At 38.2% G+C, this 114,355-nt stretch overlaps 7 protein-coding genes across 10 annotated transcripts; 3 read left to right on the top strand and 4 right to left on the bottom strand.

Moving 5' to 3' along the window:
- Positions 1-1,710: 1,710 nt before the first annotated feature.
- gabra6a (gamma-aminobutyric acid type A receptor subunit alpha6a) lies at positions 1,711-22,324 on the bottom strand. 3 transcript variants are annotated; one of them, XM_067457959.1, is made up of 10 exons: positions 22,195-22,324; positions 18,912-19,018; positions 18,721-18,788; positions 18,206-18,426; positions 17,789-17,871; positions 15,737-15,880; positions 15,041-15,193; positions 10,280-10,527; positions 6,722-6,951; positions 1,711-3,142 (listed from the first exon to the last, which is right to left on the bottom strand). In XM_067457959.1, exons 3-10 carry the CDS (start codon positions 18,721-18,723, stop codon positions 3,130-3,132), a joined length of 1,095 nt encoding a protein of 364 aa, XP_067314060.1. In that variant the 5' UTR covers positions 18,724-18,788; positions 18,912-19,018; positions 22,195-22,324; the 3' UTR covers positions 1,711-3,129. The 3 variants fall into 3 exon arrangements, with proteins under 3 accessions (XP_067314060.1, XP_067314059.1, XP_067314058.1); XM_067457958.1 differs by lacking the exon at positions 22,195-22,324 and adding an exon at positions 19,137-19,171; XM_067457957.1 differs by lacking the exon at positions 22,195-22,324 and having other exon boundaries at positions 18,912-19,531.
- On the top strand, positions 22,248-30,042 carry nudcd2 (NudC domain containing 2). Its single transcript, XM_067457961.1, has 4 exons — positions 22,248-22,587; positions 25,300-25,348; positions 25,460-25,611; positions 29,648-30,042. Exons 1-4 carry the CDS (start codon positions 22,399-22,401, stop codon positions 29,729-29,731), a joined length of 474 nt encoding a protein of 157 aa, XP_067314062.1. The 5' UTR covers positions 22,248-22,398; the 3' UTR covers positions 29,732-30,042.
- A 44-nt stretch (positions 30,043-30,086) lies between these two features.
- On the bottom strand, positions 30,087-42,003 carry ccng1 (cyclin G1). The gene is made up of 6 exons (XM_067457960.1): positions 41,825-42,003; positions 40,419-40,682; positions 40,048-40,301; positions 35,515-35,593; positions 35,329-35,439; positions 30,087-31,128 (listed from the first exon to the last, which is right to left on the bottom strand). The coding sequence occupies exons 2-6, from the start codon at positions 40,680-40,682 to the stop codon at positions 30,937-30,939; spliced, it is 900 nt and encodes a 299-aa protein (XP_067314061.1). The 5' UTR covers positions 41,825-42,003; the 3' UTR covers positions 30,087-30,936.
- Positions 42,004-50,971: 8,968 nt separating this feature from the next.
- Positions 50,972-57,745, bottom strand: tmx2a (thioredoxin-related transmembrane protein 2a). Its single transcript, XM_067456370.1, has 8 exons — positions 57,340-57,745; positions 55,468-55,528; positions 55,264-55,377; positions 55,094-55,170; positions 54,601-54,707; positions 54,375-54,440; positions 51,293-51,422; positions 50,972-51,214 (listed from the first exon to the last, which is right to left on the bottom strand). Exons 1-8 carry the CDS (start codon positions 57,526-57,528, stop codon positions 50,972-50,974), a joined length of 987 nt encoding a protein of 328 aa, XP_067312471.1. The 5' UTR covers positions 57,529-57,745.
- si:dkey-6i22.5 (polyamine-modulated factor 1) lies at positions 57,637-63,197 on the top strand. Its single transcript, XM_067457953.1, has 5 exons — positions 57,637-57,926; positions 58,048-58,153; positions 59,102-59,202; positions 62,580-62,775; positions 62,870-63,197. Exons 1-5 carry the CDS (start codon positions 57,745-57,747, stop codon positions 62,936-62,938), a joined length of 654 nt encoding a protein of 217 aa, XP_067314054.1. The 5' UTR covers positions 57,637-57,744; the 3' UTR covers positions 62,939-63,197.
- A 471-nt stretch (positions 63,198-63,668) lies between these two features.
- med19a (mediator complex subunit 19a) lies at positions 63,669-67,074 on the top strand. Its single transcript, XM_067457952.1, has 6 exons — positions 63,669-64,022; positions 64,131-64,253; positions 64,426-64,559; positions 64,648-64,744; positions 64,829-64,923; positions 66,767-67,074. Exons 1-6 carry the CDS (start codon positions 63,803-63,805, stop codon positions 66,830-66,832), a joined length of 735 nt encoding a protein of 244 aa, XP_067314053.1. The 5' UTR covers positions 63,669-63,802; the 3' UTR covers positions 66,833-67,074.
- Positions 67,075-71,045: 3,971 nt separating this feature from the next.
- Positions 71,046-89,478, bottom strand: slc43a1a (solute carrier family 43 member 1a). Of its 2 annotated transcripts, none has more exons than XM_067457951.1 (15): positions 89,201-89,478; positions 82,789-82,946; positions 82,426-82,603; positions 82,135-82,190; positions 81,716-81,792; positions 78,535-78,627; positions 76,057-76,184; positions 75,823-75,914; positions 75,556-75,702; positions 75,433-75,462; positions 75,193-75,325; positions 74,474-74,603; positions 74,161-74,234; positions 73,436-73,559; positions 71,046-72,355 (listed from the first exon to the last, which is right to left on the bottom strand). In XM_067457951.1, exons 2-15 carry the CDS (start codon positions 82,940-82,942, stop codon positions 72,164-72,166), a joined length of 1,608 nt encoding a protein of 535 aa, XP_067314052.1. In that variant the 5' UTR covers positions 82,943-82,946; positions 89,201-89,478; the 3' UTR covers positions 71,046-72,163. The 2 variants fall into 2 exon arrangements, with proteins under 2 accessions (XP_067314052.1, XP_067314051.1); XM_067457950.1 differs by having other exon boundaries at positions 89,205-89,478.
- Between the last annotated feature and the right edge of the window lie 24,877 nt (positions 89,479-114,355).

Genomic DNA, 114,355 nt, shown 5'->3' with positions numbered 1-114,355 from the left:
AATTGTAGCCTCTTTTTCCTATTTGTAGTGGAGAAGAGTGGTACCCAGTGGGGTCTTCTGCTGTTGTAGCCCATCCGCCTCAAGGTTGTGCGTGTTGTGGCTTCACAAATGCGTTGCTGTATACCTCGGTTGTAACGAGTGGTTATTTCACTTGAAACAGTCGGCCCATTCTCCTCTGACCTCTAGCATCAACAAGGCATTTTCGCCCACAGGACTGCCGCATACTGGATGTTTTTTCCCTTTTCACACCATTCTTTGTAATCCCTAGAAATGGTTGTGCGTGAAAATCCCAGTAACTGAGCAGATTGTGAAATACTTAGACCGGCCCGTCTGGCACCAACAACCATGCCATGCTCAAAGTTGCTTAAATCACCTTTCTTTCCCATTCTGACATTCAGTTTGGAGTTCAGGAGATTGTCTTGACCAGGACCTCACCCCTAAATGCATTAAAGCAACTGCCATGTGATTGGTTGATTAGATAATTGCATTAATGAGAAATTGAAAAGGTGTTCCTAATAATCCTTTAGGTGAGTGTATATAGATGACCTCAAAGCTACACAAAAAAATGGGGTTGGATTTAGGCCTGCACGATTAATCGAAATCAAACCGCAATCGTGATTTGGCTTGTGTGCGATTATGAAAGCTCAAAGGCTGCGATTTAAATAAAAGAAATAAATGCCCAGTGTGTTAGCGAAGAGCGGCTCTGTGATCAGGAGTAATACTGCTCCGTCTGAAAGACTGAGAGTTTGAGTCGCTTAACGTGCGTTTGAAAAAGCAACACGAGTCAAACATCTTCACAAACTAGTGAAGCGTTCATAAACCTGTTCAACAAAAGACAACGTTTAATAACATGTTTTACCTCACTTCATATCATCAGTCGAGTGTTTGTGAGCTGATGTGGCTTCTCATCACAGTGAGGCAGACGATGCGTTATTTTATAGTATTCTATGTCAATCAGCACTGCATTATAATACACTTTATTATTATGAGAATACCCTTGACGGCTTGAAGAACTCAAATACACCATATTTTGCAGCAGTCGTGTTTATTGTCGTCATGTTTCAATCAAAGCGTCTCTATCTTCTGTTTACAGCGTTAGCTTCACATAAGGGGTTTCCTGAAAACTAACGTCAATCACTTCTCTGAGGCAAATGTGGCGTTTGCCGCTCGAGGGCGCCCTCTGGCTTTCAGTATGAATTAAAAACTTTTGAGTAATCAATAATAATAAAACTTATTAAACTTAAAAAATTATAAATTTATTGGACAATCCATGTTTTTCTTCAATGTACAGGAGTTTTTTTCCCCACAGTGGATGAACAAGAGATTCATAATTCATATTAAAGACAGACTTTAAGAAATTGATATCACAGATAAACAACACACACACACACTCACACAATCTTTTTTTTTTTTTTTTTTTTTTACAATAACTCCTTAGGCTTAGACCTTTCTAATGTTTTTTAGTCATAGGCTGTCTGCATATTAATAGGTAACCCAGCTGTTTTTTGTGTGTTTTTTTTGTAAAATAAGTTTTCTGTAAAATATTACCAAAATAATAATAATAACTAGCATTAGTATTGTATTGTTATATTTATTCTGACATACTCTTTTTTTATTTGTAATTATGAAAATGTTATTGTAATGGTAATATTTCTTTTTTTTAAATATATTTTTAGCAGTAATAATAATCATAATAATTATTATTAGTCACGTTAATATAAAAACACAGTTATATACACACACTTTTCATTTGTAAAAAATAATAATAACAATAATCGCATTTTAAATCGCAATCGCAATTTTAATCAGAATAATCGCAATTATATATTTTCCCCAAATCGTGCAGCCCTAGTTGGATTTTTTTTTTTTACTTTGAAATTGCTGGTAATTTTTTTTTAATGAATTTCAAACAAAAAATGTCAAGTAATATTGAATAAAACACTATATTTCTAAATAGAAAGTGTGAAATAATATTTCTTTAAAACATACTGTTTTATTTACAACTTTGAAAAATCATATTTTAAAGTGTTATACTAAAAACCAGAAGTCTTCAAAGATGATGTGTGATTTCTGTGCCATTAGAGGCACCGCATGGAATTGCAGAAATCATCATAACTTGTTTTACTTTTGGTGTTTAGTAGATTGCATGAGTTGACCATCAGACAAATAAACATGTATGAAGAAAGCATCCTAATTACGTTAGGCAAAACGCTAATGCATATACACATAATGCAAGTATAATTCAGTAAATGAATGTACTTAAGATTTACATTAGCACCTGCATGTTTATTCTTCAGTGCCACATTGTCTTCTCCAAATGGGGTTTAAAAGCCATTTATGATGTTAAGCATAATTATATTATGAGTTCATGAGTACATCAGCAGCAGCCATCATCATGCATTCCTGGGCATGTGCATGTTCTCCCAACAGAGAGAGCCCGAGAACTAGATGCACAGAGAAACATCAGAGAACATCAAATAAACCGCGAGCCGAGAATACATATTAAACATCCACCCCCACACTGAGATATACTTTATCCCTCTATTACAGCGCCACCGCGTCGAGAGAAGCACCATCCGCTTCTGGAGATGTATGCGTGTGGACGGTGTTGGTAAAAGTTCAGTTCTATGGATTCTCCTTTATTTTCAAGGCGAAATCTTTGAAGCTGTCAGTATAAACCCTTGCTTTTGATCTAGTGCAGTGCGAGCCGCGTCTCTGTAGAGGGCAGGCCACTGAAAGCATTGGTTCAATGTTGCATCACCAGTTAGTGCTGCAGATTATGTCATCAACTCCATAGTGTGCTACACACACATGCAGAAGAGCAGAACTAGAGAAGAACTAGAGCAGAACCAGAGGAGGGCTTGCAACGTACCAGGGTTAATATAACGCCGTGGCCCTCGGCTGTGAATATAAAGAGTGGAGTGGAAAGTATATATAGGTGGTATAATTCGAAGGGAACAGGATCAAATGCTTGTCAAATAGTGTCAGACAGGCTCGTGCTCTATCAGGGATGAAGTTGCTAGATGACGAAAGTGAGAGACAGAGAAAGAGAGGTCCAAAGGAAAGCACACCCTATAGCCGAGTGCACAATCTTACTGCTGAATATGTCTTGTGCTCCTCAGGAGAAACTCACTCGATATCCCTGTGGAGATAAAACACAACAAAAGACAAATACAAGATCAGCAGAGATGAAACCGTGGCGTACAAGTGTTCACAGCCTGGCATGCGCTTTCATCGCCTGTATTCTGACGTCAATGATTAATGTTTGATGAAAATCATTTTTTCCTGTGTGAAATCGGTGTGGTAATGCGCAGAGCGATGACTCGATGCCATTTTAAGTCATACATTATTGCATCTTATATTTGAAGCAGTACACTGCAAAGGCCTCAAATGACTGCCTTTAGCTCCCCTCAGGAAACAAATAATGAAACTTTAGCTTTTGAGTTTGATAAGTGACTATTTTGAGAGCATGTGTTGATTTTCTTGATTCGGTAAATCTCATGCCTTCGGCATTGAGGGAAATTTGGGATTAAATGTGACGTTTGCTTCATGATCCCTTTGAACAAATCAGATGATTCAAGCATTCGGAGGAGATTTTTTTAAAGAGTTGGCCCTAAGTAATAAATCTTGGATGGGGCTCTAACCGCAACGACCGCAGGAACAGAGTCACCCAGAAGGAACATCCTCTCCCCTGTTTTCACCTGATCAAGTCCTGCGGCTGTTTAAGGTTCACACATTATTTATGTATTTACAGCCTCGATAAAGGATCCAGTGGAAAACTGTGAGCAATCATAGTTTCATGAACAACACATCTACAGCATTCTGTCTAGCTGAGATGAGAAGATAAGCTACAAAACAAAAATAAATACGAAAACCACACAATTTCAAATACAGGAAAAATAAATGCAAAAGAATCTGCAATAAAACTCCTTGTCCCTATAAGAGGCCTATACATTTTGCATTATGGCCTATAACCCAAATGTTATTGCTCTTTTTTTTTTTTAAAGAAAATTAGACTTTATATTCTAAATGTTTTCTCGTGTGTTTGTCCTACAATTTTCAGAGAAAAAAAAGAGATGTCATTTTCTCCTGAAAAACATCTGCTATTAATTTATGCTGCGTTTGTGTCCTGCTGTAATTACCGTAATTACTAGATGACAACCCGGATATTCTGTTTGAAACTGTTCATGACGTTAGGCTTTGAATTACAAAATGTTGTTTGAGTTATCAATAGACAAAACTACAATACAACAAATAACGGTTGTTATGCAAATTAATTTTTAGTCAGTTCACCCAAAAATGAATATTCTGTCATCAATTTCTCACCCTTATGTCGTTCCAAACCCATAAGACTTTCGTTTATCTTCAGAACACAAATTACGATTTTTTTTTATAAAATCTGAGAGCTTTCTGCTGTCATTTAAACTAAAGACTCTCATTTACAGCTTTTGCAACTACCACTTTCAAGCCCCAGAAAGGTAGTAAATCATTAAAGACCACGGCACGTTCACAAGAGCACTACAACCAATATTTTGTTAAAAAAAAATTAGTAAATGATGTTTGTTTTTTTGGTTTCTTCATAAAATTGAGGTTAAACCACTAAAGTCACATGGATTACTTTAATGATGTCTTTACTACCTTTCTTGGGCTTGAAAGTGACAGAAAATGACAATGATGCAAAGCTCTCAGGTTTCCTCAAAAAGATCTTAATTTGTTTTCGAAAATGAACGAAAGTCTTGCGGGTTTGTAACGAGGGTGAGTAATTAGCTCTTTCTCCGCCAAACACAATGTTCCGCTGTTTGTGAGAAAACGCTTCCCTGCCAAATATGAAATTTTCTGTGTTTTCACTGTTAGTCGCTATTACGCATTTTCTGAATGAGTACAGAATCTCCTGATCAAAACACAGGTAAAGAAGACGGGGGGAAAACAAGGCATCGTGTGTAAGCAGATGCATTTGTAACATAAAAATGTGAATAAAAAAATTATAAATTAATGTGATCATCAACATAAAACATATAAATAAAAACTATCTAATGTTAGTGAATGAAATGCGGACCCAGGATGAGCTACAGGACTGTGAAGTCTTTCACAAAAACATGATTTTCTCAGCTTTGTGAACAGTTTCTTACAGTTTGTTCAAAATGTAGCTCTTTTGTGAAACTTACTCATATTCAGGTGTTGATAAAAAAGCAATGCATGAAGCTAGAATAAAACTTTTTTTTAAAGTAGAGGGTCAATTCTTTCTTTTGATGTATTGCATGCTCAGATATTCATACAACAAAATATTCTATGGGCTATTTATACATTTTTGTGAAAGATTAAAAACCCTGGTGGTGGCTGATAACTTTTTTTTTTTAAGCTGGCAGATTAATGATAGAACTATAATTGTTTGGGTGAACTAGCCCTTTAATACACGATTATTTTGATTCTTAAAGTCGGCATTAAGCAGAAATTACATGAATGTAAATAGCGTGCCCTGTTGGCACCTAATCATGCCTGGTTGGGCCAAACACCATAAAAAACAATTGTGACTCAATGTCTAAGGTGGCGCAGTCAGTAAAGCATGAAGTTAAAATGGATCACTGTTTTGACGCGATCAACGCGGGTTCGAATCCGCCTTTTGCGGAGCTTGCTCTTCTCTCTTTTCTCATAACAAAACATATCAGAAAAGGCATTTACTTTCAATAAAAATTAAGGAAATGTTCCAAATGTGGAAATAAAGTGCCAGTATGTTTAATAATAATAAAAGCATTTATTGGGTAGGGTTAGAGGTAGGTGTAGGGAGGATTTTTAGTGTCCATTCACGGCAGCATCCATTTAATGATTTATATAAAAAAAATGATTTATACTCTGTTATTATGACATCCAATTAATGTACAACAATATTGATGTGCAAATAGTATGTAACTGTCAAAATAAAATAAAAATTACATGTAATTACTATTTACACATATTGCAAAGAACTGCAACTTTTATATGGTGTAAATAGAATTTATAACTATTTTCACATCTACATCTGCATCTACAGTTATTTGCACTTAGTCTAAATATCTATTTCTTAGAAAATGTTATTTTCACTGAGTGTAAATAGAATCTAGTTGCTATTAACTCTTTCCCCGCCAAACACAGAATTTTCTGTTATTTGTGAGAAAACGCTTCCCAGCCAAAAACTGCATTTTCGGTTGTGAAAAAATGCCAGTCTGCTGAAATCACGTGACAATGGCGATCCGAATCATGAATCAATACGCTGATTCATAACCATTCAAATCTTTATTTAAGGATTGAAAACAAACCCGGAAGAGAAGACAATGCTGAATAAAGTTGTAGTTTTTGTTATTTTGGGACCAAAATGTATTTTCAATGCTTCAAGGGATTCTAATAAACTAACTGATGTCACATATGGACTACTTTAATCGTGTTTTTATTCCCTTTCTGGACATGGACAGTATAGTGTGCATACACTTTCATGAAGGAACAGAAAAGATGTCGGACTAAATATAAATATCTTAAACTGTGTTCCAACGGAGGTCTTACGCGTGTAGAAGGACATTAGGGTGAGTCATTAATAACATAAATTTCATTTTTTGGTGAACTAACCCTTTAAGACATTCCCATTTCTATCTAAGAGAACCAACTGATTAGTGATTTTGTCCTTTATGTGAGAGATAGAACACATAAAAGAACAGAAAATACTAAAAACTATAGTGGTCTGAACACAGACCTGGGCTTTTCCATGGTGTCCTTGCTGAGGTAGATGTACCAGTAGACGAGGTTGAAGATCCCAAAGGCCAGAGGAAAAAGGATGCGGGCATATCTGTCTATGGTACTGGTGCCTGCCAGCATTATGTTGGGTGGGACAGCTGAGCCCTGAAGGAAGATGGGAATGCGAGTCCTGGGCACTTCATACTCAGAGTCTGCCCGTCTTCTACGACTATAGCCGTCAGACTGAGGCTACGATGAAAGAAACAAGAAAAGGTCAAGAAACTGTGAATGACACAAATCAAGCGTACCTGATATAAGATAAATATAACCACCGTCTAAACCAGCTTAGGGTAAAGTGTGATGGGCGGATGTAAAAAACAGTCATCAATTAGTTTGTATATGTTATTATCAGGGGCATTTCCTCTGAGGAGGAAAGGGAGGCCAAGGGAGTGCCTCCTCAAAAATTGGATGAGAAAATAACCTTTATTACAAAAAATTGATAAGAGGTGAGAACTCTGGGCTCAGGCCAAAATACAGAGATCGGGGCCCTCTCCTCGGACATCACGCCAAACACACATACTTCTTTACTCTATCTGATTATGTGTGATTGTGAACTTACTTGGCTTAACATTGGAGCTTCCTACCCAAGTTTTCCTGATGTGCCAAATCATCTTAATAGCTAAATTAATTGGCTTATTATTTGCCAAGCCAAAATATCAGTCGACTGCTAATTTATTTTATTGTTCTCTTATTTTATTAAAATAAAATGTTAAACTACACCCTTCATGCAATTTCGGAGCCAGAGCAGAGTCTGCAAAAACGTCATACACTCTCAGAATAAAATGTGTAAAAATTGTATCTTTAGCTTTAGGGGTACAACAACTTATCACTGCGGCATTACCTTCAAAAGGACATCTTTGTACCTTTTTTACTGTTAAAAGGTGCATATTAGTAGAGTAGCAATACATACCTTAAAGGACAACTCCGGTGAGAAATGAACCTAGGGGTAATTAACAGATGGTTACCGAGTAGATCGTTCTCTGGGATACGTTTTCAAGGAAATCGAATGTAAAGAGTTTTATCTCTGAAAACATTTTAGCTTATAACGCTTGTCTATGGGGCACAGGGTAGTAAAATTAAATCACTGGTTAATACCACTAGCAAGGCTCAAAATAGCCTCACACTAACACAGTAGCATAATGAGAGTCCCTACATGCCTACCGAAGCATTGAGAACTTTGTAAGTGTACAAACAGTTTAATAAGAAGATACTTTATAAACACAGTGCAATACGCGTTCACGGACAGGCGCCATCTTGGAAAACAGACGAATCGAATCGATCCACGAGCGCTGTTCTAAGTGAGCTGGTCGATAGGAATTAAGTTTGTGAAATGTAATAACATGGACATTTTTATTTTTATTTATTAGTTTTTTCTGTTGCGTTCAGTGTTTTCTTCCGGAAACAACAGACCATATGAGATTCCAAGTCACAGTTCATCACTTAGAACAGCGTTCGTGGTTCGACGAGTCGAGACTTTTTTTTCCAAGATGGCGCCTGTCTGTGAACGCGTAATGTACTGTGTGTATATAAAGTATCTTCTTACTAAACTGTTTGTACACTTACAAAGTTCTCAATGCTTCGGTTTGCATGTAAGGACTCTCATTATGCTACCAAAAACAATCTACTCTGTAACCATCTGTTAATTACACCTAGGTTCATTTCTCACCAGAGTTGTCCTTTAAGGCAGGGCCGTGCACAGACATTCTGAGGGGCAGTGGCCCAAACCAAAAAAGGGGGCACTATAAGGGGGTTGAGTCATCTTAATATAGAGAATATCAATCCTTTTACGATTGTAAATACAATTGTTATAGCCTAGAAATCTAGACGCAGCCTAGCGGCAGCTAATCTAATCTGCCCGCGAGCAAACATCTTGATGTGGGTCTGGCTTGTCAGGCTACAATTGTTAGGCTTTAGTGCTAATTTAATTTATGTTGTTGTAATTATGCTTTCAAAAAGTTGATTCTGCACTAATTTGAGCTCTCTTTTTTTCTATTGGGTATTTAAGTGGCAAATGAGAGTCACTAAAATTATTGAATATATTTTGAGACAAAGGTCTTGTTTATGATTTTTGTTCAAAGTAAATAAAGCAACAGTTTTTTAATAACAGAATATGTTAAAGTATTTAACATGATAATGAACAGCGGCTGACTTTAACGTTTGTTGACATGACATGGTTAAGATTCAGATGTTAAATATCATATATTAAGTTGGGTGTCCATCTTAGAGATAATCATGATATTTATAATAAAACTATGATCATAATTATATCATATAATACAAATATATTTAGTTGATACTACTGTAAAACTTTATTAAATTATTATGGGATCTTATTCATTCCGTTTTTTTCAGATTTTAAATATTTTTATGTTTACATTTTAATATTTGCTGAACAATAATAAATTATTTTATTCATCAAAATAAACAGAAAATACTGCAAACTTCGCCAAAGAGATTTTTTTGCACAAGTATAAACTTAGACATGATTAAAAGCACATTTGTCTTTTCATTGTACCCTGATACATCTCGTGTATATTTTTAATTTAATTAATATGGCCTTAATAAAATATCATTAATATGACACTAGTATTAACTAGCGATTAAAATTTATTATAATCGGAAATATATTTTACAGGAGTTAAAGAGGGACAAACTGTCAGCTAAATATTCAGTAGGCCTATACAGTATATGACGATATACGGCATGCTGGAGTTTTTGTTCTGGTTGTGCTACTAGTCCGGATACAATCGGATTATAAGGGTCTATGCAAACGTAGATTTTTTTTTGGTCCTGAGACTCACACAGACGATATAAATGTTTTAATATTTAGACAACATCAATTACTGACTATCGGGATGTGAGAAGAGAGTTTCGACCAGAATAATAAAAAGTTTTTATGAAGAAAATCGCCTACCCTACCTTTACTGTGGTCATATTTCTTTCCTCATCCAGTCTAAGCCAGAGAGAAAACTGGAGCAAACGGATCCACAGCACAGGTGAGAGATTATAAGAGTCATGGCTCGCAGTTTTAATACGGGGGGCTATTTTTAAAACACCAACCATGAGCTCCCCGTGCGAGATCAGTCCCGTGAGATGCTACACGCCTGTTGAATTACCATATCTAACTCAGCACAACAGATAAGAACTTCAACTCGCACATGGCTGCGAGAGCTGTACAGAGCAGGTAAATGACTCCTCATGGAGGACTGAACACCTGAACAAGCCGTTTCTTAACACAGCAGTGGACACATTAAAGGTTTAGCCATGAGCTATGATTAGTTATGCGTGCTAAATATGTCTTTAGAGGTATTTAACCATCCCAGTGGGAGGCACATGTATGCAGCCGCAGCGATACTCATTTAGCATCACAATAACAGTGACACGGTTCACTGGTTTGTGAAGAGCAGTGCTTGTGTTGTGCAGATCTCATAACCAGGAGCTCCATCAGCTGTTCTTTTCGACCAGAGTACAGTGTTAATTACACTCTGCCTAAGTGAGGCTCACAGGAGATAGTTACCGTCTCTGGCTCATCATCGCTGCCCTGGGCTATGGACTCCAGAATGGAGCCTTTGGAGAGCCTGCGGTTTTCCCTGTTGGCCTCGAGCGTGGCAAAGTAGTTGACCGCGGCAAACTCAACGAGGGCCGAAGCCACGAAGGCAAAGCAGACAGCGATGAACCAGTCCATGGCGGTGGCGTAGGAGACTTTGGGCAGTGAGGAGCGGGCACTGATGCTTAGAGTAGTCATGGTGAGCACAGTGGTGATTCCTGAAGGTCAGAGGGACTGTGTGAGTACAGATTTACAAGCAAATATGAGAAATAAAGCATGACACATTTAAAACATGAAAAAAAGCATCGGTACAGATATTTATGCCCTCTGCTATGTATACTTATGACACATTCAACCAAGTAGTGCGCGCTGCAGGGCCTCTGGAGCTCAAGGGTGGAGCTTAAAGGGATACACTGCCTTTTCATATTAAACTATGTTATTCCCTTAACTTAAACTAGTTGATACATACCTCTCTCGTCTCAGTGCGTGCACTTAATCTCTCTGACATGCGGTGATGATCTGATAGCATTTAGCTTAGCCCACTAAGCCCAGTTCATTCACTTTGGTACCAAACAGAGATCAAGTTAGAAGTACCAAACACCTCCACGTTTCCCCTATTTAAATACAGTTACACGAATAGTTGAACGATCAAGTATGGTGACAAAATAAAACGTGGTACTTCTCTAATCGGATTAAAAAGGAGAACTATAATGTATGGCAGATTAATACTTCTGAGAGTACTTTGGCTCGGCGTAGTAAAAAGTCCTGGCCGAAACATCTTTCCTCACACCTCCCCCTCACTCTCTCATTTCTGTCAATAGGGAGATGTGAGGGAAGATGTTTCGGCCGGGACTTTTTACTGCGCCGAGCCGAAGTACTCTCAGTGCTATTCCGCCATACATTATAGTTCTATAGGGGGGGTGCTGGAGGTAATGGCTCTGCAGTGAGTAGCCTGTCCATTGAACCACTCCAGACACATCAGCAAGCCTGCCATCTTGGAAAGATCAGCGTATGTCGCTCAGTAAGAATCAATGATGCCGCAAGATTGCGTAAATGTTGATTGTGAAATGGCCAAGATTTAAATTCCCACTGAAATGGGATAACCTTTCACAGGTGAGAATGTGTTGGTTTGTGTTTTCATATGTATTAACTTAAAGGGTTAGTTCACCCAAAAATGAAATTTATGTCATTAATGACTCCCCCTAATGTCGTTCCACACCCGTAAGACCTCCGTTCATCATCGGAACACAGTTTAAGATATTTTTTATTTAGTCTGAGAGCGTATTTTGTATGCACACTATACTGTCCATATCCAGAAAGGGAATAAAAACATCATCTGAGTAGTCCATATGTGACATCAGTTGGTTGATTAGAATCTCTTGAAGCATCAAAAATACATTTTGGTCCAAAAATATCAAAAACTATGATTTTATTCAGCATTGCCTTCTCCTCCGTGTTCCTCCAAAAAGAATCAAACGGTTAATGAATCAGTGAATCGATCAATGATTCGGGTTGCCAATGTCACGTAATTTCAGCAGTTCGGTTCGCGTCAAACTACCAAAGTGCTGAAATCACGTGACATTGGCTACCCGAATCATTGATCGATTCACTGATTCAATAACCGTTTGATTCTTTTTGGAGGAACACGGAAGGGAAGACAATGCTGAATAAAGTCGTAGTTTTTGTTATTTTTTGAACAAAATGTATTTTCGATGCTTAGTTAGTTTCTTAACCAACTGATGTCACATATGGACTACTTTGATGATGTTTTTATTCCCTTTCTGGACATGGACAGTAAAGTGTGCATACAAAATACGCTCTCAGACTAAATATAAAATATCTTAAACTGTATTCCGAAGATGAGTCATTAATGACATTAATTTCATTTTTGGGTGAACTAACCCAATTACTATGGTAACTTTTTAATTTTGTGTTAGCGGACGCCTTTGTCGTGTTGTATTCTCTTATTTTAAGTGTTGTCAAGTACCGACTTCATTAGCAAGTAGGTAATGAAATAAAAAAAATTAAAAAAAATCATCCTGCAACGTTTTTTGTATTAATTTTTTTATTGTATGTACATTTATAAAACTAATAGTTTGTATTATATTACTTTTGCATCAAATTACAAAAGACAAATTACTGCGGCTGTGAGGGTGTTTCTAATACAGCGTCTATGGGAGTGATGGTAAAAGTTACATATTTCTCTGTTTTCACTGCTAGACTGTTATCAATCTCACTGTATTTTTTTCTCTTTTTGAAAGTTGTGAAATCACTATTGTTGCAGTTTCTTTTGCTATTTGAGAAAATGGGGACACAAAATATATTTAATGTATTCTCTCATTCACCGCTATAAAAGTTAACCCAACTACGATGACTTCTGCTCTAAGAAACCCAGAAATGTGAAAAAGGGTCTATGATCAAAACTTCAAAAACTTGCTGTAAATATACATCAATGACACTCTTCACCGAGTGCTTACACGAATACACACGGGAGCGTTTGAAAGCAGGACCGGTCTGCTGCTAGACGCTTTCAAACGCTCCCGCTTACAAAACACTTTCAAACACTTCAGTGTTTTGATCATGTCCAATGAGCACGTGAACACTATGGCCAATCATGATTCGGCTCAACAGAGCTCAAAGCATGACATTTTTAACATTTCTGTACCGAAGTCAGTACTTTGGACAACGCTAGTTAGTTTAGCAAACTAGTTTAGTGTGTGTGTGTGTGTGTGTGTGTGTGTGTGTGTGTGTGTGTGTGTGTGTGTGTGTGTGTGTGTGTGTGTGTGTGTGTGTGTGTGTGTGTGTGTGTGTGTGTGTGTGTGTGTGTGTGTGTGTGTGTGTGTGTGTGTAGCTCTAAACATGTCAATGTGTCTGCCATTGTGGAATGGTCAACGTTTCATATGCTGTTGCTGTCGTCACTCACAATAAAAAAAAAGTTTTTTATTTGAAAAAACAAATAAAAAATCGAGAGTTTTTCCTCGATGCCCCAACATTGCAAAGCCTCTGTCTGTAAAAAAACTGGCAAGATTTATTTTCCCGGTGAAATGGGATATCCTTTCTCAGGTGAGAATGTGCTGGTTTGCTTTTTGGAATTTATTAACTCAATATTGCATTATGGTAATTTTTTATGTCATTCGAACGAACGCTTTTTTTAACATCTTGTCTTTCTTCTGTGTATTTGCTCCCAATGACTTTCTGATTTGTGGAATTTTCTGTAGGCCTACAGCATCATGGGTAATGTAGTTTAGTTAGTTCAATACTAGTGTACTAAGTAAATACTGCACAGTATCATTGTTGTTATTGATAACTAAAACTAAGATTTTTTGTTCATTGAAATGAAGCTTAATTTTTTTTTTTATAAATTCAAGACTTTACAATAAAACTTTACAATAAAAAAAAACGGAAATTTGAAATATTGCTGTGGCAACTAACTGAAATAAGTTGAAGTTAAAGTACTAAAATGACTAAAACAAAAAAATTAAATAAATATAAATTAAAATATTTCAATTAAAATTGAAATATTTAAAAAGTAATGAAAATTATAAACGCACATAACATTCTTACAGTTAAACTTTATTAATTAAATATAAAAAATAAAAACATTCCACAGTAAATGTTTTATTTTCACCATATCTGTGGTGATATATTGATCTCATTACATAAATCAGGGAGTAATACATCATTCTAGAATTAAAAATAGTTTTGACAAAATTTGCTTTTTTTTGTAAAAATGCAACGTTTTGAGGTATACAATTATTACATAATGAATCAAGAAACAGATATAAAAAAAGTGAGGCTGAAATTACTTCCAGTACATTCATCATTCTAAAAATGAAAGGTCAAGTCAAGCACATTGCACTGTTTTGCAGTGTACTCTGTTATACGGCGCATTTTGTAATTCATCATTCCGTTATTGCATGGATGCAGAAAAACTGCATACTTAGCAAAGTATTCATCCTATCATATGAATTGCAGCTACTGTAAGAGTAGTGTTATTTAATAGAATAAGGATGGCATGTGGTAACTGGTGCTCTTTATGAAGGGGTAGCAGCTGATAGAAAAATATTACTATTAACCAAATATGTGTGTTGTAAAATTGTCTATTTTACAACAGGTGCAGTCACAATGTTAAAACTGCTCCTTGCATTCCATATTGAAACACTAAACATGACATGCACTCTATGTTAAAAAGTTTGGGTTATTAATTTGTTTTTACAAGAATTAAATACAGCAAGGATGTGTTAAATTGGACAAAGAGTGACAGTAAAACACTATAATGTTACAAAATATATATATATATATATATATATATATATATATATATATATATATATATATATATATATCAAATAAATGCTGTTATCTTTAACTTTCCATTCATCAAAGGATTATTTACAAAAAATCACAAAAATATTAACTCTTTTCAGCACTGCTAATAATAATAAATGTTTCTTGAGCATCAAATCATCATATTAGAATGATTTCTGATGGATCGTGACACTGAAGACTGGAGTAATGATGCTGAAAATACAGCTTTGATCACAGGAATGCTTTTAAAATATGTTACAATAGAAAACAGTATTTTTTGTTGCAATGCCTTTTCACAATATTTTTGTTTTACTGTATTTTTGATCAAATAAATGTTGCCTTGCTGAGCATAAGTGTAATATTTAGTGTAGATTTCATTTTAATACTCAAAGAAATATGACCATTGAAAAAAGACACTCGTACCAGCCACTGTTCGAGCCGGAACAGACTCCTTGTTGATCCAGAATGCCACTTGTGACAGGACAACCACCATAATCAAAGGGATGTACGTTTGGATAAGATGGTAGCCAAGCTTTCTCTGAAGATAGAAATGGACAACCTGGACAGAATACAGACCTAGATGGTGCCAAGAGATTAGAGGAGGACATTGAAGAAGACAAATTATGCACATTCAGCAGCCTGTACACATCCATATGATGCTCTGATCAGGGCCATTTGGCTTTCAAAACATTTAGAGGGTATTTTGACTCTAGACTCTTAATTTCTGTTATTAATTACAAACAGCAAAGTAAGCTTTGCGGGCACAATCCTTTTTTTTAGGTGCCTGAACCATTTCCACAGATATGATGGGTACTCGGCAGGTGGTCCCTGCCTTTTACCTCCCTATAAATTTCTCATTACTGAGCCCCTGGTCATTCCCGGTATACGATCAGAGTCTGGAACAAGCGGCTATTTTTAAAGACTGACATCATGAATTAGGCCTGATCAGTTAAGCATCTTAGATTGCCTCTCAGAGGGAAAGCTGCCCGGGGATCAGCCTGACTTGTAGCTCTTAACACACACAATTAGATAAGTCATTCACCGTAGTAATAGTACAAGACATTTGATGTGCTACATCAGTAATATTCTGAGAAAACCGAGCAGTAACTAAAAACATACCTGTACTGAATTTATATGTTTCAGTGAACAAGGTCTGGCCCACAAGATCATACTGAAGTAGGCTTGATGATTCTGGAGGAAAATCTACAGATGCTTGAAGACCCTTCCTCCATGTGTAGACAATCTCTCGATTAGTGTAAGCATCTGAAGAGAAAGCAGTTGAGAAAAGGTGGATGGATGGATGGATGGATGGATGGATGGATGGATGGATGGAATAATCAATGGATGTATGGATGGATAGATGTATGGATGAATATATGGATGGATGGATTTATAAATATATGGATGGATGGATGGCTGTGGAGGAATGAATATATAGACTGATGGATAAATATATAGATGGATGGCTGTGGATGATGGATGAATATATAGATGGATGGATGCATATATGGATGGATGGCTGTGGATGAATGAATATATAGATGGATGGATGAATATATTGATGGATGGTTGTGGATGGATGGATGAATATATAGACTGATGCATGAATAAATTGATGGATGGCTGTGGATGATTGATGAATATATAGATGGATGGATGAATATATTGATGGATGGCTGTGGATGATTGATGAATATATAGATGGATGGATGAATATATGTATGGATAGATGGCTGTGGATGGATGAATATATAGACTGATGCATGAATATATTGATGGATGGCTGTGGATGATTGATGAATATATAGATGGATGGATGAATATATGTATGGATAGATGGCTGTGGATGATGGATGAATATATAGATGGATGGATGAATATATGTATGGATAGATGGCTGTGAATGATGGATGAATATATAGATGGATGGATGAATATATGTATGGATAGATGGCTGTGGATGATGGATGAATATATAGATGGATGGATGAATATATGTATGGATAGATGGCTGTGGATGGATGAATACGTAAATGGGTGGATAAATATATGGAGGGATGGCTGTGGATGGATGAATATATAGATTGATGCATGAATATATAGATGGATGGCTGTGGATGATGGATGAATATATAGATAGATGGATGAATATATGTATGGATAGATGGCTGTGGATGATGGATGAATATAGATGGATGGATTAATATATGGATGGATAGATGGCTGTGGATGATAGATGAATATATAGATGGATTGATGAATATATGTATGGATAGATGGCTGTGGATGATGGATGAATATATAGATGGATTGATGAATATATGGATGGATAGATGGCTGTGGATGATGGATGAATATATAGATGGATTGATGAATATATGTATGGATAGATGGCTGTGGATGGATGAATATATAGATGGATGGATAGCTGTGGATGGATGAATATATAGATTGATGGATGAATATATGGAGGGATTGCTGTAGATGGATGAATATATAGATTGATGGATGAATATATGGAGGGATGGCTGTAGATGGATGAATATATAAATGGATAGGATGAATATATGGATGGATGGCTGTGGATGATGGATGAATATATAGATGAATGGAGGGATGTTTGGATGGATGGCTGTGGGTGGATGGATGCAGATGGATGAATATATGGATGGATGGCTGTGGATGGATGGATGCAGATGGATGAATATATGGATGGATGGCTGTGGATGGATGGATGCAGATGGATGAATATATGGATGGATGGCTGTGGATGGATGGATGCAGATGGATGAATATATGGATGGATGGCTGTGGATGGATAGATGCAGATGGATGAATATATGGATGGATGGCTGTGTGGCATGAAAATATAGATGGATGGATAAATATATGGATGGATGGCTGTGGATGGATGAATATATAGATGGATAGATGGATGTTTTGGATGGATGGCTGTGGATGAATGGATGCAGATGGCTAAATGGATGTTTGGATGTATGGATGCAGATGGATGGATGGGTGCAGATGGATAGATTGATGGATGGATGGATGGATGTGTATAGATGAAAGGATGGATGGTTGAAGTGATGGGATAGGATGGATGGATGGATGGATGGATGGATGGATGGATGGATGGATGAAGTACAGACAAGATAGAAAGATAGATCTTACAGCTTCCAAACAGAAGAGGACACGTGTGCCCATCCATGGGAAAGTCCATCAACACCATTGGGCATTCTGCACTCACAGTTAGCCTAAAATATCAAGAAAACAGGTATTTATCAGGTGAACCAAATTATATAAGAAAAAAAATCGAATTCTTCTTCCTCTATTTTTCTCTATTCCCTCCCTAGCTTATGTTACTCTGAGTAATACCCAAATCTTTGTATTTAGGGCACTTTTTGTGTTTCTTCGCCTCTTCATGACAGATCGCTCCTCAGTTGTAAGTCGCTTTGATTAAAAGCATCAGCTAAATGCACAACAAAGGAACATCATTAACGTTTATATTGTTCAAATGGAAACTTTAGCCAATTTTTCAAGGGTTTCCCATCAAGTGCTATCAGAGCCCGGCTCATCTGGTTGTTTTACCTCATGGTGTAAAAGACCGTTCCATTTTGCATGATCCGGAACAGCTTGTTAGGAGTCGTCGTGTTGTGCGCGAGCGATTTCCTTGCATTGCGAAAAAACGTGTCGGGTGTCCAGATCTTGTCCACCATGCGGTTGTTCAAAGGCAATATTTCAATGGGTCCCTGAAAGGCTAACCTCTCATCAACCCACATTTGGCGGAAAAACATATCCATGGTGTACTCCTGAGAGAGAGAACAGTTTATTTCTATGAATCATGTTTTGTTTTTATGTTCTATATTTATTACCAATAATTATTAATTCATAATTTGACTCCTCTAAGCATATAAGAGGCTTGACATACTGATATGACTATGAACAGACATATATATATATATATATATATATATATATATATATATATATATATATATATATATATATATATATATATATATATATATATATATATATATATATATATATATATTTGTACATAAATAAAACAATAAAATAAAGTTTAGGCTGTATTTTCTTACCATCTTAACATCAGATACTGGTCCAAAACTTGTTACAAATATGTCTGTTTTGACCTCAGTTATAGAGACTGCAAAGATATGTCACACATGCAAAAATGTGATTCGGTCATAATGTTATAGCAAAGTTAATTGAAATACATAATGTAGCAAATGGAATAGTATAGAAAATCTTAATATGGCACCATGCTCACCTCCAGATCCTGGCCGAAGTCGATTGTCATAGCCCTCAAGAAGTCGGTCTAGAATCCGCGTTATATTTTCTGAATTTATCTTTTGCTTTCCTATTACATTTGCAACACTAAGCGGAAATAAATCACCATCTTGATTAGTCCTTTCACTGAATTTAAATTTAAGCATTAAAGCATTCAAGTAAACTCATTTGAAGTAAGTATACCTTGCTTAGTCCATTAACTTACCTTGTGAGACATAACAAGACCAAAAGTAAAGCCATTTCAGTGGCAAAAATAAATAAATAATTCACCTGTCAACGTTTAAAAGTCATAATGTACTGTATAATGCACTACAGATGAACTGAAGCACTGTCTTGTATGTATGACTGGCAGTAAATGGAGGGCTGGATGTGAAGTAAAAAGCTTTGAGGATAATCAAATTAAAGGATCAGGAAAATCCACTTGCTTTTTTAGCAACAGGTTAAAGAGTAGTAAAACTAGCAAACTTCTTGCTAGTCTTTTAGCTTCACCAAACCTTCACTAAGCACTGTTTAAATAAATGTATTGCCAGAGCAATATAGTGTTTTAAATGCATGTAAAACAATATATTTCAATTTAAATACATAGCCCACTAAAGTGCCTTGAAATGTGCAGGATTATTCAATGAGCTGACGTAATAGAGTGGTGAAGGTATGGCGTCACTTTAGCCCCTTTCACACTGCGATTCCGGCAAATACACGGATAATGTGACCCGGCATTTGTTCCCGGGCCGCTAGATTTGGTCCATTCTCACTGCCAGCGAAATACCGTAATATGTGCTCTTTCTCACACAACCCGTAACGGTCCCGGAACGAGTTGACACGTGACATCCTGATGTGACGTATAATGGCAAGCGATCTCAGCTTCAGCGCGGATAGTAAGGAGCTCCGTGGTCTCGACTTGTGTCCAGTTTGCGCATATTTCTGTTTGTTTCATTTTAGTGTCTTTTGTATACGAACACTCTCTGCGTTTAAAACGCCGACTAGCTCTTCTGGCACTGCAGGGTTGTATTATTGAAAAAACAAGCTCTAGGAGTCGCACGATAACTACGTACACGTTGCGGCATTAGTTTCGGCTTTTGTTCACACAGCGCTCGTCTCGGGTCGAATACCGCAATGTTACTAGGTCCCCGACCCGGGTTCAATTCGGTAATCAATGCCTGGACGTGGTTGCTTTCACACAGAAGTTGCGGGAATATTGCGGGTCCGACATGAAGTGTGAAAGGGGCTTTTGTAGGCCGACCGGCAGTTAGCATCGCACAGGTTCCTTCAATTAATCAAGGGGTTATCTAGCGCTCGGAAAGCGTTCCACCCATAGGGGCTGCCATTGCTAACCAAGCCATCACCTGCTGTTAGCATCCCATTGACTCCCATTCATTTTTGAGTCACTTTGACAGTGAATAACTTTACATCTGAGGTGTTTAAAGACTCCATTTGTCCATTGTTTATTTCTAAAGAAACACGACAATGCATAAAAGGCTCCGTTACCTTGTATCTTACACTATCGCCCCGCAGAAGCTGTTTTTGTAAAAATAGGCTAACGATTGATTCATAACCAACGCGACTGTCGCATAGTAGAGAAATTACCGTATAGACCTGAGGAGACGCTCGCAGGCAATCTTTTACTGTCTTTTACTTTAGCCATCTGCATCGGGGGGACGTGGAGACATAAAGTCTGATAAAGTCAAGAGGGAAGAATGGGGAGAAGCCGATAGTGAGCCAAAAGCATACGGGAGAAAATATTTAAACAACGTGATTCAGCTTTCACTTTCTACAACTACTAGAAGACCTACAGCTGTCAGACAGGAGGCTCACGTCACATCTACGTCGTCAAGCTCAGTCTGAGCCTTCGCAGTTCGCTCAGCCATCAGGAAGTATACTGACATCACATTCCACCGTTGACATCAATGGGATAGCTCAGTCCATTTCTTTTACTGTCTATGGCAGGACCCCTCTCAGAAACTGAAGCCTCCGGGCCTCGATCCCCCCCCCCCCCCCCCGGTGGCCTGTACCAGTATAGCCACCCCTCTGTGTTTTGTAATGGACGCGAGGCAAACTAAACAATCAAATTACACTTCAAATACTTTTCCCCAAAAGTTAGTTTATGTCATTGTAGGCAGTTATCATCACAATGATTTCATTTCAAGTGTTCGGTTTTTTAAATAAGTTTAGTTTTAGTTAGTTATTTGATGCTATAAAAACGGGGGGAGTGACGTCATGATTGACAGCTGAGATCGACGGCTTCTCTGAGTGAAGTTGTCACTGAGGCACTAACAGACTTTTTTCTGGATTTTTGGGAGCAGATTGAAGCTTTAGTTTTATTTTCTACATTTCCATAACTGTTTATTTCACACCAACATAATTAATTGTTCTCCATCTGTTAGAGTGTGGGTGGGCTTTGATATCGCGACTGTACTTCCGTCCCAAAATGTCAGCGCCGTGCGGGGCAAGTCTGAAAGCTTCAACTCTGTTCAGCGGAAACGGATGAAGTCGCGGCGTCCATTTTTTTTTTTGCAGTCTATGGTCAGATTGCACATGCTACACACAGCCTACGGCGTAGGTTTAACGCAGAAGTATAAATAAGCCATAACGTAAAACCAGACTTTATTCACCTTAATGGAAAGCATATTTACACTGTCTGAATCATCACTATCCCCTAGATAGTGCACTATGTCATATTCACCATAAATAGTAAATGTGAACAAGTGACCAATTTGCAGCTTCAGCATCTATTTATAGTGTAGGGGGCGGGACACTTTAGATTCTAGAGAACTTGATTGGACAGAAAACCTGATGAGAAACTGAAGTGGTGTTGTCATCACAATCATTTATCCATATTGGTGGAAGTGAGACTGTAAAGGTGATGATGAGGGGTAACTTTTTGAGCATTTTTTCCAACACAGGGCCCACGATCGATCTAAAGTATCTAGATAGAAATGTTTTGCCCACTCTTAATTGGAATGTGCCCAAGCAGCATCAAAATCAAAAAATCGCCCTGTGCTGTGTATCATCACCTTATGTTTTTAATTTTCTAAATGCAAATTTGTCATTGTTTTTCGGAGCACACTAGCTTATAGATAACAGTAAGGCTAACATATTACTAAAAGCCATAAAAAACACGATTTCATGGGTAAACGCGCGCGCGCGCGCGCACACACACACACACACACACACACACACACAACACAAGCATTATTCTGCGACAATGACCGAGTGCCTGTACGTTATTATTACATTTAGACAAAGCATTCCAAACTAATGTTTACCTGCTCTCCGATACACTAGATGTCCCACTTCATCAGTCATGCCACGGCATTCCGCTGCAGAAGAAGTCACATCTGTGGATATTACCAGAATGTATGAGAAATATATCCAGTTTCTGCACTGTTGCTATATTTGTTATTGCGACTGATGTGCGTTTGTATGATCTCGAACAGCCACATTCATGAGAGGCCTCTGAGACGAGCAGTATGTCAGTGCATTTTGAGGAGAGGAGTGGCGTGATCCCGTGTAAAACAGCATGGGGCTCATGGTATCAGACTATGGAAGAGGTTTTCATCGAAGTCAATGTTCCTCCTGGTACTTCAGCCAAAGAGATCAAGTGTAACATCGGGAGCAAACAGATAGAGCTTCGTGTAAAAGACCAACAAATCATCAAGGTATGGATGAGCATCGAGGAGACAGTAAATTAAAAATTGTATTTAGATTAGGACAGGATTATTTTCAGTATAGAGACCAGATAACTTGTGGAGAGAGGTGTTGTGCTACATGTCCATATTGATTTTTGGCACATAACTATGTTTATGTAACATTTTCATATTCAATTTCAGATTTTGTTCTTTAAATAATAATAATACTTAAAATGTCAAAAACGCAACGTTTAATCGTTTTTTAAATGTTGTGTTTTTGTGTGCACATTAGCAGTTTCTCAGCTATGATATTAACCCCTTAAATACTATATCTAAACTTAACTGTTGTTAATTCAAGAATGCTTTGAAATATAGACCTAAAGGGATAGTTCACCCAAAAAAATATAATTCTGTCATCATATTCACCCTCAAGTTTATTTCTTCTGCTGAACACAAAAGACAATATTTCAAAGAATACCAGTAACTAAACAGCTAATGGGCACCATTGACCTCCATTGTATTTTCCCCCATATTATGGAAGTCATTGGGGTCCATAAACTGTTTGTTATAACACAATATATAACACAAATTAAGATATTTTGAAAAATGTGGGTATACCCACATTCTTCAAAATATCTTAATTTGTATTTTCAGGAGAATAAATAAATGAATACAGGTTTGGTACAATTTGAGGGTGAATAAATGATGAAAGAATTATAATTTTTAGGTGAACTATCCCTTAAGTTTGATCTTGTTTTAAAGAAGATACCCAGCAGCACTTAAAAAAATGGAAACGTTATGGAAGTTTAAATATAGGCCAATTGTAAATCAAATGCACTGTACTAAACATTTTTATTTTATATAAAATATATAATTATATAAGTAATTTTGACTCAAAAAATACTATAAAATCAAAGCCATATATCTAACCAAGTTTGTTGCAAGTGTTCCAAATTGGAAAGTTCCAAAAGTTGAAGTTCCTATGAGATTTTATTTAGGCACTGTACCAAAAATATTCACTAAATGTCACCCACATTCCATTGATTTTTATGCATTCTCCTGTAACAAATGTAAATATTTCTATTCATATTTCACTTTTATCACAAAACAGACACCAAATAAGCATTAAGAGTTTAAAGATTTACATTTTATGTAAGCATGAGCCAAAACAGTGTCTTGGTTTTTATAAAAGAAATATTTTATATATGTGATTTCACTTCAATAAATATCATTACATATAAATACTGTAATAATGAACTTCACAAAATTTCATAAAAATATGTTTTTATAGGAACATTGTAAATGAAAATCACACTTATTAAAGTCAGATATTTTAATAATAGGGGTTCAAACAGCCAAATGGTTTCTCTGAGAAATTTGCAAAAAAGCAAATGTGCTCTGTTAAATTAATATGAACAATAAAATCTTAACAATAAAATTATTTTTTATCTATATTCAATAATCACCAAGCGGCAACCTCCCGCAGTTTCTCTTGAAGCCAATATGGAAGTGACTTAAACCGCAATTCCTTGACTGGCCACTAGGGACAGGCTCCAGAAGGGAGCAGAATCTCATTGAGCCCCATGTTAAAATTCTCAACTTTACAGCAGAAAAAAACATGTTTACAGCCTGGTACAAATTGTGGTTTTGGTCTATATGGCTAATTTGCCCTTTATGACAACTGTGAGGGGGGTGAATTTTTTTTTAACTCGTTAATTTAGATTATAAAAAGCCTTAAATCTCTGCATAATTAAGGGGGGGGGGCACTTTGATTGACTGGTGGATAGCCATTTAACCGCCGTCTGTTAGTTATTGCGTCACCTCACCTCACCTCAGCTCCGTCCACTTCCCGCCTCTTTGCCCATTTTCTGTTATCTGGATTTGACACGCGATAACGCGTTGCCAAGATGGCAATGGCCAGCTCGTCTCTACTTTACGCTTCAAAACTGCACTTCAGAATCCTATGGGTCACATCATGGACACCACGTCCATATTTTTTTACAGTCTATGGTAATCACAAGCAACTGGTAAGCCATTGAAATCATCATGGAAATCCATTGATCAGATTATGTGGGAGCCCAGAATCCTGCCTAAAGCTTGGTCCATTCTCCGCAAGAACAAAGAAATGTATTTGTTTTCTCAAGGTGGTAAGAACAAGAACAAAGTTTGTTCTGGCCAGTTCATTCTATACTTCACAAGAAAAGCAGGTGCCAACAACTCCGTTTCACCGTATTAACCCCACCCACACTATACATTTCTGGCCAATCACACAATAGTTCTCAGACACCTACTAGAAAAAAGTTCTGCTCAGACGGTGTGTCAAGAACAAGCTGCGAGAACTCCCAAACCAGGGCTGCGGGAGAAAAAAAAGAAGCCATTTTGTTCTCGCAGCCCTGGGAGCGAGAACTTTTTTTCTCTGTTCTTGCTGAGTATGTAACGGCTTTTAGGCAACTTGATTAGGAGTGCCTCAAGTACCCCCAATCGGTCCATTATAGTTGTTTGTAAACTGTGAGAAGGAATATTTAGTTGTAAGACAATTTCCTGTCACGTAAACACAATTCATTATCACATTTCAGCCTGGATAAGTGGCGTGTGTGTAATTACTGTCATGCTCCTCTATTGTGTGCTGTAATGTGGCGTAGGCATGTGAAACGTCCCACTGAGGTACATGTTACTAGTGATGCTAATGCAAACTGTCAGCTACTTCTAAATTTTACATTTGTTCTTTCTGTCCTCTCATAGGGGAAGCTGTTTGGATCTACAGTTGCCGATGAAGCAACATGGACGTTGGGTAAGACTAAAAGCCATTTACATATTCATGTTAGAGTAAATAGTGCATGTGTCTTTCTTCAACTTCAAAAATATATCTCTGGAGAAACTTTGTCTTCGTTGTGCCACTCAGAGGACAAGAAGTTAATCCAGATAGTTCTTATGAAGACAAACCGAGAAGCTGGGAACTGCTGGCAGTCTCTTTTGGAGGGAGAGTACACGGCTGACCCGTGGGTGCAGGATCAGATGCAGAGGAAGCTCACACTGGAGAGGTTCCAGAGAGAGGTGCGGCAGTATTCCACTGCACCCTGCTAGGTCACACTTCATCCATATGTTCTTGAAGGTCTTATGGACAACCTCCTGAATTAAAAATATATACAGTATATTTGGCAAATTAAGTCAAACTACATTTCAAATGTTTGGGGTCAGTAAGATTTTTGAATGAAGTTTTTTAGAGGCCATTTATATGACACCGTTTTTAACTAAAAACAGGAAAACTTTTCATGTACACAACAACAGCGTTTTGGAGGCCTAAAATTGCCAACGGGGTTCAAAGTGCAGATTTCTGAAAATGATAGCGTTATTATCTCAATGTAAACAATATCTGACTCCATTTTATTATGACCTCGAATTGAGGTTAGAATACCAATTGGTTCTTTGGTCATTTATATTTAATAGTTTGACTACACATTTGTTTAACCCTTTGTTAACCCTTTGTTAGAATTATACCCGTTCATAATTTACTAGAGTTAATAATTCCAAAACAAGTAAATTAGTGTAACATTTTATTATTAGTCAGGTAAATGTGTCATGCCAATTGCATAATCAATTCAGAGATAATCCATGCATAACTTCAAATGCTCTGACGTAAAGAATAAAATGTGGATACCTGACTTCTGAGAATTAAAACATCTAGTAGAAGCGAGCCCCGATCTCTTTGCAACATCTCCCTAAATACCAGACCAAGATGCAAAACTCTTTCGAATGGAAACATGAGTTCACAATGGGCATTTCCATGAATCATGGTCCCATAGACCTGTACTGACGAAAGACCAAATGGCCAAAGACACACCCACCGTAATAGGAAAAATATCTCTAAACTCTTTAAACCTGTATTATTTTTTGGGTTTACTTCTGTGGGGATGAGACCTTTTTACCAGTCGCACTGAGAGGTTTAAAATTATACCAAACATGTATAATACTTGTTGTTCACATTAACTCATTTAGATTTTGGGTCCATTTCAACATATAGAAAGAGAGATGAGGGAAGAGGTAGTGAAGGGAAAGACGTGTAAATGAAGGTGATCTTTAGAGGATTAGAACTCTGTGTGAGGTTTTCTCAGGTGGAGACACCTCAATGCACAATAGTGAGTTCAGATGTTGGGTGCTTCTCAATATCCCTCCTCGTTTCCTCGCTCCTCCGTCCTCCATCCTATGACCCGGAAACCGATGGAGCTCAGCCATCTTGTAGGAGATCTCAGTTCTCTAATTGCACCATGAGGAGGCGAGAGATGGAGGAGTGAGGAGGCTTCCTGAGGAGTCATGAGCGAGGATACACTGGAGTTTCCTTGGCGGAAGTGTTTTACTGATTAAACGTGACACGCGCATTAATTCTCCTCCCCCTTCACATCGTGCCACAGTTTATTCATCATTATTATTATGGTTATATGTACAAAACACAAAAGTTTGTCGAATAACAACACCTGACAGTTGCAGAATTATATCAAAGCACAAGAAAATGAAAGAAACAAATAGAGAAGCAAATAGAAACTAATACTATACAATGAATAAAAAGCAGTTAATAACTGGAACTCGTTCAGTTATTATAATATCTCTGGTAATATTAAATAAAATATGGAAAAATGTGGTATTTTGTGGAGGTTGAAGCTTACAATATAATATAAGTTATTTCTAAATGTTCAAGAGGCCCGACTAAATCCAGCAGTGTCATCATTAACTGACGCCGAGGATATATCATTTCACTTTATTCAATTCCTCCGCCCTCGCGTCTTTTTCTAGTGTCCTTCCCTCGCATCCTGAAGGGGTGGAGCTAAGGAAGCTTGGAAAGGAAACAAGGATGCACAAATAAGAATTGGGAAGCACCCATTATGTCCTCATTCCTCTATCAGACATTTTGGCATTTGCTGTTTTTTTTCCAGCCTTACAGTGACATCGCCAATTACTGGCCGGGCATGACCGATACAGTGATTTTAATAGTTTTTGCAAATCTGTGAACAGTCTGTATGCAAAAAAAAAAAAAAAAATTCAGTTTTTTAGTATTGTCGTGTTAATGTACTCTTAAAACCTATTCACAAAACTGCTAAGATAAACGTTTACTAAGGAACAGAGAAGTCTTAAGCTAAGAGTAAGGGCGGGGTTGACCTCATTGCTATGGATGATGTCATCACGCTTACTAACTATGCCCACAGTGATTGGCTGATAGGAGAGGAGTCTCTGTCAGTTATTTAATCATAGAAGTAATGTAGAGTGAGGTATCATGTTAACATTCAAATAAAGATTTTAAAATGAAGGTTAAGTGTCACTAATTAAACAAGTATATGTTCATCTATATTGTCAGCATCCTACATGTCTGCATCACCAGAAAATTCAAGCAACAAATTATGTTTTGTTCCAAATCAAATGGTTGACTAATCAGCTCAAGATGAGGCATATACACAGGCATAGGACTCACCTGGTTACCTCGACAGCTTTCTGCATCCGTCAATCACCCTGACTCCTCTCTCTCAGCTCGGGGGAGAACTCCTGGTTTGGGCAAAATCCCGAGCTCAGAGCCCTCGATCTCCTCAGACAGCATGTCAAATGAGCTTGTTTTCTCATTTGTAAGTGTGAACTAGTGAAAACAACTGCCACAGATAATCAGACATTATTTTCTTATTTGAGTTCAAAGATTTATTTTTGCCATCCTTGCCTCATTATTATGATAGGATAGTGAATGGACAGAAAGCAAAGTATGAGAGAAAGGGGGACAAGATTGGGACAAGTCCACGAGCCGGAGATCAGCTCACCTGAGCTATTTGCCACAAGGCTATTTGCACAGACAATGAGACATTATTTTCAACTTGACAGCAATATTTTATTATTCAGTGCAATTTGCCTGTACATAAATTAACCTTAATGTTATCGCAGAGCAGATTAAAATTTATAAATCAAAAGTAAACACTTGCTCTGTTTGCTTCAATGGTGTCTTTTGGTGGAATGCCTATAACAGCCATTTTCGGATTGTTTAGTGATTTGTTCTTAGTGACTTAAGAGTCCTCTTGACTACTCCTAACTTTTCAGATTCAGGAGCTAGTTTTAGTGCGAAAATGCTTTGTGAAATACTCTTAGACCAAAAAATTGAAGACTTCTAAAATTAGAACTGACACACCCATCATTTTTAAGAGTTTCTCCTAAATCAGCAAGTTAGGAACCACTTTAACTTCCCATGAACCGTTTCTGATCAATGTTGAAAACAGCGGTGCTGCTGAATATTTTTGTGGAAACAGTGATGCTTGTTTTCTCAGGGTTATTTGATGAATAGTTCAATCTTTACCATATAAATATCTTCACTCAACTTAATTTAAAGGGTTAGTTCACCCAAAAATGAAATTAGTCATTGACTCACCCTAATGTTGGTCCACACCCGTAAGACAGCATATCAAAGTGTATGCACACTATACTGTCCATGTCCAGAAAGGGCATAAAAAACAGTCCATTATGTGACATCAGTTAGTTAGAATCTCGAAGCATCGAAATACATTTTGGTCAAAAAATTACAAAAACTATGACTTTATTTAATTTTAGCATTGTCTTCTCGGTTTTCAATCCTCAAATAAAGATACAAATGGTTGTGAATCAGTTATTGATTTGAACCGCCAATGTCACGTGATTTCAGCAGTCTGACACCCAATCCGAAACAATACGCTGATTCACAACCATTCGAATCTATTTGAGGTTTGAAAACAAATGCGGAAGAGAAGACAATGCTGAATAAAGTCGGGAGTATTTGTTATTTTTGGACCAAAATGTATTTGATGCTTCAAGAGATTCTAATGAACTGATTTATTCAATTTCTGGACATGGACAGTATAGGGTGTATACACTTAGAGACGCTGTAGGACTAAATATAAAATATCTTGTTCTGTGTTCTGAAGATGAACGGAGGTCTTACGTGTGTGGAACGACATTAGGGCGAGTCATTAATGACAATTCATTTTTGGGGGAACCCTTTAAATGCATCTTTGCAGAATAGCATAAAATAAAAATGTGTACTTTATATAAAAATAATGTATTTCTTTTTCCCCTGTCCCATTTCAAACAGAATCCAGGATTTGACTTCAGCGGGGCAGAGATCTCTGGGAACTTTCAGGGTGGTGGACCAGATTTCTCCAGCTTGCAAAAATAAACAAGGACTACTTTCATTATTGTACTGGATGTAGTTTTACCAAATTGCATTTTTTTTTCCTCCGTTGAGAACATTTATCTCCATTTCTTAATCTGGAAACATGGGTTTCAAATATAGGAGCATAAAAAAAAAAAAAAAATTTCTAGCTATTGCTATAAAGCCATAATCGATCACAAGCAGCCTTTGAGTCAAGTCTTTATGGTGGTTATAATTAACAAAATGCTAAATTTTTGTTTTGTAATTGCCACCAGTGGTTTTAGAAGATTGTTGGCTCAGCCATCTTTTGAATTTCAATAAATTGTGTTACTCAAGCACTTATTAAATGTCTCTTCTCAAACACCACAGACAAGCAAGATTGTCACATTTCAATAAGGTTTTATTGAAAGGTTCAACTACATAATTTTGCAAAATGCTCAACTTCCAGATTCGAGCCACAACAAAATGAGCCACTTACATTAAATTCAGTCCATTTCAACAGTTTTATTTGTACCACTCATTTTTGTTTAATTTATACCAGGTATAAAACAAATGGTCATGTTTACAGTAATAACCAAATGCAAAATAAGCTTCAGCCTGGTCAGTTAGTAATTAATTAGCTCTTGTCTTCTTAGAGGCATTAAATCAAGTTAAAACTTGCATTTCCATAGCCATCCAGATAAGCAGAATGCCAAAATAAAGAAAGAAAAAAAAAAAAAACATCTCATTTTCATCACCTTGGGTAGGAGTGTGCATTACGTCAGCGGACAACCTAGGGTGGGAGTTAAGGGTTTTGGGCCTGATCTCTTGGTTCTGTTGTTGTCTTGAATCTCAAAACCCTTCTCCCTCCTCTTCCACACAGTGGACTGAGGACCTAGGCGGTTCTATACTTCATTGCTTTAAACAACCAGCGCTTTTTGCGCCGATTCAAATGAACATACTGTACATGTCAAGTCTTACCAGTTGAAACCCATCTGATAAACTTGCTCAAACCCACCCTTGACTAGTAATCAAGATTGAGCCAGTGCGGATGTTAAAAATAAAAAATACAATCACGGCAGGTGTCATAGTGAACATAAAGACTGAGGAAGGAATTAAAGTTAGCAGAAATTAAGCACTTTAAAGAAATTAGTGTTGGGTGCCCATAGCATAGACTAAAATTATTGCGCCATTCGCAGTTTTCCATAGGACTGCGTTAAGTTGTTCAGTTATGGACACTCAACACTAACTTAACAAGCATATTCAGGAATCGTGGGTAGATGGGCAATCTTGTAATAACTAGGCTTCAGTTGTCTGGCAGTTCTACCCGAAATCATCCAACGCAGTCTCTGGCCATTTGGCTTCAGGCACTTTGTGGTGGCGTATTCAGCCAGGCATTTAGCAACAAGCTCCCTCACACAAGCCAGGTCTCCGGCTTTAACCTGAAACACAAGAGCAAACCACATATGACCCTTTACCTCAATGTTTAAACTTAAGTTTTTATGCAATATATTAGAAAAGATCGGTCGCTACTTCAGTTTCAGTGCAACTTTAACTACACATTTTTGATACACTTATGATCTCATCAGATTCAGAAGTTCTGCAATTGCATTCTCAGATTAAAGCTGGGTTAAGACTACACGATATCAGCCTGATTTTGCCACCATTTGATGTTTACGCATCACGACATGCTACAATAGGCAGCAGGACACAATCTATAGTTTTGTCTTGTATGGGTGTCGTCCACCATGACACCATGTCTACGACATTTCAAAGACTAGCAAGTTTCGTTTTTTCCTTTCTGTCCATCTGTGTCTGCAGATAGGAGCACAGAAGCTCTTCTGTACACCGCTTCCAAACATGGCGAAACAAAAGAAAGATTACGGTGCTGCCAGGTGGAATTGACTTGCCGGTTTTGCACAATTTCCGACAAATGCCCTAAATCATAGGCAAATCGGTGCTCGTGCAGGTGAGTGACAATCACGCAGTGTGAAGGATCAAAGATGCGATCAGAGAGAATCGCAGACTAGTCACCGACGCCCGCGAGATATTTGGCATGCTAAATATCTGGACCTGTTGGAGATTCAAACTCCTGCTGTGTTCTGACTGAAAAAAAAAAGGAAAAAAAATTGACATCAGCGATGACCGACGGCTCATGAGTGTGAGATACAGGGCCGCAGGAGGTTCAGGGAGGAGTTATAGACCAGAATATGCACAAACATTTGCACGTCATGCAGCAACATTGCAAAATTATTTATTTACCTCAAACTCTGTAGTAACACCAACAATTTCCTCCGCCTTTTTCTCCTCAAATCAGCGCACAGACAATTTGGACCGCAAACTTTCTGCAGTTTTTCATTTTAATCATCCTCGCGTGAGAACTCTGGTCTGACTCGTGTGATCTTGCATTGTTTACTTGTCACGTTGCACGCGTGTTTGGTTGGGAAACGTAGTTTGCACACCAGAGAGTTGACAGTGATTATTCCTCCGGTACAGTCATGCAGTGTGAACCCTCCTGTCGCTGATCCGTCGGTCAGTGTGAACACAGCAGTGACTGAATGATACCCCAGATTAGGGATGGCTCGATACCACAATTTTGGCTTCAGTACGGTACCACAATCTAATACCGAAGTACCGATATTAAATCGATACCACAAGGTCTGATATTAGCGCGGGTATATTGCACGCGAATGAGAACAATTATGCAAGTTTTGAGTTTATAAAGTGGGAAATTACCACAAATGTTTATTAGTAAATTATTCAGCAAAGCTTATCACATCAAATCAGTCATTTGAAAACTTTCTTGTGAGAAATAATTTCAGCAAAAATCTCTCAAAATTAGCAAATTGCTTCTGGTTTCAAAAGACATTGCACTACACTAAAGCAATCTGCATAATCCGATTCAACATTTCACGCTCGTCTCGGGATGGAGAACGGAAATCATTTGAACACGCAAGAGATTTTATAGCATTTCGTAATAACAGTTACAGGAGATAAGAGCTCATACGACCGACACACACACACACGCCTGTCACTTAGTCACGCTCGCACATTACACATTAAGTTTCCTTAAACAGTCAAATACACAGAATTATGTACAAATGTCCGTCTTTAGTGAGTATTCACATAAACACAGGCGGTTGTGTCTAACGCGAATGTAAACAGTGCAATAGTACGGGTGCAAATATAATGAGATCTAAATGTCATTGGTTGAAACGAAAGCTGGAGATTTTGATATTCGATCTTATGTTAGGCTATGTGTGTGCGTTGATCAGTGTTAAAGGAAAATAAATGTCTAAATGAGATGGTTTGAATGATCCACTGACCTGTCGATCTCTTAAGAAGTCTCAAAGTCAAAAAAAAGTGACAGATGCTTCTTGGCTGGGTTTGATGGTTCTTCATCAGTTTAATGAGCAAAGTCATTACAAATGTCACTTCTACTCCTCTCTTTATTAATTCGTTTTGGTCATCTTGAGTGAGATTCAACTGCTTTATCCATTTTGTCCGTCTATGTTGTTGTCACATTTGCCGGTTGTTTCGGGTCAGTTTGGGTAGCGCGCTGCCATCTAGCGGTGAACTTCGGAAAAGCAGCATATACCGAAATGTGCCAAATCATGATATCGTACCGTTTTAAATAAAATATATACCGGTATTTTTCCAGTACCGGTATATCGCGCATCCCTACCCCAGATAGTCATGCAGTGTGAAAAGAGCAGTGAACAGACCAGTTTAAAAATAGTGCAGTCTGAACTCGGCCTAAGGGTGAACTTACACTAGCAGGGTTCTTGCAGGTTTCAGTAAGTTAAATTTAAGACCTTTTAAGACCATTATGAGTGAAATTTAAGACCAACACGACGCATTACTAAAAGCATTATAAATGATCTCAGAAACTCTCAAACATTCTATTTTTATTGATTCAGTTATAGAAACATTAAATAAACTCAGAAACTGATATCAAAATACTTATGAATGATAGATGACAGAACTTTGCATCCATATTCCCAACACAAAACTAGTACAGACAACCTAACCCTACATATGTCTGAGTTCGTCCCCTTTAGCACTGATCTCAGTTTCAAGGGCTTGCATACTGTGCAGCCAGCTTCATATTTATTGCTGGGGACAGCTTGTAACAAGCTGCAAAAATCGTCGTTTTAGAGCCAAGTCTCGTGGAACACACACTTAAGGTCTTTGCACACTGAGTCCGATATTGTCGCATGCGTTTTTTCGTATTCATAATCCGAAAAATGTGTCACGCACAGAGACCTTGCACACTGAGTCCGATGCGTATTAATGAATGCGTTACGGGGGGAAAAAAAACGCAAAACAAGACAAAGTGACGTCTAGTGAGGATGATTTGTTTGTCCTGAGGAGATATTGTTCATCCACTCCTGCGATCGCGTAGAGAGGAGTTTCCCCTCCTTATCAAGCGGGATCAAGACCGACCGATTCAAAGTGTCAGTTTGATGCTTTGCTAGCGATACTGGAGCCCCATATTAAAGCAGCACTAGGTAACTTTTGAACCTTCATAATATATTTTCAAGACTCTTGTGATGATACATCGACTTACAATAGGTTGAATGACACGTCTGCCATAGCTTGACATGGTCTGTATCGTTTTTAATCGTACTTTTAAACTTCAGGTTTCGGGTAGTAACCCGAGAAAAAAAAAGAACTACAAAATTCGACTGCTTTACGGCATATACGTCACTTCCACCAACACCCACACTTCCTTAAATTCGGACGTGCGAGCCCAACTTTGTTCGTCGGATAATATAGTCATGTCCGAAGCAGCAGAGACAAATAAAAAAGAAAAGGTTTTGTTAGAGGAAAGCAATAAGAGGAAACGAAAAAGTGATCGGATTAAAGGCAGGACGAGGATCAACATTGGACCAGTGTTTGCTCGTCGGCGTGAGCTGAAGGAGGCGTGCCCGACCGATGCTGTCATACTTGTTACGGTGATTACCTACCACTCAAACATTGAACTGAAGTATCATATAGATTATGTAAAACAGTAGGCTAACCAATAGACTACTATAATGACGCTGGCTTGTAAACATGAGCATCGCGATTATTTGGCGTTTGAAAAAAATAAAACCCATGAAATTATATTCATATGACATGCTGAAACATCTGCCACTGACTGTACCTGGGATGAAGACATTTCACATGCGCCGCCAGAAGAACACCTGCATGTGCTCCTGCAGTGTTCAGGGGAACTGTTAGTGCTGCACCAACCCGCAGGGACGCTTTTATGAAGTTATTTGGCCCGCCCCGCACCACTGTATATATTTTTACAACCCGCCCCGGTCCCGCGACCATTAAATAAACATACGGGGTCCGCGGGTTATGAGACGACCCACGCATCACTAGTTCAGGGCTATCAGGGTTGTCATGTCAACAAATGTATGCGCGATGGCATCCCCTGTTGTAGGATGACAGCTTATGACAATAGTTGAGGACATTATTTTTTCCAAACTGTAGGGGGACCCCGAGAGCAAAAGTTACCAAGTGCTGCTTTAATAGCACCCCTACCGTTTAATAGTGAAAACACTGAAAGCCAGAAAATTCCAATGGTGGTTACGAACCAGCCATTTGTGGAAATTAGTAAATCAGCTGAAACCAAATTAAAGTAAACTCACAGACAAACTCTCCTGTAGCGCATCTAGAGCCTCTTTCAGAGCTGGAACTGGCTCACACGCATGCTGATCCTCGATCTCCAGGGCCAGAAGGGACAAAGCAACCAGGGAAGGCTGTAGGAACAGAATTAGTCAAATTCCAAATACACCGTTTCAAAATGGAACTGCAAAATGGTCCAAACAGCTTACCTTCATTTTAGTGAAAGTAAACGCGCAATGGCAAGCCTTCAACTGAGCCTCAAGCCTCTCAATGTTCAGAATCCACTTACTGAAAAGAAACGTTGAAACGTTATTGCAGTAGGCCAACTACACAATTTAAAACAGGTTATTGTTATTTTTAAGAAACATACACTATCATTCAAACATGGGGGTCAGGAAGAATTTTTACTTTCAGAAATTAATATTTTATTCAGCAAGGGTTTATTAAACTGATCAAAAGTGACTGTAAAAGACAGTCTCACTGCTATAAAAGATTCACTTCAAATAAATGGACACTTTAACTTTATTTAATGAATCCTTAAAAAAAAAAGTCCGTTTTCACAGAAATAAGCAGCCCAAAGGTTTAACAAGAAATATTTCTAGAGCAGTGATCACAGCGCTAAATCTGTTTTAAGTTCATAGAGTCAGCAAAGTTAATTGAGAAAACCAGAGTTAAAGGGAACATATGCCCCTTTTTACAAAATGTACGATAAGTCTCTGATGTCCCCAGTATCCGTTTAGTTTTAGCTCAACATGCCCCACAGATCAAGTTTTATATCATGTATAGCCACCTTTATGGGGTGAGAAAGCAGTTTGTGCATGTCCATAGAAAAATGGTGGAGAAAATGCACAGAGAAAAAAAAAAAAGGCGAGGTCGGAAACTATGCTAACACGGAACATTGTCAGGGCCATGGGTGGAAACGTGCAAATTCAGGGCTGTAATATAGATAATATTACTACCCTTCCTACATCATAAGAGGAGAGAAATCGGAGCGGCTTGAAGAGAAAGGCTTGCCAAAACAAAGTTACTGGTTTGTCCTTTTCACAGTTTCTGGGTTGCTAGATGCACCTAGCCTGGATGCCAGCCGAACTTAGCCCAGCCCAGAAATGTTTTAGGTCGGGCGGGTTGGTCTGGCCTCGCTCCATAGAGGAGTAATTATCTCCGAACAGAAACTGTTCGGACCAATGAAATCATCAGGGCGGGCTTTAGACGATGACGGAGAGATGATCAACGTGATCATGCACGTCAAAGGGGCTTGGATTATATTTGTTTGAATCCTAAACGGAGAGCTTGTTGTGTCTACATTCACCTTCACAATTTCTTTCAAAAACGATCATGTTGGGTTAGTACTCTGTGTATCATTATATTTTTTATTTATTTTTTACAACACCGGCAAAGATTGTGTATTCCAGCATGCGTGCAGACAGGGTTGCCAAGCTTTTACAACAAAACCTGCCAACTAGCCCTTAACAATAGCTTCTCGGGGGGGTTCTCCAGGAAAAAGAAAAATGACGTTTGGGGGGTAAAATGTGTGATACGGGGGTAAAATGTGTGTTATTTTGGCAAGGTTTCCTGCTAAAATTCACACTCATGAGTCCATATCACATAAGAGTCTCTTCAACCTGCGGACATAGAAAACATTCCACGGGGAAAAAAACGGGGACTTGGCAACACAGTGCAGTTGAGCTCTGTTGACTTTTGACAGTGCGTCGCTTCGTTGCTCTATCCAATTGAGGTCTTTCCTGGTTCGGTTGAAACGCGCGCCATAATTACAGCCCAATGGAGCCGTCTCAGACTCTTATTTACTAGAATTGAGTATGACCACGTCAGGCTTAGATGCACCAGAGACCCGGTTATAGCATTTAAAAGGTTAGTTCTTAAAAAAAACAAAAAAAAAAACAATTAAAAGGCACTGAAGTCGTCGTTACAAAGTCCATTTCACTCCAGTGGTTCTACAATAATTTTATGAAGCTACAAAGATAGTTTGTTTGCAAAAAAATATAAAAAATATGACTTTTATAGTAATGGCTGATTTCAAAACACCACTCCGTAAAGCTTCGGACCATTATGTATCAGTGTAGTGAATCATCAATCGATTCATTAATGCCGATTCATTAATCTGAGGCTTCAGGAAGACACGTTTTGAAATTGGCCATCACTATACAAGTCGTTATTTAGTTGGTTTTGCGCACAATAAATGATTGTAGAACCACTGTAGCAAGATGGACTTTGTAACGACGTCTTTAGTGCCTTTTATGGGTCTTGAGAGGAAAGGACATTGTGTCAGTGTAGGCCTTTCTGAGCCATCGGATTTCAACAAAAATATCTTCATTTGTGTTCCGAAGATGAACTGATATCTTACGGGTCTGGAATGGCATGAGTGCAAGTAATTAATGACATTTTGGGGTAAACTAACACTTTTAACAATGGAAAGTGTCTGACTTTAATGATGCGCCCCCTTTAAAGATTTCTGAAGGTTCCCCAAAAAACAAAACTCGTTCCCCGGTAGTAAAACAACATTTGACACACTTCAAGTCAACACCAAATATCTATAGGACAAATATATATAAATTTCCATGATACCACAATTGTTTAGTTAAAAGGTAGGGTAGGCAAGTATTGGTTAAAAAAAAAACTTTTCAAAATTTGTTTAAACTTTCTTTATATATCAATACACAATTAAAATGCAAGTACTCTGAAAAAGAAAATTGAGAACTGAGAAAAATTGAGAAAATTGAGATCTGTAGACCCCTCACGACAGTTTTAAAGACAGCTCATTTCCATTCACTCCACCTTCTTCCTTCTGGGCTCTTTCCAAAGTCACGCCCCCAAAACAAGTGCTACACCGGCCGCTCAGCTGGAAGACGCATTATTTCGTTCAGACAAGCAGTGTGCATGTAGGGACATCATGTCAGAATCACATGTAATAAAAATCTAACTTTATTAGTATGAATATAAACAAATAAGATGTCTTTTAGTACTCACTATCAAACTAGAATACCGATACTAGTAAAGTTTAAAATATATTTTTGTTTGATTTGGTAACGAGCTAGTTATATTTATATGGCAAAGAAAACGGGTAGCAAAAAAAATGTTATTTTCCCAATAACATCAGTTATACTGTGATGAAGATGAATTTCGTGTAAGATTCATAACATATACTGGGTTTTGCATGTAAGAGTTTCCATGATGAAAGCGTTGTTGATCAGTAGTAGCTAAAGCTAACTTAGTTCAAAAAAAAAAAAAAAAAAAAGTTCCTGGATGCAGTGTACTAGCTTTTACACATGCATTTTGTTATCTAAAGTTACATTTTGCGAAATTCAACACGACAGCGATCAACTTGAGCTAAGCATATTGAGTATTTTTATAATCTCTACTAATGGCTAAGTGTATAACATTGTAACTTTATGCCAAGTAATGTTATGTTAGCTATATTAGGCAGCTACGTGTGCTAACATGCTTCATGAAAAACCAAAAAAAAAAGATGTATAATCAAAATGAAAGATTACCTGACAGCAAAACCTGGTGTCATGACAAATAGTGTTCGCCTGTGAAACGAATGCTTTTGCTCTTCCTAGGTTTCGTGCCGCGTGCATGTGGGCGGATCCTGTAGCGAAAGCGATGGTATCCATAGCAGCGAGAGAGAGACAGTTGCCCCAGCCAATCCCTTGTTTCGTCCCAAACTAAAATAATGAGCGGTGTTTATTCCAGATTAAAAAGTCTAGAGTCACTCGAGTTTTATACTCTCTTTTTCAGAGTACTTACATTTTAATTATGCATTGCCATAGAAAGAAAGTTTAAACAAATTTGGACAAGTGTTTTTAGATCATTCTTACCTACCCTACCTTTAACATTAAAACAAGATCTGTCAGTTAGCACTCATGAGATTGTCCATAAAAACATAGGAAAGGTACACTTCCCAGAAAACATACAAATAGATACTTTTAGATGTTTAATAGCCAGTTGGAGCATTGGGATCACTAGACGAGGGCTTAAATGAACAAGTTGTGAAAATCTCAAAACTACTCAGAACCGGCATTGACTCGTTTTGCCTGTAGCTTAAATGATCTAATATAATTTATGAGAATCACATATATACAAGTAAGCTTGTGCCAGTGAAGAAACTTTCCCAATGGTAAATCGATACGTGACAATTGCCAATAACAGCGTGAACAGCATCACCGGCAGGGGCTTTTAAAACGCCAATTCTAAACAAAAGTTAAATGCACACAGCCACTTGGGACAGTCATAGCAGTGCAAGTGTTTTCAATGAATTTGCATGAAAGACAAGCTTTCATAGGAATTAACTGTAAAACGCACCAGTGGCCACGCACCATGAATGACAGTAGTAGCTAAATGCCATGCACATTTTACTTTCGGTTTAGAATTAGCACCAATTTTGGGAAAGTTGCTTGAATGGTGGGTTCATTAGCCTATTATTCTTAAATGACAAACTCAAATAAAAAGGCACTTTTGAGTTTAAATTTGAAACCAAATCTTCCGCAATCATCGTATAAATCACCACCTCACTCTTAAATGAAAGTGTGCTGCGACTCATTCGGCTTGCTGTATTAAGCAGACACGTTCAGTTTTTAGATTGTCTGTTTGTAACTGAATTAAATTACCATTTTTGGGGCAGTGCCACAGTGGGAAAGTGATGTAACCGGTGTTGTGCCTGAACACTGGTAACACCAGCAACACCGACTACCACAGCAAGCCTAACACAAAGTCGAGCCACTCACCTTTCTGCGTCCACCTTCTCTTGAATGTGCGAGTGAAAGAATCTGAGGAAGTGAAGGGCAGTTGGAGCCTTGACCTTCCAGTAGAGCTTCTCCAGAACGATCTTCTCCATCCTCATCATGTCATGGACCGTAAAGCGATTCTGACTGATCCTGATGAGGTCACTGGCCAAAGGAACACTCTTCTCTTCTTCTGAAGTCTTCACGGCGATGTAGAAGCAGCAGAGACCCACGCAGGACAGATGCTTGGGCTGAATCTGCAGAAAAATCATTCAACATAAAACATCTGCGATTCATACTCAGGAGGTCAAATACTGAGATGATTAGGCCCCATTACAAACATGTCAATTTATCCAGAAAGCACACGCACATACCTTCACCACAGCCAGGAATCGATCTAGAAGGTTCACGGCGAGGGAGAAGGTCTCCGCACTGAAGCCAAAAAATCGTGTCAAGGAAAGAAGCTCTCTCACTTGAAAGTCTCTCAACTTGACAGTCATTCTCAGACCATTATCCTGGGCGGACTCGATGACTCTGAGTCCACTGAGTTTGGGCTGATATCTGGCCTCTTGGTCCAGAAGAGATTTGAGCTGGACTGCAAAAGGCAAAACTCCTGCTCCGGTAACCTGGTCAATCATCTGAAATTATAATAACAACAGCATATGAAAGGGATGAATACAAAATCAAAGCACTGTTAAAAGTTAACGGCACAGAAATTGTACATTGTGGATAACATGATTCATGCAGAATGCTTTTTAAATGGTTTTCCATAGAGACAATTTAACGTGGGCTGCAAATACAAGCTGAACACATCTGACCTCTGCACTACTAGTATAAATATAAATCATGTAAAATCACAATACACCTATTGCATAATGTAACGAGTGTTCACAAAAGATTTCAGCATATTAAAAAAATATTATTACACATTTTATTAAAGGGATAGTTTGCCCAAAACTTAGGCTTGTCAATAGTTTACTCACCCTAAATGTGAGCCATTACTCTGCTACATACATACAGACAGAAGTCAATGAAGTCTATCATCTGTTTGGTTACCCACATTGTTCAAAATATATTTGTCAAGCAGAAGAAAGAAATGCATACAGGTTTGGAACAATTTGAGGGTAAATTACATTTTTTTCGGTAGACCTATCCCTTTACGGACGTCACACGATACTATTGTAACAATGCAAGTTAAGCTAATACAAGTGTTCAACTTGAGCGCTTTGAGAACGAGCGTCTACATGTCTAGGCATGTTCAGGCTTATGAAACTGTATATAAAAGTACTTTAATACACGTAAACCCAAGTATACAAAGCTAATTTGCTCATGTTTACAATGTGCTCTTTATTTTCTTGCGTAGCGTAATGGCGTAAGAGCTCGCCACCCCAGACTCGTGCGTAACCGTGCGCGAGATCCGCTGGTCATGCCCGGGCATGTCCACACACCAGTGGGTTCACGATGTTTGCGCTAAGTTAAAGCCGATTAACTACATTTTGTTGTGTTTCAGTTTACTTTAGCGTAACCTTTAAACCAATATAAAATGCCATTTACAGTTTAACGTATTTCCAAGCCACATATTTTACGTTTAGTGTACGTAAAGTTACACTGACTGAGGTTTTACGTTGGTGGAGAACATTTGTAGGCCTGATCAGGCCTCAGCTCAAAAGATATGTATATTAGAGCTCGAAAAATATTTTCGTAATGCGACAAGTAACGTTACACTGCGCTTTAATTTATAAAACCTGAAATACTGTTAATACATTTATGTATAGCCTACCTTTTGTAGATTTGATGATCGGATTAAAAACTTGTATAAAGCTTAGCTTTTTATGAAATAAAATACACAATAAAGTTACTAAATATAAAAAAGAAAGTTGCAAGTATGTAAGTTTAAAGCAAGATAACTTCTTCGCCTTGCACACCCCAACCCTTGGCGTCAGGCAATGACGCGCAGGCTTCCTCCATGTTATATACTCTGAGAAAGTCCATATCCAAACATAGGATCACCTTATTGGGCAGTGCTGACACAGAGCTCCGTGTTTCTAAACGCTTATTGGCTTAGGTTTGTCTGCATGCATTGACCCCGCCCCACCAGGCAGACGGAGGCGTGGTTTTAGTCGCGCTGTGTGAAGTAAAGAATGTTGCGATCCAGTTATAAATCTCTAAAAACACACACAATCAAGTAAAAGCGTTTTATTTAATAAACAGAAACAGACAAACAAGTATTTAAAGTATTAAATCACCACCAAATGTGTCTATTCAATGCCTCTTTCTATTGTCTTTGAGAAACCTTTCCAGAAGGTTCCAGAAGGTTAAACAACAGTTAACCAAAACATCTGAGCATAAATATGCACTGTGACTGTGCCTCTCTAATCGTCAGACACACAATCAAATACACAAATGCATAATACGACAAATACAAGTTTAAAAACAAATCCAAATGCACTGAAAGACGACATATTCTAAGAATAATAAGACTTATTCTAAGAAAAGAAAACAAGAAGTGTCAAATATTAGAACTTTATTATATTAATATTAAGAAATCAGAAAGAAGAACTAAGACCTGTACTGATGTGAAATATATTTTCTAGCATGGGCTGCTTAATGTTTGTGTACCAAAAGATGGCGCCAAACATAACCACCCGAGTCGATTCACGAAACTGCAAAAACCTTGACACCAAAAGCCTGGGATGAAATCGACATTTTCCGTGGCAAAGAGCATTTATGCTTCATACCAGAATGCTAAGCATTTCTTATAAACATGGATAATCCTACTGCCGCTTTCCCTAACCCTCCTCACAGCTATTTCTAGAATTAGATGACATGACAACCTGACAGCTCAGATGCAGCTGCCTTACAGACAGCACTCAATTTATTCAAGAGAGATCCCCCAGAGCCTGCTGCCTTTTTCACAAGCTTTCCCTAGAGATCCTTTTAACCCAGTGTGCCCAGTTACAAAACCGAGCTGAAGGATGAGGGGTTTGTAGCTATGTGAAAGTAGTTCTAGCTTATGCCGGTTAATGGGCTGTGAAGGAATACAGCATGAGAGGCCATTTTTCTTTCAACCTCTTCACTTGAATGGATGTTTGAATGTATAATAAATGTGTGATTCTATAATTGCAGGTACATTTGGTGTCCAAAGCCGTTATTTTTCAAATGGTTTGTTACTCATTGTCATGGATCACAAGATGTTAGAGGCATCATGTAACAATATAATATTTCCTGGATTTTTTTTAATGATTCTTGTTGTAGGGTCTCCGTCCTCTGTTGGACCCATACCATCAGACCTGATAACAAGGTCTCTGTCCTCTGTAGTGCTGTCCATGATTTCCTACAAGAATGTCAAATTTGGACTCGTCTGACCATAGAACAATTTTCCACTTTGAAATAGTCAATTTTAAATGAGCCTTGATCCACAGGACATGACAGCGCTTCTGGATAATGTTCACAAATGGCTTCCGTTTTGCAGAATAGAGCTTTAGTTTAGATGATTGTGTTTACCAACAGTGGTTTCTGGGAGTATTCTTGGGACCATTTAGTAATGTCATTGACACAATCAGGGCAATGAGTGCTGCGGTGTCATCTGAGGGCCCGAAGACCACGGCCATCCAGTAAAATTCTTCAACCATGTCCCTTACAGACAGTGATTTCTCCAGTTTCTCTGAATCGTTTGATGATGTTTTGCACTGTATGTTATCTATCTTATATTGTGAATAAAATAATAGCTTGTGTGATTTGAAAGTCTTTTTATTTTTCATTTTATTTAAATAAAAAAAAAGCATCCCAGCTTCTCTGGAATTCAGGTTGTATTTTATTTAACTTTTATTTTATTTATAAAAGCCCCAAATAGTAATTTTCCCAATTCTACAACCTTAAATTGTTTTAAAATAACTTTTATCTTATAAAAATGCATGCTCATAAATTGTGTGTCAATTCTGTTGCCTTACCATATTTTGCTAGCCTAGAATTCTAGACGCACTCTAGCGGCAGCAAATCTAATATCCCCGCGAGTGTTGTCTAGCAACTCTCAATACCCTTCCCTTCTGAGCTGTAAACACCAAACTCTGGTCAGGCCAATCACATATAGATCGGTGGGCCATAATGACGATGGCCGAGCTGCGTTTGCGTGCTTCTAGTAAACACAGAAACTGGCGAACGGTGGTCTTTAGAATCAGCTTTGACTCTGGAAGACTTGGAGTTAAGTTTTTCTCTGAGAAAAGAACAAAGAACGGCACTGAAGTCATTCTTAAAAGGGGAAGATGTGTTAAGCGTTTTGCCGACCGGATACGGCGAATGTTTAACTAGCTCCGCTTCAACTTCGTTGCTCTGGTTGGTTGTAGCGCTATCCTATCGCGTGCAGAGGTGTGACTTTGAAAGACAACCGTTTATCCGCCCCTCAGATTGAGCTGTCAATGGTGAGTTTCCAGACCAAACATCTTGATGTGGGTCTGGCTTGTCCGGCTAATATTTTTCCTCTACATTAGTGGGATTATCTCCCACAACTATGTAGGATACAGGAAATTATGTCACATTCCCTCAATGATAAGATCTGAAGCACTGAAAGGTGTGTGTTCTCTCTGAGAAAATATTTTCATCTAAAAAGTTCTTACAACAAGAGTTGTAAAATTGTAACCACAACATCAAAAGGGAAACAGGATTATTCACTGATCACACAGTGGGTCGTTTAAAAGTATTTTATTAATGATTTTATTAGTGTCACCATGTGCTATTTATGCTAGTTAAGTTTTGGGTTAAAAAGTAAATTAAAAAAAATTCAACTCAGTTGCGGTCAAACTCTGTTAACAAGGTAGCGTAACAATGTTGAAAGTATGTAATAGAATTGACAAGTAACATGGTTGACGAACAATAAAGAAATCTGTTTTTGTTTTTCATTAAATTATTAAAAAAGCAAGTAACTTGTGTTTGGCAAGCACTGAATTAATAAAATTGAATATGTTTTAAATAAGACACTGAAAATAATTTCTGTCCGTTTTTCCTTAACTTTTTGAAATGCAAAATGTATCTTCGATTCCCTTAAATGTACATTTTCATGCATATATGTCCATGGACAACCTGCAATAAATGGATAGATCTGGAATGTTAAACAGGCATAATTATAGCTATAATTAAGGATCATACTGTATTCTGCACATGGATCAGTGTACAGTATCCTGCAGACCATGGCTGATCAATATGCTTATCAGATGCAGGTCTAATTTAAGAATGCTTAATTATTTCCTACTGATTGAATATTCATATACTTAAATAATCCTCTATTATAAAATGGGGCACATACTTAAGCCCCCTGTAGCCTTGTTTGGGTGGCAAAGCAAGCATACTCACAGTCACAGCTTGAACAGGAAGCCATACAAGAATCCTGCTGTTTGGAGCACATGGCTCATTATTGAGATTCATCTGTAGCCCTCTTTTTGCTGGAAAGCTTGGCAAAATGACATTGAGACTCCAGGCCATGGCTGAACTGAAAATGCTTGACGTAAACATGGCTGATCTGATAGCACCCGACAGTGCGCATAGTGAGGGAAGCAAAGCAGGTAAACCTGAGTAATCATGGCCTTCCAAGCTGACAGGGAACGTCATCATAACTTTAGGTAACGTTCTAGCCCGTGTTCTCAATGTTATTACAGACATTCTTCCAGTAACGTTAATATAATAGTTGTTCAAAGTTATCTATAGTATTTATAATGTTCTCAAAACGTTAGCACAAAATTGTTCATAAGTATGTTTCAAAATTGTTCATTTTGTTCTTCCTAAATTGTTTTCATTTGTCTACGTTTTTTAATGTTAACTTGATTTAGAAAGTTCAGAGAACATTCAAATACAGTCCCATAATGTTTGCAAAAATCCTAAAATGTAATGTGTCCTCGACGTTTGCATAACCAAGAAAAAACTTTAAAAAAAAAAAAAATTCAGAGAACGTTAAGAAAACGTTAGGCTACTTTATAGGAACAAAACGTCGTCTACAAACTGTCGTCAAATGGCGTAACTAAAACCGTTGCTTATGTCTTTTTACTATTTCCAGGGTAAATATACAGAAATACATATAGTAAATAGTAGCCTGGATGCCAGCCGAACTGTTCGGACCAATGAAATCATCAGGGCGGGCTTTAGACGATGACGGACAGATGATCAACAGTAGCGTAATCATGCACGTCGTCAAAGGGGCTTGGATTATATTTGTTTGAATCCTAAACGGAGAGCTTGTTTGTATATGCATTCACCATCACAATTTCTCTCAGAAATGATGATCATGTTGGGTAAGTACTCTGTGTATCATTAAATTATTTTACAACTTTGGCAAAGATCGTATATTCCAGCCTGATTTCAGCGCGCGTGCAGACAGGGTTGCCAAGTTTTTACAACAAAACGCGGCAACTACTAGGGGGGTTCTCCGGTGAAAAAATGGCGTTTGGGGGGTAAAATGTGTGTTATTGTGGCAATGTTGCCTGCTAAAATTCGCACTCCAGGGTCTATATATCACATAATAGTCGCTTCAACCCGCAGACATAGAAAAGAACCCGCGGAAAAAACGCGGACTTGGCATCACAGTGCAGTTGAGCTCTGTTGACATTTGACAAGTAATGTTATGCGTCCCTTCGTTGCTCTGATTGGTTGTAGGTTTGTCCAATTGAGGTCTTCCCTAGTTCGGTTGAAACACGCCCCATAATCACAGCCCAATGGAGCAGTTTCAGACTCATATTCTGACTAGAATTGAGTATGACCACGTCAGGCTAAGTAAATAGTGTACAATACGAAAAATAATGTATTTCATGTTTCTCGTAGGCTATCTGTCAGGGTCTTGTCTTAGGATATGTTAACAGGACAGCCATGTACAAAAACAGATGACAACACTGTCAAAACGATCCCCATTCATACGGATTTGCGAAAAATTATCAAAAAGGCACCTGGTAAAATATTATGTATGCCAGGTGACATGTAATACGCTTGCGCATGATGTCACAGTTTTTAACGCTGTTGTTATGTAAATTAATGGCCAAAACGCATTTAAGGTTATCGTTTTCAATTGAAAACGCTGTGTAAGCATACCCTGAGTAGTCATTGTGTTTAGTTGCTATTTTTCTTTGACTTAGTTTTTTCTGTTTGTCTTATTTCAGCCTATTCACCTGTGTCTTATCATAATGAATAATAAGTATGTTTCCCCGCGTTACTTAAGCCCACACATTCAATCTTTTGCTGGTTCTGTATTGTTAAGCGCTGTTGTGTTTGTAGTTGTTATTTCTCCAATTTATTCTCCTGTTTGTTGTGTTTAATTTTAGATTAAAAGTCAGTCTGAGTATTTGTGGTGCACTTCATTACAGCCACTAACCGCGACCAGGGGCGTAGCACCAAATTTTGGGCCCTGGGTACAAACCATCTTGCTGGGCCCCCGTACCATGTTTGTGTATGTATAGAAAACTGACTTCTAAGGCCCCCCCCTGCCTCGGGCCCTGGTTACTCAGTACCCTTTATCCCCCCAGTCCCACGCCCCTGACCGCGACAGAAAACAGGCCCAAAAAAATAAAGACTGAATAATAGACTTAGCAGTGTGCATGCCTTGCCTGGAACAACAGGAAAGAACCCCTGAGGAACACACAAGGACTTTTCTACAACTGGCTTACATGACTCCATATCTTGACCGCTCATTAAAGGTAAAGGAAAGAGATTCCAGAGTCCTTTCCAGTGAGAGAAATTCCAGAGTCCTTTTCAGTGAGAGAAATTCCAGAGTCCTTTCCAGTGAGAGAAATTCCAGAGTCCATTTCCAGTGAGAGAAACTCCAGAATCCGTTCCAGTGAGAGAAATTCCAGAATCCGTTCCAGTGAGAGAAATTCCAGAATCCGTTCCAGTGAGAGAATTTCCAGAGTCCTTTCCAGTGAGAGAAATTCTAGAATCCGTTCCAGTGAGAGAAATTCCAGAGTCCTTTCCAGTGAGAGAAATTCCAGAGTCCTTTCCAGTGAGAGAAATTCCAGAGTCCTTTCCAGTGAGAGAAATTCTAGAATCCGTTCCAGTGAGAGAAATTCCAGAATCTGTTCCAATGAGAGAAATTCCAGAATCCGTTCCAGTGAGAGAAATTCCAGAGTCTTTTCCAGTGGAACCAGCACTCAGCCCAGAGAGCGTTGCACTGTCCTAATGGCTCTGCCATTGTGTGTTTGGACCACACACACATTGGCTCCAGCCCCTGAGTCCGCTCCAGAGTTCACTTCAGCTCATGAGCACAGACCAGTCTCACCTCCAGCCCATTAGCACAGACTAGTGTCAGTTCCTGTCCATGAGCCCACTCCAGAGTCCGCTCCAGTGCCAGTTCCAGCCCATGAGCCCTCTTTAGAGTCAGCTCCAAATTGATTGAAAATGATGAAGATAATTTTTGTAATATTGTTACAAAAGTTTTCTGTTTCAAATAAATGCTGTTCCTTTGAACTTTATATTCATCAAGGAATGTTGAAAATGCATCATTTCACAAAATAATTAAGCAGCACAACTGTTTTCAAAATTCATAAGAATTATTTATTGAGATCCAAATCAGAAATATATGAGAAAATATATCTTTCATCCTTGCCAATCAGATCAGATTTGACACTTTTAGACCTAATTTCACAGACAGGGCTTAGATTAAGCCAGAATAAGGCCTTAGGAGTAACTTTTATAAACTTGCCTTAGAAAAAGAAAAAAAAACATCACTGGTGTGCATCAAGAGACAAAACAATGGCACTGATATATTTTAAGATGCAAGTTGCTTTCAGTTAAACCAGCTTAAACATGCATTTTGTCTGTGAGACTGGGGGTTAGAGTTGTACATATAGTCACACTCTATGTCTAAATTTAAGGAAAGAGCCTGCCATAAATGCCCTAATTTCTTTGTGATGCACTTGGCTCCTAGATGACACTTAGAATATGGCTTCATACTGTGATGGATTTCCAAAGATTTTCCACAGTTGTTGTTACCATCCGGTGACCAGAATTGAAATCTAACAGCACTCCTTTTTTCCAAAAGGGTGACAGGCCCCCCCGAGTGCAGTGTCATAGAGGCCTGCTCTGATCCGCACAGCAGGCAGTGCCAGCCATTCGCCAAGTGAAGGTCTGCTGTGTCAGCCTCAATCTGTCTCTGTATCCTCGGCCGTGCCAACATACTGTCTGCCAGGTGCCATAATGCTACAGTATTGGAGCACACTTACTCAGACCCCTCTCTCCAGGCATCAGAGGCAAACACGAGCTGCCGACTAGAGCAAATAAAAAGACTCACAAAGATTCACATGTCAATAGAAAGAGAAAATGACACATATTGGCACATACACAGTACATAAACAGAGACTAATACAGATGGGCTCAGACAAGGAGGATTACTGTCATTTTAGAAGCTGGGCTTTTATCTTACATTTAGACATAGAGTGTGGCTTGGGCTATGTTTTACATATTTTATGTAGCCTAGTACTTCTGATCAAAAAAATTTAATTGATTTTGGAGAAGATTTTTTAATGGAAAAGTATCTAATGCTGCATTTATTACTTCAAAAATAAACAGCAATATTGTGAAATATTATTACCATTTAAAATAACTGTTTTCTATTCTAACAAAGTGTAATTTATTCCTGTGATCAAAGCTGTATTATCAGCATCTTTACTCCAGTGTCACATGATCCTTCAGAAATCATTCTAACATGATGCTCAAGAAACATGGGCGGAAAAATGGCCATGAGTGGCCAAGGCACATTGATGCACGTGGGAGTGAAGGCTGGCCCGTGTGTTCCGATCAAACAGATGAGCTACTGCAGCTTAAATTGCTTTAAGGTTCTGATAAAAAGGTGCCAAACCAACACAATATTAGGAAAGCCTGATCAGTGAATATGTACACTGTAAAAAAAAAAAATGTCTCCAAATGAAAATGTTCTAGTGACTGGTCAGGGACCATGTCATTTCATCACATACCAATAACATGTTAACAAGGTAAATAAAGATACCTTTTATAAGCACTGGAGCTTTGATTGTTATCCACATTAAGAAGATTTCAGTGATTAACTTCATATGAATTTCTGTTGAAGGTTGCTGGAATTCCCTCATTTTATGAGTAAGTGTTGTTGATTGAATTTGCTGCTCAATTTAAAGTGACAGTTAACCCAAAATATTGTCATTATTTATCACACGACACAAGTATGAATAAATGATGACAGCATGTTCATTTTGGGGGGATATTTCTTTAACACTGCATGTGCAATATTAGTATAAATAACTAATGCAATAACAGACATGATTTACTCAGCAGTTTTAAAACTTTCATCAAAAGCAAATCTAGCATAAAATAAAGCCTGAGTCAGGAGTGTTCAACCATTTCAAGGCCAGGAACTCCTTGGTGGATTGAGGGATGGATCAGGGACGTCCCGTTTGTTGCATTTTAAACCTGGCTTATAAAATGCGTATAATGTCATCTTTATGCATTCATGTATTTATGATGCTAGCATTATATAAACAGGGACTGAAGAAAACGTTTACATTTTTTTAATATAGTGGAAATTAACTTAATATTGTGTTTTTGTTTAAAGCCCTAATATTTTTAGATCAAACAATAATTGGCAGACCCCCTGCACCGCTCTAACTAAAGAGAACAATGCAGTTTAAAAATGATTTTTCTTGTCAGTGTGGAAAATGAATGTAAAAAAGATTGCCTAGTTGACATACTGAACACATTTATTATAAAAGCCAGAGGCCACAATGTGATATATGAAAGCAAACACAGCTGTTTATGTGTTGACTGACATTTTTTATTTTTTCACCCGAAAATAGTTCTTGTGAACTAAAATGAAAGTCACATTCAGGATTAGCAGGAAAGGTTTTCCACATGTGAAAAATCTGTTTAGAGGGAGAACAGTATGAGTTGGGTTCATGATGCTGAATTCATGTGTCAGTTCAGTTCTATCTTATTTGTCTTTTTTGCTCTCTGGTTCTTCCTCTTCCTCCTCCTCTTCCTCCTCCTCCTCCTCCTCCTCCTCCTCCTCCTCTTCTTCCTCCTCCTCCTCCTCCTCTTCATGTGGGACGACTGGCTCCTCTTCCACTAAAGTCTCCTGCAGGAGTGTCTTTGGTTCCTCAGGCTTCTCTCCCTTGCTGAATTTCTTATATTTTTGGAATATCTCATTGAGATTGAACTCTCGAATGATATTTTCCTGTCAAACACACAAATGAATGTTTTAGAGAAGAATAACACATTGCTCTGTATATCTTGAGAGTGTCGGACTTTTTACCTCAGTGAAATTCCACCCAATGGCCCTTCCCTTCTTGTCCACTAGAGGGCGCCGCATGAGTTCTCGACCACCCTGCAATAGCAACAGGGAGGGCAGCTGTTTGCAGAGAGGGGAGGGGTTTACCTGATACCTGTAATGAGAGCACAGGACTGTCAGTGCTGTCACTCAACAAAGTTAATCATAACTAGTAGAGCAAGACACATCTCCTAACAAGACAGTTGCTAAGAAATGTTTTGAGGTTAAAGTCACATTGGAATCGAATTGGACAGATCTTATTCTCGATGTAATATTTTAGTATTCATATGAGTAAAGTTTGTAAACAAATGTTGAAGTTGGCTTGAAAAAGCCTTGTCTGAAAGTTTGAAATAATTTGACAAGCTTAAATATTATATTGAATTGTTAAAATTAAAGTTTGTGACAGCAAGGGAACACAAACATATCCCTAGCATGATTTAACATGAATCATCAGGATGCTTAAATTGTTAGCATGAATTGGCATGATGCTAACATGTTTTAACATAAATTAGCATGTTGTTAACATTTTTTTCTTGAATGTAACAAACTGCAAGCATTGATTTCCATGTTACATTTTACATTAGCATTTTGTTAGCATGAATTAACATGATTCTAGCATGTTTAACACAAAATTGCTAGCATTAAATTTGCATGTTTACTAACATGTTTTTTTTTAACATTTTGCTAGCATATATTAACACATTGTTAACATAAATTAGCATATTGCTAGCATGTTTAAACACATTGCTAACATGAATTAGCACGGTGCTAACATGATTTAGCATGAATTGACATATTTGAAAACATGTTTCATGTTTGCTAGAATGATTTAGCATAAATTAACAGGATACAAACATGTTTTAACAATTTGTTTTTTTTTACATTTGTACTTTTTTAACACTTTCTTAAAACTTTGCTAGATTGTTTTAGCATTTTGCTAGCATGGATTAACATTGCCATGATTTAGCACATTATTTAGCATGAATGAGCATGTTACTAACATTATTTAACATGTTTTTAACATTATTTAACACATTGTTAACATGAATTAACATGTTGTTAACATGATTTATCATGTTTTAACATTCTGCTTGCATGAATTACCATGGCTGCCATTAAGTCAGATTTATAGCGCTTTTGCAATGACTATTGTTTCAAAGCAGCCCGAAAACAACAAAATTATTCGGCTGTACAGTCGCTCTGGAAAAAATGGCGACGTCACTAGCCCACCTCAATTTATCATATAGGGACAGTTTGGCCAGATCAGTTGATACAGTTAATTTAGTAATTCATTTTATTTTGATATTTAGATGAAAACTTAGATCTAAATTTCAGTGGCCCCAACTGAGCAAGCCAAGCCAAAGGCGACAGTGGCAAGGAACCAAAACTCCATCGGGGCATGATGGAGAAAAATAAACCTTGGGTCTCAGTCGGGGTGCCAGTTCTCCTCTGGCCTATTAATAAACAGTGTATGATTATTATTCTGACCACCTTACAGGTCAGAAATCATATTAGATCAGAATAGTTTGAGGCATGATGCTAAATAATCTGTCGATTAATAATTATTGAATTCGAATGACTGGAGTCATCACGCCGGAGACGGTTTATTGAGGATGACGTGTCGATGAAGCAAATTCACAATTCAACACTAACTGACACGGGCTCAGCAGACACTCCAGGGATGCGTTGGTCAAGTCTGGGCACAGGTCCACATTAATTAGCATGTTTGCTAGCATGTTTTAGGATATGTCTGGCATGAATTAGCATGTTGCTAGCATGTTTTAACATTTGGATGACATGAATTATCATGTTGCTAACATTTTTAAGAAAGCTGCTTGTATTATTTAATATTTGCTAGTATGTTTAGTATGTGGCTGGCATGAATTAGCTTTTTGTTAGCATGGTTTAACATTGGAACATTTTATGAATTAGCATGTTGTTGTTTAATGATTTAAACAACAATTTAATGATTTATCTGTGCCTATCATTATTGTTTAATTCATGTGCACTTGTAATCTAGACTGGGTAAACCCAGCCTGATCTGTCGGTGATTTGATTTTGCCCTGCAGCTCAGGCTGGAAACCTGTACATACTTTTATTCTGCTTCTGTTACAAATTTGCGGGGACCAATCACAAACCGGGTTTGGGAAAAATTCAGATGGTTTAACACATAGACTGTTAAAAAAACTGTAGTGTCCGTGACGTCACCCATAGGATTCCGATAAGCCGTTCTGAAGCTTAAAGTAGGGCCGCTTCTCACTTCCGGATACAGAAAGGGCAAAAGATGCCTGGGCAAAAAGGCGGGATGTGGGCGGAGCTTAGGTGACACAATGACTGTAGACGGCGGATAAATGGCTATCCACCTGTCACTCAAAGTAACCACGGCCATAATTATGCAGAACTTTAAGACTTTATATAATGTAAACAAATGAGTTATAAAAAAATTCACCCCCCTCACAGTTGTCATAAATGGTTCAAATTAGCTATATAGGCCAAAACCACAATTTGTACCAGGCTGTAAACATGTGTTTTGTTTTGTTTTTGCTGTAAAGTTGGGTTTTTTAACATGGGGCTCAATGAGATTCTACTCCTTTCTGGAGCCTGTCCCAAGTGGCCAGTTGAGCAATTGAAGTTTACATTACTTCCGTACTGGCTTCAAGAGAGATCGCGGGAGGTTGCCGCTTGGTTTAACACAATGACTTTTAGAGAAGTGATGGACTGTTGGTCTGATTGGTTGAAGGACTATCCAATTGTGCAGTAAACATACAGAGCAGACTCCCCAGGCCAATGTTCAGTCTTAAAAGTTAAAACTTGAAATCTTTAATCTTTAACTTCCGCTCTCTTGCAGCATCACCTGTTCTCTTTTCTGATGATGTATTTACTGGTGCAAGCATGAAACATGCAATCATTAAAAATCTAATCAATTCCCCATGGACAAAATCAAGCCCTGCCCCACATCTGTTCTTGTTCGAGAAGCCGATATACGTCACAATATGGAAGAAAAGACAACGTCTTTGTGCAACGTCTGTTTCAAGCTGACTTTAAAGTCAAATAAAGATGGCGTTACCTCTCGGCAACTGCTCCATGTTGCCCAATGTCCACTTTTCCAAATTTGAGGCCTAAGCAGCTATACCTGGAGAACACAATCAAAGTCATTAACCTCATGAAGAGGGGTGTGTGTGCGTGTGTGTGCGTGCGCACGTGTGTGCGTGCGCACGTGTGTGCGTGCGTGCGTGCGTGTGTGTGTGTGTGTGTGTGTGTGTGTGTGTGTGTGCGCGTGTAGTGGGACTTACTTAAGTGACAGGTCAGCAAAAATGGGGGCAAATGACTGGCAATCTGGAGACCAGTTAGCATAAAACTCAACAATCCATGCCACACGACTGTCTCTCTGCAGTTCCTCCTGGCATTGTATAGAGTAATGTGCACATTCATTTCAGTTCATGACATAACATGACATTAAATTAAATCATGCAGAATTTTTTAGTATAGTATTATTTTACAGAGTTAACACAGAGTAAAAGAGTTACATTATATTGTCAGATGACCTGTAACATTATATCAATAATATATTATATTAAATTAAAGCATTTTTTAAATATGCGGAATGGACAAAAATTCAGACAGTCTGTCTGAAATAACATGATTACACTGAAAAGGAAAAAAATCCTAATGTTTGTTTTAATATAAAACAATTATCAAAATATTTAATAAATAATAATCATTTTAAGTTTTATACATATCACCATGCAAAAGAAGATTGATAAAGTATACTGAAGTCACACTCACATCTATAGATGAGTCACTGAAGTATGTGATGTACTCAGGGCCCATGTAGATTGGTGGTTTACAGGTGATCAAGAACACTGTTTATTGAACATCACAGAATTATGTATTGTTATTAATAACATTTTTACTTATGACAATCTTCCAAGTGTGTCATATTTTCATGTATTTACCCACACACAGCGTGAGGTAGAGGAGGCCTAGTCTCAGGTCCACTCGAAAAAACAGCACCACATTCGCCACCTTACTGAAGAGAAAAATATTCCCTACATGTTGCTCCAGTGTTACTGAGAGAGAAAGAGAAAGATCAAATAAAGCACTGTCAATGTACACATAATATAATATCTAGTTTGGTGATGTGTGTAATCTGAATTTACCAGCTCTGCGATTCTTCATCATGACAATGGCACTTAGAAACATCAAAATCTCCACCTCCCTCTATACAGAGCAATTGTACATGTTATACAAATCAACAAATAAATTATCACATTTTAGAAACACATATTTAATATATATATATATATATGGATCAGGCAGAACATTATAACAGATGAAGTGAATAACACTGATTATCTCTTCATCATGGCATCTGTTAGTGTGTGGGATTTTAGGCAGCAAGTGAACATTTTGTCTTCAAAGTTGATGTGTTAGAAGCAGGAATAATGGACAAGCGTAAGGATTTGAGAAAATTTGACAAGGGCCAAATTGTGATGGCTAGACAACTGGGTCCAAAACTGCAGCTCTTGTGGGGTGTTCCCGGTCTGCAGTGGTCAGTATCTATCAAGAGAGGTCCAAGGAACAGTGGTGAACCGGCGACAGGGTCATGGGCAGCCATGGCTCATTGATGCACATGGGGGGCGAAGGCTGGCCTGTGTCTTCTTATCAAACAGATGAGCTACTGTAGCTCAAATTGTTCAAGAAATGAATCCTGGTTCTGAAAGAAAGGTGTCAGAATACACAGTTTGTTGCGTATGGGACTGCATAACCGCAGACCAGTCTGGATGCCCATGCTGACCCCAGTCCACTGCCGAAAGCGGCAACAGTGGGCACGTGAACATCAGAACTGGACCACAGAGAAATGGAAGAAGATGGCCTTGTCTGATGAATCATGTTTTCTTTTACATCACATAGATGGCCGGGTGTGTGTGTGTGTGTGTGTGTGTCGCTTACCTGGGGAACACATGGCACCAGGATGCACTATGGACAGAAGGCAGTGTGAAGCTTTGGGCAATGTTCTGCTGGGAAAGCTTGGGTCCTGCCATCCATGTGGATGTTACTTTGACACGCACCACCTACCTAAGCATTTTTGCAGATCATGTTCACCCTTTCATGGAAACTGTCTTCCCTGGTGGCTGTAACCTCTTTCAGCATGATAATGCGTCGTGCCACACAGAAAAAATGGTTCAGGAATGGTTTGAGGAGCACAATGAGTTTGAGATGTTGACTCGGCCCTCCAAATTCTCCATATCTCAATCCAATCGAGCATCTGTGGGATGTGCTGTACAAATAAGTCTGATCCATAGGGACCCACCTCGCTACTTACAAGACTTAAAGGATCTGCTGCTAACAACGTGGTTCCAGATACCACAGCACAGTGGAGTGGAGTCCATGCCTCGATAGGTCAGTGTTGTTTTGGCAGCAAATGGGGGACCAACAAAATATTAGGAATATTATAGTCATAATGTTATACCTGATCGGTGTATGGTTACAATTTATTTTAAGGGGAAGTAGTTACATTGTACTTACTCAAATAAATAAGTAATAAGTAATATTAACTAACATGTACTTATTATAGAGTTACCGTTAGGGTTTGGTTTAGTGTTAGTTATTTTTAATTATGCATATTTTTCTGTTATTATTATATTAAATGTAATAGTGTCTAACTACATCACCTTAAACTAGTGTTAAACTATACACTGTAAAAAAAAATCTGTAAAATAAAAGAATGCGTTTTTGTTTGTCAAAACACAATATATCTAAGTGTAGGCCTACTCTATATTAAAGGCCTATAATACATTTAAATATATTGCGTTTTGCTTTATTTCCAGGGTCAGACAGACAGCACAGCATGCAAGGTCCAAAAGTATGTCAGTACCATACCATGTTACTTTTCAGCTAGTGCCAGTGTAAAGTGTTATTAAGCTGCAAATAAAGTTAGGCAGGGCTATAGTAAAAAAAACTAATTATTAAAAAGAGCATGACAGCTTCCCAAAGGCTATCCATGAGTTTTTGTGAACTGCAGCACTGACCCAGTCAAAGGCGCATGAGTTGGCGTCTTCTCTCTGAGATGGCAAACTCTCACACAGTCCCGGGCAGCTGCGCACGATTGGAAACGCCAGTGTCATCAGCAGTGACAGCAAATAATAGGGCCTATAAAACCATTTATAAATCTGGGGAAGATGGTATAAAGTAGAAACAAGCCCTCTAATTAAACTCATGGCTGCAGACGTAGTAAAAACGAACGCCCATGTGGTAAAGGAAAGAGAAGGGGAGGGTAGAAATAGATCATAGACAGCTGAGGGGTGAGTGCGGTAATATGAACCGTCAGTCAGACTCAGAACAAACGCGTTTCGAGAAAACGACTTGAACTGCTTGCTTTCCGTAGTGTGACGCGCTTGTTCTTGGCGGGGACTTTTGTAAACATCAACAGTAACATGGAGGAGTCCGAGCAGAGCAGCCAACCTGCGTCAGCTCAAAATAACAAAGATGGTGATGTTTCGTCACAAGAATCCACTCGTCGCAATGATTCGGTTAAATCTTCTCAGTCTAAACCGAGACTCAAACTCTTCAGTAAAGTGATGGAGAAGAGTCTGCAGTGGCTGTTGGACAACGCCAGGTAACGCGTAACGTTACATAATACAACTTTTCACTTTGTTCGCATTTAAACCGTTTTTTTTTTTTGCTGTTACTAAGTTAAGTAGCTTCACTTTTTAAATTTAGTTGCACTCTTGTTTCAGTTTCGACAGGTTTTCCCATTATTTCCAGCCGCTGTCAAAGCAAAACCCTCAGCTGACTGAAGCAATGCACAAACAGTTCATCAGCCAACTGCAGACTTTAGTACAGGTAACTTTAATGCACTTTACCGTGTGTGTGTGTGTCCACAAAATTATTATTTTATAGTAACTACAGCACAGTACAATTCAGTGTGTATACTTAAATTGATAGTTTAGCCCAAAAAATTCAATTAGCCCATGATTTACTCACCAATCCATCCTAGGTGTATGACATTCTTCTTTCAGACTAATACAATCTGAGTGCTTCAGTCTATGTTCTGGCTCTTCCAAGCTTTATAATGGCAGTGAATGGAGGTCGAGCTCAAAAAAGATGTGTCGTCCATCCATCATAAACGTACTCCACACGGCTCCAGGGGTTAATAAACTTGCGTAAAAAGCGTAACTGGTGCACTGTATAACTAGAACGTAACATGCACATTTTGAACTGCGAGAGGGGTTGCACTTTTTCGTAAGTTGAATATGGAAGGCAGTCTGGCATAGATATTTTACTTTTTAAAGTTTCAAATATGGAAATTTTTCTTACACAAACCCATCGATTCCCTTCTGGTGGTCTTTATTAAACCCCCGGAGCCGTGTGGAGTGCATTTATGATGGATGGATGTACTTTTTTGAGCTTCAAACTCAATGGACCCCATCACTGCCATTTATAAAGCTTGGAAGCATCAGGATGTTTATTTAATATAACTCCAATTGTGTTCATCAGAAACAATAAAGTTATATACACCCAGGATGGCTTGATCGTAAGTAAATCATGGGGTAAGTCTGAAAGTTAACTACTTTCATTTTGAAGTGAACTACTCTTTTAAGTCACATTATTCTCACATATCTCACAACAGATAGACAAACTAAAAGTGGATAATTTGTTGGATTTGGCAGTGTAACAATCAGCAGTTTATATGATCAGAATGTCACTATGTTAGCAATGAGCAATTTTAGAAGTGATCAGATCATTCTGATCATGTTTTTTATATGTTTTGTGGTGGTGATGTGTGTTTAGAAAGAAATCACCACTGTGATTGAAGAGGGTGACCTGCAGGTGAAGCTTGAAGAGTTGGACAAACTAGAGGAGCTTGCTAAAGATACGTCACAAGCCGCATGGTGAGTTCACAGACCTATGCTCTCCTGACTCCACTGACTATTGTTTTACAATGCATACAATGGCTAAAACAGGCAACACTCTTACAATAAAACAGTAACATTAATATTATTACAAAAAAATATAGTTAAGTACAGTATACGGATGTGTATAATGAATAAAAATGAGGGAAACCGTACACAATATTTGGAGTTAATTCATTATAACTCTTAAAGGGATACTCAAAAGTAACATTTCTGTCATCATTTAGTCACCCTCACATTGTTCCAAACCTGTATGAGTTTCTTTCCTCTTTTGAACACAAAAGAATATATTGTGAAAAAATAGTAACCAAAAAGTTGATGGGCCTGGATCTGTATCCCTAAAGTAAAAGAATATTGTGTGACATTAAAAGCATTGTGTCCTGCTTTTAATGCAAGTACACAATATTTTATATTTAGCAAGCTCACGTAAGGACTTAGGGATTTTTTTATTACAATTTTTTCCCCTTTTTTTATATGCAACTCTTGCGCATCTACTTGTACAGTAACTCGGCTCTTACCATGATAATAGCCTCAGCTGCTGAAATGGCATTCAGATCTCTACTACTACTGATATGTCAAATAATAACTACTGAATGACCCGCTTCACTTGATTTCTTCACTGATCTTTGGTACAAATCAATCAGGCCCGTTTGTGAGGTAGCCAATTGATTATCACATGTTTTTATTAGGCCCTCATGTTTGATATTCAAGTACTGCATGTCTTTTTATCCTTTAAATTAAAGGTGAAGTGACTTGAAAATAGTTAACTCCACATCACAGTTTAGCCACTGCAGGACCATGACAGATGCATTACATGGGAAAAATACATTTAGCTTCGAAAGCAAAAATGTCACTGCATTTAGACCTTCAATAATTAAACAGGTCATGAGCACGTCATTGAATGGGGCATTGCGAACGCACTATGATGGATTATTCAATATCATGCAGCAGCATCATGCACCCCTTCAGAAAGATAAATGTACCAGTTTCTAATGTTTCCTTTGATGTGTCCTGTGTAAACATCCTCAAACATTTGTGGAGCGTTGTGTCAAAAAAGTGCCTATAAGGTTTAATATACGGGAGCGTTAGCCACATTAATACATTTTTGTTTGAAAATGTATCTTTTTCTCTCCGTTTTGGCCTTCTGTCCACACTGAGACAGTGTTTTAAGTCAACCCCAAAGTGGAAAACGCTGTCTTTGCATCACAATGTGCATGTGACGCATATTGTACCAATAGATATTAGTGCTGCAACGACGCGTCGACGTCATCGATGACGTCGACTACGGAAATACGTCGACGTTCGTGAAATGCGTCGACGCGTCGTGTCAGACGTTCATCTCGCGTAATGTTGGCTTCTGCTCCTGGTTCTATCACAAAAACCTAGACTGCGAATATCAAAAGTATGGGAATACTTTAAACAGAGGCCAAACAGTGTTTCCCACACATAGACTAATTTGTGGCGGACTGCCACATAATCAATAACGGCCGCCACATTCGTCATTCATTCATTTTTACGCTATTTAAAAGACGCACGCATATTCGTTTAGCTGCATTTCCTTAAGTTCTCTCTCCGCCCTTTTGCGCGTCTCTTACTCACTCACACACACACGCGTTGCATTCGACCGTAAAACAAGTTTTATTGCATTTTGGCGCATTTAGTATGACATAGCTTTTAAAACCAGAGCAGTTGAATAACAGAGTTGCGACAAGCCTTCATCACGCGGCAGCGCGCGGTCACGGCGCTCATATAACTCTAAACAAACCAGCGCGGTGTCAATCAATACAGACCAGTGTTTCCCAACCGGGATCCCGAGCAAAAGTTGCGGGGACGCACTTACACTTCGGTTCATCTCGCATCTGATGACGCATCTTTATTATGGGTTGTAACTTGAAAATAATGCTGTATGTATGTTTCTGTCGATGGATACACGTGCTGACTCCTCAGGTATGCACTACAACAACAGCGATAATAAAAGAAAAAACGTGGGCAAAACGGTCTCTCTTTGTAAACTTTATAAAACGCATGCGAGTGCTGCTGTACGTCCGAATATGAGCAGTCATTTTCACCGTCATCACCCCCGTGTAGCCAGGAGACTCCAATGAGAAGATCTGTCTCTGCACTCGTTCCAAAGCGTGCAAATATTGAGTTATCTTTCAAATCCTGTGCTTAAACGGACAAACTCACAAAAAGTATGTCAAAATGTCATAGCCTACTCTATGCCTTAAGTGAACTTTATACAGGAAATACGACGACTATCCGTGGGTCTTAAAGGGGCAGTAGCCTTCACTGCTGTCTGTTTAATGTCAAACAAAAGATAAAGACATCACTCACTGCTCCTGACTGAATAGCTTTTGTAAGTTTAATAAGGATTATTTTTTAATTTTAAACAGTTAAATGTGTGGTTATTTTACTTTTGATTACTTAATTCCATTTCTCTACCTAAAAACTAATGTTAGACCTACCTGAAAATCCTGAAAAGCATTGTTTATTTTGTTCTCATCTTTGCTCAATAGTATTTATTTGCGCTGCTGCTTCTATTTAAGTTATCTGTTCTTATTTTCTTTATTTTCATTTGACAGTAGTCCTTTTTCCCCTGAACATAGCAAATACCGAACTGTACTGAAACGTGAACCTAAAACCGTGATACAAAGTGAACTGTGAGCAGTCTGTACTGTTACACCTCTAGCGTAACTTATGCGAGGGGGTGCCACAGAATTTTGAAAAATTTCAAAGGGTAAAAAAATTAATCGTTAGATTAGTCGACTAATCGAAAAAATAATCGTTAGATTAGTCGACAGAAAAAATAATCGTTAGTTGCAGCTCTAATAGATATGCATGTTTACACCACAATTGTGCCAGTTATGTGCTATTCACTTTCACAAGGTTATTTTACTTTGCACACTTCATACCACAGTCCTGCAAGGATGATAGAAAATATACTTGCATTTGCTGTCCTGTGGCAAAACACGAGTAGAGTTGCATTTTAGACCAAACATAATGGTTGACCGAGTCCGAGTGTGACCTGGACGTTTAGTTAATGGTGAGATATTTTGCAAAATAAAATGATCTTGCCAGAAGAATTGTGTGATAACTTTGATGTCTGTATCGTTTCAAATCTATCTGGATTAATGTTGACGTAGCCTTCATCATGATACATAGCAACACCGCTAAAAGTATTCCTAATGTGGTGGACCTTTTATTGAAAGTACCTGTGGGGACATGCCTTCACAAGCACCCACAAAGAGCTGTGGTTGGGGGAAACACAAAAGGAGTGTTTGCAATTAAATACCACTGTCTCCTATTTTCCCACTAAATTAAACATTTTTCCTTTGTTTTGCACCTTTATATTGCAGGCGTCCCAGCGGTGTTCCGGAGCAGGATGTGTGCAGTGATTTAGTGTCATATTATAAGAAGCAGGAGGAGTACATGCGGATCCAGCTGAAGAAACTCCAGAAGGAGAACGCTTCCCTTGCTCAGAAGGTGCAGGCCAGCCGAGAGAACATCACACATACAGAGCAACGCATTGCCTCAGGAGTGGAGGAATGGAGGGTACGAAAAAAACTGATTTCATTGAGACAGTCACAGATTTTCATTGCTTTATGTTACCACAAATTCAGCTTTACCTCTTGTTCCCCACCTGCAGGCATCTCTTGAAAATCTGGAGCCATTTGTTTTGACACTTTCCCCATCTGAAAACTTTGAGTCTCTCTAAAATCAATAGTCTAAATATCTTTTTTTTGATTAAAAGTAGCTTGAATATGATCTTATTGTGCATCTGCATGGTTTGGTATGTCATATATGTGTACTCAATTCATTAAACATTCCATGCGCTTTTTAACAATGTTGTGTTTCATTTTGAACATTTAAATTAAAAATCTCTGTGACAACTAGAACTTCTGCTAAAGGTATAGTAACTACAGTTATTGTTGCTATTGTAATATCAATATATGTTAATAAAGGATCTCCTCTTCATCTGAAAGCATGTGATGAAGCGTTTTGATGACAGTGCTATATTACCAGTTTTATTAATATTGTATTTATAAAGAGCTGTAATATTGGTAGAACTATTTACAATGATAAATTTGTGCAAGGTGAACTTTTCTTTCATCACTAGTTATTATAATAGAGCTCACAAACATGCTACAGTATTGAAAAATAATACAAGCTACAAATGTATTTATCAGAAACTAGGGCTTTTGTTAAAAAGCATATTGAGATCTTATACATTTGTCAAATTTCTGCTTTTAATTCAGGGTACAAAATATAATTATGATATGATACAAGTTTGGCATTTTAATAGCAAAATTAGTTAAATACAAAGATCTATTTTAAATACCGTAATTGGAAATGTGCTCATTGCGGTGTGAAGCAATAATGGGCCCCGGGCCCCTGGTTGAAAATCTGCATTGGTAAAAAGTTGTGTGTGCGTATGATCGTGTCATTACGGTATCCCTATTGTTGATAATGTGATGTACCAGATGGATGCTTGAACACCGTACCAAACGCCTGTGACCGGCACTAGTTCCGGCATCTTTATTTGTACTTTTTATATACAAATGATTTAATTTCAGAAGTTATGACGGAAATATTTTCATCTTTGTTCGGACAAAATGATGCACAGCCACCCACGGGGCCAGCAGCTTTGGGGTTCGCCACCGGAAAACCTCCGCCGCCTATGCCGCCCAATCAAGCGCCCGTGGCGGCTCAAAATCCAGCACAGCACGGGGACGAGGGGCCTACTCTGCGAAAACCCGGAGCCATGAACGAACCTTTCTATTTACTACGCGAACTGCCTGGTAAATAAGTCTGTAGTGTTTAAGAAGACAATTTGTAATGAAGGATAATAATGTTATGTAACATGGTATACTGCATCTGGATCGGCTTTTGTGTTTGTTCTGATTCAGTTGGAACCGACCTGACGGGAAACACGAACCTCATCACTCACTATAATCTGGAACACGCGTATAATAAATTCTGCGGAAAGAAAGTGAAGGAAAAACTGAGCAACTTCTTACCAGAGTTACCAGGTAACATTAAGCTATTAGAGAGAGAGAGAGAGAGAGAGAGAGAGAGAGAGAGAGAGAGAGAGAGATGCATGATATCCAATGAATTCTTTTAAAGTCCCGGTGATTAACTGGCTTAACATACCATAGTACCGTGGTGTTGTTTTGCCATTAATATGCAGTCTCCCTCTTGCAGGTATGATAGACTGTCCAGGGGTTCAAGATGGCAGTTCTCTGCGCTCTCTCATAGAAAAACCTCCGGTCTGTGGAAACTCTTTCAGCCCACTGACAGGAGCTCTACTCACTGGATTTAGACTACACACTGGCCCGGTAAATTAGTGCACTTGTAATGAGCTGCCTGCCTAAACATTTTAAACATCTTAAAGTTTCATGTTTATAGTGTTTGTGTGTGCTGTAGCTTCCAGAGCAATACAGACTGATGCACATACAGCCGCCAAAGAAGAAGAGCAAGCACAAACACAGACATCATCGACCGCAAGATCCTCTACCACCAGGTGACATATTAACCTGAGGCATTTTCAGTCTCTGCATGTACGTAAATGCATTAACTTGGCAATAACTTGTTTTTTCTTGTCCAGAAACCCCCTCAGATTCTGATCCCAAGAAGAAGAAGAAAAAGAGGGATGATGACCCTGATCGCAAGAAGAAAAAGAAAGACAAAAAGAAGAAAAAGGTGAGCGACTGTGCAGAATGTCAGGACAAGCTTACAACAGTCCAGCAGTTGAAAACTACTTTTACACAATATTGTGTCTTAGAGGACAGAATATTAAAAAAATAATAATAAATTATTGTGGATCATAACCGGGTTGTAAGTGCAGCTTCAAAATTCCAAAAGAAGAAACAGGAGCAAGAGACAAAAAATAGAGAGTAGGCAATTTATTGAAAACTGCATTTAAACTCAAACAGTTCATCAGCTGATCAAAAGTTTAAGACCAAAGCCATAAAAAGGTCAAATCTACACAAAAATAAGGCTTTCATGTCATTGTTCTTCAAGCAGTCATACTGTCAAGATCTCCTGATGGCAAAGGCAAGAAGGCTTTCTCTCTTTGAACGTGGCAGGATTGTTGAGCTGCACAAGAAAGGCCTTTTGCAACGTGCCATCGCTGCTGAGGTTGGACGCAGTAAGACAGTCATTTTACATTTCTTAAAAAATCCTGAGAGTTACGGGACAAAAAAGTCAAGTGGTAGACCCAAAAAGGTTTCACCTGCACTGAGCCGCAGGATCCGACGGGTTGTCCGTGAAGACACAGGTCGATCCTCAACTCAAATTAAGGCCCTTACTGATGCTGTCTGCAGCCCAATAACCATAAGACGTCATCTGCTAGAGAAGGGCTTCAAAAACAAAAAACGTCTTTAAAGGCCACGTCTCCTCCCACGACACAAACTTGCCCGTTTAAGAATTTGCAAGGGAGCACCAAACATGGGACATTGAAAAGTGGAAGAATTTTTTTTACCTGGATGGTCCTGATGGCTTCAAACGTTACTGGCATGACAAGGAGATCCCACCTGAGATGTTTTCTACACGGCACAGTGGAGGAGGCTCCATCATGATCTGGGGTGCTTTTTCCTTCAATGGGAAAATGGAGCTTCATGATGTGCAGGGGCGTCAAACGGCGACTGGCTATGTGGATCTGTTGCAGCGGGCATCCCTCTTGACCGAGGGCCCCCGTCTGTGCGGTAATGACTGGGTCTTTCAACAGGACAACGCTGCAATTCACAAAGCCCGCCTGACGAAGGACTTCTTCCAGGAGAATAACGTTGCTCTTTTGGACCATCCTGCGTGTTCCCATGATCTAAATCCCATTGAGAACATTTGGGGATGGATGGCAAGGGAAGTTTACAAAAATGGAAGTTCCAGACCATGCATGCCCCTCGTGAAGCCATCTTCACCACATGGAGCAACGTTCCCACCAGCCTCCTGGAAACAGTCGCATCAAGCATGCCGAAACGAGTTTTTGAAGTGATCAACAAGAACGGTGAGGCTACTCACTACTGAGTCCTTTTTTGACACGTTTTGTACTGTTGTGCGTCTATTTTTGGGCTATGTTCTTAAACTTTTGATCAGCTGATGAACAGCCTGTTTCAATTTAAATGTAGTTTTCAATAAATTGCCTACTCTCTATTTTTTGTCTCTTGCTCCTGTTTCTTCTTTTGGCATTTTGAAGCAGCACTTACAACCCGGTTATGATCCACTAGTGTGAAATGTGTTTGGAAAAGAGCTCCTCATATAAAAGCACATAGCAAAATTAAAACCATACAAATATAAGCAAATTCAAAATATTAACTGCAACAAATAATATGATAAATACATGCATAAATACATAATCTTCTATATCAATAACATCCAAAATAAAAAAGCACCCAACCACATCCATATGCTGTAGAATATTTTAAATAGATTCTTGCTAGGCATGTCTATTTCTGAACTGCTTTGATCCGTCTCATTTGTAGACCCCAGTATGTTCTGTGCATGCTTTTGAAATATCTCTTTTTTCTGTACCCTCTTTTCCTCTCAGAATCGACACAGTCCTGATCATCCTGGTCTTACTGGATCTCAAACAAACAGCAACAGCCTGAGATAGAACAACTCTGTGTGTGTGTGTGTGTGTGTGTGTGAGTGACAGAGAAAGAAGGAGAGAGAGAGATCGTGTGCGTGCGTGTGTGTGTGTGTGTGTGTGTGTGTATGAAAGCATGTTGAACAGTGTTAGAGACCCTGATATGGACCAGTGTGTTAATTAATGTTTACAAAGACATTCATGATGATTTCTGCCATTTTTTTCCCCTGAATATATTGAAAACCTGAATGAATAAACTTTATTCTTTACGCATTCTTCAAATGAACTTTTTTTTTCTTCAAAGCATGATTGCCAATAGAACAGTATGGTGTTCTGATCACATTTTGGTAGAGCCACAAAGTCATGGAAAACATGGAGATATCAGGGAATAAAAAGTAATACATTTGTCACAAAATTCTATATTCAGATTAGAATAAATTGTTCCAGCTCTAAAATCAATCTCATTAAAGCAGCACTTGGCAACTTTTGCTCTCGGGGTCCCCCTACAGTTTGGAAAAAATAATGTCCTCAACTACTGTCGTAAGCTGTCATCCTACAACAGGGGATGCCATCGCGCGTGCATTTGTTGACATGACAACCCTGATAGCCCTGAACTAGTGATGCGTGGGTCGTCTCATAACCCGCGCGGACCCCGTATGTCTATTTAATGGTCGCGGGTGCGTGGCGGGTTGTAAAAATATATACAGTGGTGCGGTGCGGGCCAAATAACTTCATAAAAGTGGCGCTGCGGGTTGGTGCAGCACTAACAGTTCCCCTGAACACTGCAAGAGGAGTTCACATGCAGGTGTTCTTCTGGCGGCGCGTGTGAAATGTCTTCATCCCAGGTACAGTCAGTGGCATATGTTTCAGCATGTCATATGAATATAATTTCATGGGTTTTATTTTTTTCAAACGCCAAATAATCACGATGCTCACGTTTACAAGCCAGAGTCATTATAGTAGTCTATTGGTTACCGTTTTACAGAATCTATATGATACTTCAGTTCAATGTTTGAGTGGTAGCTCACCGTAACAAGCAGGACAGCATCGGTCGGGCACGCCTCCTTCAGCTCACGCCGACGAGCAAACGCTGATCACATGTTGATCCTCGCCCTGCCTTTAATCCCATCACTTTTTCGTTTCCTCTTATTACTTTCCTCCAACAAAACCTTTTCTTTCTTATTTGTCTCTGCTGCTTCGGACATGACTATATTATCTGACGAACAAAGTTGGGCTCGCACATCCGAATTTAAGGAAGTGTGGGTGGTGGTGGAAGTGGCGTATATGCCGTAAAGCAGTCGGATTTTGTAGTTCTTTTTGTTCTCGGGTTACTACCCGAAACCCGAAGTTTAAAAGTACGATTAAAAATGATACAGACCCCATCAGGCTATGGCAGACGTGTCATTCAAAGTCGATTTATCATCACAAGAGTCTTAAAAAATATATTATGAAGGTTGAAAAGTTACCTAGTGCTGCTTTAAAGGGAGATACCCAAAAATGAAACTTGTGAAGAAAGTGTAACGCCTTTTGCAGTTAAACTACATCCGATGTCGCACCAGTTACGTCTTTTCTGTAAATTGAATATGGAAGGTGGTCCGTCGGGAGCTTGATATTTTATTTTATAATGAGTTAAATATGGATATTTTCTTACACAAATGCATCAATTCCATTCAGAAGGCCTTTATTAACCCCCTGGAACAATGTGGTTTACTTTATTAGTGATATAAATACTTATCGGGCTGACATTAACTGCCATTTTAAAGCTTGGATTATCCAGGACATTATTTAATATAGCTCCAATAGTATTCATCTGAAAGAAGAATATCATATATACACCTAGGATGACTTAAATCATGGGGGTAATTTCAGCTTTGGGTGAACTATCCCTTAAAAACCACTTGAGAAATCCTCATTTAATCAGGAGAGGGCAGTGTTGGACAACAACAAAAACATTTTTGTTTCAATTCAAGGATATTGAATTTGTGCGTGTGTGTGGTGTTGCAACTTGCTCTAGACATTTAATTTGGGAAAATAACCAGTACTAGTAGTAAGGGCGCTAAAAATGAACGAGGACCGTCGGACCGGGACAACATTTCCCATGTGCTTCTTCACAGAGCCTGGGACCGCGTTTCCGGTTGAGGTTAATGAATGAGAAGTGTTAACTGACACGATACAAACGATAAAAGCAACAATTTTACTATGGAATCGCACCCTCGTGACACAAAGCAAAAACATGTTAAACATGCTGCACACGCAGACAAACTCGAATGACAGCAGATTAGCCTACAGTTTGGGATACATGACTAAATCATTGCAGTTTTGTTTTTTTCTGTAGACAAATTTTTACAGTCTTTGACATAATTTCTAATCAACCAAAAACATTAAAGTTTAAGGCTATCAAAAATGTTGAATTTGTCTAGCAAAACGATACAAGGTAATGCATATGTTTCCTGAGTAAGGTTTATTGTCTATTCACAAGCGGCTCCAAACTGTGGGAGGCGGATATGCTTTATTGTGAAAAGAAATGCGATTTATTCGCGTCATTCGCCTAGCTGCGGTGTGAACGCAGCCAGATTGGTAAAGCTACAGTAACCACTGTAAAAAAAAAAAAAAAAATTCAGGTCTCCAATTGAACATTTTTAAGTGACTGATTACATCAAAAATTACTAATTAATCACATCAAAACATCAGAATTTATGAATGTAAACTCACTTAAAGGATTATTAGGAACACCATACTAATACTGTGTTTGACCTCTTTCGCCTTCAGAACTGCCTTCATTCTATGTGGCATTGATTCAACAAGGTGCTGAAAACATTCTTTAGAAATGTTGGCCCATATTGATAGGATAGCATCTTGCAGTTGATGGAGATTTGTGGGATGCACATCCAGGGCACAAAGCTCCCGTTCCACCACATCCCAAAAATGCTCTATTGGGTTGAGATCTGGTGACTGTGGGGGCCATTTTAGTACAGTGTCATGCTCAAGAAACCAATTTGAAATGATTTGAGCTTTGTGACATGGTGCATTATCCTGCTGGAAGTAGCCATCAGAGGATGGGTACATGGTGGTCATAAAGGGATGGACATGGTCAAAAACAATGCTCAAGTAGGCCGTGACATTTGAACGATGCCCAATTGGCATTAAGGGGCCTAAAGTGTGCCAAGAAAACATCCCCACACCATTACACCACCACCACCAGATAACCAGACTCTACCATCTGAATGTCTCAACAGAAAGCGAGACTCATCAGACCAGGCAACATTTTTCCAGTCTTCAACTGTCCAATTTTATTGAGCTTGTGCAAACTGTAGCCTCTTTTTCCTATTTGTAGTGGAGATGAGTGGTACCCGGTGGGGTCTTCTGCTGTTGTAGCCCATCCGCCTCAAGGTTGTGGCTTAACAAATGCTTTGCTGTATACCTCGGTTGTAACGAGTGGTTATTTCAGTCAAAGTTGCTCTTCTATCAGCTTGAATCAGTCGGCCCATTCTCCTCTGACCTCTAGCATCAACAAGGCATTTTCGCCCACAGGACTGCTGAATACTGGATGTTTTTTTTCCCTTTTTAAACCATTCTTTGTAAACCCTAGAAATGGTTGTGCGTGAAAATCCCAGTAACTGAGCAGATTGTGAAATACTCAGACCTAGCCGGTCTGGCACCAACAGCAATGCCATGCACAAAATTGCTTAAATCACCTTTCTTTCCCATTCTGACATTCAGATTGGAGTTCAGGAGATTGTCTTGACCAGGACCTCACCCCTAAATGCATTAAAGCAACTGCCATGTGATTGGTTGATTAGATAATTGCATTAATGGGAAATTGAACAGGTGTTCCTAATAATCCTTTAGGTGAGTGTAGGTGTCCTGATGTTTTCCTACATTAAACAAGAAATTAAAACCTACACACTCCATCAGTTAGAATAACTGTTGCCAAACATATAACATGCTAGAAACACAAAAATCACTACAATAACCCAATAACGACTTTTGGCCAGGCAATGTATATTCTGTAACATTATTTCTGCAATTGTAATTCCTGTGTTAATGCACTTAAATTCTATAAAAAATTATATCTAATGAACCATTACAGTGTATGAATAATGCTAAAATAACATATTCCACTGATCTCAGGACTAGGTGGTCAGTTTGGCTAGATTTGAAGGGCAGGTACCACTAGATGGTGACATGCTCCATGAAGACAATTAATGACAAACTTAGACTGAAGACTCCAGCGAACCACTCAGTATAACTGTATGCATGTTTTAATGTTTTCTGTATTTCAAATCTGACATTCTTGTACTCAGTACATGGATGCACTCTTCCTCTCGCACATCTACGCCTCCAACAGTCCCGTATGGATTTATTGCTTCCATGCCCAGACGGATCAAATGGCTTCGGTTTCCCACATGGCTCTAATCTTGAGATTTACATTGTGACTTTCAATAATAACATAAGGCACTAATTTCACAAAGTGAAAAGGCATATTGCCATTTGAAAGAGGCCACTGTAATCATGTCAATAGTTCCTAACCTTTAAAAAAAAACAGTCAACCCATCCCACAAGCTTACGGCAAATACAAGCAAATACCACAAATACATGTCATGTTATGTACAGAGCACATCTACTGTCAGCTCATACACATTAAATGATAAATGACAATAACAGAAATACAAAAATACAGTTCCCTTTCAATGAGTATGACATTAAAATACACAGGGTGGAAAATCGGAATACACACACATTTCACTTCTGTTACTTTATAAAAAATCTTGTTAAATCTGCCTGAAATGTTCTTTGCTTTGGGATAACACTAAATGTGGTGAGCTAAAAGAGGAGAATAAAGTGATGCACTTTAAAAAGCTCCATTAGCAGTGTCTTTGGTGTTCGCTGAAATGCTTTTGTTGATTGTCTCTCACGTTTTCATTCATAGACTAAAAAGACAGAAAGAAAGGCACTATAAAACACACAATAGTCAACACTCTTTCTCTTCGGTGAAGGACAACAGACGCCGAACATGCAGAAACTGCTCCTTTTGCGAGTCCAGCGGTTGGCTGAGGTAGTTCATGTCCGTGAAACACAGCCAACGGTTGCGCAGTTTTAATAAATATTCTTCTAAAAACTTATGAAAGCATTGTATACTTTTCACAGGCAGATTTTGAGATTTTCAATAAAGATCAACGAACAAGACAATACTGATCTGATGCCTGCTTTTGCAAGCGTCAACCAAATGTCTTACATACAACAAAAAATTCAAAAGTTGCATGTTTAATGAGGATGTCAGAAACGGTTGTCACATCTCTGCCGCTGCGTTTGAAATGTGAAAGTCCTGTGACAGTCCTGTGGTACTCCATTATTGAGTTAAGCTTCCTGCAGGACGTAACCGTTGATGTGTCCGTTGGTCTGAGGCTGGCTCATAGCTTGATCCTCAACAGGAATGTGCCCGTTAGCCTTTCCTTTAGCCCTCTTCTGAAGAAGTTGTCTGCGATGGTAGAACAAGTATCCCGGCAACAGGAAACCAGACAGTGAGAGGATCAGAAGCGCCACGTTGATCTGATTGGATTGGAAGAAAATACATGAAAGTTATTTATTACTGAAAATACCCATAAACATTAGCCTTGCTGCCTACAGCCTTCACTGAAAAAAAACATTGTGTAGGATTTACTTGGGAAGAAAATTCACTCTGAAATGACCAGTAAATTACACAAATACAATGAAACAGCAAGTTTTTTTTCTTGAAAGATATTCAGTAATCTTTGTTTTAAACTTAAAACCATAAAAACTTGAAACCTTACTAAAATAATTTTTTGCAGCCATCTTCTCAGATGGCATCCTAACTGAAACAAATAAGACACTGATGGACTGGAACGCTTTACGTCGTAGAAACAGGAAATGAGAGATCATGTGACACAACTGATTCTAATATGCTATAAGTTCCTATGCTATACCTCACACAAATACTTTTATTCAGCAAGGATGCATTAAATTGATTAAAAATTACAGTAAAGACATTTACATTGTAAAATATTTACATTTCAAACAAATTCTGTCATAAATGAATACATAAATCAGCACATTAGAGTGATTTCTGATGTACATGTGGACTGGAATAAAGATGCTGAAAATTTAGCTTTGATCACAGGGATTACATTATGACATTAAAACAGAAAACAGTTATTTTAAATTGTAATAATATTCCATAATATTACTGTTATAACTGTATTTCCTTTGAAATACATGCAGTCTTTGTGCGTTAAAGAAACATTTACCTTTACTATTATTTGATAAATGGGCTTTTATTCTAGCTGCTTTTGATGACTCGTTGGAATGTTTTCGATTGGTTCATTAAAAGAAAAGAAAAATTATCTTGTGTATCTTGACAGTTTTTTCTCTTCCACAGAGCTTGTCACAATGCATTATGGGTTTGCCTTCACCACAATGGATTAAAGTTGTCTCACAATGCAAGCATCTTAGAAAACGTCATTTGCCCATCCGGGTCCAAGATGCCTTAAATGGTGTCTAGTTAGGCAGTTCACTTAATTTTGGATTAGAGCAATTGATTTAAATATGAACTGGATCATCTGATTCTGGAAACTTCCTAAATATAGCAGGTAAAAATGTTGCATTTCTTACCCTGTAAGCATCTCCTTTAAGAGGTCCCAACATGATCATGAAGAGGGGCTGCTGCAGTAGAGCCACCACAGCACTGATCATAGACTGCAACCCGGTGAGAGTGCCAAAATGATTGGAAGGGTACCTGCAAGAGTCATTTTGTTTAAAGCTGTCTGCAGGTTTCTTCATTTTGTGATTGTAATGAAGCATCAGAAGGTGTATATGTGATTTCATTAGGGCATCATGGTCATTTGCCTGGGTGACAATAATGCCTGTCACTGGGTCTGAATTTTACACATACTCAATTCACAAACAAACAGGGAAAACTTGACCCATTTATAACCATCTCATCTTATGAGCAGGATAAGTCTGTACATGCCCATGCCGGTGTGTTTAAACAACAGGTTTTTGAAGGGTAATTGAAGGTGGGTATATATGTGTGTGTGTGTGTGTGTGTGTGTCTGTATTTGTGTGTGTGGGCATGTTTTTGTGACATATGAGGACACAAATGTGTATAATGACATAGGTATGACATAGGTATTACAAGGAGCGGGTGACTTATGAGGACATTGGCCATGTCCTCACTTTTCAAACTGCTTATAAATCATACAGAGTTTTAGAAAGTAAAAATGCAAAATGTGTCCTGTGGGGGTGGAAAATACGTTTTTTACAGTATAAAAACCATTACGCCTATGGAATGTCCCCATATGTCACAAAAACAAATGTGTGTGTATGTGTGTACTTACACAGCAGCATACAGGCCTCCACAACAGGAGTGAATGAAGCCTCGTACCATAGTGTGTAAAATGAACGTCAGTATCTGGACAAAGAGAACGACAGTTATAAGAATGTTACAGGTAACACATCTACAGTAATTAAACCTACGCAAATAAACTAACACTCAAAAGTTTTGAGTCAGATTTATTTTTTTAAAGAAATGAACTTTTATTCAGCAAGAACATTGTTGCTCAAAACATATAATAAGATACTGGAATATCCATTCACAAAGTGAGCTGCTTAGTCTGCTAACAGTGTGAATGAGGTCGATTAGGTTGTTACCTGCAGAGGCAGGTTGTCTATGAGTGAGAGGATTCCAAAAAGAATGAGCAGCACATTTGTAAAAATGAAGGCTCTCATGGCATTGGTCAACTTCTGGATCTTTCTGTCACGCTTTGGTACAGCAACAGCCCTGTAGAAGACAAGAAGTCAAAGAAGAAGGGTTTTAATAGAACGGTCAGGAGATTTGTTGTTTGTTCATTTGCTTCCTAAAGTCGTCATGAAACGGAAGCTCTCTTTATTGTGATGTATATTTGAGAGAAGCGGCGTCTCGAACAAGAACAAATGTAGGCCCTCCTGCCAATAAACACAACGGACCCACTTTATATTAGGTGGCCTTAACTACTATGTACTAACATTGTAATTAATCATTTGATACAATGCACTTATTGTGTACATACATGTTTTTACATTTTACATACATTTTAAAAATACCAGCATGTAATTACGTCTGTAATTAATTTCTGTAGTTACATCTGTAATTACACTGTTGACACTTCCCTTACACATAACACTACCCTTAAACTGACCCATACCTCCACACCTGTCCCTAACTCTACCCGTATCCCACCTCAATATCAGCAAAGGTGTTTTGCAATACATTTTGAACACAGAAAGTACATTGTACTTATTTTTTGATGTAAGTACATAGTACTTAAGGCCACCTAATATAAAGTGGGGCCAACACAACTACTGAGACCAGAAGAACTTCAGTTTCTTACTCTTTATCTCTCTCCTCTGTATCCTGAACCACCTCACACTCCTTCATCTTCCAGTCCATGATGTATCCAATCAGAGGACAGGTGACCAGACACAAGAGCTGCAGCGTGCCAAAGATAGACGAGTAGAAACTCACTGGAAGTTAAAATATAGTCATCATCAGCACATTTATTGCCATCAGATTGCCTAAAAACCTTTGTTAGTTTCATGAATGAAACCGATAATGTGTTTAAAAGTCTCACCATTCTCGATCACCTCCGGTTCTGTAGAGGCTAAACAAGACAGAAATGCTTTTTAAGTCACCTGGACAAATTGCAGGTTTAATAAACACAGTGATAATGCACAAGTTCTGTTGCTTCACTTACAATGCATCTCTCCGTGGGTGATCATGAACTCAAGTATCTTGTTCATGGCTCCCATAAAGAAGATGATTCTCAGCTGAGTCATTCCCATAGTGATCAGACTCCACAGGAAGATGGGAGAGAACACGGAGCGACGGAACGGGACAGCAGCTGAGAAAAAGATTTCCAGGACGTCATTTTTTAGAAGCCAGGACAATTCTTCATCTACAAATTCACAGAAGTGTAACAAACCATCTCAAAATGTATCACTTGGTCTCAAAAGTGTCTCACATTGTGTATCCTGAGCTACAGCAGACAGTTTCTGGGTTTCTCCTGGCGCCTCTTCATTCAGTTTGTCGAATTCAGCTGATTGCGTCTTTTTTCTAATAAATGATTGGAAAAGGAAGGAATAAGGAATTATTTTTCACAAATTAAAGGTTCTAGTGAAGGTAAAGGATAGGTTTTCATTTAGGTAATCATTGAGGGTTATATAGGTTAACCGGATTGCAAAAATATTGTACTAACTCAATCTCTTCAGGGGTAGGAAACCCTTCAGCTGGCCAGTTCAGGAAACAGTTGAGGCAAACCAGACCTGCCAGGCCAGCCCACATCCACATGATAAGAGTAAACGACACCCCGGCATCATATATCAGCTGGAGAAAGAGAGATAGAGACAAAGACGAGATGTAATATTGATGAGTATTTTCCATTTGTATGACATGCTTGAATGGCCAGGGGGAAGAGATTTTGCTTGTCTGGCTGCAGCATCTGGTTGATGGTATTAGGTTTTAATGAGGCTGAAGAAAGCATATGTAACACTGAGTTCAGCATGACAAAATACCAAAGAAAAACGTGGTCCTAAATACACTTCTCCAGCATTTCACACATTATCAGAAGAGTAATACTGACAGAGGTTAGCATGTACACATCAGACACATTTTATATTCTTACACAGAGTCCTGCACGGGTCCATTTTAGGAGACCCGTCCCCGCCCGTACCCGAAAGATTTAGCACCAGATCCGACCCGTGACCCGTGAAAATATTAAAATTAAATCCGCACCCGCCCAGACCCGTTAATATTTGGCCCGTTACCCGACCCGATGGGTCAAATTGCATATCGTTGTTGCGTGTATGTGTAATGGTAATTTGGACATAGAAATTGTAATGGCCTACAATATGTTCAAGGGGGGAAAAAGGAGGCGGGAACCGGCGAACATTTAAAAGACTTTAACCAAACAAAACGAAGGTAAGGTAGCCTCTCACGGACATCTGCCACGCGCACACACATAATAAAACGTAAACACAACTCAACGTCAAATCCAGGTGTGGTGATCTCTCGTCCCATGATATGCCTCCGAGTTCCCTCAGAGGACTCGAGACCGGTGTGGCTCGCAGGTGGCGCTCATTCACAATCACGCCCCGGTCTCGCTCTCTCTCTCTCTCTCTTCACCTCGCCACAGAAATATTGCAGATAGGCCTATTTTTCATCCGCGCTACTACCCGCCCGCACAGAGTTAATTATCCACCCGCATCCTCACCCGTGAATTTTATAAATGTCACAATCCACCCGTTTTAGCCACTTTTATGCGGGTACCCGACCCGTTGCAGGACTCTGATGTTACAAAAAATTTCTACTTTTTTTGAACCCTGAATCTTGAATGAAAATGTATCTTCGTTCAAATGTATCAATGAATTATCCAACAAATATAAAGCAGCAAAAATAAGGAGAACCATTATAAAAATTGAGCATCAATTATATCTGACAATAATTGAGCAACAAATCATCATATTAGAATGATTTCTGAAGGATCATGTGACACTGAAGACTGGAGTAATGGTGTTCAAAATTCAGCTTTGTATCACAAACATAAATTACATTTGAAAATAATAGAAAAATTCAAAATAGAAAAATTCTAATATTGCACAATATTACTTTTTTTAATGTATTTTTGATCAAATAAATGCAGCCTTCACAAGAGACTTTTTTCAAAAACATATTTAAAAAGTCTTGTCGACCACAAACTTATGAACACTACTGTACTTCCCAACCAACAGAAGCAATTTTGTCCAGTTTTTACATCAAGAAGCAATGGAAGCTTGTCTCCACCACAGAAAAAACGGACTTAGTTTGAGACTAACTTAAGCCTTGTCTGTAAACCAGGGACAAAGTCAGATTTACACACTATAAACTCAGTGTTAAAAAAATGTCACAATTATATTTTAGATATTTTTATTTCATGGTGGAAACAAGCTTCCATGTAAAACCCTAGGTGTTTGGGATGGAAAAACCCACATTGCCATTTATTTATTTTTTTAAGTATAATTATAAATTGTATTGACTGTATTAATTAAACTATCAAGCAAGATTTAAATTCTCTGAATTAATTTTACTAAAATAAATCATTCATAAAACCTTTTTTGACACAGATATTTTAAACAAAATCTAAGTACATGGGGTTCGTTTTTCGATTTCATGTAGGCATTAAAATTATTTTACACAAAGGCATTTTTATAATTAATGCACAAACAGAGCTGAAAACCTGGAATTAATTAATACCTTAGTTTAACCACTTTTATATTATGAGTTCTACTCATGTGGCAGGTTAACGTGATTTCACCAAGAACAACGTGTTCCTGGATCAACATTGTATTCGATCCTGGATAAACATTTCAACCAACCAATCAGATTTAAGGGATATTTTTTAGTAAATTTTAAATCTAAGCTTACAACAAGCTTTGGGAGATTATACACCAATCTTATTCACTTATCATTTCCCTCTTATAGGCAGGGTTAAGGTTTAGGGGTAGGGATATTATTAAGATTATTACGATTATTACGTTTTTGGACAGGAATGTTGTTCCAGGGTCAACAAAAAACCAGGAACATTTGGCACGTGTTACAGTTTCCCTCAATCTGATGCAATGTTTCATCAGAAGGTTTGGTTCCGAGCACACTGTACGTGTCAAACTGGTTTAACCATTATTTACACACAAAAAAATACCTTGACTCCAGGGAAGGTGACAGCCGATGAGGCGTATGAGCCAATCATCAGTGACAGCACAGTGGAGCTCAGGCTTCCAAACATGTTCGGCAACTATCACAGGAAGAAAGGAAAAACACATTGTTATCAGTATTGGAAAATCATAAGATGCAGCTCATCCAACATTTGTAATAAACAAAAACAGGAAGAATGACTAGATTATATTTTCTGAATACAACGTGTGAGCATGGAAAACCTCACCACCATGATGCTAGGACGGTGTTCTGGGTGGCTGATTAATGACACAAGTCAAAAGTCAAGTGAACATCACACGTCTAACTGCCTGACTTAAATTCCAATAATTAACACATTGAAGTGTGAAACGAAAACTATAGAAATATATTATATATCTATATGCTTCTGTAAGCATGAAGTCCTGGTGTGGACTGTTTTCAAAGAAATCCCAAATTCGTTTTCCAAGAACTTTCCAAGCAGAGCTTCATTTTTCCAGACTCTTGCAAACTAACAGGAGTGTGCTAGTGTGTTTTACAACCCTGTGTGAAATGAAAAGTTTAAAAACACATACTTCTGAGAAAAAGCACATTTTTACTTCCTTGTGGTTTTCACACACAAACACAGAATCGTACAACAACCTAAAGGAACTTATAGAAATGTTTATATAATATAGAAGGTTACAGAAGGTTGTTGCCCTAATAAAACTAAATCTTATTTATTTCTTATAGCTCATGAAAGCTAATGGAGTTCTCAAGCTTCAAATACAAGTTTTAACTTTGTTTCAGATGTTTCACATAAAATTCCTCAGAGAAATATAAATAGTAGGGGTGTGCATTGGCACTGCCTTCACGATTCGATTCGATTACGATTCACCAGGTAACGATTCGATTCAATTCGATTCTACGATGCATTGTGATGCATCAAAATTCTACTGCACACAAAGCAAATTTTTCATCAGTCATGAGGCAATACAAGCAGATATTAAACAACAGATTGTATTGGCTGCTATGTGTCTCCTGTATCTTTGACATAAAAGTTATTAAATAAAATAAAATGTAATTAAATAAAATGAAATAAAATGCAATTAACCCTTAAACGCATGACTGTTTCACCAAACATTCTTACATATTCAGGTCGTTAGCGACCCAGATCTATATTTAACATGGATAGACCTCTACCTGTCGTGATAATATATAAAACTCCTGATTTTAGAGTAACAGCTACAGAAGAATAAAATAAAACCTATTTCGTTACCTTTTGGAGCTTGGAAGGATTCAGTTTGAGCAGATGTTTAATACCATCATTATATGACCTCGTCAGAGCTCGTTTACCAGTATATTCAGCATCTGCCTCATATTCGCGATCTCCAGCATATTCTCCAAACTCATTTTCAATGTCTTCAAAATCAATATTTTGATCACTGACAGCTTCTTGACCACATTCATCATCAAGAGACAGTGACACTAACATATGATTGTGTTTAGTACTTCCTCTCTGCAGTAAATCACTGAGCCATTTCAAGTTAGCGCGTTTTTAATAACCCATCTATCGCGGTCATCTCCCTCCGCCTCAGCCATCTTCCTTGTTGTTGTTGTTGTTATTTTCCTGGAACCGGAAGTATTTGAAACTTCACAACTTTATCGTCCGCCAGAAAATAAACAGTGACATAATCGATTATGGCACTTTGCCGCATCGATGCTGAATCGCTCATGCCCCGCATCGCGATGCATCGCCGAATCGATTATTGTTGACACCCCTAATAAATAGGCATAAAAGACACAATTACTGATGTAGGAAAATCCATTTTCCCGGATGATAGATGTCAGCAATGTCGTATATACTGAAAAGAGGAGGCCGCCCAAAACACAACCTTCTGGTAGACCAATGGGAATCTGATCTTTGAAGTACTTGATAAATATTTAGTAGGGCCGGGACTTTAACGTGTTAATTAATTATGCAAAAAAATAAATAACAATTTTAACCACACTTATTTTTGCACCGCGGAACGTTTTTCAATGAATGAGTTTCGACGGACCGATTATACAGGAACACCAACTAGCGCTCACGAGTCACGACAACAACAAACCATGTGAACATGAACGAAGAAGCTGATGAGAGCGCTTTGCTTGGACCCGTGGATGGGAAAAATTGTTTTAAAAAACGAAAGGATGAAAGCGTCGACAAGAGCATGGTTGTGTGCAAGCTATACAACAAGGAAATTAGGTAGATTAATTTTTTTAATCGAGTCCCGGCCCTAATATTTAGGTGAATATTAGAATCTCTGAAGTGTTTTCTTTTTCTTTTTTGCTAATCTGAGCAAAGTGTGAGAATGTTTAGTGTGAGATTAGTGGGGACCTTTGCTTTAGAAGAAACATCTGAAAAGAAGATTTCCATTTGCTTCATATAACTGCTGTCTAGGACAAAAATAAAAGGAATTAAAGTGATCTCGTTTGTGATTGAATTTTATGATGTGTAATGAGTACACAAAATCATGGAGGTCATTGACCTGCTGATCACAAGTCAGTTCAGATAACATCATAACAACACACAAAGTGGAACAGGGTAAATATAGTGCTCAGTGCAATATTGTCTCCATGCTGGTAGTAAATCCCTGTCAAGACGCAGAAAGTCTTGTGCTAAGTTTTTCTCAGAAGTCTACATCAGAATGTCATTGAATACAAAAGCACCACGTGTTGTCTCGTGTAGGGCAGCATGCACAAATACATGAGCAGCTCTAGATGAGCAATGTGTATTCACAAGGGTACGCATGTTTTGGAGACTGCACTTGTTATATATATAGTCATTCTTTCCCACGCCAGGTGATAACACTAAACCGATTGGAAAATCACAATCTGTTTGTTGACAAGTGTGGGTACAATGTTTGTGCCCTTGTGTGTTTCAGCTAGAGGTTGATGGGAGGGAGAGGGCGTCAGAGAAGGCGTGTGGGCAGTTTAGCATTCTGATTGGTGGGCACCGAAAAGGCCAGGATTTCTCCTTCAGTCATTTGCGACAATCCTCTGACTGGTCCAAACACATAAATACACACATGCACACACACACACCTGTCTAGACAAAATAAACTTCAAAAAGCTTTGTGTGACAGCTACACTACAAAACATGCAAATCACCACAGGTATCCGAAACCCTGTGTGCTCTTTCGATCAACCGTTTTCTCTTTTTTTCTTACCGTGAGAGATGTGAAGGTCAGACAGATCCCTCCAAAGCCGTTGAGTGACAGAGCCAGAAAAATGAGTGCAGAGAGGACTAGAACGAAAGGCACAACCATTATTACACAATTGAAAGAGCTATATGGCCAACTGAAAAATGTGACAATTACTTTGATATGACACATTATATTTGATGTGTCCGCTGTATACAGTAGCAAACATATAAATGCTTAGTTTACTAGTAAATGCTACATTTGAGACTCTGTGTATGACTGTGAACCTCAAATGATTAATACTTGATTATCTGATTATTTGAATTTTAAACAATGTGTTGTTGAATGTTAAATGTTTTTAAAAGCTCCATGAGCTATTGATTGATGATTGATTATGAGCATAATTTGAGGACTACTGCATATTCTTTGCATATTAGTGTGCTCACCTTCTGGTTGATAGGCTGATACAGACATCATCACACAAGAGACCGCGAAACATGCACTGAGAAAAAAAAGTAATATACATGAATAATCGTTAATGAAACAAATACAGAACAAGATAGAAATAGAAATACAAAAGTGTTCTTATATGAACATATTAGTCAGGGCTTTGAGGTGCACAAGAAGGGTCATGCAGTGACTCAATGACTGAAAGTGTTGCTTTCTGATGAAGTGTTGGTGTTGTAATCTAAAATGTAGTAAGTGGTTGTAGCATTATAGTGTATGTGTGTTTTCACCTTCCACCGAGGCGCAGTGGCCTGGGGCCGTACCGATCCATGAGAATACCCAATGGCAGTGTGGCGGCACTAAGCAGAAATGAGCCAATGGTAAAGCCCAAGTTCAACATTTCATCCTGTTCCACACAGCTCAGCCATTCATCTGATTTGGTAGCATTCGCACTCTCAGTCTTATTTTCTGCAGAGAGAAAGAGAGAGAGAGAGGTCAATGAAAGCAAGAGACAGAGACTTTATTAAGTTTTAAAGTCTCCAAGCAGTTCAGGTTTCCCAGGAACTCTGGCTCCATTTTCTTTTTGTGCTAGTTAGTGACTTGAGTGATTGTGTTTGTTTCAACTCATCAGCTGGACTTTTGTGACTGATTACCTGTGCACATGTGGGAGTAAAAGCCCTCTTTTTTGAGCATAATGAGCAGAGAGCCCCAGCCCAATAGCACAGCCGAACACAACAGATTCTCCAACACGGCTGTGACGGCCATCCACCAGCGCCTCTTGAACGCCTGCGTTATAGAGGGAGCCATCCTCCTATTAAACAGAGAAAAAGAGGGTCTATTAAAGGGTCTGACAGTAAACACACAGTGGCAAATAAAAAACTGCAATTTCTGCCAATCTTCAGTCTTAGTAAACATTACGTGACAACTGGTTCTTTGGCAGCATGACAGCAACAACTCTGCAAATGTATACACTTTGATTTAATAGTGTAGTCTACTGAGGACATTTTACAGGTGTGCAAAATAGTGTGTAGTGTTTTATAGTATTTAATAGTGTTTTGTGACTATTGAGTCGTGTTGCTGTAAATATATATAGAGGTCCTACTAAAAAAATTAGCATATTTTGATCAAATTTCATTATTTTCCATAATGTAATGATAAAAATTAAACTTTCATATATTTTAGATTCATTGCACACCAACTGAAATATTCCAGGTCTTTTATTGTTTTAATACAGATGATTTTGGCATACATCTAAAAAAATTAGCATATCATGAAAAGGTTCTCTAAACAAGCTATTAACCTAATCATCTGAATCAACTAATTAACTCTAAACCCCTGCAAAAGATTCCTGAGGCTTTTAAAAACTCCCAGCCTGGTTCATTACTCAAAACCGCAAATCATGGGTAAGACTGCCGACCTGACTGCTGTCCAGAAGGCCATCATTGACACCCTCAAGCGAGAGGCACAGAAATAAATTTCTGAACGAATAGGCTGTTCCCAGAGTGCTGTATCAAGGCACCTCAGTGGGAAGGCTGTGGGAAGGAAAAAGTGTGGCAAAAAACGCTGCACAATGAGAAGAGGTGACCAGACCCTGAGGAAGATTGTGGAGAAGGACGGATTCCAGACCTTGGGGGACCTGCGGAAGCAGTGGACTGAATCTGGAGTAGAAATATCCAGAGCTACAGGTGCCGCATTCCCCAGGTCAAACCACTTTTGAACCAGAAACAGCGGCAGAAGCGCCTGACCTGGGCTACAGAGAAGCAGCACTGGACTGTTGCTCAAATTTTGCATATCATTCGGAGATCAAGGTGCCAGAGTCTGGAGCAAGACTGGGGAGAAGGAAATGCCAAAATGCCTGAAGTCCAGTGTCAAGTACCCACAGTCAGTGATGGTCTGGGGTGCCATGTCAGCTGCTGGTGTTGGTCCACTGTGTTTTATCAAGGGCAGGGTCAATGCAACTAGCTATCAGGAGATTTTGGAGCACTTCATGCTTCCATCTGCTGAAAAGCTTTATGGAGATGAAGATTTGGTTTTTCAGCACGACCTGGCACCTGCTCACAGTGCCAAAACCACTGGTAAATTGTTTACTGACCATGGTATTACTGTGCTCAATTGGCCTGCCAACTCTCCTGACCTGAACCCCATAGAGAATCTGTGGGATATTGTGAAGAGAAAGTTGAGAGACGCAAGACCCAACACTCTGGATGAGCTTAAGGCCGCTATCGATCCTGGGCCTCCATAACACCTCAGCAGTGCCACAGGCTGATCGCCTCCATGCCACGCCGCACTGAAGCAGTCATTTCTGCAAAAGGATTCCCGACCAAGTATTGAGTGCATAACTGAACATAATTATTTGAAGGTTGACTTTTTTTGTATTAAAAACACTTTTCTTTTATTGGTCGGATGAAATATGCTAATTTTTTTTGATTTTGGGTTTACATGAGCTGTATGCCAAAATCATCAGTATTAAAACAAAAGACCTGAAATATTTCAGTTGGTGTGCAATGAATCTAAAATATATGAAAGTTTAATTTTTATCATCACATTATGGAAAATAATGAACTTTATCACAATATGCTATTTTTTTTGAGAAGGACCTGTACATGCAATGAATAAACTTAATCAATTTCAATACGAAACAATCCATAACGCAATGTCTTAAATGAGAAAATGCTGCATATTTTCTTCTTTGGGATTTATGAATTCAGATGATGCTTTCAGACAGTCATTCTGAAACACTTTAGCTATTTTATACAAATACACAGGCTGTACTATAATTGCCATTTAAAAATTAATAATCTATATAGAATTAATATGCATTTTTATGTTCATTCATTTGATCAAAAATAACTGTTTTCTATTTAAACAGATATTGTAATTTATTCCTGTGATCAAAGCTGAATTTTCAGCATCATTACTCCAGTCCAGTCTCATGCCACATGATCCTTCAGAAATCATTCTAATATGCTGATCTACTGCTAAAGAAACATTTCTTATTATCATCAATGTTCAAAACAGTTTTTTATGAAAATCATGATTACTTTTTCAGGATTTTTTGATGAGCAGAAAGTTCAAAAGAACCGCATTTATTATAAACATCTTTACGGAAAGTTGATGAGTTAGTATAAAACATGCATGTGGCATGCTGTCTGAGGAGAGGGATCTGAGCTCAGAATTTGGCCCAAATCCCCCCTCCCCCCCAACTGGGATAGAAATAATCGAGAGTGAGGGATGCTGAAAAAAACTGAGCCCCAGTCTATTGAGCTGTAGTGTATGAATGAGTGCTACTCAAACAATTCTACTGTTGCATTTATTCTATCCTGGCAAAATGTATGGAAAGTATCGTAAGCAAAAATGTTATAATGTAATCAGTGAGTAATATTTTAGATCCATTGCATTTTGCATATAGACCAGAGGAACAGAAGATGCAACACTTACATATCATCGTATCCAGGACTCTAAATCTAATGCACAGGCACTTTATATACCTCAGCTTTTAATACAATGCAGGTTAATTTGCTTTTATCACGTCTTTATAATGTGAATATAAATTCTGCATTGATGCATTGGATGAAATATTTCCTTTCAGACTGACTACAGATATTTTCAAATGAACTTGTTTTAAATACAGGGGCACCACAGGGTTGTATGTTGTTCTCACCATTATAATTCTCAATATATACCAATGATGAGCTACAAATAAAGACATCTGGTCTGTTTAACTGTGCTGATGATATGGTTCTGGCGCAACTTTGCTCAAAGAGTAAATTAATGAGTGAGCAAACCTATTTTAAAATGTGGTCGTTCTTGACGACTGGTGCAAATTGAGTGCTTTGCACATGAATGCAAGGAAAACAAAAGAGCTGATCTTCGAAGTAAATTCTGGTGAACACCCTGTGTTAGGAAAACTAAAGTTAAACGATTGGGGTGTTGAGATTTGTATACAAGTTTTAGTTTTGGTAAAAAATGTAGACAATATATTAAGAAAAGCAAGTCAGAAGTTGTTTCTTTTGTGTGAACTAAAGAGTTTTGATATTAAGGGCGTTAACATGACACCGTTTTAACTTAAACATTTTATGCACTTTGATTCATTTACACAAAATGGGGTTTAAAGTTTTTGAAAATGATACTGTTAATGTCTCCATATAAGCTACAAATAAAAACAGTGATGTGAATAATTGAAGCCAAACAAGAATTTCCACATTGGTGGACGATACATTTCAAACTAACTGACTAGCCCATTTAAGTTTAGTTACAGGTCTTAAAAAAAAAAAATCCAATGTCATTTCCATCTCAATTGTTCACTTATCCACTGTTGGACATTGACAAGAAAAAGTGAGAATGTGAGGCCTTCATTCTTGAAATTTCTGAAGTTTAGTGTGAGATGAAAAGAGACACGCCTAACCATAACATTTGCTACAACCTACTACCACAGCCAAAAGCTCTTTAAACAGGGGTGTGTCCAATCAATTTGCATAGTCTGCTCTTAGCGAAACAACTTGAAATATACCACTGGCAAATGTGGCAATACAAACCACACATGATGTTATATAAAAAAATGTAATCCTTAATTTGATTATTAAATCAGAGCCTGTGTCTGAAAGGCAAGACAAATGTGTTTCCTCTGATTATTGAGATAAAAAAAAAGTGAGTCCAAGTTTTTGTTTGTAAACCGGGTCAACTTATCCCATGACATGACAGCAAGGGATCGGTCATTATAACTTGAATAACCAAAACACCCACTAACACACACACACACGTCGTGTTTCCATGTTTTATGGGGACTTTCCATAGGCATAATGGATTTCATACTGTACAAACTGTACATCCTATCCCCCTACACTGCCCCTGCCCCTGCCCCTAAACCTACCCATCACAGGAAACATTCTGCATTTTTACTTTCTCAAAAAAACTCCTTCTGTGTGATTTATAAGATGTTTTCCTTATGGGGACCTAAAAATGTCCCCACAAGGACAAGGATTTCGGATATTGCCAACTTTGTGGGTACATTTTGTCCCAATAACGTAGGGATTACCAGGCCACACACACACACACACAATAAAGAGAGAAAGAGATAAGAGTACGGGTGGGAGAATACAGACAACACAAAGGGGGAGCAGAAAGTAAAGAGAAGGAACTGCAAGGATCTCAGCAGGACATTGATTCAGCGTGTTGTGTTTAATACGATTAGGCGCAGTCCACTAGATGTCTTTGTCCTCAACAGACAGGCTTATGGGAGGATTTTTTTTTGTAACTCACACGACGGCACGTGCTCAAATAAATCTCCACTCATATTCTCCATTCTTCACATCTAGGCAGATCACAATCTTCCATTTCAATTTAGGTCAGTTATAGGTACATGTATCTTTGTTTACAGTATGAGTGAAGACGGTTTTGGGCGTGTTTAGTGAAAACATTTGGTATCTACTTACTGTAAACCTCTTGGCACAAAGGTGTATGTACCACATTTTACACATTGCACAGTTAAAAAGTAACCATTAACAGCTCCGTCCAGATGTGCGTCACTCGACTGGAACAATTTACACTGCGTGTGTTTACAGGAGACCACTAAGGTACGTCTGTTCATTACTCTCTGAGCAGAGAAATGAAGGATGGCCCCCTATAAAAGGCTTACTCCAGGTGTTTACATATTAAAAAGCAGACAAACCTTTCTCTAAATATTTATAAGTAGAGGATGCTTTATAATAAAGTTCAAGTGACAAAAGTGAGTAAAGTTTCGGGATCATCTCAAGATTGGAATATTAAAGGTATAGTTTACACAAAAATGAAAGATACACTATGATTTATTCACCCAGACAAATACAATCGGGTTATATAAAAAAATGTCCTGGCTAATTTGAGCTTTATAATGGCTGCCCAAAATTTAAATCCAAAAAAGTGCAGCCATCCATCACAAAAATACTCCACATGGCTCAGGGGGTTATCTTTCTTCTGAAGTGAATCGATGCGTTTGTGTAAAATAGTAGCCTCCCCCAGACCATCTTCCGTATTCAACTTACGTATAAAGTATAACCAGTCTGCCGTATGACATAGCGTAAGCATTTAAAGTGTGCTGAACAGACCGTTTACTTCATAAGGCCTTTATTAACCCCCCTGGAGCCGTGTGGCCAGAGTACGTTTATGATGGGGTATTATTATTATTTGGGGGGGGGGGGGATAAATTGTGAACTATCCCAATTAAATGTGTCACTGGCTTTACCATTTGAATCAATCCTTTATGCTGTCAGATAGCAATATCATTTAATATTGTGCCCTCCTCTTGGGAGGACTCTTTTAAATGGCCAAATCTTCCATGCTCACACACAGTGACCACAGAGTCACACAGAGTCTTTTTGAAAGCATGGAATAAACTACGTAGACTGTAAAACACTAGGCATCGAACGACTGAGGATCTAAATGTGTGTAGCCTGTTCCACCTTTAGCATAATCAATAGAATCAAATTGTTCGAATAATCGAAACGACTCCTCACTGAAGATCCGTTCTTGGGCAACTTAAATCAGCGGGGGAAGTGGCTTTCTGGTATAGACATGAAGTACCCCTTTCCGGGTGCTGACACGCTAAGGGTTTCGCCCTCGCTGTTCCCCCTGGACAAAGGGTTTGGCTTTCTCGGCTTGTCCCAGGGAGAAACAACTTCAGTGGCGGCTTTCTCGACGGGATTAAACAAACTTTTCTCCTCACAGCTGGTGAGATGCTCAAGGTCGCGCCATATGCTTTACACAACTAACTTACAATAAACGTGCCTGACTGTTTACACACACATCCTAAAGTAGAACTCAATTAAAATACATTTGGGCATATTTAAAATACAACTAATGGGCATTTTACGTTTATGAAAAGTTAAATATTTGAGAAATTAGTACAAAACACAGAAACCACAGAGTAAGAACTTCGCCACGTGTCTGTATTTGTAGTTACCAAAGTCTCTATTTACATTAGTGTAAAAAAGATGAACCCATCAACCCTTGAAACGCCTGTTTGCTCCTGTGTATTTTACTTTTTTATTAAACAATTATGATAGCATACATTTAATATAAAGGACTTACTTACGTGCTTATTTCCAAAAGTAAACCGTATGCCGTTTCCTGGTTTCCTCGGGTTTCGCGCTAAAATGGCTAAAACAAAAGATGTGTACTACTGATTCTCCTGTTGCCGCCGAAGTCGACTTGATAGTGAAGTTATCTGGCCCGAGCTTCTGCCTCTTGTTTCCTCGCTCCAGTGATCTTCATACTAACCTCCAGTATTTAACAATGACAGTGAAACTGAGCAACACCCTCCTCCTCCTCCTCTTCTCTCTTTCCCCCCTTTCTCATTGCTGTGCTCGCTGCTCACCTCAGCTTGTGTGCGCGTAACCTACTTTTTACATCCAGTCACTGTATCACTATTACTACTATAGTAATATATTCTAACAACCATACTCTTACAAAACAGTTAACAGATGACATTAACAATCCCGAATTAAAACATTGAGTATTTCGTCAGCATCTTATAAAGAGGCTGCCACTGTTTTAATTTAGTGTCGTTTCTTTTACTGTCTATGGTCCTTTCTATGGCATTTCAACGAACATTGTTACTATGGTAACTATCTAAAAACGTATCTTTTCAAGTTTAGTCTTTACAAGAGTCTACTTTAGTAAATGACAATACTTGTATTCATGTATATATTTCTAAAAGGGTAGGACATTTTTTCACTGCAAACCATGTCCTCTGGTGTGACACATATTTTAAATTCCACTGACAAGTTTAATTGGCCTCACTTTATATTAGGTGGCCTTAATATGTACTTACATAAAAACAAAAACAAGCACAGCTTCTTATTGTGTTCACGTTGCAAAACACTTTTGCTGATATTGAGATGGGATACATACGGGTAACGTTAGGGACAGGTGTGATGGTATGGGTAAGTTTAAGGGTTAGGTGTAAATGTAAATAGGGTAACTATAAATGTAACTACAGAAATTAATTACAGATTTTATTACATTTAATTACATTTTGTAAAATGTAAGTACAATGTAACAACATATATGTGCACAATAAGTATCAAATGATTAATTAAAATGTTAGTACAAAGTATAGGGCCACCTAATATAAATTCGGTCCATTTAATTATTTAAAGGACGCCCATGACTTGTGCACATGGTAAGTGTTTGTCTCAGATTTGTTATTGTGGAACCACAATAAAAGTGTCAAAAAAAGTTGTGTTGTCCTTTGGTGTGACACCCCTATATTCTTAATATGTTGCACGTCACACCATAGGAAACATTTCATTAACTTCTTAATCCGCACCGGATCGTGGGCGGGGCGTCTGACGCAAGTGGGCGTGTCTCTACTTATAATTACTTTTGTTTTATACAAACTGTTCAATCAACTATATCAAACTATGCATCATTTGAAAGCTAAAACACTCAAGATTCATGTTCTGAACTCGTTTTTGCAATAAATACACCAGAGAGGAAAGGGTTAAATTAAATGCTAAAGCAGTGGCTATTTAAACATTAGCATAATGAACGCGGTACTCATCTTTCATCTCCTGACGTTCAGATCAGATCGGACGAATCCACAAAACAACACCATACATGTCTGTGTAAGAGTCCACTCTTCAAAATGCATCCCACTTTTAATCCAAAACAACGAAAAAATAAGGGGAAAAAACTAAAAATCCTCCGTTGTTTGCATAAGCGTTTTGTGTTAAGAGTAATCAATCATGTCCATTTTCAATGAAATAGCGATTGTAAGCCTTATTTTGACAATCTCCCCTGTACTGTGGAAGGTTCCGGTCATATTAAACCCTCCCAGGTCTCTCTCCTTCAATCATAAGCCCGGTTAGGAAACATGCTAGAAAGGGAGCGCGTCACTGGGTGATACATCTGTCAGTCAAACTCGCTGGTCCTTCGTTGGATAAGCCAGTCAATGCCTAGCCAATGCATAGCCAGCATAGATTTGATTGATGGATGTAGTAACGAATCAAAAGACAATATTTTGCGTAGTTTATGTAAGAGATGTCGTAAGAAGCATTAGTGAATACCTCATGCTTACTTAGCGTCGTCTCCACAGTTTTCATTCATCGTATCCAGCGCCTGCCAGTGTGAGCGCACACACTTACACACAACGCGCAGACTAAATTAGAGACTGTTTTTATCAACTAAATTAGTTTTTTTACACTTGTAAATTCTGTAAATAGTTGTTTTAGTTATCAGGGACTGCAAATGCATTATAATTAGCAGTTTATTGCAGATTTATTTGAATAAAAACTACTCTTTACTATTACACAAATGTTCTAATATAATTGGACTTTATTGAAAGGACGCCCAGTCTTTTTTGACATAAAAGCTTACAGGAGCTACATTTTTGAGAGAATCGTCCTCAAATTTTAATCAAAGCATGATCAGACATTCAGTTTTATATTTAGGTTATTTTCAGGGCATTAAAATTAAAATCTAAAAAATTTTTCCATAAGGGATTAATAAAACAATAAAAACGTGAGTCACTTACATGCATATTTCCCCTTGTTTTAATCTGTCCCTATACTACTTTGAGTTATTATGACTTTTGAATAACATAATTTAAAGTGTCTTGTTTAAAATAAGACCACATTTATGGATATAGACCATAGGGTTTAAGAGCTGCAGACATTTTTATTTGGGGTATGTCATTTTTTTATTTATTTCTCAGAGCAGGGCGAGGGTTAAGAGGTAAAAAAAAAATAATAATAATTAAAAAAAAACATTGAATCAGACATCACACTACAGAGTAATATGTAGTTTTTCTTCAAAAGTGGTATTTGCATTTTAACTGTATATTTGTCAACTAGCCAACATTTTTTTATCACACCAGAGTGACTGAAATTGTCCAGCCCCATTGGAGTATATATATGAGGAAACACAAATTCCCTTAATCATTTATCACAATGAGTAAAATGAAAGAATATAGTTTTGATGTGCAGCAAAAGATTGTTGAGCTTCACAAGATAGAAAGTAGCAGTAGGAAAATAGCTAAAGCAGTGAAAATCCCTGTTTCCTCTGTCGATAGAAGAAATGGAGATTTTCAATGCTTTAGCTATTTAATAATTAAGGTGTTTCAATGAACTAAAGTTATTACGAATCTGCCTGAAAGGGGCATGTTTCTGTCATCCTAATGCATGATGAGGAGCGTTTGAGGGGGTAAAGACTCTCCAGGAGTCACAGATGGAAAAATTGCAGATATTAGTTGAGCCTTGGGGTCAGACTTTAAAACAATCTTTCAAACAGCACATTCATCACCACAAGTTGTGCTTTTTGGTATTAAAAACCCAGCAGATGTGTTTGGTGCAAACAGGGATAAAAGTCCCCCATGATGACTACTGTTAAAGATACAGCTGGATCTTTAATGTTGTGGGCCGTTTTTTTTTTTTTTTTTTGCAGGAGGTCCTGCACATCTTGTTCAGATTCATGGTGTAATGGATTCTAGCAAATACCAACAGATAAAAAAAATTCTAAACCTTACAGCCTCTGCTTATAATGGGCCATGGTTGGATCTTCCATCAGGACAATGATCCAAAACAAACATCAAAATCAACACAAATGTGTCACTGAGTGCAAAATGAGTGGGTGAACTGAAAAGAAGAAGCGCCAACATGGATCTGTGAATCTGTAGGATCTGGAGAGATTCAGTATGGAGGAATGGTCTCTGATCTCTTGACAGGTGTTCTCCAAACTCATCAGGCATTTTAGAAGAAAACTTGTTAAATAGAAGGGTGTCAATAATTGTGGCCAACATGTTTTTTAGGGGTTTTTTTTAATCCCAGTGAGGACTTATGGGAACTCGTGTTCCCATAACATGGGTTCAAAAGCTTATAAATCATAAAGTTGTGTGTGATGGATAGGTATAGGGGTAGTGTTAGTGTAAGGGGAGAGAATATACAGTTTGTAAAGTATAAAAACCATCTTCGAAGAGTCCCCACAAAGATAGCAACATGTGTATAAATGTGTATAAATATGTGCACACACACACACACACACACACATGCTATATATTTGTAGACTTTTATGTTAGATGTTAATCGATTTGACAGAACTACAAATTATGTATTACTAAATGCTGCCAAGATATGCATTAAGAAATATATCAAATAGTGCCCCCTGCTGATAAGAGCTGTATCTGCTGGTACGACGCAAGGTTATGGTCATGTACATGGTCATGTACGTCAAAACCATGGTCAAAACATGTTTTTTTTTAAGCGAAGGGCATGCTAATTTAGGATGATGGTCAAGTACATCAAGGAAAAACATTTATTCTAGATTTTATTTATATTGTTTATATTTGCTCCTTACTTTGCTATTGACATAATGTATTTGCAGGTTTGATTTACCAGCAGGATAAGGTCAATTACTCAAAATTTCAGTGAGAATACATGCTAAACTTTACAAAGTGCTATTCATATAGAGATGGCCTAAATAGAGAAAATCTAGAAAAGGTCATGATAACGAGAAACACTTATGACAGTAACCATGGCGACCGAAGTCAATAATAAGGTAACAGCGGCCTCTGGTGGTGGATTGTGAAATGGAATGGTATCATGGTCCATCTTTATTATCCAAGTAGTAAAAGTTCTATTTAGAAATTTACAGGGTTCTGTCAGTTGGCTCATATAAGAACCTTTCATTTGACCATTTTATGGATTTAGTTTTAACTCATTATTATGTTTTTATTAAATAGATAGTAAACGTACATTATCACAAGACGGAATACAAGAAAGTACGTTTTAAACACTATGGATATAGAACACTGTTAATCTTAACCTGGTTTAAATCAGATTAATTAGTGACACGGAAAGTAATTTACGTAGACTATGCAAATTGTTTGGTGGCAAAACGACAGTTATTCTCATGTAAATGTAACGTTTTCTATCTGACTGCGAATGTCCTGTTAGAAGTCGTGCAGTTAATTTTAAGGGGCAGTGACGGGCTGACAAATGTATTGAAATTTACAGTAGGCTAAATTTAATTGTTTGACGCGTAGTATATTTATGGCCTAATATACTGTAACAGCATTGCAAGAAAAAACGTTCAGAATCAGATCTTATCAGGAGGACTTATGAATCATCAATTTGGAAGGAAAGTGGAAAACTATAAACTATTCATAATCTTTGCAGGTCATTTAAGACTAAGAAGTGCTGTGTAATCGTCTCTGAGCAGAAAGTTGACTTCAGCTACACTCAAGGTGCACATATAGTAGGCCTACATCATGTGTGGAAACCTAACCCTTCCTGACACTATAATCAGCTGCTTCCTGATCATCGGGCACGTGTCTGTAGCCTAATTCAAACAGATGGTTGAAACTGGCCTCCTCAAACCATAGGGTAACACTCTTTCTGCCACAAGTCTTGAAAAGTGTAAGAAACTATAGTCTGTTCCTGTCACATGTACGCCACACAATTGTACTGGCTAGGAACAACACAACCACTTTATTTCCGGTATTGTGTAGATCAACACGTGACAGTTCCGACCCAGATTCCACTATAAGATATGTAATTAGAATATGCTCATTGCTTAAAAAGAGCTTAATTATCATAGAGACAATTCCTCCTTATCTCAGTAATATGTTAATAGTATGTGGGAGCGGCAATGGGCCATCAAGAACCATCGTGTGTTCAAAAGGATAGGCTACATGAACATCATTAGCAGGGATTTCAGACAGTCGTATCGCGTTCCCATCTGAAAGAATATCTCAGATGTGAGAACTGAAGGCTATCGCTTTTATTGTTATCCTCTATTTCCCTTTAAGACAAAGCTTCATTTACATGTTGAGCAGGAATACGAATGCACTGCAAATGTTCAAGCAGAGATTATTCAGGGTTGCTTTGTGCACTTTGTCAGTTCTATACAATACATTTCTTAAAGATCTTTAAAATCCTCATAGTTTTTTTCTTACAAAATGCATGGCATATTTCAACTCTTGTGCTGTAAGATCTGTTTGATTAAAGTCACCATGAAATCAAAATGTACTATTCTTATATAGAATATAATTCTTATCTAATATTTTTATGGACTATTGCACTATTTTTATGCTTTATTTGAACATTCAGTTTGCAATATGGTACTGCAAAATTAGAACGTTACAATAATTACGAAAAGCATCAATAAAAGAGAAGAAAAAAAGAATAGGCTAAGCAATACCATAGTTCAAATAAAACAAAATAGCACAAAAAAGGAGAAAAAAGGGCATTACACAAATTAATAACAATTAGATTGAGTACAGTGAAAAGTTAGGCTGTGCAAACTGTACATGTTCTAAGAGCTTTTTTGTTAAGTGGGACTGACTCTGATTAAGTGTTTACTGGCCTGATGGGGCCACCAATAGCAAATCACAACCATCCAATCAAGCTCCGCCCTACATTTATTCTTGTATGAGAAGCCATTTCACTTGGATAAGTTCTTATCAAATAAAAAAAATGCATTTCTTATCTTAGCAAAAACTCTTAATTTTGAGTTATTTTCCCCCAAAATAAGACAATTACTTTTGCTTGTCTAGTGAATACTTCTTGTTTTAAGAATGTTTAGATGTTTGGACTAGAAACAAGACAAAAATACTAAGTAAGAAAAGCAATTTTTGCAGTGAACCTTTCAGGGGTTCCCACTACGTAGCGCCGATAGAACCTTTTAAGGTTCTATATAGAACCTTTTCTTCTAAGAGTGTACATTACGCCACACTGTAGGTCAGTTAAGGGAGCGAATGTAAATGAGTGAGTGAATGCTCTTTAATAATCATTTGAACTTTAAAAAACTAGAGCTCCGGTAGTAATGAAACGATTTATCTTGAACTGACATGAAAACTATCAAGCCTTAATGAAACAATTTAATAATAATGGGACATTTGACCACTAACGTTATGTGTCGCTCCGTTGCTCTGATTGGTTGTAGGTCTATCCAATTGAGGTCTTTCCTGGTTCGGTTGAAACACGCCCCATAATGACCACGTCAGGCTACTACGCTGTAGCCATGGTTTTTAAAAATGGATGGGTGAATGATTCAGCTGTGACACCATCTTCTGGTCTGTACACTTGTTATTGCAGTGCATTGTGGGATTGAGTGAGTGCTACTATGGTTTCGGATACTACTACAAATGGCTGTCCCCTTAAATAGTGCCCTATTTAAGGGTATAGGGGGCGACGACTTCGGATACAGACAGAATTTCTAAGTCGTCATCTGACTGGTTGAATTTTGTGTTGCACATTCTTTAACGGTCTGCCTGGAAACTGTCAACTTTATATTGTCACGCTGTGATCGGTTGCTTTACATGTCGGTCAGACGTCCTCTTGAAAGCTGTGATGGAGTCCAGACCTGATCAGTCTGTAGGCAGAGATGGGCTGTGTCTGAGTGGTGTCCAAAACCATACGTTATCAAGTGCACTCATTCAATCCCACAAAGCACTGCAAAAATGAGTGTACAACCAATGTGTGCTTATCGAAAACCAGGAAGTAACCGTTCATATGTTCAATTGTTAACATTTCTGTCACTCCTACACTGTAAAAAAATTTGGTTGGTTTTTGTTGGTTTAACTTAAAAAAGTAAGTAACCTGGTTGCCTTAAAATTTTGAGTTTATTGAAATTAAAAATTTGAGTTGATACAATGAAGGAAATTTGTTTAAATAGAAACCCCAAAATATTTTTGTATCTGATCCACATAAAAAATTGATAAATCATTAAAATAGAACTATATGGCATGTTTTACTGCATCATCAGAAATAAAACACACACAATTACCCAATATGCTTACAAAATCTTTTAATAATATTTTAATAAAGGTTGTCAAATCTCAAAAAATTGTCATTGTGTTAACTCAAAATTTTAATTTCAATGAACTCAAAATTTTAAGGCAACCAGGTAACTTTTTTCTAAATAATTTTTTACAGTGTATTCATGGGAAGAACATATAACTTCTTCTTTTTTTAAGAGTATTGTAATAAACATTTTCAGTGATCAAGTGATCCATCATCTTAGTCAATGTTTGAATTTAAGATGAATTGAAGCTTCCCGATGATGGAGGAAGCGTGTGAATAAAAGGGTTCTGGAAAACACAGACGAACAGTATTGATAAATACACTCAGAATAGATTACAGATTCAAAGTAATGCCTTCAGTTTCGATGACGTTTGATTATCATCCCTGTGAACAATTATATCTTCAAAGCTAAATCTGCAGTCCAGTTTCAGTAATCAATAAATCAGTTCCAAATTTGGAGCTGATGTAATCCAATAATCCAAACATACGAGGGGCGTTCAAAGAGAGAAGTCAAAGATACGGATTAGGATCGTGAACTCAAAATTATAAACAGAATCCAGACAGGGAAATTACTCCATATAGGAAAACATGCAAGACTGCAAAAAAAAGGGTGACGTAATAAATTGCATCAGTGGTGATGAAGAACAGGTGGGCCGGTAACCATGGAGACAGACTATCAGTGAAGATGTCGCTGATGCTTGACAGCTGAATTTGACACACCAATTTAAATGAGGAGGTTGTGTGTCATTTCTTCTGGTCCCCCATATTCAGCTTTTAATCAGACAAGCAAGATTTCTACTGCAAATCTGTGGATTTATATCAAAACAGGATGCATTATTATTTTGCATTATTACTAGGCTCTCTGGAATTCTTGATTCTGATTTATCAGACGTGACGTTTACTGTGTCCCAATTCAGAGGCTGCATCCTTCCAATGCCGAGCGTTGTCAAATAGTACAGGCTAGCAGAGGATTGTTCTTGTTGCCTAGCAACTGTGACAGCTGCTAATGATGAGTGGCATGTGTGTGCTGGACTATATATATTAAACAGTCCGAAAACAAAACAGGGTTCACAAACTAAAAATATGTCTAAATATGTTCACCACGATTAATTTCTGTAAATAAGAGTATAAACTATAATCGCATCTTAGCTAAATTTGTCAAGATTTGAACTGTTTAAGATGTTTTAGACTGTTTTAGATTTTTTTTACATTTAACTTTCATTTAACTTAACTTACATTTAAAGTGTAATTCAGCAATTTCTCTCAGAAAAATCCTTTTTGTCACTGGCGCACAAAGTATTCTGAATGCTGCAAAGGATTTATCTGGTGTAGCCATAGACATATAAAATACATATTATTTAATACATACGCTTCGCATCGGGGTCCTGACCGGCTGAATGTTATTTCGCACATAATAACATCTGGAAAATAAGATATTTCATGATTTATCACAACATTTTATCTTTGGTCAAACAATTTAGATAATTCATGTAATTAATGTAACATGAATTCTGCAGAACCAGAAAATATGACCATATCACACCAGTCCTCGGGTCTTTATGGCTTCCAGTTACATTTAGGATCAGTTACTTTTACCGCTCACAGTTACTTTTAAAGTACTATTACTTGTTTATAAATCTCTCAATGAGCTAGGACCTCAATACACATTGCAGATATGCTGATTAAATACAAACCCAACAGACCACTCAGATCAGCAGGATCAAGCCAGTTAGAAATACCAAGAGTTCACTCAAAGCAAGGAGAGTCTGCCTTTAGCTATTATGCCAGCCGTATAGTTAGAACCAGCTTCCTGAACAGATCAGATGTGCTCCAACAGTAAATCCAGACTCAAAACACATCTGTTTAGCTGTGCATTTACTGAATGAGCACTGACTGATTGCACCTTATCTTATATGCATCATCTCTTTATTCTTTTATAACTGTTTTAGTTTACCTTTGTTCTTATCTTTGGTTATTGTTCAGTGAAAACTGGGTTTGATGGAAATATCAAGTTTGACAAAAAGGTCTGAGTGTGTGGAAATCTGTGGAAAGGTACACTGTAAAAATTTTTTTTGGGTTTTTGTTGGTTTAACTTAAAAAAGTAAGTAACCTGGTTGCCTTAAAATTTTGAGTTTATTGAAATTAAAAATTTGAGTTGATACAATGAAGGAAACTTGTTTAATAAATTGAAACTCAAAATATTATTGTATATGAACCACATAAAAAATTTGATAAATCATGAAAATAGCACTATTTGGCATGTTTCACTGCGTCATCAGAAATAAAACACACACAATTACCCAATATGCTTACAAAATCTTTTAATAATCTTTTAATAAAGGTTGTCGAATCTCAAAAAAAAAAAATCATTGTATTAACTCAAAATTTTAATTTCAATTAAATTTTAAGTCAACCAGGTAACTTATTTTCTAAATAATTTTTTACAGTGTATGATGAGTGAAAGTGGGTTGAACAAGAAGGTTCTTGAAAAAAAAAATTAGGATATAGTGATTGAAATTAGTGTTATGAACTTGTTTGAGAAAGAAATGAATGAAATGTGATTCAATTAAGATACATGTATGAAGAATGTAAACTCAAGGATGTTTCATTTTTATTTCACTTTTACCACAATTGTGTATCTGACCATTTAATTTTAATTAATTAAAAACTGTTTTAATTATCCTTGTTTTTAACTTTTAATTCTACACATGGTATTCTTATTTCTCTGTATTTTAATTCATTTCTATGTAAAGCACTTTGAATTGCCATTGGGTATGAAATGTGCTATACAAATGAACTTGCCTTGCCTTGCCTAACATCATTTTTGAAATCTCATTTGTTATATTAACTCATTAACTGTATTAACTGTAATTTTTTAATTTCAATGATTTCAATAACATTTTAAGGCAACCGGGTAACTTACCTTTTAAGTTAAACCAACACGTTTTTACAGTGTACAAAAAAGGTGGTTGATCCCTAGATATAGAATATGCTAGAGCTGACCTTTTATGTGGGTCTAGACACAGGAATGTACTGTTCTTGTTTAATATCGCAGACATTGTCCAGATGCACCTGGTGGTTTTTTTAATGCTAAAAAATGGTTGTGATGTCATTTAATTACTGAGACTGAAGCGTGTGTGTTAAAGACCCCAGAGATCATCAGAACATCTGTCTTAAACAGTATTTTGGCATACATTGTGCCAAATCATGACCTTATACTGATGAAGTATTATTCAGTAAGCCATAGCTTATCTCACAATGCCCTGTGAGTCATGAAGCCTTATTGATGCCTTTAACTGATGTTGTTGCTATTAGGCTAATAGGCAGCTGTAGGCTACTTGCTAGAAATACACCATACAAATACAGAGTATTACATGCTTTTGGTACTGTATATATTTAAAGTTCATAACTGTTATGGTTTATTTCCTGTATAATGTTAAACGGCTATATGTAGAATTCAGAAACCACATACACATTTGCGATTGCAGGCATCATATCGAAATATTTAAATTATACTTTTGTACAGGGACTATATCTAGCTATGTGAGACTAGAGTTAATCCTTTTCTTTGCACGATACATGGACATTATAACAGAGTAGCTCTTTTGGCATAATCCTTAAGCATTTGTTTCACGCGTCTCGGTAGCGTTGGTTAGGCTAACCAGGGTATTCTCACAAAAATGCGTATAAATAGTACGAGTGTGCAATGTCGTGGAATGTATACGCCAAAACTCATTTTGGCGTGTCTATGGCACGCTGTTTTTCGTGTGCATATGACACGCATTTTATGGCGTATTATACATACGAACAATCCAGTAGCCGCTGAATTGGGAATTGGGACAAGCCCATTTACTCATACTCATAAAAATACCACCAATACCAAAGCCAGAGACCTCACGTGACGTAACTGACTGAATTTTCAGCTATTTTTTTCCAGACACATTTTAAGCCTCAGGGGTATGGAAATACTTAAAAATCAAAGGACAACTCCGGTGAGAAATGACCCTAGGGGTAATTAACAGATGGTTACCGAGTAGATAATTCTCTGGGATGCGTTTTGATGAAAAACGCATCCCAGAGAATGATCTATTCGGTAACCATCTGTTAATTACCCCTAGGGTCATTTCTCACCGGTGTTGTCCTTTAAAGCTACACTATGTAACTTTTCCGTCCACTAGAGGGCACCTATTCAAAACAAAGGCGTAGTTTGATGACGCCAAGTTTGAACTCAGAATCTTGGGACATATGGTCTTCATTTGGCCATTTCTGCTTTTCCGGTCATGAGTATGAGGTAACGCAGTCATATTAGATTCATTTAAGTGTGTTTAAAAAGATGTGACATTACTCTGAGCATTCGCTCAGCGGCTGCTGTGACACTTGTTCACACTGCTAAGAGTAAAGCATTTCTGCAGAATAAAACCAGAAACCGAGGGTAACGCAGATGTGACGCCATTGACAGGCGACTCCCTCAGTCGTCCCGGTTCATTGGTTAAAATAGCAATTTTCTCACAATTTACAAATAGTTGAAAACATTTGGGACACGTAAGTACTCAAGTGAAAAATATATAACACTGGCCTAGTGGTTTTTGGATATTTTAGTGATTTTTTTTTTTTACCTTTAATGACAACAACCCATACTTTGTGAACTGCATGCTTTTTTTATGACAATTGTAATTATGCCCTTTGAAGGTTATTGGGACACTTAAATTTGTGTGTTAAGTTTGTGATAAGATCATAAAAAGAATAAAGTCATAAAATAAAGAAGCTGTCCTACATCCATTAGTCTAACTGCTGTGCTTGGAAAACTGCCACCAAAAAAAAAAAAAAAAAAACGGAAAAGAACAAGCTATTAGTAAATGTATTGGTATCGGTATCGGTGAGTACCAGGAAAAAAATATCTATACTCGTACTCGATCCTTAAAAAATGATATCGGTGCATCCCTTCCTATTTTGTACAATAATGTCATTCTTTGTTACTGTACATGTATGCTTTTTAAATATGATACATATATTCCTTATAAATTATAAAAATCATAGGCCTAAACCATTTCACATAATAGTTTTGCATGGCGAGGTAACTTTAAAGTGGACCAATTAGACTATTAAGATGAAAATCAAATGTGTAACATTTGCTTTGTACAACATTGTACCAACATTTAAAAATATTTTATAGTATGTATTGTCTTATTGAATATACTATAGGCCTTTTTCACCATAGACCACTACAATTACATATATTGTCCAATTTAGCCTTTTTTATGCATATCATAAGGTAACTTACAGTTAACCAATTACATGTTTCTAGGACAATTTTTTATAAATGTAAAATACATTTTGTAATATAAAATGAGAAAAGTTGATGTGTGTGATCCAGTGTAAAGCACACCGCCCCAGTCAGAATGTGTGCAAAATTGTTGCATCTCTAATCAGAAGTGTTAAAACAGTTAAAGCAAATGACATTACACAAAGGCCTGCTAATTTGAAGAAGCTGACACAAATTTTCCTACAAAGACACTGGCGCATTGTAAATGTCACATGTTGTGTTTGATGCTCAACCAGCCAGCACACATTAATGCCAGCATAAAAGCCTTTGGCACAGACACAGATCAGGAAATACATCACAAACGAGCATCTTCCTTCATCAGATTAAATTGAATTTCAGATTTTGAAGGAATGACACCCCACCCATTATGAACCCCTTATAATGTTGTGCTTTACAAATGCACTCAGACAATAGCAGATCACCTAACAAACCACCTCAAAGGCTTTGATGAGATTTAAATTCCAACCAAATTAGACCTTATTATCATTCCTCAATTTCTCTGTTCTTAATGATGACCAGACTGCAATCAGTATGAACATATAAACAGACATCTCTCTCTCTCTCTCTCTCTCTCTCTCTCTCTCTCTCTCTCTCTCTCTCTCTCTCTCTCTCTCTCTCTCTCTCTCTCTCTCTCTCTCTCTCTCTCTCTCTCTCTCTCTCTCTCTCTCTCTCTCTCTCTCTCTCTCTCTCTCTCTCTCTCTCTCTCTCATGTGGTTTTAATTTTCGTCCCCAGGCAACGTTTGGAGTTTGGCTGAGCTTGAGTTTCATTGTAAAACTTCAGTAAAAGACAAACTCCACTTCCAAGGCAAAAACACAGGACTTGAGTTTATTATTATTTCTTCAGAAGATCTTTGAGGGGCCGACCGCGGGGCTCCATGCTCTCATTGGCTCTCAAGGGCCAGGATGGCTCACTCAGCTACTTTTCATATCCACTTGGTGGCACCAAAACACTTTATTTTACGCATGGTACAAATGCTGTCACTTTTTAAAAGGCATACTTTTGTTCCTTTTTAGATACTAAGATGTACACTTTAGGAAACATATACCTTTAAGGCACCAATATGCATCCTTTTAGGTACAAAAGTATACCATTTGAAAACAAAGGTACAACCCCAGTTACAGCTTTTGTACCTTTTTTTCTAAAATATTATTTGAGTAAATACACAACTTATTTGCCTTTTTTCTATTGTAAGTATTGTGATCAAGACTATATTTCTGTAATTATACTACTGATTTCATTGGAATTGCATACCATGCAATAAGACACTTCAAAATATATGTTTGTTAATTGTCCCCATTATTGTGCTTTATGTTTTGTCATGTCTATATATCTTATTAAAACTTTATGTTGTGATGTTGATTTACCCAAATTAAGAGGCAAACCTATTGTTAAATAAATTAAAAATCTGAATGTTTGCTGGAGAATATTTCTAGCTGCTATGACAATAAATAAAAAAATAAAGTGACAAAGAAAATAGACATTTAACATTTTGATGACTCAAAAGTCTCAATGCATCTGAAAACAATAGTGTACCATTTTCACTCAGAAATTGCAAGACAGTTTCACAAATGATTACAAAGAAATGGCAAGTAGCACATTAAATTAAACATCAAATTTGGAACTGAAATAGAATATTCTAGTAAAAGACTCCCATATCTTAAATCATTTTAATAAGTGTAACTTTTCTCAATTACACTGGAAAGCTAAACATTTTAGTTGAGTCTAAAAATTGAGAAAAGTCAGACGTTATATGTATATATGTATATATATGTTTTCTCAACAACAACAACAAAAAAATCCCGTTTTTTAAAAGTTGGGGGGGGGGGGGTGTATACTGGACTCCCTTTCCTTCCGGGACCCATAATTAAAACAGCCTCTCACATCCTATTAATAGATGAACATATGCATTTAACTGATCACTCTAACTAAGACTTGCTTTGAATCAATTGATCTAAGACACAAACGAGAGCAAGAGGTGATGTTTAAGGTGAGAGACTGATCGATGGCTCGTGACCTCCAGCGACACGGATGATGGATGATGGTGGAAGAGAAGAGAATGTGAGGGGGAAAAGCCTTGGATAGGGTTAAACTGTAAAACAACTAAAGGTGTCTTAAATGTCTAAAATGGTGTTATTAAAATCCGCTCCTTCACCCATCCTGAGGATAAAGAACAATAGTGTTGTCATTCATACAGTTAGCCCTCATAAATTGTTCACACATCCTCCATTGCTCGGATAAATTGAGCCAAAGGAGACCAATTTCCCTCTCTGCAGACTCTGTAAACGTCAAACTCAACAACCCCCTGGACTTCTGTAGACTTGTAAACTGTGCAGCATTTGCAGCGGCGCTGTGTTTTCTGCTGATTATGTGATTGCTCGTGACAGAAAGCACTTCTGAGATCCAGCTATACAGCGCTGCTGCCATAAAGAGCTTATTTAGACCAGATCAGCAATGAGCTTTGACAAGATCACAGTTCCTTTTGTCAGAAAACATTAGTTTTCTCATATGCAGTGCGAGATCGGATTTGAGTTGTAGAATTTGGTCATTTATGATATTGTGATCATTTTTGCTGCTGCTGCATGTGTTAAAAAACAAACTTTAGGTGCAGAATTGGTAGCACTATTATTTTGACAATAGTGGGCACTTTCCAAGAATAGCTAATGTATAACCTGTAGTCACATCTGTTCTTATTGAAGCAATTAAGGCACAAACATTTTTTTAAAGAGAGAATTGTATTTGTTGGATCAGAACTAGCCAGAACACATTGAAAAAATCACTAACAGGCCTCATCTCACTAATATAGTCCCCTCTCAACTTTATCTAGCTATTAAAATAAATCTTCTTATTTTTTTCTTCCAAATTTCCATGTCTACAAGTAGAGCCCAAGCCTGCAGCATTCATGTTAAAAACTGGAGCCTCGGCGCCTCAATCGGGAGGAGATTGGAGCTTTAATTTCTACAACTGTTTATTTCGCACCAACATCATGAATTGTTCTGCATCTTCAATACTGTGGGCAAGCTTTTGATATCACGCCTCAACTCCCTACTCTCTACTGCACAGACTCCGGTCCCGAGATCACTACGGCGCAGACTCCGGTCCCGAGATCACTACTGCGCAGACTCCGGTCCCGAGATCACTACTGCGCAGACTCCGGTCCCGAGATCACTACTGCACAGACTCCGGTCCCGAGTACACTACTGCACCGACTCCGGTCCCAAGATCACTACTGCGCAGACTCCAGTCCCGAGATCACTACTGCGCAGACTCCGGTCCCGAGATCACTACTGTGCAGACTCCGGTCCCGAGATCACTACTGCACAGACTCCGGTCCCGAGATCACTACTGAGCAGACTCCGGTCCCGAGATCACTACTGCGCAGACTCCAGTCCCGAGATCACTACTGCGCAGACTCCGGTCCCGAGTACACTACTGCACCGACTCCGGTCCCAAGATCACTACTGCACAGACTCCGGTCCCCAGATCAATACTGAGCAGACTCCGGTCCCGAGATCACTACTGAGCAGACACTGGTCCCGAGATCACTACTGCACAGACTCCGGTCCCGAGTTCAATACTGAGCAGACTCTGGTCCCAAGATCACTACTGAGCAGACACCGGTCCTGAGATCACTACTGCACAGACTCCGGTCCCGAGATCACTACTGAGCAGACTCCGGTCCCCAGATCACTACTGAGCAAACTCCGGGTCCCGAGATCACTACTGAGCAGACTCCGGTCCCGAGATCACTACTGAGCAGACTCCGGTCCCTAGATCACTATTGAGCAGACTCCGGTCCCTAGATCACTACTGAGCAAACTCCGGTCCCGAGATCACTACTGAGCAGACTCCGGTCCCGAGATCACTACTGAGCAGACTCCGGTCCCCAGATCACTATTGAGCAGACTCCGGTCCCCAGATCACTACTGAGCAGACTCCGGTCCCAAGATCACTACTGCGCAGACTCCGGTCCCGAGATCACTACTGCGCAGACTCCGGTCCCGAGATCACTACTGCGCAGACTCCAGTCCCAAGATCACTACTGCGCAGACTCCGGTCCCGAGATCACTACTGCGCAGACTCCGGTCCCGAGATCACTACTGCGCAGACTCCGGTCCCGAGATCACTACTGCGCAGACTCCGGTCCCGAGTACACTACTGCACCGACTCCGGACCCGAGATCACTACTGCACAGACTCCGGTCCCGAGATCACTACTGAGCAGACTCCGGTCCCGAGATCACTACTGCGCAGACTCCGGTCCCGAGATCACTACTGCGCAGACTCCGGTCCCGAGATCACTACTGCGCAGACTCCGGTCCCGAGATCACTACTGCACAGACTCCGGTCCCGAGATCACTACTGCGCAGACTCCGGTCCCGAGATCACCACTGCGCAGACTCCGGTCCCGAGATCACTACTGCACAGACTCCGGTCCCGAGATCACTACTGCGCAGACTCCGGTCCCGAGATCACTACTGAGCAGACTCCGGTCCCGAGATCACTACTGCGCAGACTCCGGTCCCGAGATCACTACTGCGCAGACTCCGGTCCCGAGATCACTACTACACAGACTCCGGACCCGAGATCACTACTGCACAGACTCCGGACCCGAAATCACTACTGCACAGACTCCGGTCCCGAGATCACTACTGCGCAGACTCCGGTCCCGAGATCACTACTGATCTGACTCCGATCCCAAGATCACTACTCAGCAAACTCCGGTCCCGAGATCACTACTGCGCAGACTCCGGTCTTGCGAACTTTCCTAAGCACTTCCCCTCGGGGGAATCATTTTGAAGTGCTTCCGCTTTATGAATTGGAAAAGGAAAGTTTATATGGACAGTTCAAAATTGGTCCTCAATTCTACTTAAAGTAGACCGATTCTACTTCATATGTACACTTCAGGCAGCTCAACCCCTATCATTGCGTTAAACTGCAATTTACTTGCAGGGGTATTTGCTTAGAGTTGTGCCTCGGCTCTGCACGGATGGATCTGATCGTTTGAAGCATACTGCTATTATGGATTTATGAAAAATTTGTTTTATGAGCTTCTATGAGCATTTAAAAAACGAAAAATTCTAAAGAGCAGTTACAAATGTTAGGCATTAGCGACATTATTAGGCATTTATCAGGCTGCCTGATTGGTATTCATATCAGATAGGCCTATAAAACACTTGCTAGTAACAAGGTGACTTTAAAAAAATAAAAATGTAATTAACAGGTAACCTACCACCACATATAGTAGCCTGCCTGGATTTTCTTTACTTAGCTTATGCAGGCCTATGACATGGCCACACACAGACACCGCGCACAGACACGTTTGTTTGTGAACAAAAATGTGCCACTTTTTACTGTATTTTATCGATATGTATTTTTATAATTTAATTTTAGTTTTAGTTATTTTAGTACATCAAGTTAAACTTTTTTATGGTTTATCAGTTTTAGATAAATAACCCAGCTAGTATAATGAAATCACCCAAATCAAATTCAAATAAATGTAAAATATAAAATAAATAACATACATACATACATTATTTTATTTGAATTCCTTATTAAAAATGTCGTATTTAAATTGTAACCTATTTAAAGGGTTAGTTTACCCAAAAATGAAAATTATTTCATTAATTACTCACCCTCATGTCATGGCTTCAGAAAGGCCTCCATTGGCATTCAGTACATTTCAACTGACCCACTCACGTGACCCATAAAAGGCACAAAAGACTTTGTTACAAAGTCCATCTCACTACTGGGGCTGTACAATAATTTTACAATGCGACGAAAATAGTTATTGTGCGCACAAAAATCAAAATAACGACTTTATCCACTAAGTTATTGACGTGAACTTGACGCATGCGCGAGAATATGACGGAGCTCCGCCGTTCGAATACATGACCCGGAAGAGGAGGAGCGCCGCTATCACGTGAGTTCACGTCAGAGACCTACACGGAAGACAATATCTTGGCGGATAAAGTCATTATTTTGATTTTTTTTGCACACAAAAACTATTCTTGTCGCTTGGTAAAATTATAGTACAGCCACTGTAGTGAGATGGACTTTGTAATGTCATCTTTAGTGCTTTTATGGGTCTTGTGAGTGGGTCAGTGGGAATGTACTGAATGCCAATGGAGGCCTTTATGAAGCCTTTCTCAGCCATCAGCTTTCAACAAAAATATCTTCATTTGTGTTCTGAAGATGAACAAAGGTGTTACAGGTGTCCAACGACATGAGGGTGAGTAATTAATGAAATAATTTTCATTTTTTGGTGAACTAACCCCTATTTAATTATTAAAAATTTGTTTTACACATTCATTGAAAAGGCCAAAAGTCAATTTGTTTGTCTGCTTGATCATACAGACACTTTGTCCGTCTAAAAATGTTCCATGAACAATGTTTTGTTCAGTTTGTCTAGTTAAGCTGACAGTTGAATTTCCTAGCATATGTTCACAGTGCTATGTATATATACACTATGTCAGTAGCCTAACTCTTGTCTTTAAGTCGGCATCCGTAAAGATCTCCAAAGGTCATGGTTTCATGTCAGAGTTCGTACAACTGACTTCTTACCTTCAGAGTCCACACATGTCAGTAATTTCTCCCCGATTGCTTCTCCAAACTTTACGGGTATGCGTTTATGTGCATGTGTGTGTGTGTGCATGTGTAGTTCCCTTTGCTTTAAAAACAGGTGTGTGAGATTCTAAACAGTATTGCTCAAGCATTTAAAGGAGGCTCCACTGACTTTTCATCTTTTCAACATGTTTCCACCTTGACAGTTCTCGTTGAATGGAACGTAAACATACTGCTTAAACTTCACTGATTTCAATGGCCAAACACAATGGAAGCATTTTGGCAAGATTGTGTTTTGTAAATTCTAACTTTGTCCCATTTGAGAAGGCTGCGGTTCATCTATTAAGAAATAACACAGGCACTTAATAAATGTGTGGAGGATTTGATTAATAAGAAACAAAAAATGGAATTTCCCCACTGAAACGTCTTTATTCCTTGGAAAACAAAGGGAGATCTTCTGAAGAATGTAGACGCTACTCTTTTCCACTTAATGAAGGTGAACGAGGACACAAAGTGCTGTCAACATACTCTTAAAAATAAAAGACATTTAAAAAAATATCTAAATAACATTTTTTTCACTATAAAGAAGTTTTTGTGGAATCAAAAGTTTCCATGAAGGTTAAAGGTTCTTCACAGAGCCATAGTCCCTGTTTACATCTAAATGCGTTTTGGTCGATTGGATCACAAGTAGACAAGGGAGACACATTCCCTTTTACACCTGGTGTTTTAATCCGTCTCTTTTGTCCACTTTCAACCACTTCTGTCCTGATTTCTTAAGGGGAGAGTCTGTGGGCGGGTAAATCTGTATTTTATTTTACTTTTTACATATTTTTCGATCAAATGGTCAAAAGAAACTTTGTACGGGTGGTTCATGATTTTAGATTTTTTTTTCTTAAGATAAAGATATATATCACAATATAGATATTTTTTGTTAAAAATAAGAAAAATAAGCAAAAATATGATGTATCTAATCTAGTTGCTCAAAAAGTATTGCAGTCTTGCATTTTAATAAACATTTAGATATGATCAAACACTAGATTTATTTAAATGTGAAATTTTAAAACGTCAATAATTAAATCCAAATATTTGTAATGAATAATGATACTTATATAAGCACACACAAGTGAAATTTTTTTTAAAAAAGTCTCACTCCAACCTGAACTTAAAAGTTGGCAACCTAGCACTGCACTTGATAGATGCCAATCAAGAACCATTATTTTTAATGTAATATATATTACAGGTGGTCTGATGTTATACGAAAACTCTGACGAAAAATGTACAAGACTATCGTTCCTTTTATTAATTAAATGAGCTCCTGTTTTAGATGTCCTGATGGTGGCACTTAGCCAAGTGGAATGACTCGAGGGCGTGTGCACCGCTCTGGGTTCGAGCTGGGTGCGCGTTCACTCGCTCACGCTCGCAGCGTGAGAAAGCCATTCTTCACCTGTCAGCTTGTGTTTGGGTCACGGAGAAACAACAGAGCGTAATGAAAGAGATAGAGGAGAAGCAGAACGGAATGGAAGAACATCACATACTCATCCGGGTTTTAAGGAACCGTTACAGTTCATTCGTTTATGTTGAAAGTTCTTGGAACTTTAAAAGCCTCCAAAAATAGGCTCAGCCATGTGTGTGTGTGTGGAGAGACGAATCAGATATGTGTGTGTATGAGTGTACGGCATGTTCGTATAAGACAGTGTGGGAGGTTTTGTGGCTGTAATCTTTGTCCTTCCATCTCTGACGCTAAAAGCTTTTTATTTACTTCTCACTCACTCACTTACACACACACGCTCACAGACAAACGTCTGTGTGTTCATCAAACTTCACATTACAGTTCGTCTTCCCTGGCAGAGCTTATTGCGATCACCTCTCTCTCTCTCTCTCTCTCTCTCTCTCTCTCTCTCTCTCTCTCTCTCTCTCTCTCTCTCTCTCTCTCTCTCTCTCTCTCTCTCTCTCTCTCTCTCTAACACACACATACAAACACACGCTAACCCTATTTTTCATCTGAGAAACTGCCAACATGCATTGTAAACCAAAACATTGGCTATTGTCTATCACCCATTTTTTTCTTCACTCAGCACTTTGTTCTAAAAGCATCAGGTGTGCTACAGATTTCCAATTCCAGCGACATTATGCAGTCTTCTAAGATAATATTTTAGCTCAAATCAAAGGCACTAATGCATGTGTTCTTCAAAGGGCCTGTTTACACCGGTCACTTCATGTGTTTTCTCTGATCGAATAGCCAATCCGGAAAAGACCAGCTGTAAATGCCCTACGAAATGCTTTTGAGACAGATTTACAGTTTTTTTCAATTGTTTACACACATTTTCTAAAAGCATGCCTCATACTCTCAGAACTCTACACACAAATAAATAAATAAAACACACAATTGAAATAAAAAACCTCAGTCCTCCTGCAAAATGAAACTTTACATTCAAAACAATGTTATTTCTTCTCAAATTGGTGTTTTGTTTTCAAAATACACTCCCACACAAACCATCATATGAATAGACATTTATAAGGACCAGTTGAACACTGATGTGCTCAATGGAAAACACTTCTCCATTCATCATAATGACTTACTGTATAGGTCTTTTTTGGTTCAGTGTTACACTTACTATAGACAGTACATACACACACACACACACACACACACACACACACACACACACACACACACACACACACACACACACACACACAAACATATATATATAAAATATTTGAGGATATTATTTTTATACTCAAAGGTAACAAATATATTGTATCTTTCCCACAAAACAATGTACACACAACCAACACAAAGTTGCACAACAGAAGAATTTACTGTATACAGTTACAGTAAAAATATGTTTCCAATGTTGGCATCCATAGCTCTAAAAAGAAGAGCTCTGATGCCCTTTTATGCTAAAGCTCTGTTTGCTAATTGTAAAACTGTGACAGGTGTTTGCCCATGTGATGAGTCAGACTGCATATTTGAATGGCAGTGTGTTCCTTGTGAACACAAGAGATTTTCTGCATGAAAATTGTACCAAATGCAGAGAAGTGTGTTTTAGAACTGCAATCTGAGTGTAAAGCAGGAATTGTGCTTGTGGTTTAGCAGAATTGGTTCAACGGGTTGGTTCATGAGTTACATGTTATGGTCATCGTGTCTCAAGTACCAGTATTTGTCTTTAAAACAATTGAGAAAAACTGTAATCAGATCACTCAAACCACTTCAGGAAGTAGACTAAAGCCCTATTCGGACGGTAATTGTTTCTCGTGGGGTCGTAAGGCTAGTCTGTGATGTTATATCTGTCCGAATCCAGAATGTCAGTGTTTTTCTCCCATCACCCGCGTAAAAATCCCAAGCCGAATTAGGCCTACCTTCTGTTTTTAGACAAACACCAAGGTCGTGTGGTGATTTAAATGCCATCCCAATCCACAACTCTGAGTTTTTAAGAAGAGATCGCTTCAAAATTAACTGTTTATATCATTTTTGACCCCTGCGGAGCTCCGTATCATTGTGATTCACTGTAATGTAAAAATGCAAAGATGTTTGGTCTGGAAACTCACCATTGACAGGGCTCAATCCGAGGGGCGGGATAAACGGTTGTCTTTTAAACTCCCTCTGCACGCGATAGGATGGCGCTACAACCAAAAAGACCAACGAAGGTGAAGCGGAGCTAGTTGATAGATTAAACATTCGCTGTATCCGGTCGGCAAAACTCAAAACTCTTAAATCTTCCCTTTTTAAGAATGACTTCAGTGCCGTTCTTTGTTCTTTTCTTAGAGAAAAGCTTAACATGAATTGAATGTTTATTAAAATATATGGTTGACTAACTACAAGGGAAGGTGTCCCATGTGAGATTCCAAGTCACAGTTCATCACTTAGCAAAGCGTTCGTTGCTCGACCAGTCGAGACTGTTTTCCAAGATGACTGCTGTCCGTAAACGCGTAATGTACTGTGTTTATAAAGTATCTTCTTATTAAACTGTTTGTGCACTTACAAAGTTCTCAATGCTTCGGTTTGCGTGTGGGGACCCTCATTATGCTGCCGTGTTAGTTTGAGGCTATTTTGAGCCTTGTTAGTGGCATTAACTAGTGATTTAATTTTTCTCATTCGCTGCCCCATACCAGCGTTATAAGCTAATCTGTTTTTAGAGATAAAACTCTTTACATTTGACATTTTCATGAAAACGCATCCCAGAGAACGATCTACTCGGTAACCATGTGTTAAATACCCCTAGGTTCATTTTTCACCGGAGTTGTCCTTTAAACTTTTCATAATATAATTTAAGATGTTTCACTGGTGTCTAGTTCTTTTTTGGAGAGGTTTCTAAAGCATAAAATTGACTGTGTGGCTTCTAGTGATGCCATCAACCATAATTGCTGCGCCCCAATTCAGAGGCTGCATCCTTCGAAAGGCACATTCGAAGGCCAATTGCATCACCACTGCATGACGAAAACTTTCCCAATTCGAAGGCTCATTCAAAAGCAGCCGTTGTTTCCTGTTAAATGAAGCAAACATTAGATCCTTTGCAGCCTTGCCTACCCCAGAATTGATTGTGTGGCAGTAAATTCAAGTAATTTCAAAATAATATTCCAATCAATTGCGGGTGGATGGGAGATAAATAATTGTTTGTTTGATAAAGACGTTTACGAGCCCTGTGAGAGAATCATTCTGGTTGCCGCTTTCAAAACAATCCCTCATGTAATGGGAGCTGCTCATTAAATATGCAAATCTTAGCCAATCCTAGCCGTGGGCATTTACTTCCAAGTCTTCAGTGCGGCACGCCCATCAAAACCCAGCGTTCAGAAGAGAGCCTCAAAACCAGTGCAGAAAATAGCCTGTAACTCATTAGTTATGATGTTTTTGAATGTAAAAACCACACAAATGTCATTAGTTGACCTCAGACAACAGTATATATATATTTTTAAAATCCATTTCATGGCACCTTTAATTTTGCCAGTACGGGTCACATAGAAAGTTTGTTTTATTTTTAGAAAGTTTAATTAACTTTCAAAAAAGTCCAGTAATGTTACTGACAATCATCAACTGCCAAAGTTGCTAGGCAACAAAAGCAATCCTCTGTATAGGCTACTATAGTCCGTCCCATTTGACAATGCTCGGTCCGACCTTCGAAGGATGCAGCCTCTGAATTGGGACACAGCAAAAATGAATGCTAGTTTTCTCCATGTATTAACAAACCTCCTTAGAGGAGCACTATTTGTACATATAGCATTTCAAATCAGGGTGTCATTTCAGGTAAGATGCTGACTATGTAGTCGTTAGATAGCAAGCAGCTTTTAGGTTCAACTTTATACATACACATAGCCTAGTTGACTCATTCATCCACATAAAATCAAAGTAAACAAAAAATCTGCACACTGCTATTGCTGCTACCAAAATATATATATATTTAAAAAGGACTTGGATCTAGCACCTGCAAAAGTTTTACTGGATGTGTGCACAATTTTTTCTTTTTTCATTTACCCACTTGTAGGCCTACACCAAACTCTCTGTAGGTAATCCAAAACAATCATCCATCTTTTCTCAAAGCATGTTGAATAACACTAAAA

Source organism: Pseudorasbora parva, chromosome 11 (assembly GCF_024679245.1).
Source record: "Pseudorasbora parva isolate DD20220531a chromosome 11, ASM2467924v1, whole genome shotgun sequence".
NCBI lineage: Eukaryota > Metazoa > Chordata > Actinopteri > Cypriniformes > Gobionidae > Pseudorasbora > Pseudorasbora parva.
The sequence above is the reverse complement of the archived record's forward strand: the minus strand, read 5'-3'. Positions and strand labels throughout refer to the sequence as shown.

Bases quoted from the DNA above. Each gene is read 5' to 3' on its own strand.
- tmx2a (XM_067456370.1), bottom strand. From the start codon at position 57,528: ATGAGTTTAATTAGAGGGCTTGTTTCTACTTTATACCATCTTCCCCAG. The intron at 54,441-54,600 runs GTAAGTCCCACT...TGTGTTCTCCAG, and splicing joins TTTGCTGACCTGTCACTTAA to GTATAGCTGCTTAGGCCTCA. The intron at 51,215-51,292 runs GTAAAAAGTCCG...TGTGTTTGACAG, and splicing joins TTGGGTGGAATTTCACTGAG to GAAAATATCATTCGAGAGTT.
- gabra6a (XM_067457957.1), bottom strand. From the start codon at position 19,077: ATGCTTAAATTTAAATTCAGTGAAAGGACTAATCAAGATGGTGATTTA. The intron at 15,881-17,788 runs GTAAGATCTATC...CTTTCTCTTCAG, and splicing joins TCCTCTTCTGTTTGGAAGCT to ATGCTTACACTAATCGAGAG. The intron at 15,194-15,736 runs GTATGTTTTTAG...GGCACCATCTAG, and splicing joins AACATATAAATTCAGTACAG to GTCTGTATTCTGTCCAGGTT.
- nudcd2 (XM_067457961.1), top strand. From the start codon at position 22,399: ATGTCAGTGCATTTTGAGGAGAGGAGTGGCGTGATCCCGTGTAAAACA. The intron at 22,588-25,299 runs GTATGGATGAGC...GTCCTCTCATAG, and splicing joins AAGACCAACAAATCATCAAG to GGGAAGCTGTTTGGATCTAC. The intron at 25,349-25,459 runs GTAAGACTAAAA...TGTGCCACTCAG, and splicing joins TGAAGCAACATGGACGTTGG to AGGACAAGAAGTTAATCCAG.
- med19a (XM_067457952.1), top strand. From the start codon at position 63,803: ATGACGGAAATATTTTCATCTTTGTTCGGACAAAATGATGCACAGCCA. The intron at 64,023-64,130 runs GTAAATAAGTCT...GTTCTGATTCAG, and splicing joins TTTACTACGCGAACTGCCTG to TTGGAACCGACCTGACGGGA. The intron at 64,560-64,647 runs GTAAATTAGTGC...TGTGTGCTGTAG, and splicing joins TTAGACTACACACTGGCCCG to CTTCCAGAGCAATACAGACT.
- ccng1 (XM_067457960.1), bottom strand. From the start codon at position 40,682: ATGATTGACCAGGTTACCGGAGCAGGAGTTTTGCCTTTTGCAGTCCAG. The intron at 35,440-35,514 runs GTAAGCTGTTTG...CTGTTCCTACAG, and splicing joins TTACTTTCACTAAAATGAAG to CCTTCCCTGGTTGCTTTGTC. The intron at 31,129-35,328 runs GTGAGTTTACTT...CTTGTGTTTCAG, and splicing joins CGCTACAGGAGAGTTTGTCT to GTTAAAGCCGGAGACCTGGC.
- si:dkey-6i22.5 (XM_067457953.1), top strand. From the start codon at position 57,745: ATGGAGGAGTCCGAGCAGAGCAGCCAACCTGCGTCAGCTCAAAATAAC. The intron at 57,927-58,047 runs GTAACGCGTAAC...CTCTTGTTTCAG, and splicing joins TGGCTGTTGGACAACGCCAG to TTTCGACAGGTTTTCCCATT. The intron at 62,776-62,869 runs GTACGAAAAAAA...CCCCACCTGCAG, and splicing joins CAGGAGTGGAGGAATGGAGG to GCATCTCTTGAAAATCTGGA.
- slc43a1a (XM_067457951.1), bottom strand. From the start codon at position 82,942: ATGGCTCCCTCTATAACGCAGGCGTTCAAGAGGCGCTGGTGGATGGCC. The intron at 75,915-76,056 runs GTTAGTACAATA...ATCATTTATTAG, and splicing joins CCTACCCCTGAAGAGATTGA to AAAAAAGACGCAATCAGCTG. The intron at 72,356-73,435 runs GTAAGAAATGCA...CAATCCAATCAG, and splicing joins TTAAAGGAGATGCTTACAGG to ATCAACGTGGCGCTTCTGAT.